Source organism: Crassostrea angulata, chromosome 4 (genome assembly GCF_025612915.1).
Source record: "Crassostrea angulata isolate pt1a10 chromosome 4, ASM2561291v2, whole genome shotgun sequence".
Taxonomy (NCBI): domain Eukaryota; kingdom Metazoa; phylum Mollusca; class Bivalvia; order Ostreida; family Ostreidae; genus Magallana; species Magallana angulata.
Window position 1 is genome coordinate 15451088 of NC_069114.1, and position 144179 is coordinate 15595266.

General features: G+C 33.3%; 4 protein-coding genes, 1 long non-coding RNA gene and 3 pseudogenes across 5 annotated transcripts in view; 5 read left to right on the forward strand and 3 right to left on the reverse strand.

Annotated features, from left to right (window-relative positions):
• The first annotated feature begins 6824 nt into the window (after positions 1-6824).
• LOC128182101 (ankyrin-2-like) lies at positions 6825-10357 on the forward strand. The gene is made up of 2 exons (XM_052850716.1): positions 6825-6846; positions 7050-10357. The coding sequence occupies exons 1-2, from the start codon at positions 6825-6827 to the stop codon at positions 10355-10357; spliced, it is 3330 nt and encodes a 1109-aa protein (XP_052706676.1).
• Positions 10358-23602: 13245 nt separating this feature from the next.
• On the reverse strand, positions 23603-36275 carry LOC128180127 (uncharacterized). The gene is made up of 3 exons (XR_008243188.1): positions 35831-36275; positions 29047-29494; positions 23603-25510 (listed from the first exon to the last, which is right to left on the reverse strand). It is a non-coding gene; the product is annotated as an uncharacterized LOC128180127 (long non-coding RNA).
• A 2738-nt stretch (positions 36276-39013) lies between these two features.
• LOC128182102 (ADAM 17-like protease) lies at positions 39014-66624 on the reverse strand (annotated as a pseudogene).
• LOC128180119 (uncharacterized) lies at positions 41175-52017 on the forward strand (annotated as a pseudogene).
• Positions 66625-72357: 5733 nt separating the features above from the next.
• Positions 72358-74446, forward strand: LOC128180117 (leukocyte elastase inhibitor-like). The gene has a single exon (XM_052847983.1). It carries the CDS (start codon positions 72636-72638, stop codon positions 73758-73760), a length of 1125 nt encoding a protein of 374 aa, XP_052703943.1. The 5' UTR covers positions 72358-72635; the 3' UTR covers positions 73761-74446.
• Positions 74447-77350: 2904 nt separating this feature from the next.
• Positions 77351-78777, forward strand: LOC128180118 (leukocyte elastase inhibitor-like; annotated as a pseudogene).
• A 381-nt stretch (positions 78778-79158) lies between these two features.
• On the reverse strand, positions 79159-88186 carry LOC128180125 (cysteine-rich venom protein pseudechetoxin-like). Its single transcript, XM_052847989.1, has 10 exons — positions 87772-88186; positions 87279-87357; positions 87005-87096; positions 86717-86816; positions 86098-86234; positions 85115-85200; positions 82438-82520; positions 81239-81343; positions 80599-80718; positions 79159-79875 (listed from the first exon to the last, which is right to left on the reverse strand). The coding sequence occupies exons 1-10, from the start codon at positions 87907-87909 to the stop codon at positions 79760-79762; spliced, it is 1056 nt and encodes a 351-aa protein (XP_052703949.1). The 5' UTR covers positions 87910-88186; the 3' UTR covers positions 79159-79759.
• A 54825-nt stretch (positions 88187-143011) lies between these two features.
• LOC128180116 (uncharacterized) overlaps positions 143012-144179 on the forward strand; it is an 82298-nt gene continuing 81130 nt past the window's right edge. The window contains exon 1 of the mRNA XM_052847979.1: positions 143012-143133. The gene's annotated coding sequence lies outside the window, so the exon portion shown is untranslated. The remainder of the gene's footprint in view (positions 143134-144179) is intronic.

A 144179-nucleotide genomic window follows, 5' to 3' on the forward strand; every position in this document is an offset into this window, starting at 1 on the left:
TTGTGGAAATGGAATGTTTTAAAACAATAGCGCACGTTATTCAAAGTGTATGCACACATACCGTTACAGCTATGATACCATATTTTTCAGAAAGTACTGGATCAATGCTTCAATCATTCTGTTTGCCTTATTTACTGTCATCGCGTTAACTGTATGTTTAGCTCCCAGTTTTCATGTTGTTTTAAGCCGTCCAGGATCATACAAATACCGGAAAAGCTAAAACGTATTTGCAATGAGAAAAATAAAACCAATAACGCGTAGCTTTTTAGAGAAAAATTATCTTGAAAAAGGGGTTAAAAAGTATTGTTTTCAAACTTAAGAGAAAATGTTCCAAATATTATAACAATAATAATATAAACTAGATACGACCTCGTTACGAGTAACGAGTAGATCTTCCGTCGGATTTTATTTTAAATTTTAAATGATACCATGAAATATCAATACAATTTCAAAATTAACACACCCCCCCCCCCAATTTTAACATAATGAATAAAAATCCCTAGTTATGTCAGACATGGGCCTGACGATCACTTTTTCAAACAGATATTGTAGCCATCAACAACTATGATTCTATAGTGCATAACAAAATATTTATCGTTTTCAAGTTATTTGAAGACTGTACAAGACTCTTGGTCCCTAATTAAAGGGGTCACCCCCTTTTTCTTGATTTTGTTGGAGAGAATTTTTAATTCTGTACTACTTTTGTTCTATATGTCTTAACAAAATATCAACTGATAAAAAAAACCAGGTCAAAACGTATGAACATTTTGATTCAAAATCTGTACCGCATTTGCGTGCCTAAGCGAGCTCCAAGGAATGGCGCCACTGGTGCAAAACAACCATATAGTGCACAACTTCAAACTGTGGGGTACGTATTCTGAAAATTTCACATTTTTATCTCTAATAGTTTCTAAGATCAGCTCTGCACAAAATAGGTCGTAAAAATTATAAAATCGACCGTAAATCCAGACCGGAAGTGACGACGACAAAAAATTCAAAAACATATAAAACTCAGATAATGCCCCATCATCTGTGAAAAAGATGTTGAGATCGGTTAAGTATTTTTTGAGAAATCGCGTGCACAAAATTTGGACAAAAAATAATAGTAAACAGAACGAAAACAATAAGGTTTTCCGTTTCCAATGATGTACAGCTGTAGTGGTACGCAACCTAAAGAGTCGTGTGTTTTAGTTGTTTTCTCCTGATTGTGAGTTAGACAATAGTGTATGGAGATTGATAAAAACACTGTGTTCTTTCTCCCGTGTTGACCAGTCAAACACATGCAGACGATTAACGGACTTTATTAGTATAAGATGGCCGGTAGATCGCATAAAAGCTAAAATGAACAAATAACACTAACAGACACTCATTCATCAACAAACATACTAAAAATTGCGAAGTACAATTTAATAAAAATACACAAAATATACCAAAACATGCAAAAAATCGAAATGATTAAGAAATTGGATCCTTCAAAAAACAGCTCAACTTAGCATTTGTATGAAAAATATTACCTTGACAATGTAAATCATAATAAACTTACATCAAGGTGCCTGACTGACTCTAAAGACATAAAATGTGTTTACTCGCATTTGACGCAAACTTCGTCATGCGCGTGCTTTCACACAAGAACGACATATCTGTGCTGGTAAGAGATAGTTTCGAACGAAAGACTCTGTTAAAATTTTGAACTAAAGGGAGAACCTGAGGTTTGGATGGTTATTTGATTGGTATTAATTGCTAGAATATTTATTGCATTCATTTTGTTGATAAAGAAGTTCATGTCAATTTCATTGATAAATGACACTTTAATACTGGTAGCACTTTTCATCAGATATAGAGTGAAAATGCAATACTGTGGCCAATAAATTTTATTAAATTACAAAATTCGGGGTTGAGGTGCATATGTTAATATTATTATGAGCTAATAAAATCAACGTATTAACATTTTTTTTTCAATATCTACATTTTAGTGGAATGGGCATGGCTTTCAAGATGAGTGATACATGTACATACACGTACATGTATTCTCAATATTCCATGACTGCGTCTGATATGTATGAAGTAATCTACACGTGATCGTTGTTCTAATAAGTTTATCATGTTCATCGATGATAAATTTTATCATTCATGAAGCTTGTTGTTAAACTAGTATAAAGTGCTCGAGATCCACTTCATATAATTGCCAAGACCTGAGCTTTTGCTTTATATGGAATTTTGTAAATAAAGCTGAACCACACTGAATGGTTTCAAATTGATACAAAGAAGAATTTTGATGTTTAAAGGCAAATGTAGTTTTCTTTATAAACGCGCATAAACTTTAGATTTGCACCTCGGGGTCAATACACGAATCTTTTCCTTTTTCATTTACAGCAAAATAGTGAAATATTAATTAAAAACGCCTAAAAAATAACATCATGTTTAATGAAAATCACTCAACCAAAGAGAGCGGCGCTCTTTTGCTCTGTTTTCAAACTATAATTTCTATTAGAGAAGTTTTTTGAAGATAACGGGTGGTACAAAAAGCTTGGTTTCGGTAATAAGTTCATTGACGTTGTTTATCAACTCTTCACCTTTATCGATAAACCTTAGGGGTCGTATGCATAAAAACTCTGAAGTGTTTAATCATATTCTTAAGTACAGAATTTGTACTTAGCAGATTGAAATTTCACTTATTGCGTAGTATGTTGCATAAACTTCTCAACTCTTAAGCATATTCTTAGCATATTCTTAAATCTAAGCATGGGTCTTGCCTGTCTGAAGCATTTAAGCATGTTGCTTAATTGTATGATATGAAGGTTGTGCAACAAATATTGAATAAATTTAATGTCATTTTTAACGTTATAAAATTATATCCCCTTTTTTATGATGTCATCTGCATTTTGTTAGTGCATGCACGAACGTCTTTTTTTTTATCAAGTCAATCGCCAAATCCTTCTTTAAATGCATCATTTAATATATAGTATTTCAAGATTTCCAGTTCATAACGGATAAGATACTGAATCTATCACCAAAGAGTTTATCGATAACCTTCATTTTTTAAATTATATCTTGCCTATTTCAAAGCTACTAATTAGTTAATCATTCGTATCAAATGTATCAATTGTATCAAGTTGATAATTTTTCATAGCCCCCCCCCCCCCCCCCCCAATAAAAAAAGATTAGTTATTATTATTATTGAACTGGTGGTGTAAAATAGGAATAGCAAATAAGGCAGTAATATTTCTGATAATTTCTTATTTTCTTTTTAAAGACAATTTATGATGTGTTTACAAAAGATAACTTTTTTTTATTTTACTCGCAAGAAACATATTAAATGAATTCAATACAATTTTTAAAAATATCCTTTCATTAACGCATGATCGTTCACTCACTTTCAACTTTACTGGTAGAGGCTGCTTAAATTGTAAAATAACTAAGGAAACAAAAAAAACATAGAAACAAAAAAAACCATAAACACACCAAGGTAAATATAAAAGAGGGAGAATATTTAGTCAGATTAAAGCACATAAATAGGTAACTAATAAACAAAAAGTTAATTGAGACAAATAACATGACTATGATTGAATCACAGTGTCAAAAATATATAACCAGGGTTGCCAGGTATTGACAAATTTATGCATTTCAAAATTTGTACAAGCTATATAATTTTCAACCTTGTATTTGTTGAATAAATAAGATAAACGACGAGAAAGGCATGGCAGTTAAAATATTGCTTTGTTTATGTTTATGAAGACATGCTAAATTGTCTCAACTTCATGTTTACAAAATGAGCAACAGTTGGAGGACACCAAATGAATTTTCTTCAAGTAATGATTCACAGGTAGAATTCTATGAAGTAATCTAAATTGTAACCATTGTAGCTGAGTGTCTTTGGCTGTTTTAAAGCACACATTAAAAGCATCATTAACACATATTTCTGCTCCATATTGAACTAACTCTGATTCCCAATTGGGTATAGATGTAGGAATTGCATACAAAACAGTTTAAGTGTCTCTACACTACTTTAGTACATTTATTATGCAACAATAAAGATTTATAATAAATTGGAATATATGAAGTAATAAACCCTTGGTATGAGTTTTGTGTAAGAAAAGATTAAAGATATTTGTATATGGCACTTACTACACTATTATACTGCATAATACAGACATTCATATCAAATCTATGGTGAAAAATATCATGGGGTAAAAGATTTCCATCCACGTCGAGAAAAGTACTGATAATTTTGACACCTTTTTCATACCAGCTGTATATAAATAGTGTTTTCATGCCCGCTTTAATATTTGTGTTATTACAATCAGGAATACTAGGAAGTGTTTTTTCTTTGAAGACACTCCTATCAAAAGATTTTATAATACGGAGAAAAGAATTAAAAACTTCTTGCCAAAAACACATTATTTTTTTGGAATTACACATTCAGATATGATTGCATCAACAAAATCAAGTAATTTTTGATCAATTTGTACACCATTATAAGCTTCAAAATATCTACCAATAATTTTTTACCTTTAAACAACCTTTTCAACCATAAGCACTGGCATAATAAATATGTTCATTTCTAACATTTTTAATCCTCCTTGTTAATAATATTGAGTTATAACTGAACGCTTTATTTTGTCACACTTTGCATTGTAAACAAATTCAAAAATGTCTTTATTGAGAGATAAAATTGTCTCCTTTCTGGGTGTTGGCGATGATATGAATAAGTGGTTTATTTTTGGAATGACTTAGGGTTTAACTACAGTCACACGACCAATTGGTGTTAGAATTCTTCTACTCCAGTGTTGAATCATACTTTTTTAAGGAATATGCATAAAGTAGTATGGATCATTAATTTGTTCTTAATCGACAGAAAAAAAGATACCCAATAAGTTGAATGTCGTTATAACCCAATCAAGTTTCCATATAGAGTGATAAAAATCCTGATTTGACATTTTTTCGATCCTATTCAAATGATATTTGTTTTAGAGCAATTTACTTTCATTCCAGAAAGTTTTGAAAAAAATATTGAAAAAAGTATCAAAAGCTGTAAATAGTGAATTAGGTGAGCCAAAAGAAATAAAGATGTACATGTATCATAGCAGATTGACTTATTTTATGTTCCTTACCATGTATCACACTGCCCTTAATATCATTATTTTGCTTTATCAATGTTGATAGAATCTCTGCACAAAGAGGAAATAAGGTACTAAATGGTCTCCTTGCCTACATTTTTATCTCTCTCAATAGAAAATTGGTCTGATAAAAAAAACCCGCTCTGTAAAATTGCAGCCTTGAAATTTGGGTTAAGAATCTTAACCAATGGAATATTTGGTGAATGTTCACCAAAACCAAAACATTTCAAGTCTTTGTAAATAAAAGACGAAGACATTGAATCGAAGGCTTTTTCAAAATCGATTAACACTAATAGTCCTGGCAGTTTTTTAACTTCAGTAAAATGCATAAAATTTAAGGATGTCAACGAGTACTCGTCTATTGCTCGGTCACACCGATAATCGACTGAAATTTTCATTGACTGAAAGATTAATCGTAATTACATGAATGAAAATCAAAACATTTCAATTACTTTACTTAACTCTACAGTTTTTGGGCTACGAATGAACAGTTATCTTATCTCAGCATGTTTGATCCGTAAGTTCAATCTATTCCATCGGTGTCCCTGGTTAAGCGGCTAATAATTAATCTCTCTTGGTTTACTTACAACGATATGGATTTTTTTAATATGATAATCATTTAATCATTTCGATAATTATATTAAGGCGTTAGTTTATATAATCATTTATCTTTAATTGTTGATTAGCCACAGACAATGACTTAACATGGAACAAGTCATACAATTGATTTGCCTTAGATGATATGAAGCTCAATTATCTGTAAGGGTTACAAGAATAAAAAAAAAATGAAAACCAAGGGTATTTGCTAACGGATATTTTGATAAAACGCTTTTCAATTTATTTTAAATGAAATATATTTAGTACATATTATCATGAGTTTTAAAATGTTTATTTTTAGTTTAAGATACGATTTATAATAATAGCATTATTTAATTTCAATAGGACACAGAAATTAAAAACAAATGAACGAGTAATCGACTATCGCTTGACTAAAGTCCCCGATTATTCAAATAAGCCAACCGAGTAAAATTGACATTCCTAATTAAATAATATATAAATCAAAAGAAAACTTACCAAAAGTGAAATGATATTCTAATGCATGGGAGATGTTATCTTTTTAAATAAAGAGGCTTTTCTCATTCACAAACTCTTCATGCTTTATAAAAATAATTCATATACATAGGCATAGCTTAGACGCTCTCTCTCTCTCTCTCTCTCTCTCTCTCTCTCTCTCTCTCTCTCTCTCTCTCTCTCTCTCTCTGTGTATATTTTGTCTACAGGTCTACATGTCATTTGATTAAACAACAATACCTGCTGGTACTGTATATATTCATACTGGTGAGCGGTACTGTACTGTTGTACATGTACTGTATAGATGTGCGTAATGTTGCGACAAGCATGTATCGTAGATTTTAAAATCTCGCCCTTTTTAAGGACAGATGTAAATCAAAAGAAACTATAATAAATATTGGACGATAAGTATTCAAGTAAAATAAGGAATCTTTTCTAATTATCAATAAATTTTAAGTAGAATTATGAAAATAAATTATATTAAAATGTGAGAACATTAATTTTTTATCACACAAATATTAATCGAATGCAGTTAATAGATTATATTCTTTTTCTTAAACTATGATCAATCAGTATTTACATATAGGTTAAAGCGAATGTGACTTATTAGACATTGCAACGATAGTAGTAAGTAGTATGCTTAGCAAAGAATTACTAAGTATAATAATATTATTAAGAAAGTTAAGCATAAACTTAAGAAAATTTGTAGAATTTTTATGCATACGACCCCAGAACCTTACCGTGTATATATGTTAAATTATAGATTTTTGTTTTTTATCATGGATCTATTTTCGTTTAAGTCTAAACTAAAGAATTGAGTCTATTTTAAAAATAAACGTTTTTTTTTAATTTTCACTGTAGAATCACGAATTGAAAAGGCCATATTTGACCAATGGAAGCAGGACGACTGTTGTTTTATTTCAACAAATGCGTGTAAAGAAGTAAAAAAAATTATTGAAAGCAGGAACCTGGTCATTGTGGCTGGTCATTCAGGATCCGGAAAGTCGGCCATTATTCAACATATTGCACTCCAATACAAAAAAAAGGGCTGGACCTTAAGACGAGTAAAAAATGTAGAAGACATCGTGAATGAATATAATTCAAGTCGATTTCAAAAAGATAAAACTATTTGTGTTTTTAATGATCCATTGGGAAAAGAATATTTTGATGAAATTTTGAATAATTCGTGGCAAACAAATGAAGAGGAATTAAAGTTGTACTTAAAAACAGCAAAACTCGTGATGTCGAGTAGAAATCACATTATTTCTGACACGAGAGTGACACGTTATCTCGTGAACCCATCAGATATTTTAAACATCGATGATAACAAAAATAAATTATCTGTTAAGGAAAAACGGCAGATTTTGAAAAAATATACCTCCGATATTAATATTTCCGCCAAAGATCGTCATAAGATCGTTGAAGTTGAAAGGTATTTCCCGTTGTTGTGTAAATTGTATTCTAGCAAAGAGGAATACAAAAATAAGGGTATAGAATTTTTTACAGAACCTGTAACAGTGCTGAAAGAGGAATTACTAGGGTTCAGAAAAAAAGACAAGGGTAAATATTGTGCTTTGACTCTTCTTGTCCTTTTTAACGATGATCTTTGTTTAAGTGAGTTATTAAAAACTAAAGACACGGAAAACAAATTTAAACATACGTTAAAACTTTGTGGATTACCAGAGAACACACCACCTTTAGATATTGAAGACATTCTTAACTCCATAAAAGGCTTTTATGTCAAAAAAGTTGATGATACGTATCATTTTTATCATGATTTTGTGATGGAAGTAACAACTCATGTATTTGGAACATATTATCCCACTGAAACAATAAAATACGCCGACATCGGCTTTCTCAGAAGAAGGATAAAATTAGGAAATAATAACGAACACGACGAATCGTTCACTATCTATTTAAGTGACAGATACATTGAAGAACTTGGAGAAAGACTTTTTACTGAGCTGTTTGGAGAACGCCTGTTAGATGTCGTACTCAACCCCTGTCTCAGGAATGAAAAAGTAATTAAAGTACTGAACAAAAAGATGGCAGATCATCCCGATTATCTACAAGCGTTGTTAGAAACCAAGAAAGTAACAATTGATAAAAAAGAACTTCACCGGACATCTGAGAACTTAGTTTTGACTAAACTTTCCTTTTTGAATTTAGAAAGCAAAATATCACCACTTTTTGCTCTCATTACATTTTGTCATACACAACTATCAAATTATTGCTTAAACAATCTACAAGAATTGCAGACTGATTTTATCGAATACATTCCTGCACTGTGTTGCAATGGTTCAATAGAATTGTTTTCATCTGGTTTTAAAGACAATGCAGAAGGATATTTGAAAAAAACATGGGGAACACTTTATCCTATTCACATTGTATCGGTGTTCCATAATTATAAATTATTTGTTGAGTTGATTAAGAGAGGCGTAAAAGTCAATGAAAAGACTGACAGTTACGGTGGTTGTACGCCTCTTCTATTAGCAGCTGGTTACAATACTGAAAACGGGGACTATAACCATAGAGAATCAGGTGCAGAACGAAGAGATAAAACTGTACAACTTTTACTGAGTAATGGAGCAGACATTAATTTATGTAATGAGGACGGATACAGTCCTCTCTATATAGCTTGTCAAACCGGACATGATAGCACTGTACAACTTTTACTGAGTAATGGAGCAGACATTAATTTATGCAAGAAAAACGGAGCCGGTCCTCTCTATATAGCTTGTGAAAACGGACATGATAGCACTGTACAACTTTTACTGAGTAATGGAGCAGACATTAATTTATGCAACGGAAACGGTGCCAGTCCTCTCTATATAGCATGTCAAAACGGACATGATAGCACTGTACAACTTTTACTGAGTAATGGAGCAGACATTAATTTATGTCTAAAGGACGGAACCAGTCCTCTCTATATAGCATGTCAAAACGGACATGATAGCACTGTACAACTTTTACTGAGTAATGGAGCAGACATTAATTTATGCAACGGAAACGGTGCCAGTCCTCTCTATATAGCATGTCAAAACGGACATGATAGCACTGTACAACTTTTACTGAGTAATGGAGCAGACATTAATTTATGTCTAAAGGACGGAACCAGTCCTCTCTATATAGCATGTCAAAACGGACATGATAGCACTGTACAACTTTTACTGAGTAATGGAGCAGACATTCAGCTATGCAGGGAGAACGGCTTAAGTCCTCTCTATGCAGCTTGTTTTAACGGACATGATAGCACAGTGCATCTTTTACTGAGTAATGGAGCAGATATTAATTTATGCAACGGAAACGGTGCCAGTCCTCTCTATGTAGCTTGTGAAAACGGACATGATAGCACTGTACAACTTTTACTGAGTAATGGAGCAGACATTAATTTATGTCTAAAGGACGGAACCAGTCCTCTCTATATAGCTTGTGCATACGGACATGATAGCACTGTACAACTTTTACTGAGTAATGGAGCAGACATTCAGCTATGCAGGGAGAACGGCTTAAGTCCTCTCTATGCAGCTTGTTTTAACGGACATGATAGCACAGTGCAACTTTTACTGAGTAATGGAGCAGACATTAATTTATGCAACGGAAACGGTGCCAGTCCTCTCTATGTAGCTTGTTTTAACGGACATGATAGCACTGTACAACTTTTACTGAGTAATGGAGCAGACATTCAGCTATGCAGGGAGAACGGATCAAGTCCTCTCTATATAGCTTGTTTTAACGGACATGATAGCACAGTACAACTTTTATTGAATAATGGAGCAGACATTAATTTATGTAATGAGAACGGAATCAGTCCTCTCTATACAGCTTGTAATAACGGACAGGAGAGCACTGTACAACTTTTATTGAATAATGAAGCAGACATTAATTTATGTATGAATGATGGAGTCAGTATATTATTTATTGCTTTTGTTTTTAGACGTTACAAAATTGTAAATACTATACTCAACAATGGCGCAGACACTAGTCTGGCTTGCGGATGGGAAGTTAATCCCGCCCTGGTTGATTGCTTTGATAAACAAGATAGCACAGTGGTATTTTTGATGCAGAGAGACAACATTCAAAATAATTTGTACGACACAGATTCATATTTTTCTCTTTTTGTATCATGTCAGGTGGAAAGAGTGACAAGAATGATATTTAAAAAGTAGTGTAAATAGTATCATAGTTATATTATATTCAAACGGTTTAATAACACTGATATATATATATATATATATATATATATATATATATATATATATATATATATATATATATATATATATATATATATATATATATATATACACATTTAGCAGAACCAAATTACTTGTAACATGTATGTCTTGTCCATTGAGGAAATAAATTGATCGGGGACAAATGTATTTATAACGTATTTGTTTATCTTGTGAATTGAGAAAATAAATTAATGAGGAAAATGTATTTTTAACGTACTTTCATCGCATGTTTATTGCACAAGAAAATTGCCCCTAGAAGCAGGGAAACTACCTTTGTAATATCGTCGCTAAAAGTTAAGCTATTGGTTAGGCATCTCTCTCTTTTTCTCTCTCTCTCTCTCTCTCTCTCTCTCTCTCTCTCACACACACACACACACACACACACACACACACACACACACACACACACACACACACACATACATGCATTACCGACCATTCGAGGACTATGACATCCCACCTTCCTCCGAGGACCATACTTTCTAATTGAGCTATTGTTTCAAGATTCGGTACTTTAATAGGATATGGCTCTAGTTACACGATGGGGGGTTGCAGTATGCAGTATTTAGGTAATTAAAGCATGGTATTTTCACTATGCTTTAGAGGACGTTCCGGTTTCGTGAGAGTACGTTGTGTTAACTTGAGAGGACGCTGTGTTAACCTTGAAAGGACGTTGTGTTAACTTGAGAGGACGATGTGTTAGCTTTGAGAGGACGGTGTGTTAGCCTTGAGAGGACGTTGTGTTAACTTGGGAGGACGGTGTGTTAGCCATGAGAGGACGATGTGTTAGCCATGAGAGGACGGTGTGTGTTTTAACCATGAGAGGACGTTGTATTTATCTCCCACAAAGCAATCAAAGTTTTTACTTTTGATCAATCTTACTATGTACTGTAAAAACGTGCAACATGTGTTCGCAATGATTTATTATTTTTCATGCACAATCGGGAGGTGGTATCAAAATGCGTAGGTAATATCCTGAAGTAGAAGGCACTTTTATTATTTCCTGAGAATTTTTTTTTTATAAAGATTGAATATACCTTAAAATGAACTAAACATATGAATGTAATTAACCAATCATGGAAAACATAAGCTATGAAGGACAACAGTTCTGGAAATAAACTTAATGAATTTCTAAACTTTAAACAGAAAATATTCTTAAAATTACTTGTTTTAGGGGTTATTTTCCTATCAAGAAACAGTGTCGACAACAGTCGTCAATTTCAATTTTTTAATAAAGTCTTTGCAATGCATGTAGTCTATATTGTTTGATAAGAAATTCCTCTGAAATTGGTGTATTTTGCAACTGAGCTCATGACATCAAAATTAGCATTTAGGATGCATGTCATATGCTAAATGTCATATGCAAAAAAAGCTTACATCATGAGATTTAACAATTCAGTGTATTTGATTTTAGAAAAGGAAAACCTCCAACATACTAGAAACCAATATGCTAAATGGAGTGGTGTTTTTTTGTATGTTACTAGTACTTGTTGTATTCATGACTACATGCCAATGTATAATAGTGGATAGTAAATAGATATTCCCCTAAAAAAACTCGATAGAGAAGTATTTCTCTCTGAAAACTGGCCCCAAAAAAGTAATCCCGGGAATAAATTGCGCAAGAATTGTATTTTCCTTAAGTAAATCCAAACAAATGAATTTTTTTTTTTAACTTTCCAAAAAAAAAAAAAAGACAAAAGATATTCATATCCTATGAACAAAGAGGATGTTGCAGAAAATACTGCTAAATTAATCGAGAGTATGGGAGTATGGTGTTCCAATAGAGCCACTTTAAAACTTCGTTGTGTTAGCCGTGAGATGACAATTAGCAGTAACCTTTAGACGTTTTATCACATCCTTTATATTCTGCTTAAACGATAAAATAGCTACTATTTTCACAATACTTTTAGTACATCATTTTTAGACGCATGACGTTAAAATAAGAAAGTAAAATTGGTAAGTAAAATATGGTAATAACGAACGGTGTTCAAAATCAAATGTCCAAAGGAAAAAATACAAAACAGGAGCAAAGCAAACAAAAATCTCTACAAAAATTAAAGAGAGGATCAGGTGTTGATAACGAACAGTGTTCAAATTCAGAAGTCCAAAGGAAAATTACAAAACAGGAGCAGAGCGAAAACGGGCCTCTATAAGAAATTAAGAGATATGATCAGTTGCCATGGAGGAGTGAGCATCCTCTGCTGACCGGTCACACCCGCCGTGTGCTCTTTGTGGTAATCGGGAAAACGGAAAAACCCGTAGACAATTCGGTGATTAATAATGGTCTTACAATACGTATTTTAAAAAACCCTCAGTCAGCATTCGAACTAGCGGAAGTATTTTATCAAATTGTTTGTAAGTAGCTTGCCTCGTTTTAGAAATTGTTCATAAGTAGAGCATGCCCTTGCGTATTGAATCAAATGAGAGACAAAAATTCCATATGCTTTTTTCTTTCTATCTCTCGTATATAACTCTTTTGCAAATTATCATATATTTATTTTTTGCACCAATACCATATATATGTGAAATTTTAAAACAGCTTCAATAAAATGTTTCAAAAAAGCAAGTAAGCAAACTCCATATGCAGGTGATAAAGGTATATTGCTACGTAACTAAGGTAAGTTAACGATAGAATAATTGATGCATCATGTTTCTCATAGAGAATTGTTGTTATGTTGTTATTATCAACGTCTTTATCTGGTAAAATATTTAAATATGAAATAGATGACTCAGACTGAATCCAGCAAAGTATAAATTGATCTGACAACCTAGTGTCTGGCTAGAGAAAGAGAATAAAGAGACAGACGGACAAAAAGGTTTCATGCAAAGCAACTTGAAATCGTAATTCTTCCCCGTTATCTTTTCTCTGACGGCCCAGATACAATATATTCATCACGTACATTGTCGACTTACACTGCGACACAACAATGTTACTGCCACTGCCAACTTATTTCTTGATTCAACCTATTGATATGTTGTTAGCTTTTATTAATGATTGATGAATATAAATTCACAAGTACAAGATAAATTACTACAACTGAAATAAATGATGAGTGACAACAAATGAATATACATGCATGTATCTCTGATTCACAAAAAATGGGTGCATCTTATTCAAGATATTTAAATGATACGTATATAAGGTCAGAAAATCAAAATAATACAAGAGAACGTGATAAAACGTATTAACTAGACCGCATATTTAGATGGGGATAGGAGTGGTATGACACCCCTTCCCCCGCTTTTTAAGAGAGAGAGAGAGAGAGAGAGAGAGAGAGAGAGAGAGAGGAGACCTTTCGATGCAATATTTAGCTACAGTGGCCAATGTTTCATCTTTTATCTTTCATGGTTTTTTGTCCTTAATTGAATTATAGCTTATAATAGATGAATATTAAAATGATAACTTTCCTCCCTAACTACTAGTTACAATAAAAAATGTTTAATTTTCAATAATAAAAACAACAAGAGCAAAGCACGTTGCTCGTTGTCGTTGGTAATGGAATTAAAGTGGTGTGCCCCCACCCCCACTTTTTGGGGTAGCATATAGAAATAAAAGAGAATATAAGGACATCAAGAGTGAAAATGAAGGTAAAGGAATACAAAGTACCGCCCCCCCCCCAAAAAAAAAACCCCCCAAAAAACTACGCAACCCCCCCCCCCTCCCTCCAACGAATTAAGATTATCAAGATTTTGAGATTCGAGAATTTGCTTCTTTTTTTTTTTCCTTGTCAAGGTTTTTTTGATGAGGAGAAATCTTAGTATAGATTATTCTTATGATAGCTTTGGTTTTGCAAAGTTTGACATGATGGACTTAACTTTTTCCTAAGATATTTCTAAGCGTATAAACTTTCTTAAGAATAATCTTAGCCTGCCTGACGGTCTTTTTTACAATTGACAACTACATTTGCAATTTGTGTGCAATTCTTTTTCTGCGATCGTGGGGGCAATATAAGAGTGTGTCCTCTTAGGCGTTTACTCAATATAAGGTATGAGAATATTTACAATTATTTTACGAAGAAGCTCTCGTAAACATTAAAGAAAGACAAGGATGATGTCTTGTGGACGATTGCTCGAATACCGTCAATTGTACATACGATGATCAATAACCAGTGGTATGGAAATCACAGGGCTTCCTAAACCTAAGGTGGTATGGGACATCTGTCGATAGTAATGTGGATTAAAGTACATTATGATTGAAATACTTTCACCGGTTTAGAATTTTTTAGAATTAAAAGCTTCACGTCGTCATTGATGGTCAATGGAGAAACTGATCGCTAACCTCTTTATATTAATGTATTTAATAGAATGGTTTCGTTTTGGAGATGCGAAGGCGAAAATGCGAGGGTGCGAAGGCGAATAAGCGAACTATTATAAGCGTATTATCGCTCGATCGCATCTTCGCAATTTCGCCTTCGCCTTTCAAGTTTGTGGAGCCCTCAATCGTGCGGATCCAGATTTTTTTTCTAGAAGAGTGTTTGGGGGGGGGGATGATTATTGTATTTGCCGCGGTTGGGAGGGGGGTCCGAGGCATATTCTTAGTAATTTTAATTTGCGAAATTAATAATATTGAAATTTCCAGAGAGAGGGAGGGGGGTCCGGATCCCTCTTATCCATAAAAATTCGTGCATGAGCAAGGAATTCGAATGTCGTATAATGAAATTCAATGGTACTGTGTTTGAACCACGGTATTGATTTAAGGTAAGAAGACAGCTGATAAGTGACAGAAATCTTGAAATCACTACCTTTTATCAGGAGAATATAATGATTAGATCGACGTAGCCAACACTGGTAAACAAAAAAAAAAAACCCGCATTACCCAGTAAAATATTAATGAACATCCATTGAAAGCACGTGTGCTTATAATGATAATATGCATGCGTACCAATAACAAATTCATCGGCAAGCCTCGGGTGAGTACGGTATCCATACCATCACTGATGGTCAATAGAAAAACTGGTCGTTAACCTTTTTATATTAATATATTTACTAGAATGGTTCGTTTTTGGGATTAACTTAAGACAGCTCAAGAAAATTTAATTGTAAATGTACATATACTATATAAACACGTGTGCACACTGTAGTTCGTATACTACAGTTAACCTGTGGTTGTACTTGATCTGTACACATGCAGTCAGAGGACCCTGTGTTTGTACTTGAGCTGTACACATGCAGTCCGAGGACCCTGTGTTTGTACTTGAGCTGTACACATGCAGTCCGAGGACCATGCATGTGTTTGTACTTGAGCTTTACACATGCAGTTTGTGTTTGTAATTAAATTGTATACATGCAGTCAGAGGACCCTGTGTTTGTACTTGAGCTATATTCACATGCAACCAGAAAAGAACTCGATGTTGAATGTATATACCATTTAGATGAGTATTCAAAATTAATCTAATTTTATTCTAAATTGGCAAGTAGATAAAAACAACAATAAAAACGCATTTTGGTACAAATTTATACATATTGCAGTAATAACACTACCAACTACCACCAACCACCAAAATATTTAAATAAATCTCATTTTATATAAATGCTGATTTCCTGGTGATCATGATAATTTGGTTAATTCCATATCAGGTTCTTTTTTCAAAGCCCCAAAAACGGTATATTCGATGTGGCTACTTTTACCTTCGCATTTTCGCCTACAGGGCGTAGATCTATGCGAGAGTGCGAAGTTGTGAAGGCGAAAGTGGGAAGTTGCAAAGGCGAAGGAGTGAAGGTACGAAGATGCGACGGCGAAGCTCGAAGATGCAAAGGCGAAAGTGCGAGCTTGCAAACGCAGAGAAGCGAACTACTTTCGCTCCTTCGCACTTACAAGTTTGTGGAGCTCTCTATCCTGCAGATCCAGATTTTGTTGTAGGAGAGGGTGGGGGGTCCCGAATGATTACTGTATTTGCCGCAGGGGGGGGGGGGGGTTGTCCGAGGCATATTCTTGGTTATTTTACTTTGTGAAATTATTAATATTGAAATTTCCAGAGGAGTGTTGGGGGAGGGAGGGGGGTCTTCCCCATCAAAATCCGTGCATGAACAAGGAATTCGAATGGCGTATACTAAAATTCAATGCTACTGTGTTTGAACCACTGTATTGATTTAAGGTAAGCAGACAGCTGATAAGTGACAGGAATCTGGAAGTGCATATGTACACATTATGGCGAGCATTACCTATTATGTAGATTACATAATGATTAGACGTAGCCAACACTTGTAAACACAAAAAAAAATCCAATGCCCAAATAAAATATTAATGAACATCCATAGTAAGCACATGTGCTTACTATGATAATATGCATGCGTACCAATATCAAATGTATCGGCAAACCTCGGGCGAGTACGGTATCCACGCCGTCATTGATGGTCAATGGAGAAACTGGTCGCTAACCTCTTTATAAATGTATTTACTAGAATGCACACATCTGTAAACATGCAGTCAGAGGACCCTGTGTTTGTACTTGAGCTGTACACATGCAGTCCGAGGACCCTGTGTTTGTACTTTAGCTGTACACATGCAGTCCGAGGACCATGCATGTGTTTGTACTTGAGCTTTACACATGCAGTTTGTGTTTGTACTTAAATTGTATACATGCAGTCAGAGGACCCTGTGTTTGTACTTGAGCTGTATTCACATGCAACCAGAAAAGAACTCGATGTTGAATGTATATACCATTTAGATGCGTATTCAAAATTAATCTAATTTTATTTTAAATTGGCAAGAAGATAAAAACAACAATAAAAACGCGTTTTGGTACAAATTTATACATATTGCAGTAATAACACTACCAACTACCACCAACCACCAAAATATTTAAATAAATCTCATTTTATATAAATGCTGATTTTCTGGTGATCATGATAATTTGGTTAATTCCATATCAGGTTCTTTTTTCAAAACCCCAAAAACGGTATTCGATGTGGCTACTTTGACCTTCGCATTTTCGCCTACAGGGCGTAGATCTATGCGAGAGTGCGAAGTTGTGAGGGCGAAAGTGGGAAGTTGCAAAGGCGAAGGAGTGAAGGTACGAAGATGCGACGGCGAAGCGCGAAGATGCAAAGGCGAAAGTGCGAGCTTGCAAACGCGAAGAAGCGAACTACTTTCGCTCCTTCGCACTTTTAAGTTTGTGGAGCTCTCTATCCTGCAGATCATTTTGTTGTAGGAGAGGAATGGGGGTCCCGAATGATTACTGTATTTGCCGCAAGGGGGGGGGGGGGGTTGTCCGAGGCATATTCTTTGTTTTTTTACTTTGTGAAATTATTAATATTGAAATTTCCAGAGGAGTGTTGGGGGAGGGATGGGGTCTTCCCCATCAAAATCCGTGCATGAACAAGGAATTCGAATGGCGTATACTAAAATTCAATGCTACTGTGTTTGAACCAATGTATTAATTTAAGGTAAGCAGACAGCTGATAAGTGACAGGAATCTGGAAGTGCATATGTACACATTGTGGCGAGCATTACCTATTATGTAGATTACATAATGATTAGACGTAGCCAACACTGGTAAACACAAAAAAAAATCCAATGCCCCAATAAAATATTAATGAACATCCATAGTAAGCACATGTGCTTACTATGATAATATGCATGCGTACCAATATCAAATGTATCGACAAACCTCGGGCGAGTACGGTATCCACGCCGTCATTGATGGTCAATGGAGAAACTGGTCGCTAACCTCTTTATAAATGTATTTACTAGAATGCACACATCTGTAAACATGCAGTCAGAGGACCCTGTGTTTGTACTTGAGCTGTACACATGCAGTCCGAGGACCCTGTGTTTGTACTTTAGCTGTACACATGCAGTCCGAGGACCATGCATGTGTTTGTACTTGAGCTTTACACATGCAGTTTGTGTTTGTACTTAAATTGTATACATGCAGTCAGAGGACCCTGTGTTTGTACTTGAGCTGTATTCACATGCAACCAGAAAAGAACTCGATGTTGAATGTATATACCATTTAGATGCGTATTCAAAATTAATCTAATTTTATTTTAAATTGGCAAGAAGATAAAAACAACAATAAAAACGCGTTTTGGTACAAATTTATACATATTGCAGTAATAACACTACCAACTACCACCAACCACCAAAATATTTAAATAAATCTCATTTTATATAAATGCTGATTTTCTGGTGATCATGATAATTTGGTTAATTCCATATCAGGTTCTTTTTTCAAAGCCCCAAAAACGGTATTCGATGTGGCTACTTTGACCTTCGCATTTTCGCCTACAGGGCGTAGATCTATGCGAGAGTGCGAAGTTGTGAGGGCGAAAGTGGGAAGTTGCAAAGGCGAAGGAGTGAAGGTACGAAGATGCGACGGCGAAGCGCGAAGATGCAAAGGCGAAAGTGCGAGCTTGCAAACGCGAAGAAGCGAACTACTTTCGCTCCTTCACACTTTTAAGTTTGTGGAGCTCTCTATCCTGCAGATCATTTTGTTGTAGGAGAGGAATGGGGGTCCCGAATGATTACTGTATTTGCCGCAGGGGGGGGGGGGGGGGTTGTCCGAGGCATATTCTTGGTTATTTTACTTTGTGAAATTATTAATATTGAAATTTCCAGAGGAGTGTTGGGGGAGGGATGGGGTCTTCCCCATCAAAATCCGTGCATGAACAAGGAATTCGAATGGCGTATACTAAAATTCAATGCTACTGTGTTTGAACCAATGTATTAATTTAAGGTAAGCAGACAGCTGATAAGTGACAGGAATCTGGAAGTGCATATGTACACATTGTGGCGAGCATTACCTATTATGTAGAGTACATAATGATTAGACGTAGCCAACACTGGTAAACACAAAAAAAAATCCAATGCCCCAATAAAACATTAATGAACATCCATAGTAAGCACATGTGCTTACTATGATAATATGCATGCGTACCAATATCAAATGTATCGACAAACCTCGGGCGAGTACGGTATCCACGCCGTCATTGATGGTCAATGGAGAAACTGGTCGCTAACCTCTTTATAAATGTATTTACTAGAATGGTTTCATTGTTGGACTTAACTAAACCCTGTCACACCAGGCTGCGTCCCCACGGCGTTGTAAAATTCATGGAATCGCCGTAGGATCGCAAGGAAAATTGAGAAAAAATGTACAGTTTTATTTGAAAATGTTACAACTGGAGAAGTCACGGCGTCCTGACGGCGACCTAGGAGGTCCTACGGAGCTCCCACGGCGTATAACTGCGTTTTCACGGAGTTCTACTTGGCGATTAACTGTGCTCTCGCTGAGTCTCCGCCGAGCGCTCATGACGTGCTAGGAGTTTTTACCGCGCGTCCACGGCGTGCTCTGTGCGCTGACTGCGCTCACAAGACGTTCTTTACTTCCTGGTAGGTTAATATTAATTTGTACAATTGTATGGGAAACAAATAAGAATTTGCAACTAGTATATAAATGATTTAAAAATTGTTTTGATTTTATGATAAGGTACATTGTAATTGAAACATAGTTACTTCTAAACAATTTCTGAAGGACTAGGATTAAACTCTTAGTAGTCAGGTCTACAAAAAAGATCCGTTATTAGTTGTTAGAAAACATTGAAAAGATGTGAAAACATCAGAACCAAATGGCGTGAATTCCATCTACGTCCATCGATTGGTCTTGGAATATTAGCAAATGCTGCTTTTTACATAGTCATCTACATCCAGTTTGATAATTATTACATCGCTTGCTATTGTACAACAACCATTTTTCGAGTTTTCGTGGTCCTGATGACAACGCACTAGAAACGCCGTGGGAGCCCAGTATAAACGCAGAAAAAACGTCACGAGAGCGCTATGAACCAGCAACAGCTCTTTGGGGTCGCTGAGTGAACGCAGCCAAATGGAAAACAACTTGTTCAAACGCAGTAGATGCGCAGTGAGAGCGCATTGAGAGCGCGATAGAGACGCAGTGAGATCCCAAAGGACTCCGTGAGGTCTCCGTGCAAGAGCAATTAACTTATCACTGCGTCTACACTGCGATTAGCTGCGTTCCTTGAGCGCACCGAAAGAGCTCTCGTGGCGCTGTTGGAGATCTTACGGCGCTGTCACGGCGACCTCACTACGCTTTTACGGCATGTTTAGAACGCCGAGCCACGGCGCGTATTTTGTGCATGTTCAAAGTGCGCGCCGTCGCATGGCGTTCTTAAATGATCAAGGCGATCCCACCGCGACGGACGAAGATGTAGTTATGTTGTTACAGCGCTGAAGAAAACTCTACTGCGTTTACCTTGGCGTTTTACATTATTTAAGGACGCAGCGGGATCGCCGTGAGAACGCAGCTCTGGTGTGACAGGGGTTTGAAGACGGCTCAGGAAAATAAAATTGTGAATGTACATGTACTAAAAAAATACTTGTGCACAGTGTACTTCGTATACTACAGTTAATCTGTGGTGATCAGTACACATGCAATCCGAGGACCCAGTGTTTGTACTTGATTTGTACATATGCAGTCCGAGGACTCTGTGTGGGTACTTGATCTGTACACATGCAGTCCGAGGACTCTGTGTTTGTACTTGAATTGTATACATGCAGTCAGAGGACCCTGTGGTTGTATTTGATCTGTATATGTATATGCATTCAGAGACCCTGTATTTGTACAATTACAATTTTCAGACCTACTGTGGTTTCATCAATATTCGTTGAATACCAATTTTCGTGGATTTCGTTGTTAAGTTGCTCCACAAAATTAAATGTTCATTGAAGTGCAATTTCTATTAACATTTTGTATTGATAGGTTCATTGGCCACGAATTTACGTATCCTTGAAACTGTGATTTTTACTATATCCACGAAAATTGATACCCTTGCATATTAATGAAACCACAGTATATATTTACATTTTCCAGTGTCTTTGCTTGTGATAACACTACGTACCGATTTTGTACTATATAACCCATAATACAAATGACGCCAAATTGAAGCACCAGCGGGGTTTGCTTATTTATATTTATACAATGTATATTTAATCGTACGATGGCATAAAACTATATAAATATAAGTAATAAGGAATCATTCTTTTAATATTATGAGGTGATAATTTCGGTCGGGGCGTGATCAAATCTATCATAAAGCCCTTCGGGCTTTATTGGATTTGATCACGCCCCGACCAATTTATCAACTCATAATACTCAAAGAATGATTCCAAGTTTAATAATATTCCTTATATATTTTCGAGAAAAAAAAATCCTAACTATTCGTAAGAAAATCAAAGGTGGAATAACACATCATAACAAAATGGCTGACCTCTGAACGAAAGGATATTTCGTTTTATTAAAAGGATTTTATCGACGGCAGCATGTAAGTTATCCAATAGCCGAATAGATAAAATGTCGGACTTAAGATGAAGATAAGTGATAAATGTCCGTACATCACGAGTTCGAATCCTGCTGGGGCTTTTGTTGTTAACTTGCATGTACTTACTGATTTTTTTAGATATTCAATTTGTATCCCTAAACTGTAAATATTTCGCTTATTTGACATATGTACAGTTTATTTATCATTGTATCTTTCAAAATCAAATAATTCACTGTTTATTTGAATGACTTTTTCCATGTGGGTTATTCGACCTTATCTATGCTAAATTTTCTCATATTTGCAAGCGTAAATCGTCTTTTATCTTACATACTCGTTGAAAGTTTTCAATGCGTTCGTTAATGCTAAAATTCGTAGTTATCGCACAACCATTGTATATTTTCAAATATACATGCATGGTCTGGCAGATCGAGATTACAAATGAAAATTCGCTATAATACAAATACAATAATGAAATTACAGGCGTCGTTAAGATGAGTTATTGAATGGGCTTTCTTCTGCTATTACATGTACAGTATCATATTCCTACATGTACAGTACATGTACCTATTTCAACTCTACATTTAACTTCGGGTGTCCACGTTTTCTTTCGGGGGAGAGGGAGTAGGGGTACAACATACGTATGTTTAATATTCACAGGTTCACTGAATATTTAACACTGAGAAAACTTTAGATCAGCTTGTCCTTGTGGTTGTAAATATATGTACATTTTCAGTAAGGGGGAACCTGTTGTTGTACGTAATATGTATACATTCAGTCAAAGGACTCTGTCTTTCTACTTGATCTGTAAACATACAGTCAGAGGACCCTGTTGTTGTACTTGACCAGTCTGTACATTTGCTGTCAGAGGACCCTGTGTTTGTACTTGAGCTGTACACATGCTATCAGAGGACCCTGTGTTTGTACTTGAGCTGTACACATGCTGTCAGAGGACCCTGTGTTTGTACCTGAGCTGTACACATGCTGTCAGAGGACCCTGCGTTTGTACTTGAGTTATATAAATGCAGTCAAAGGACCCTGTGCTTGTACTTGATCTGTAAACACATGCAATCAGAAGAGTACTCGATGTTTGCATATACATGCCATTTAGATGAATATTCAAATTACAATTTATAATTAAGAAGGCTTATTAGTCAGCAGATTACCAATCGCATATACATGTACCTTAAAAGTTGGATATAATTATACATGTATTAGACAGAAGCCATGATGACTTTAAATTGTTTATACAGTACCGATCAGACCCAACCTAACAGAAAGTAATCCCCAACTAAACCCTGGGTTTACTAGAGTGGACCCAGAGTAAACCCAAGGAAACCCAGAGAGTAAACCCGGTCAGAGGTATACCTCTGAAAGCAGACGCTAAATGTGTATTCGAAATATACATATGGTAGGAATTACAGACAGTAGGATAGTAAGATAAAAGACAGGTCTGCTTCACACTTCAGTGCGTAGTTGACCTCAAAGCAATTTCCAAGTAAACCCAAAGTAACCCCACAGTGGACCCAAATTTTCAAAAAGAAAACCCAGAGTAAACCCCAAAAGTTAACCCGGTGTTACGTTGGGTCTGATCGATACTATAGAGCTCCTTCTAAAGAAGATTAATAGAGTCCAAAAATGGCCATGACCATCGAACCCTCTTAAATGTCCTCCCACAATCCAACCCCTTTAGGCTATTTTTTATTAGTTGTTTTTCAAGACCTTTTTTTTTTAATTGGTATGTAGATCAAAAAACATAAACATTAAAGACACATTTTGATACAAATTTATACATATTGTGGTATTTTTTTAAATTTTGGTCAGTCGTTCTTGAAAAACAACAAATAAAAAAGTGGCCCAATATACAATGAAAATGAACCTTGTTATTAGATTACATGCTTTTATTCTCTGTAACAAATTCATTCTTAAACAAAATTTAAATGATTTCAAACAAGATATCTGTGAGCCAATGCTCACTAGTGATACCCCCGCTCTGATGTGAATATGCAAAATAAGCAAAGTCTACATTAAACAGAAAGCTGGCATCTGATTGGTACAGAAATATATCCTACAATATGGCATGCCTAAACAAATAGTGTGTTAAAATTTCAAGCATCTGCGATAAATAGCTGCTGAGAAATCTTTGAGGAAAATTTGTTTAGAAAATTTTGGCTAAAATAAACATAGTACTCATTTAACAGGAAGATGACGTCCGATTGGTACCGAAATATATCCCACAATATGGCATGCCTTAACAAACACTGTGTAAAAATTTCAAGCATCTGCGATAAATAGCTGCTGAGAAATCTTTGACGAAAATTTGTTTGAAAATTTTGGCAAAAAATAAACAAAGTCATTATTTAACAGGAAGTTGACGTCCGATTGATACAAAAATATATCCCACGATATGGCATGCCAAAACAAATAGTGTGTTAAAATTTCAAGCATCTGCGATAAATAGTTGCTGAGAAATCTTTGAAGAAATTTTTTTTGAAAATTTTGGCTAAAAATAAACAAAGTCGTTATTTAACAGGAAGTTGACACCCGATTGGTACAAAAATACATCCCACAATAAAGCATGCCTATACAAATACTGTTTAAAAATTTCGAGCATCTGCTAAGGACAGTTTCTGAGAAATCTTTGACGAAAATTTGTTTGAAAATTTTGGTTAAAAAATAAGCGAAGTCGTCATTTAACAGGAAGTTGACGTCCGATTGATACAAAAATACATCCCACGATATGGCATGCCAAAACAAATAGTGTGTTGAAATTTCAAGTATCTGCGATAAATAGTTGCTGAGAAATCTTTGACGGAAATATGTTTGAAAATTTTGGCTAAAAAAAACCAAAGTACTCATTAAACAGGAAGTTGACGTCTGATTGGTACAAAAATACATCCCACGTTATAGCATGCCTATACAAATACTGTTTAAAAATTTTAAGCATCTGCTATAAACAGTTGCTGAGAAATCTTTGACAAAAATTTGTTTGAAAATTTTGGTTAAAAAATAAGCAAAGTCGTTTTTTAACATGAAGTTGACGTCCGATTGGTACAAAAATAAATCCCATGATATGGCATGCCTTAACAAACACTGTGTTAAAATTTCAAGCATCTGCGATAAATAGTTGCTGAGATAAATGCGACAGAAATTTTTGTTACGGACGGACAGACAGACAGACAGACAGACGGACAGACAGACAGACAGACACACAAGCATAAAACAGTATACCCCCTCTCCTTCGGAACGGGGGTATAATTAATATATTTCAGACATGTTCATTTTTAGAAGCTTAATTAATTATGATAATTTCTATGTACATGTAGTACTGTGGAATCATTTTTATTTGTGGGGGTCAATGTCCATTGGTTACCAAACTGTTCCTAGTTCATGGGGAGGTAATTTCTTCAGTAGCAAGTTCTATTTATCAATAAATACTAAATATTTGCTTGTGTATACATTCAAGGGGATGTAAATTTGTGTGCAAGGGTTACTCACGAAAGGCATGAACATTGGTCCCCCACAACCACGATGATTCCACAATTATATAATATGTACTGACTACATACAAAAATAAACATTCACATGCAATTTTAAATTCAGCTTCGATAAAATTTCCCAAAATTAAATTAAGTTATATGTATGGACTGAAAACTTATCATTCCAATTTATCAAGCATGCAGTTATTATAAACTGCACGAAAGTGTTCAACTGCAAGTTGCATCTAGTATGGGTCATGGTGATTCTTTTCAATTTGTATTCCATTCATATCTTCGGTATTATGTCCAACTCTTTTCTTGAGATTTCCTAAAAAGAAATATTACAAACATTTAAACATAGTATTTTTACATCAACTTTAAAACAATAACTAGTAACAAATACATGTAACTATCAAAAAATAAAATTCTAGTTTTAGTCAATGTACAAATAAAAGGCCTTGTAGGGGTAAAAAAAGAAGAAGAGTATTTAACATTTGTACATGCAACTGAACTCAGGTTTTCAGTGTAATTTTGAGACTGGCTAAACATTGAGTATAATTGACACATTTTCTTACATGTAATTATATGTAAATACATGTAAGATCGATGTATGTATACATACATGTAGTTGTATCCCAAACAGCAGAATTGTAGATGGTGAGATTATAAATTCAGGGATTCGGAAACTAACACAAAGTAGGAAACCTGACAGATGTTATCTTTTTAATCAATTTACTGTAGATTCCTACATGTAATTAAACACAAGGAATTGATATTCACATAAAATGACATGAGAAGCACCCAAAGCGGATTTTAAAACCTCACTATTATTTTCTGAGAGTTTTGAACTATAAGAAATTAGGATAGAAGTTATTTTGCACTAGCTATTAAATACACAACTGCAAGATCATGGAATTACATGTAAGTACTCGCATAAAATAAGAGGGGTTTGCACTAATAAGGAACCAACGGTATATATTTGAAAATACCACTAGATACAAGGTTTATTTTGAAATATTAACCGACTAAAAAAAATTTCCGATACAAATTTTTACCAGTATACAAAATATCAGTTCTAGAATCAAATTAAGAACAATATAAAAGAAAGAATATAGAATGGTATTATATTGTACATGTATGTAATTGTATCATATTTGATACACAATACTAGCTTTATGTATAATTTGATACAATATTGTATGATATCATATGATATCATATCATGTGACATAGTAATTCATTATATATTGTTATACTTTCATGTTAAATACTGAAATCTGATTGGTTAAGACGCAGTTCATAATATTTTCTATTACCCTCAGCGTTAGCAACGCACTTTGCAACGGGTAACATTAAAAATTGTTACATGCGCGAAAATTATGCGCGTACGGTTCGCTGTAGAATTCACGTTATTCCTATATGCAAGCAGTAAAATTTTCTTAAAAATTAAGACATTCAGTATAACAAAATAAATAGTGCCTGTTTGGGAGGATAACAGTTGAAATTGACACCCCTCAAAAACCATTGTCAACCTCCGCTTCGCGTCGGTTGACAATGGTTTTCTCGGGGTGTCAATTTTAACTGTTACCCTCCCAAACAGGCACTATTTATATAATACAATATCAAATTATAAAATACTGTATCATATCCGATACAATAGCGGGTTTCGAACTCTTGCCACTAAAAGCATTGCGTCTTGAAGCCCAACGCGGTACTGTTATGCTACAGCATCCGATGATGCATCTGACGGTATTTATATATATAAAACGTAGAAACTTACAATTGACATCATGCAATTGAAATTATTAATCTTTCCAAAAACATCTCATTATTGACGATAATTTTATAAGTTATATAAGTTTTGATAAACTTTTGAATAAATGGATTAAACAATTTCGAAAGAAATTCAACATGAGAATCACAAAAACGCTTTTTGGAATGACGCTTGATAAAGAATGTACAAGAACAAAATTCAATGAGATTTTGTCTTCTAAACATTTCGAGTTTTCTCGGTAAGATGAAACGTTTCTCGTTTCTTAATTAAAAAGAACATAATCCTTTGTTGAATTTTTTTAATTGTACAACAACTTGTTGATTAAATAATCAATGAATTTGAAATCAATTGATTAATTTGAAAGAACAAACGCTAGCTTTTCCGGTGATTATTTTTGGGACAGGACAACACTCAAACATCACAGCTACTTGTAGCAAAGCACGTCAGCATATACAACACTCGGTATGATAATTAATAACAATAGTGTTGTGTTGTGCATGTTACTATGCCTAAATAGTACCCTAGTCAGGGTTTGATACATAGTGCACGAGCCGGAGGCGAGTGCACTTTGTAACAAACCCTGTCAGACTACTATTTAGGCATAGTACATGCACAACACAACACTATTATATAAATATTGTATCATATCATACAATACTATACATAACGATATCATGATACAATATCATATCATAATGTACAAACATTTGATACAATATCATATTGTATCATATTACTTTTTACAATATAATAAATAATATAATATTGTATCATATAAAACAATTGTGTATCATATCATACAATACTATATCATAGGAATCATGCTATATCATTTAACAGAAAACACATCCATCAAGCAGTTTGAGTGAGGTAAGAGCTTTTTTAAGCATCTTTGATAATGGAGATCAGGCTCTGAAGTTACCTCTGTGATTCATTTATATTATAGCTAAATCAACTATGCAAGCTTTAACATGTATCTATAACTAAAACATGTGACCTGTTCCAAAAACTAAACTTCATCATGTTCATCTCACATCTAAAACCTATGGCTCAGATTCAGCATTCAAACCTGTCAGGTGAATCAGCATCATAAGACACATCATCGATACAATTTTGGTGAAGTTAGGACCAGTAATAAATTACAAAGATATATTTTTCAGCATCCTTGATAATAGAGATAAGGCTGCTTCCTCTGCGATACATTTATATTAATAGTTAAATCAACTATGCAAGCTATTATCTATAAAACATGTGATCTGTTCCAAAAACTAAACCTCATCCTGCATCTGAAACCTCTATATATGGCTCAGATTCAGCATTTAAGGCTGTCAGGTGCATCAGTATCATAAGACCCATCATCCATATGATTTAAGCTTGGTGAAGTTAGGAGCAGTAATAACTAAGATAAAATCATCAGAGGGCACCTGATCCAAAAACTTTAACCAGCTATTAAAAATTAATCTCCTCCAGCATCCAAAACTAAGGCTCAGATTCAGCATTCAAGCCTGTCAGATGCATCAGTATTACATGTATAAGACACACCATCCATGCAAGTGTGGTGAAGTTAGAACCAGTAGTAACTTAGAAATGGCTATCAAAGGGCACCTGCACCAAAGACTTACACCTGCTCTACAAACCTTAACCTCATCCAGCATCTGAAACCTTAGTAATGGCTCAGATTCAGGATTCAAGCCTGGCTGGTGCATCAATGTAGCTCAGTGGTTAAAGTGGTTAAACATTTTAAAGTACATGTATCTGCAGGCTTGTGAACTGCAAATTGTGACTTTTGTTCATATTTACTGAATTAGGTAATCAAAATTTTTAAATCATAATTTTTCATCAAGTATATTACATATTTTTTTGCCCATTTGTCAATCTTAGACTAATATCAGGGATAGAAACTTCTTAAATATACAACTTGCAAATAATTGCGTGTACCAAAAATGAACCTGTATGAATTTGCTACGTACTTTTTAGATTAAATCTTAATAAATTAATGTAACGTTACCAATTAAGCAAGCTAGCTACCTTGATCAATTTAACTGAAATGGCATATTAAACACGTTAAAATATATATATAAAATACGTACCTCATAAGTTGATGTCTAATCCAATATTAGTCTCATGTTGCCATATTATTGATAAATTGTTTCACACTATTGATGAATCTTGACACTGTATGATTCTTAAATCTGTATCAAATTTGCATCCTAATCAATGCATTTTTGTGTATATATATATTCAACTTTTTGAACACACTGAATATCATCCACACTTTTAACTGGTGAAATGGCTTTTTAGTTCTTTTATTGGAATCATTTTCTTGATCCTTCAGCATGTCATTTTTTAGTCAGTTTCCTTAATTTAAAAAATCCACATCAACAAGAAAAGGTTGGTTACAAGGATTCCATGATACTCTGTCAATTATACTTCTTCCATCATCAGGTCATGATGAAATTCACCTCCCATCACACAGCTATAGATATGGTCCTATCGTCATATCCCCCAGAAAACAAATAGACTGGTCTGCTTATGTTCCTAAAAAATAAATTGAAAAGTGTTTTTTTTAATACTCGGTTCTAAATAATAAACTTACAATTATATTACTTTATATGAATGATCTCCAACAAAAAGCAATATGTATAGGCTGTACTGTGAGTATGCCCTGGATCAAGTGTTTATATATTCATGTGTCATGCATCACAAAAATAAACATATGCTACTCAATAACTGTAAAATAGTTTCTTTGCTATCTGCCCATTGTGAAAAGTCATAGAAACCATTCACTGGCAGCATTTGATTTCCCTCATTTTTAATCTCAGAACACCTCTGTTGTAAACCCAGTTGCTATGTTAAATTCAAAGTCTGATGATTGACTCTAATTTGTTTACCATCAAGAAAATCTGCATCACCGACAAATAAAGTTTTCTTTGGTACAATGTATAACAAGATATCTACAGTATTTACCGACTATATTCAGACAATAGCGAGTTAATATTGTCCCCCTTGACAGAAATTATTTCCCATGGCTTCACCTCAGGATATAGTTACTGTCTCAAGAGACAATAAACTTTTTTACCTTAATTTTCATTGCAAGTAAATGCAGTCACACTTCGTTATCTCTAACTAGATGGGACTGTTTAAAAACTTTGAGATATCCGAGTATTCGAGATATCGAGGGTAACACACTTAAAAAAATAAGTGGTTGTGATTTGCAAATCACTTCGACATATCCATAATTGTATTTGAGATTTCAGTGTTTGAGATATCGAAGTTCAACTGTAGGTATATTTTATCTAAACGATTTATTGCTTTCTTTGGTGCTTCATTCTGGCTATGAAGGTATCTAGCGTTGCAGAAAAAAAAATACATGCTAAGGCAAGTTGTGTTTTTTATCAGCAATGCTAGGCTGTGTTATAACTTTCACACAGTACCTGCAACATATTTTTTTACAATCCTATCCTGTCTTATCCTATCCTGTACAGTTTATCAATCCTATTGTATAGTTCGTATATATAACCTTCTATCGTGCGTTAATCCTATCCTATCGTGTGTTAATCTTAGCAGGTTTATATATTGTTCAATTCTAACAGTTTTTCCATTTATCCGATCGCGTTAAACCTTTGGTACCATTTTACATGCAAGTACTTTACTTTGAAGTTACAAGTCGTTCAGTGCGCCGTATACGATAAGTTATCAAACAATTAATATACAATATACAATCCAGCATTATATCATACTAATTTCTAAATTCTTTAGACTAAAATTAAATAAAATATTACATGTAAATCACATTTTAAGCAATGGAAATGAAAGATTAATGTTAGCAATCAAAGTTCTTAGGAACAAGGTAACATATTTACCTATAGGTTGAATATATTAAATCGTACGCAGTGTATAACTGATCAGTAAGCATTAACTTGTATGTAATACAATTCGATCGTTATTTGATGCATTCTTTTTACAAAAAGAAGGTATTTATAAACGATTTTATACTTATTTAAATCAAGAGTTTCATTTTAAGGTTCTAAGATCGTCAGCCTCAAAGTATTTTTTTTTGATATCATAACAATGATATTTTTCTATCAACCTTTATAAATGAAATAAAATGAATTTTTAGATGGTGTCCATGCATTTTACAAAGTTATTGCAAATTTGCCTAGTATGATGGATATAATAAAATAAAGAAAAAAGTTGAGCTAAAAAAAAAGTACTGGTGCATCAGTGGCTCTAACTCTTTACCAAACATGCATGTACATGTATATTAGTGGGAGTGCTCCGTGGATCCACTACGCCATGAAGCATTTAGTTGTGTGACTAATGGTTATACTAGCCCACTAGTAGAATACTAATTAACATTGTATGTAAAAAAAAGTCAGATTTATGGTACAAATAAAAGAAAACCGGATAATTAAGAGTTATCGAACATATTGCTGAGGATCGGAGGTTGTTTACTTAAATAAACCTGCTATTTTCCATGTGATTTGATGTCGAGATGAGATATGTTTGCGGTGATTGGCTGGGGTGTTTGGTAATGAAAACAATGTTAACAATATTGATAAATTATCGATCATTTAAGCTCATATTTTTCCTTAATAAATTTTAACTTGTTATGTTTGTATATTCTATAAATGACGCAGCTAGGATTAACAACTCAATAAATGCAAATTAAATTCTGTACAGTAATTATAAGGTATATTGTGAAGAGCATTTGAAGCAATTATGAACATCATTAATTTTATCTTTTCCTATCATGAATCAATCCAATCGTATCATGCGAGTATATACTGTTCTACCGTGCGTTATAATCCTATTCAGAATCTATTATGCGTGAATACTATCCGTCTGTTAATCTTGTAAAAAAAAACGTTGCGGGTTTTGTATCCACATGACTCAGCACCAAAGAAAACATTTTATTGTTTAGAAATAGCATCCAACTGAGATCATCTGATTTGATGTCGGACATGATATACTGTTTAAATCACATGAACGTCTTATGAACGTCTTATATAATTACGTACCTTTTTTTTTTTTTATAATTTATTGTTTTTGTTCCATACATACTAGTACTAATGTTGACATTATTAAATTCAGTTTTTATAAATTTTATACACATGCATACTCACTCACACACAAGTATAATTACATACATTTTTCAATATTAGTGGTAAATGGTTACTTTGCTTCCAAAAAAAGAGAAAAAACCAAAAAAAAAAATAAAAAACCAAAAAATAAATAACAAATAATAATACGAATAGTAATAATCATAATATCATAAACTAATCTAAAATGTTTTTCCATGTAAGCCACAATTTTTCAAAATTGCGCAGCTTTTGATTTTGGATAGCAGCATATCTTTCTACATGGTATTTTATTCTTAAATGACTGAGTAATCCAAGAAAATTTGGCATTTTGTTTTGCATTAAGGATATAAAAATATATTGTTTAACATATAGAATTATGAAGTTTATAACCCTGTTATTGTTTGACAATGGTAGATCACCGAGAATAACATTCGAAACATTGAAACCAACTCTTTCAGAGGTTTTTCTGTATATATGAAGACTTAAATCACTCCAGAGTGTTTGTACTTTATCACAAGCAATGAAAACATGTATTATTGTTTCAACATTTTCCATACAAAAACCACAACAATCAGAAGTTTTAATGTTAATTTTCTTAAGGTATTTTCCAACAGGAACAATTCTATGTAAGATTCGAAATTGTAACCACTGGGCAGAAGAATCACTAGTGGTTTTATAACAAATTTTAAAAACATCTTGCACTGGTATTGTGTCTACTCCATATGGCCTAAGCTCTGCCTCCCACTTGCTGATTGAGGTTGGAATAGCCTCATTTTTATTCAAGAAATTATAAAAGATTTTTGAGCATTTTTCAGAAGATATGAGAGGTTCAAAAAATAAAGGTACATATGGATTAGGAAGTCTTTTGAAAGAAGACCTATCTATTAACAATGATTTCAAATATTTTGAAATAGCTGTAACAATGCTATTGTATTGCATCACACAACTATCAGATAGATTGTATGTGTTTTTAAGAACTCCAAAGTCTAAAAGATTACAATCATCATCAAAAAAATCTTGCACAACCTTTATTCCCTTTTCATACCAGGATTTAAAAAAACTGGTTTGTTGTTAACTTTTATATTAGAGTTATACCACACTGGAATATAATGAAATTTGTTTTTAAAGTGCGGAGAGTAAGTAAAAGATTTCATATAACATGACCAAGCAATCAAAACATCTTTCCAAAAGGCGTTATTTTCTTTTAACAAACAATCAAACACAAAACTATCTCCAAAATCATACAATTTCTGTAAAATATCATCTCCATTGAGAGCATAGAAAATATCCATCCATGGTTTATGTAAGCAAGTTAACCTTTTAATCCATGTACATTTAAGTGATGTAATAAAACTTCTAACATCTACCATTTTCATACCACCTGACAAGTAGTCTTGTGTTATAAGAGACCTTTTAACTTTGTCTGTTTTGGATTTCCATAGAAACTCAAAAAAGGCTTTGCATATAAATGCTACAATCTCCTTTTTGGGAGAAGGAAGCGATATAAATAAATGATTTAGTTTTGGAATTAACAAACTCTTAATGACAGTGACACGACCAATTGGAGTAAGAATTACGTACCTTTTTTGTAATCATTTTATATTCATTTTAATGATTCCTTTACAATATCTGCACAAAATACAGTGTTAGATGAAAAATGAGTAACACAGAAAAATGAAAATACCAAATGCTAGTTATAACTATGGAATTTTTATAATAACAAATAGAATTTAAAGACCTTTATGACTATCAGTAGTATAAATTGGATAATTTAATCCTGAAACAAGGTTAGCTTTTTAAATAGCTAAGAAAGTCAACAAGCGGAATTTTTATTTTTTGGGTCCAAAGAGAATACACAATTTATTAAAATACAAGATAGATAGTTTCCAGAACAATAATAATATGCGGGTTCACTTTTAGTTTGCACCTTTATTTTTATATGGCTGTACATGTAGGTGAGGAGATAAGCGTGTAGTGGTGAAAATGCAATGTATGACTGCGCACCTACTTAATGCTTAAAGTTGTCACATTGCAAACATAGCTCTATGAATTCCATAGTCTCATCGCAAACCACTACCAATATATTTACTTTCCAATCTCACTAAGAGATTGGGAAGATATACGGTACACGGAGTCTGGACTGTGGCTGCAGACAATTCCCATTGGCAGTCTTCCGATGCGCAATTTGACCTAGAAACTGACCAGTTTCATAACTTCTTCGAATTTCTCTAACACGAACTGTCTATATAATTCCTTCCCAGAATACCAATTTACGCAAGCGCAATTGAAGTTTCATCCTAACTTAATTAGTCAGCCTGCGGGCTGACTAATAATAACAGTTGGGTCATTGACTAAGATAATTTAAATATCTCTCTCTCTCTGCTGCTACCCTCCCAAACAGGCTCTATATAATGTTCATTTATCATTTTATAGGGATCAAGTCATTTGCCATTATAAAAATCTTTAGTTACAGTTGTATCATATAAACCTTTCAGCTAGGTACAATTAGTTCGCCAATTTATTTGTTACCAATGAAACAAGATTTTATATAAAAAGGTTGAAATAAGGAATGCTATATATGTATATAAATGTATATATGTCAGAGGTGTTAAGTATGGACAACATCATTAGACAATGTTGCTTTAGAATATGTTTACTTTCTTTAATTAAACAAATGATATTTGAATTTCATTTTTTCTGCATTGGATACTCGAGTGACCAGTTGAGTGTGCTCCCAGTAAATACAGCTTTAATAGCTCATAAGTTTGTTTTAAAAAAGAAACTTTATATGTTTTGGGCTGCTCATTCATCTTTGTGGAATTTATTAGGTAATATACATTCAACATGATTCAAATATAAATTTTGTATTTTCATTCAATTACTGAATAATTATTTTTTTTTAAACAATGATAATACCAGTTATGTAAAAAATTAATATGTGATGGAAGATGTCAAAGATGACGTTGTAAATTGCTAGTAAACAAAAATCCATGGACCTGGACCTGGCCAAATCACGCTCGGACGATCACTGCAATCAAACTTCATGGGTGCGACTGCTTCAAACTTGATTGACAAGCGGCATTATTTTGAAGTTTGTACAGGTAAAAAAGGGAGCGTTTGTAAAATGTTCAGGCTTTAAGTGACCAGTCTAGAGAGCAGCTGACATAATTAATCATTGACTCTTGCCAAGAAGGAAAATCTGACAGCATTTTAAAACAAGTACTGGCGTGCAACCAGTTTTCGTCGAGTACCATTTCTCGCCAGTACATTGTGACGTCATTTTTCGTCTATAATTTTATGTGTTGATAAAATGACGTCACAATGTACTGGTGAGAAATGGTACTCGGCGAGAACTGGTCACACGCCAGTATATGTATAAATTGCCTCACCCATGTTCAACAGCTGTTCAACATGTTCAAAGCATAAAAAATCATGTTTTTTACACAGATATCTTCTATCAAATATGATTTAGGTCTAAAATATTAAGCCTTAAGGTTGAGATATGCTAACCTGTTAATGGATAAAGTTAAATCATGATTGGAAAATGTTTAAATTCATTCTGTTTACCGGTATTTCTTGATTTCACATTTACCAAAACCTGCAATTACATTACTCATAGATCATGCATGTATAGAAGCTCGTCTTGCACAGTTCAACATGGAATATATTATATTAACTGTTATTCCCTAGTAAAAAATGCAGGAACTTGAACAGCTGATTAACATATATCATAGTATCAAGTATGTGTAACAGCTGAATATTGTAATCTGACAGAGTCTGACCTACTTACGTTGCGAATGTAAACATGGTACCCGTCCTCCATCCCTAAATAATACACGAAAGTTCTTCATGATTTTCACTTTTAAAATAACCAGAATCCACAGTAACTTTTGATGCTATGGTCAACTGACAGTTTTCTCTCCCGCTGGACAGTGGCGGCGTTTCTGACGAAAAAAAATTAATTCGTACTAAGGATGTTTCCGATATGTAAACAAACATGGGGATTGATATAATAATCAACTCGCCATTAATTCACAATATAAATCTTGACATTTACATAGATGTAAATCTTTTACTTAATAGCATTATGTTAAAACGAATGTTTGTTAAAAGATTCGCGAAAATTCGGGCTGACAAACTATCGAGCCATGCACGGACCCCGCATTTTTCCACAATCAGGGGTGTAAGAGAATTTTTTTTTTGTGCAGTGGGAGTAAAAGAGTAAAATTCAATTAAAATGCAGAAATTTCCAGAGGTAGAGGGGGGACCCCTGATTTACTGTAGATCCGCGACGCACATGAATGATAGCCACAGTTTACAACTACAATAGGATAAATGTTAAATAAATAAATGAATATAAATATATCTACATATATTAAAAAATATTGTGAAATTAGTTTGTGAAATTAGTAAATTAAACGGTTCCGTTTTCTAAACATTCCCATGATGCATTTTGGTTTGTGTTTTCATTTGCCCAAAAAGAAATTAATTTTTTTACTTTGAATATTTCTAACTTTGAAAGGAGACCGACTCTGCTGGTATAAATAGGAGAAAGTGCATAACTTTCTAAGATAATTGGTTTGTATGGAAAATTTTTTGATACTGTAAAAACCAAAAAATTGGACAAAGCAGCTTTAAGGATTCTATATGACCAATATTTCTTTGAGATGCGTTAGAATTCATGATACTAACTAAAGTTTAAAAAAGCACATGTTTTTCACTATAATTGATAAATTCTATAGTTTCTGAAAACAAATAAATATTAATGCCTTTATATTAATTATTAATGATATTAAAATAAATGAACATGTTTGTATATTCTTTTCTGGTACAATATCAGTCACAGTATGATAGTGTTTTATTATTTATTTATTCAGGGGGGAGGGGCAGGAGGGTAGATGTCAGAACTTTCGTTAAATAATCCAGTTAATATTCTGTTTCTAACTCTGTTTTATCTTTGCTGTTTCGTTTTTAACACAAATTAACAATTATCAGGGTTTGATACATTAGAATTTGTTTAAAAAATAATTACATTTTGAACTCGGCGTTTAATATGTAACCGAAATCATGGCTTTATATATGTTTATATAACTAGGATTTGTGAGCTCTTTATCACTTTATAATCCGACGAATGAATCAATTGTTTGCTGGCTATGAAAACTCCTCAAAGAAGTATTCTAAGCATCAAAATATGAAAATATTTGGCTAATGTAATGACCATGCCCTTCAAACAGCACATTTTCTCTCGTTTTGTAACTGAAATTATGGAATTAGTGTTTTGTAATTAAAAAAATAAAGAAATACTTTGTATGGTATATACTAATCTAATCGAATAAAGAATTTGAACTGGATAAAAAGATTTTAAACGATAGACTAAGCACAATGAAACTATAGATCAATATAATCATAGAGAGTATGTACATGTAGGTTTCAAAACATTTCATTTGGATTTGTTTACGTTCGCGGGGGTGTTAAGGAAGCATATGGGCAATTTAGCGTCTTATTTTGACTGTTATATTCAAAATCGTGAAATTTAATAATTATTTTGAATAAGATCAAACACTTAGTATTATCCTTTAAAATAGATGTCAGTGCAATAAAATCGGGTTGTACATAACTGCCACATTGGTGCATTATCACGTGACAACTATAAATAGCTTACGTATATTCCTTAACATAAAATGAGATAGAACAACACTACCCCGCGGTTTCAAAAATAAAATAAACATAACAAGTGAAAGCAAAACATCTTAGTTTAATCAAAACCCCTGCTAGAATTCTATGTTCTTCCTTATCAAAAAGTTATGTATCCGGTTCTCGAAAAACCTTCCCAACTTTTTTTAGTTTGCACGGAAAACGGCAAATTGCATCAAAACAACACACAACATGGGATTCTAGCAGCTATTTTCAATTTAAGCATTGATCAAACTAACGATACGTATAAAATTTCAAGTTCAATATATACGGGGTAGTGTTGTTCTAGTCGGATTTTTATATCGTAAACTACGACAGAGGAAAGCCTGGCCGAGAAATAAAAGCAAATTTACATACCTTTTAGCGAATGATTGATAAAACTAACATCTCCCCAAGTACTAGTATTCTTATGTTCAATTCTCAATAAATCACACCACAATACTTTATTAGAGTTCTTAGATAAGTTATATTTTGAATATGTTTACAATGTTTTCCGATCAAATTCACACGACATTCAACTTTTAGTCATGACGTCATCAATGTGTAAATCTACGTAATACAAATTAATTTCTGGAAAAAAATTGTCTTCAGTATTTTTTATTTGTTTTTGATCTCCGTTTCGGTGCTTAGATATTTGAATATGTACATAATAACTAAGATTTGTGATTTCACGGAATTACATGTAACTCAGATTCCATATGCTTCCTTAACACCCCCGCGTTTGAATTACAACTAAACATGTTAAAGAATATTCTAACTATTGTTAATTATCACTTTCGCTTCTTAAACCATTGATAAAACAATCTATATTATATAAACATATTGTAAATACTTACTACGACCTCCAGAGATCTTGATTGATCATCACTTCCGCCGCCAAGATGCGCGCGCATCGAAAACAACAAGTGTGTGTTATGGCGTCCGATAAAACTGTGTGACCGGGAAACGCACATTCACATTTTACCGACCTTCTGAGGACTTTCACCAAATTTCACCACATGATATATTTCGTCATTTTGAGTTGATTGGGACAGAATCTTTCCGAGGACCCGAAAAAAGTCCTCGGGAGAAATTTACGTCCTCGGAATAAAGGTGTTTTTATACACTCGCGTCCTCGGAGCATCGGTAAAACCAACGCACACACACACACACACACACACACACACACACACACACACACACACACACACACACACACACACACACACACACACACACACACACACACACACACACATAGAGTAAAACAACCTTAATTCAGTTGGTAGGAGAATGTTTTTTACAATAATTGATAGTTATGATCTTGAATCACTGTAGTACTAAAATCTAAAGAGTTTGGACGTCGACTGACGTGAAATACTTTGTCATCTTCAGCTATCAAAGCTTTCATCCTTCCATCACGCAATTTTAAAAGAAATGTAGTCAATAAATGATAAACTTTAACATTGTTTAAAAATCATTAATATGTTGAACATTTATCACATATCAAACTTTCTTTATGAAAATCTTATCTTACAATTAATTTATTTTTTTTAAGCAATAAATGATATACTTAAATATTGATTAGAAATTTCAAACATCTTTTTCATTTCTCACTAATTGGAAATATTTTCTCTATTTCTAAATTGATGTAAAATTTAATTAGAAATATATACCGTTTCTCATTCACATATGATTAAAAACACATATACATATACCTTATCGTCTATTACTTCTGAATTCATGTCATTTTTCTCATCCTGTCAATAACAGATGTAAAATTTCAATGCTGTATCTGCCGTATATTTATTAATAATTCGTGTAAATAATTTCAGGAATGAATGAGTTTTTTTACTCATCGAATTAGATGTAAGTAAATTTTATGCAAATACACTTTCAGCTTTTTAAAGCTGTGAAATTCTGAAAATACAAAATTATATAAATTAAATAATTTAATTTTTCAAAAAATATTTTATTTTGGGTCTTAAAAAATTTGATAGTTAGGTTACAGGTAAAATTAGTCTCCTTCACCTCATTGGATGCAAAAAAATATCTCCCACCGCAGCCATCATGGAAAAATGTCTGGATATGCACAGATATTTTGACATATATGACTTTAATACACCCCTAATATAAAATTTAATGTATATATATTTGAGGTTTTATGAGGATTATATAGACAATTCCTAATAATACAGTCAGTTCTTGGTCAAATGAAAACTTACCAATTTATTAATGATTGCAATACCCACAATCCACAATGGGGTCGCCAATATAAGCACTGTCCACACAATGTTGTTCTTCATGAACTCAGCTGGAAAAAGGCCTGTCTTAATTAATGAACCATCTAAATAAAAATTAATTCCTTAAACATTTTGGACAAATCGGTTCTATCTAAATACTACGTGTGGTTAAACTTTGTCATAAACGTCAGATAAATTGATCAAAAACGCTTAAAAGTTTTAACTGCTTATTAAATATATAAAAAAAACAAGGGAATATTTCATAAGATATATCAAGAATTAAAACAAATCTAGTGAGTTATGGTGTTGATGCGTTTTGTATTAGCGTGAATCATCAACAGTTCTAGAGTAAAAGTGGTAAAGCAATTGGTGCATTGTCCCCTTTTTCTTGAGACTTCCACATTTTTTCTTTGTTTTCCTTGCTCAAGTTTTCACATCTAAGTTATTCTCAACCCCTTTTTGAAAAAAACTCTTACAACACCATATTCCACAGCAACACATTTAAAAGAGAAACTATGAGATAAAGTAAACACTGAAATTGCTTCTCAACATAAAAACTGAACTTATAAATAATACATTTAGCAAAAAAGCAACAAAGTTTAATCATTGAAAAACATTACTATAAAGAAAGAGTTTGGATGTGATTTTTTTGGAAAAATAGATCAGGCAAAAATATGTATTGAGGTCTGTCGGTACAATCACAATTTTTTAAACAATTACAACTCGTTTGATTTATTTTTTTCATTAGAAAAACACAAAACCTAACATAACAATTAAAACATCATATACAATGCTTTGTATTTTAGAACCATATTCCTAAAGAGATATTAAGACCAGTTCTCTGTAACTATCAAAATAGGTTGGCCACGCATAGAGAAAAAAATAAAATTTTATGACATATTTTTGTAAAGATAGGTCATTGATTGTGAAATGTAAAATTAGTTTTTGATAATGGTCCTTTGTTGCTATGGAAACGGAGAACAAACTTCCGTCCTATTGTCATTTTTGAAAAACGTGTATTCAGGATGAAATGAAGTGTTTAAATATATTTATAAGTTTTAAAAATTGTCAAAACAGTTTTTTTCTATAAATTGAGTTCAAAATGATTAAATTGCTTCAATTCTTTTAATTTCAAATCTATTATATATCATATTTTTAATTCCAATTTTTTTTATATAGGGTAAATTTTGTTAGTTTTTAAAGATAAAAAAAAAAAATCGCAGCCATTTTAATAAAGTGTGATAATTAAATATGAAAGACCAATATGTGAATATTATAAAACATATAAATTATTGGTGGGCAAATAAAAGACGTAAAAGATATACAGACCTAAATGTTTATAAATATTCAATATTTGAAGCATTTCTTGATACCTAGTTACTCCCCTTTGATGAACTCTCTAGTGTCTGGAGGTGCAAATTGTAGTTGTAAACAAAGTGTTTTGACATTTCATCTGTCGTCTGTTGCGGTTGTTGGTGTTTACTTGAGGAAAAGAAGTCACAATGAAGAAAGAAGGTAATTTCCAGTTACAATTACGTATTCTTGAACACATTCCCATATTATCCTAGGTCTAATTTTGTTGCAAACATAATTTTAAAATTACTTCCCAAGGCAATATCTGGTGTAATATGATTCTCCATATTTTATGATGAATTTGATAATAAATTATAAGACAGGATTGTGCAAAAATTAATCAATAAATTATATTCAAATAAAACCAGTTTTGAAGGACAAAAAAAATATGACCTCGAAAGAGAAAGATATTGCCTATACATGTAGGTCTATAACCGTGCATAATTGTGCAGTCTTTTACCAATACATACTACAAGTATAACAAGTTCCCCTTTATGTATAATTTGAATAATGTTGGTTGCTTATTTTGTAAGATAAAGTTTTTTTTTTTTTTAAAGAATTTGCCATGCAAAATGAATGAGGAAAATAAGTGTGACATCGGGAGACAACTACAAGATTCCCTGCAGTGTTCAGCTTCTAAAACACCTTAAAATAATCTTGATGAAAACATTCAAATTATTATTTTAGCAGAAATTTTATTAACAAAATCTAAATTCACCAGTAAACTTAATATTTGTGTGGATCATAAAGAAATTATTCTTCAAAATGTATCAAAACGACAAAGGAGAAAAAGGTGTGGCATTGGAGATACACCTATTCGCAGGTTCCATCACCAAGGGAAGGGAGCAGATAGGCATGTTACAGCAGATATGTGTTCAAATATACATCAGTCAATTGGAGTTATTATTCCAGTTGGAACGCGTAAGTATCTTGATACATGTATACAATATTTGTCATTATATCATGAAAAGCTGAAGATAATTTTCAAAACCACAAATTATGTACATGTACAATGTACCTGTTCTGTATTGTTAATTTGAATAAATACTAGGGGAATCCGTGATAGTGTTGAATTAACTGATCTTTTCTTTGTTCTTTAATTTGTTATTTTTCATTTGTCTATCAAATCAAGCAGTCAAATTTTTGGGCAAATGATGATTGATTCAGCATTTTTTTAAATTTCAACATTTGTGGAGTAAACCTTGCTATTTATACATTTTAATATGATTTCCATAAAGAACATACATCTTAGCCTATGGCACTAATAAAACATATTTTATATAGTTTGTCTTGGTTTACTCATGATGACTGCATGTTCTCACTTTTGTAAAAGACATGCACGCATGGTTTTCATGTTTAATGTATATTAATTCAGCAATGAGTACAATACTTTTTGCATAATTAACGGCCGTATATTGATTCTTATTTACAGCTATATGTAGACTGTGTAGAGAAAGAGTTTTAGAGAATCATGAAGATGACATAGATCAGAAGGTAATCATCGACATCATAATCGCAGCTTCTCTGGCTTTTCCAGCAGAGCGCAGAAAAGTCACCTCAAATGTATTATATAGGACTCCATGGCAACCCCCTTTTTATAATACTAAATGTAAATATAACACATATATCATGATAAGTTGTGATGTGAGTAAAACTTCATTTAAAATTCAATGGTTTTACCAGGAGACTAATATAAGGTTGTCTATTAATTTTGAATATATCGGTACTTAATTGATTAGAAGTGAGCTAGCTCCATTTTGTGTAAAATTTCAACATCTGTTAATTTTAATTGATACATTCAAAGTGTTTTTCCAAGCTCTGCCCAATAGGCCTGAGAAGTTGCAATTGACATCACAATATGACTTTATGACCATTAAAGAAATCATCACATCAATTCCCATAAGGATAGATATTTACAAAAGTTATTACATGTATAGGTGCATAAATTTTGCTCATTCAACACTTTTGGCTGTTCACCTATTGTATTATTAGTTACATAGTCATGTAGTGACTGGGTACGGGATGATACCTGGTTAGATAATTCCGAGCCGGTTGTGAAATTTACTAACCAGGTATCATATCCTGTACCCGATCACTACATGACTATGTAACGATTATATCGTCCCGACTGCCTTTGTGTTAATGACATAAAGATAATTAATTCATGAAAATCAAATGTTTTAAAACAAAGTTACAAGTTTCAATCTGGGTGCAAAACCTGACGTCACAATACTCTTAGAATGACATCATAATGCTGAAGGGGAGATATATTTCGTACTGACTGTGTATGGAATATACACGATGTCCATGTGACTGCTGTTAACCAATGATTTCCTTACAATTTAGCAGCAGGTAAGATATATAATGGTATTCATTATTGCTATTACACGTTTTAACCATAAATAAATCATTTCAGGATTTGGAGTGCTCAACTTCTGATCTTAAGAGAAAAGGAAGCAGTTTAGACGACCTTCAACCTAAAAGATCAATGAATATAGTGAGTAGAGTAAAAAAATATCTATTTGACTTATGGTTCTCAATAATTGCATACTTAGATGTAAGCTATAAATAGCAAGGTAATATATGTTTTATAGAAACTTATTTTAAGGCATTGGTTAATTGTCATTCAATTTTTCTATGTCAGTTTGCTATGATCTAGTAGATAATTAAATCTATATACTAGCTAGGCTTAAACACATAGATATACAAAGAAATTGATTAGAAAGCTGTTTTTTTCTTAGTTTTCTAATGATTTTACTGTTCTTGTCAATAACTTGTATCTTTCTTGCTATCCACATGTCTGCAGATATAAGTTATTCTCATCTGAAAACCATGAATCTAACACTTGATTAAGAAAGATGAATTGCATGTGATTAAAAAAAGGAACACATAAGCATTGGATGTTACTGTGTATGGCTACCAGGCACAATAACTAAGGGTTCAGAGTTATTTTGAAATAAAGATTAAAAAATACCTCTCTCTCTCTCTCTCTCTCTCTCTCTCTCTCTCTCTGCCTGATATATTAAAAAAGAAGTAAAATGCAAAATAATAATTGTGTAAGCTGAAATAAATGGTCACGTGTCTATTCTAAATATCAATAGAATATATGTTCAGAATGTCATATTTACTTTACAAATGAACTCATTCATATACTTTCACCACTTTGATTTTATTTGCTCTGTAGAATGTGAGCTATGCATCAAGTCAGTCAAGTCAGACAAGTCAACAGTTGACAGGGAGCCAGGAAACCGAGGACTCAACAGTTCAACAAGAAGAAAGATTTGAAAAACTAAATGACTTTCTGACTGTGTGTGGAGTAAGTCCGGTGAAATGTCTGCTGAATAGAATGCAGGACTCAAGTGAAAGAACTCAGAGAAGATACTATGTAAAAGCTGACCAATGTGTTTCCTTAGTACTTGATACTATATTTAGGGATGAAGACTCTGATAGCATTAAACAACATTTGTTTAGTGAAGTGGAAAACTTTGAGGAAGACAAGGAATCTCCGGAACAGTTTTTGCAAGCGGTTGCAGATTCATACATGAAAGCAGAATCTTGGTGTTTTCGACGACAGCTATTATCTGTAGTTACTATTGATTTCTCCTTTGAAGAAGTTTTGAAATATATTCCAAATCTTACAAGGTATCGCTTTTACACAGCTAAAAAGCACATGAAGAGAGATGGAATTGGAGCACCAATTATTCCTCAGAAGCAATACCGCCTTAAGTATGAAGACAGTCAGTTGGAGCATTTCATTGACTTCATTACTTCAACCAATATTATCAAGGATTTGCCATTTGGAGAGAAAACACTTGTTCTGTCTACAGGAGAAATCATAAAGACTCCGAATGTTATAAGGAGCCTGGCACCAGCTAGTGAAGTGAGACAATATCAGCAGTTATGCAAGGAACAAAATATGGAATGCTTAGGTATCTACTTTTGAGTTGTATTTAAATACAATGCATTTTGTGTATACGTTGATTTCCCGAATTTTAATGTTACTAGTACATACATGTCATATGACTTCTCATGATTTTTTATGCTTTCGCTGTGATGCTACTGCAGAAAAATAATATACTAAATACTGGATATTTGATTTTAAATGAAATTCATTGAAAAACATATATACACATGTATATTACAATAGAATATTAAATTTGGAATAGAAAATGTAATTATGTTATAAAAAATATTTCTTCTGGGTTTATATTAATATTCTGTATTTCTTTTTAAGGAGAGAGTACTCTGTTCAAGATTCTCCAAGACTGTCGTGCATCTGTTCGCCATTCCTTAGAAGGCCTGGATTATTATGTTGTGGAGGGAGGGCAGGCATTCAGCGACCTAGAAGATGTCATTAGGGATCTTGATCTTACCATTCAAGAAAAACAGCAGATCACTTCCAAACTTCTAGCAGCCAAACAATACTTGAAATCTGAGTACAAGGTAAAATGCATTAAATGTCTGAAACATTCAATTCAAACGATAAATCCTTTCACACTCAAATGTTTAGAAGGAAATTTCATTTATCATTTGCTCTCAGTTTACAATATTAATTAATATTTCAGATGCACATCACTTTGCAATCTCCAGTGGCTTATCACTGTTGTTCCTATGCATTAAGTGATTCTCCAGATTTCTTCCACAATCCATGCACAGACCATGAACATGACCAGGTATGCATTGACTGTAAGAATTTGGATGATACCTTACAATTAATTTTGGAAAAGACAACTGCAAGAAACTGGGACAACCAAGATGCATTTCTTTTCAAGGTAATCATTCTTGAACTGATTTTTTTTCATAAAATTCAACCTTTTTGTCAAATTTTTGTGAAATTTATTCAAGAGTCATCCACACCCTGAGAAAAGTTCTTTATGCAAACCAGAACTTATTATTATTAATTATAATATTTATTTAAAAATATGGATTTCTAGCATGTGCTCAACTTGAGAATGACAAAAAACTTTTAAAACATTATCACCACTGTCGTGTATCCGCGCCGGTAGTGACATGTTTGGATAACGTGAAAATGGCGTATCCATTGCAAAAACAATGAGTGTTGTGTCCTTTTTTCTATCGACAACGGGGTAAATATTAATTAAAATATCGTAATAGTCATTCATATTTTTCTGAAGGTTTTGCCGTTGAAAAGAGTGTGCGTTATTTTCGTTCATCGTTAATAAAAACGACTTATTTGTAGAAAAATCAATCGTTAACGTGTCATGTTAATGCTAAAACCAAGAACTATTTCTAGATTACGCAGATAATATAACACATACTAAAAATCTGAAGCGGCCAAAATTAATTTAAAACATTACATTAACCAAATAAAATCAAACTGATGTCTTTTTAATACATTAATATGTATAAAAATAGCAATAACTTCATGCACCTGCTAAAGAAGTAGTACGGTTTGGATAAATAAATTATTCCGGTTTGGATGCTAAATTATAAACTGTGCAAATGGTACGGTTTGAATAATTTAAAGTTATAGCATGTTTGATATTTTAGACATAAAGAGAGCACTTTGCATTTTATCGGTGTGCAACCGAAGATACATCTTTTTAAAAAATAGTGGGTCATTCAAATTACACAGCATGCAAAAGATGTATTTTAAGTCAGGTGAAAAGAACTTAATATACAGACGATGAATTTTTCTTTCCTGTCCGACATTTTTATAAACGTTATGAAACCAAAATACTTCCACATGTTCGAAGGGAACTAAAACTGGAAGACTAAGTTTATTTCTTTAGACAAGCATGTTTTTTTTCCTCTGATAAAATGGTATATTTAGTGCATAATTGATCAGAAATTGATTATTTAACGAATAAGGAATCATTCTTTGATCGAATATCATGAGTTGATTATTTTGATCGGGGCGTGGTCAAACCCAATAAAGCTCGAAACGAAATTACACCTCACAATATTGAAAGAATGATTCCTTATTACTTATATTAATTTAATTCACAGCAATTGTACTTTTAAATATTTTAATAAGCAAACGTCATTTGAATTTATTGGACTGAATATGAACAAATTGATACTTAGTGTTATCAAATGAAAAAAAAATTGAAAAATGTAAATATAGTTATATCAAGGGTTTTTTTTTACTAACATTTCAAAAGAATACTTTCTTTAATTTTAAATTATAAAGAAAATATGAGTTGAAATATGAGGAACACAATAAAATGTAAAAAAAAAAAAAAAAAAAGAAGAAGTTTTTCACCTTTAACCTGAAAAGCAATACATCATATAAACACCTTAACAGACAACTATCTACTACTTTTATGGCAAACAAGTATGATGTTTGATAAGCTAAATACTCTGTATCAAAAGAGATTTTTTTTTCATTTTCATGAAACCCATATCAGGATACCATTAATTAAAAATATCCACGTTATCACGGTTTGTTCTGTGCAGTGTATCGATATATTATATCGTTTCAATTTTAAAAGAAAAAAAAAATATTTGTATCAATAGATGATTTTACAGACTTTAAAATTTTTAAAGTTGGTATAATTCTGTATTTGACTGATCTCTTTTGATTTTTTGACGTTTTCACGTTTAAAGCCAATAACGACATAGAAGCATAACAATTGAAATTGTCGTAAACACATGTTTTTTTTGTGTCGGTAAAGATTTTGGTAAGGCTGAATGTTTCGAAATTAATATCGATGGAATGATTATACATTAGACTTAACATATCTGTAAAGCAATCTGTATTCAATTTTTATAAGCCAATTGCAAGTTATTTGGAGCGTGTGTAAAATTGAAATTCAAATTACGGTATATTAAGTTTTGTTGGCTTAAATGCACAAGTCTTTAACGTGTATGTTTATTTTTTTAAACAATGTGACTTCATATGTCTATCACATGACGATATCCATTATATTGAAAGCATGCTTTTCAGTGAGGGCATGTATATCGCATAGTAGTGATGCTATATCCCCTTCGCGAGGGGATAATTAAAGGAACTGTTTACACTCACAAATTAATTACATCCAAACCGTATCAGATGCGTATCCAAACCGTTCCTATTTTGAAAAACAAGGTCATCCAAACCTGTTCCGTTGTTCACAATTAATCGACATGAACTGCTTATTTACATAATTTTAACCTAAACTTCGTAGAACTTTTAAGATTTTATACACTTTTGAATAGATCTGACGATCTTTTTCCTGTAAAAGTTGACAATGTAAGCCTTAAATAACACGAAAACTTATCAAGAAGCAAACGGAACCACCATTTTCACTTTATCCAAACACGTCACTACCGGCGCGGATACACGACAGTGATCACTATTCATGAAAACAAATTCCCTGCAGTATTTGAACTGGGGACCTGTAGGTCAGTAGATTGAGCAAAGATACAACCGTTGCGCAATAGAGATTGACAATAAGAATTGGCGATATAAGAGGTTTCATTATGGTTGGAAAGCACCATGTTGTGATGTACTGTCATAAAAAGTAGAAGTTGAGGGGTGTCAAGGATCCTTAACTATATATTTATAACCAGTACATCTATTAGCCTAATTGCTTGCTGTCTTCAGCTTCTTGCTTGAGACCAAGATTGGGTAAAAAGAATATATATATATTTATGTTCGCTTTTACAGGTTGAAAATGCTGTCTCAAACATATGCGAATGGAGATGCCATATCATGAGATCCAAAAATCAGGAACGTGCACAGCGGACTATAACACAGTGCTTGGATGATGGTGAAGCATTCATAGTTGGATATTGGGCCATGAAATTTCTTCCCAGGAAGTACAGAGAAGGCCAGACAGATTGGTTTGCCAAACGAGGCATCAGCTGGCACATCAGTGTGGTTTACTTTAAGGGAAAACATGACACAGAAATATTTACATGTGTTCATATTCTTGAAGGTCCTTTTTCCCAAGATTCTTCAGTCACTGCATCTATCCTAGTTGATACTGTTGCAAGTGTCCATGGAATTTCAAAAGTAAACTTTTGGACAGACAACGCAGGATGCTACAAGAGCTCCCTCACTTTTTCAATACTTTATCAAGAGCTTGGAAGGCGTCTTCACTCGTTCAACTTCTGTGAAGCTCAGGCCGGTAAAGGAGTGTGTGACAGAAAGGCATCCCATTTGAAATGTTCCATAAAGCGCTACATCAATGAGGGACATGGTGTTACTTGTGCTACAGATATGAAAAGAGTAAGTTTTTGATCACCTTAGCAAAAGTAAACTTGAAGGTCTAGGATTATCTTTTTAAATCCAGACATTTGGTATGTCTGAATACACTATTGCAATTTTGTAGGCTATAGATTCACAGCAACATGGACAGTACTTAGTGAAGGTTGTTAGCCCTACTGTGGTACTTGACGGAGACAAGCCCATCCGAAGTATTCCATCCATCACAAAATTTCACAATTTTGTGTTTGATGCCCCTGGCCTCACTGTTTGGAAAGCTTTCGAGATTGGGACAGGTATATAGCCAAACCTTGAAAGTTAATACATGTACTAACAATAGGTTACTACTATAAATACTAGAGTAGTTAGTACTAATAATAAGATATATTCAGTATTTACATTGGAAAATCAAAATCAAGGTATTACATGTATTAGTTAAGTAAGAAAAATATTTAATGTAAAAGTTTTTCAGTTTGATAATTACTTTGATACATTGTAATTTTTCAATTTAAAGAAAAAATTGCTTCTCTAAGAAAAGGGTAAAACAGTTCTTAGATTCTCAGACAAATTATACATGTAGTGTTTGATACTACATGTACATGTATATATTTAATTTTTTTTTACAAGAAAATGCCACTGTTAATTAACATTTTCATGTATATATAGTTTACATTTCCTTATTTCCATAACAGGAAAACAGTATCCTTGGGATTTTCTCATCCAAGGTAAAATTAGCACAGCCCCTCTTAGAGTTTTGTTTGATGCCGATCTTGTGGTCCCAGCAGATGTGGTGGAATCAGACACAGATTCTGATAATGGTATATTATAATTATATCATAAATAATTTTTATATATAAATCAATCTATATTCATATTTATAAATGTGAAAATAAAAGTACCCATTTTACTTAAAAATAAAATATTTATATTTAACCCATAGATAGTTTCATTGTAAAGGATGTTCAGTAACATTAAACTATCTTTCATTTAAGATGAAACAGACGAAGATGTACCAGAAGTTGTACTTAAACAAAAGAAAGTGTTTGTTTGCCCAAAAGAAGGATGTATGAGCTCCTTCAGGACTTCGTCAAATCTTGATGCCCATCTTATTGTTGGTTGCAAAAATGATCATGCTGCATTGCGTTCCATGCCAGATAGGTGCAAGCTGAAGTATTGTTCAAAACTGAGCTCTGGAGCTTTCTCATCAGCTAATAGTCAGTTAATCTCAACAGAAGTAGAGGTTGATGACTATACCCCACCTTTGAAAGAAATGGGATGGGCACTCAAAGTCCATAAACCAAAAACGAGATTTACAGAAGACCAGAAACAGTTTTTATTGGATAAATTCAATGCTGGTAAAGTAACAGGAAGAAAAGAAGATCCATTAAAGGTGGCAGAGGAAATGAGAACAGAACAGAGAAATGGACAGAATCGATTCAGAAAGTCTGAATTCCTAACAAGCCAGCAGATTTCCAGTTTCTTTTCCAGAATTGGACTTAAGGAGAAAAAAATGGACAGAGACGATGTATTGGCAGCGACAGAAGAGGAACGATTATTTCTGTTTAAAAATGAAATCTTGAAAGACCTTTCATAATATTCATGTTTTTTATTCAAATAGTAAACAGCTATATTTAAAAGTTCATCAAGAATATAATCTTGGTTGCTACTGTATGATCAAATTTTCTAAGATGCTTTCACAGAAGATATAATCACTTACTTTTAATGTTGTCATTTATTAGATATGTTTACATTTGAGGAATTGTCATAGTTTGCAGAATTATAAATCAGACCACTTTTGTAGAAGCACAATCATGAGCTTGAACAATGATCATTGTGATGTCATAAATATGAAATCTTGACTTTAAGTCAAAGATGCGCCTAAGAATTAACATTTTACTTTAGTTTTCTTAATATAAGGAGAAATATTTTCCTTTTAAACATCAATGCAACTGTAATTGTGAATATTGTAACAAAATTGATTTTACAGAACAGAAAGGGTTTATTCTATTGTACCTAGCAGTATATACTTTGTAATACCATTGTTATTTGTATTTCAGAGTACAAACTCTTGTCGGTAGTCATGATCGATACATGTATGTTCTAAATTCTACTGAGGTTTGGGTGTGTTCCAGATATACTTTACCATGCCTTTATATATCATTATATTAGATTTGTGTTTCAAACACTGTCATAGTTAGTCATATAACTGGTATGAAGCTTAATCTTGTTGAAGTTATAGAAAGATTCTGTATGCTGCACTGTATGATCCATGAATGAAAGCTGTTTTTTGGCAAAATGGTGAATCTAGGTTTGGGAGAGGGAGATGTTCAAGAAAATTTTCATTATACCTTTATTCATGATTATATTTTTTAGTGTGTGTTTTAAACACTGTCATAGCTGTTTTGATGTGAAGCTTAATCTTGTTGAATTAGAGTGTCAAAGATTCTGTATGCTGCACTACATGATCCATGTATGAAAACTGTTATTTCGCATATTAATGGTGAATTAATGTATGAAAATTGTTACATGTATTTGGCATATACATGAATTGGGGGGGGGGGGGGGGTTGTTGTTCCAGAATTATTCCATGAAACCTTTTATTTATAATCATATTTTTTCAATATATGGTTCAAACACTGTAATATTTGTTCAGCTGTAAAGCTTAAATTGGTTTCATTATTGTTATAAAAAGATTCTGTATGATGCTACATGATACATGTATGAAATCTTAAATGTGGCATATTGCCAATTTGACGATTTTTCATTTGGTTGCAAACAACATTTGTAATTATTTGCCCATGAATATTTCTAATGATTTTCATTTTATGTAAACTCTAGTTTTAGATGATGTAAGTGATATTTCTTGATGATCCTGCATATTTCTTTTATTTTGATCCAACTTGATTCAATTTTTTCATATTTTTTAAAAATTTTCAAACCCTATTTTAGCAACTTTAGTACTTAGTATTACAATGTTTCAAAATATTCATGCAAAATATAAAATATGTCAATCTAAAGTGTTGTTATAGTAGTTTCAAAAAATATTAGTAATCAGGGTTCAGTATGATGCAGGGGTGTAAAACAAATCATGTAAAAAGCCTAGTTTTTACAAAATAGCTATGCAAAAAATCTGCCATTTTGGTAAAAAAATTTGCATTCCTGTTACCATGGTAACGGGAGAGGCTGAGAAAAAAAAATGGTCATGCATGTTAGTTTCAACCTAATATGATACCATGTGACAAGTTTGAAGAAATTCTGAGAGATGCTGTGGCCACCCTATTTTGAATATGTGTGATTTTTACAGAGAACTGGTATTAAGATATAAATGATTCGTCCAATAAAATGAGGATTACAGAGCCAACTTAACATTACTTACCCATAAAGTCAATACTCAAAGACTGAATTATGGAATACAGCCTTTGAACCAGCTTGGACTCTGATTTTCGACATTTCCCCTAATTAAGTAAGGACATTGTGTAGTTATGAGAAAAAAAATCATCAAATATTAATAAAATATCAAATCTTTTACTGCAATGTCCAAACTTATTGGAAGAGAGCACCTCGTATAGAAGGTTACCGGACCATCCCAGAATTCATTTGATCCAAATACAGGTGAATGTACAATAGCAACTAATGAATAAGTGAAAACAATAAACTAATAACTCATTTGGCTCATATGTATCGGGCAATAAGAATGTGTTCTGTTGGTATTTAGCTAGTCTGCATCTAGCAAATCCACATTGTTTTCAAACATTATACATATTAACATAAACATATCTGTGTTTTCTACAAAAGTTAAATAATACAGTTAAGTCTGCTTTAAACCTATACATAAAACTTTAGATATAGATTAATCCTTATCAAGTTTCAAGTTTACGGTAAAATAACTTTTATTTGCGTGCGAGAAAATTTAGCGATGACTTTGCTATGTTAATGTCAGGATAATCTTGTTTTGTTCGCTAAAATTAGCCGTCACGAATTAGTTAAAACACAGGTAAATCGGAAAATCGCCAATAAAAGTTGGCCTACAGCAGTTTGATGCTTACAAAATTTGAGTAGGTCAATGAAATCTACTTTTGAATCATATGGCACACCTTCCATCCAAGATTCATCAGCAATTAAGTTACATATAGAATATATGGTACAGTCTAACAGTATGCAAAACATTTATTGGATATGTTATATAATTATATTTACATTATACAGTGTCTTTGTTTATGATAACACTACTCGATTTTGTATTTACAATCCATTAAATTCAAATGACGTATAGTTGGGGGACGCAAGCAGGTTTGCATTATGACATGGAAATAACATAAAAAAGTCAAGATTTAAATATTTAATCCAGACCTACCACTGCTAAAAACTATATAAATATAAGTGATAAGGATGATTCATTCTTTGAATATTATGAGGTAATAATTTCAGTCGGAGTGTGGTCAAATCTATCATGAGGCCCTTCAGGATTTATTGAATTTGGCCATGCCCCGACAAAAATTATCACCTCATGATGGTCAAGGGATGATTTTTTATTCCTTAAGAAAATACACTTTTGTGTAAATAATCAAGAGGCCACTATAGTAACATACTTTTGAGCCTGAACACACTTTTTCCTAATCGTGATTTGGACACAATTTGAGAAGGAATACATATTAGATTCCTAAAATATTCCACAGGGACCTATTTAAAGTGCAGGTCACATAAACACACTACATCCGCCAAGTTTTGATGACACTGATCCAAAATCTGTAAGATGTTAAGCTATACAATTCCAACATGAGGCCAATGACTTACATTTACTTTGGGTTAATTGTGACACACCTGTTTTGATTTATTCTCTCTTTTTATTTTATAAGTCGAACTTAGCTCCTTGCAAAAAGTTAAAGTAAAGTACAAGTATGTACTACAACACATTCTGACTTATCGAATCTGGTGAACCTACTTGTTTACAAAATCCATTGTAGCATGGTCTCCCATCCTCATGAATTTTCTCTGATAAAGGCTCACAAAGCTGTGTATTGAGTTTGTAGCAGCATGTTTTACATGCATCATCCCCTGTGTAGTAAAACAAATCAATATAAATCCAATCTAAACAAAAAGGTATTTGTATTAACAGTAATAATTTTTCTGGTTCTTTGATAAACCTTTAAGATGCCTAAATTATAGTATAACCTTGAGCTGGCCTTGATTTAAGCAACAAGGAATATGTCCACTGTATTCTTGATATGTTGGGATTGAGATACAACAATGACATCATTTGACTACAAACAAGATTTGTAGTTTTAAAAGACATTATATGTTCATTTGCATTCAATAACCTCAAAAAATGTCTATAGACATATCAAAGATTTAAAGCTAATGACAAAAAATAACAACTTAAAAAAAAGAAGTTGTTTTTAATCATCATTATTTATTATGTAAAAACAGCTACATTCTCTTTAATAGATATATAGTTCATGCAAGCTATATGGAGTGAAATGGAAAACTTGAGATATACATGTACTCGAGGTATTTCCTGGGCAGGTGAAGAATCAGTTCAGAATATTAACAGATTTTGACATTCACTTGAATACTACAGCTATATAGGTAAAAGAAAGATAGTTAAAAGGGTTCATTGATATCATAACCATGCATTCATTAATTTTTTCTTCTCCTTTTACGGAAGTAGAGAAGATTATCTGAGATTAAATACATGTTCACTTCATATTCATAATGGCCCCGCCCAAGTGCCTGAACCCAATATCCAGAGACCATAAATTTTTACCATTTAAGTAGAGGACTTTACAACATCATGATCATATGCATGAATCTAGTTCTTTACAAATTATTATGTGAGAAGAGAATTGTATTTTCTAAGATTAAACACATGTTCACTCTATGGCTATTATTTTCCCAGCCATGGGGTCTCAATCCCTGACCGAAGGACCATGAAATTAACAACTTTGGTAGAAGGCTTCATGAATCTCATAACCATGAATTTAGTTAGTCCCACAAGTTTGGGAGTAGAGAAGAAGATTTGGCCTTTTGTTTGCAAAGTTGGCTCCTCTCATGTGAACCCGGTGTGGGTAAGGTCATAAAATTTATGTTTTAATTTCTCTTATATTAGAAAGGCTTCAAACCAAAAATGGTAACGATTTTCAAGAATTTAGAAATATATCATTCTTGTTATAGGCGACGCGCAACGGACGATGTAGGATGATGGACGACAACGGGCAAATACCAATAGCAATAGGTTACCTGAGTCACTCGTTTGACCTTATCGTATATTAAATTTCAATTTTACTTTATTATGAACTGGTGAATATTTTATAATTATTAATTGGGTATAACTGAGCATTGACTTTAGTCAGGTCAACATCAAATTTGTTAGACCAGGGTATTGTGGCCGGAAAGACGGACGGATTGGTGGACAGACGGACAGACTGATCACTACAGGGCGCACGCAGAGCGGGACCCTAAGAAAACAATTAATGTATATTCACCTGAACAGAGACATGGATCTTTGCCCACATCTTTACATAGGTCCAAACATTCTCCATTTTTACATTTCCCATATCTACAATGAGAACCACACCAATCAAGACTGCTAATTTTAAAAGGAGCTATTTATCAATATTTAATTGTGTTTTCTAAAGTAACAATAACAAGAAACAAATGTAGCAATCAATGATGTGTAAACTAAAGATAGCAATCAATACCATGTAAATTGATGGTAGCAATCACTGACATGTATAATGACGTTAGCAATCAATTGCAATGATATGTTATTGCAAAAATCCAACTTGATACTATATGCTTCGGTTGATGTAGCAATGCGTTGAATCACGACAGTCTATTTGATGTAACATTTAAACGAATCAGAGGTTGCAGTTTAAATATAGAAGCGTTTTAATATGCCGATTTGGTACCCGACCACTTTTACGCGATAATGATATTTTATTTCCTAATTGCCACTTTGACGTTAAAATTAAAAAGTTTCTATCAGGACTGCAAAATATTTAATAAATCATCCCGAGTTCTCCATTAATCAACTCTTGTTTTTTATGGTGTTAACAAAAACACACCGCTCTCCATCAATATATTAAACATGTTCCCAATTTAATTTTCAGCATTGTGTTTCCTTGATAAATTCAACCATTTTTAACATATCAATTGAATTTGAGGCAGTAGTTATTTTGTTTTATCTTATTCCACGAAATTCACAACAGAGACTGACAATAAATATTACAGAAATTGCGTTTTTAATTATATAACACCAATCGATCAATGGCACACTCACTTTTACAAATGTGTGTGCCCTAAATCCTGCACAATTTGTAATTTATGGCGCAATTTTAGTCTAATCTGTGATTAACCGTATTTTGTAACTTACTCTGTCTGTAGGAACATTAATTTACCTCAAAATTCATCAGAAAAAGAATATAATATTGATGTTGACGGATTGTCGCTTTAATTACCCACCTCGGATTGTTAAATGCACGTGCAGATTGGGTCGCTATTTTACACAGGTTTACATGCATACAAACCACACTTCTTTATTTTATGGAGGTAATGGCGATGTTTTCAAAGATTTTCAGTACATATTTATTGAAAGTGAATAGGAGAAGGGATATAGAGATAGTGTAACACGTCTAATGGATTTCACGGCATGTCAACCAGAATTGATCTACATTTTGAATCAAGTTTTTTTTGTGAGGCAAAAATTAGCACTATTGCCGCCAGATAACAGTTTGTTCAATTCATGCGATATTCCACATATGGTACATTGTGAATAGTAACATAAAATATATTTGTTCACTAAACAGTTTCCGACGAATTTCTTCACAAAAACTGATAACTTCATTCGATGCGCGAAGAACAATCTGTGCGGTCTTTAACTATATGCGCCCTTCCCTGCTTTTAGAAAACTTTTCTTTGGGGGGGGGGGGTATCACTAACATCGTTTAAACGTATTTTTAACTAACAAGCACAACTATATTTTAAGTTTTCTTTCTCCAATGTTTTTTCTACGTGTTAGTCTTCATGAATTTGATAAATGGGCGGCAATCAGAATCTTTGAAATATACACCAATTAGAAAGTGTCGTATTAGTGCCAATTAGAAAAGCAATGCTATATCGGCAGTAGTGTATACTTACAAGCGAGATTTGCAAAAAACGAACTAGCTTTCCAGGACATGTGTAATGAAGGTAGCGATCAATTGCAATGACGGATTAAACAAAGGTAGCAATCAATGGCGTGTAAAAAATAAAGTAGCAAACCATGACATGAAAAACGAAGGTGGCAATCAATGTCATAAATAATGAAAGTAGCAAACAATGGCATGTTAAATGAAAATAACAACCATAACAAGTCAAATGAAGGTAGTATTCAACGATATGCAAAGGAAGGTAGCAATCAATGACATATAATGAAAGTAGCAAACGATGGCAAGTTTAACGAAAAAAAACAATCACTGACAAATCAAACGACATGTAAATGAAGGTAGCAATCAATTACATGTGACAAGATCGTAGCAATCAACATGTTATTTGAAGGTCGCAATAAATGAAATTAGATGAAAGTGAAATCGGAACATGTAAATGAAGGTGGCAACTAATGACAGGTAATTTGAAGGTAGCAATCAATGACATGTAAAATGAATGTAGAGATGAAGGACTCAAAGAATGTTAAATGAAGGTGGGAATCAATGACATGTAAAATGAACTGAGCAATCAATGACAATTGTAGTTTGAACGTAGCAATCAATGATGTGTAAGACTAAACTAGCAATCAATGGCACGTAAAATGAAGGTAGCAATCAATGACTTGTTACAAAGGAAAGCGATAAATCATTGACCACATGTTAAACTAACAATCAATGACATGTAAAATGAAGGTAGCAATTAATGACATGCTAAAAAAAGAACGATAAATCATTGACCATATGTTCACCTAACAATCAATGACATGTAAAAATGAAGGTAGCAATCAATGACATGCTAAAAAAAGAACAATAATTCATTGACAACATGTTCACCTAACAATCAATGACATATAAAATGAAGGAAACAATTAATGACATGTTAAAAAGGGTAGCAATCAATGCATGTAAGACTAAAGTAGCAATCCATGGTATGTAAAGATGAAGGCAGCAATCAATGAAATGATGTAGAACGAAGGTAGTAATCACTGTAATTATGATGAAGGTAGGTAGCAAATAATGTAATTTACAATAAAAGAAGCAACTAATGCCACGTGAAAATAAAGGTAGCTATCAAAGGCATGATGTAGAACGAAGTTAGCAATCAATGTAATGATGTAGAACGAAGGTAGCATTTAATGAAAAGTGCAATAAAAGTAGGAACCAATAACGTGTTAAATAAAGGTAGCAATGATGTCATGTAAAACAAATGAAGGCAACAATCAACAACATGTATAACGAATAAAGGTAACAATAAATGACATGTAAAACAAAGGTAGCAATCAATGGCATGGATAATGTTAGATAGCAATCAATGACATAATGTAAAATTAGAGTAGATGTAAACTCACTCATTTCGACAGGATGTATTGTCGGCTTTAAAAGTGGCTTTTGGACAGGTAAAGCCTCCACTGATTAGGGTCAAGGATAAGGTAATGGATATTGAAACCAACACTGGCATTTAATGCAACAAGCACTTGTTACCGAACTTGCATTACAAAAATAATTTTGTCCAAAACGCCTTCTTAAACCCTTTACATGAAAAGGAAATACATGTGTGCCTCTTTTTTAAGTAAGTTCACTAAAAATACAAAAAAATCAGTGACTTGCGTTGCTAAGGATACTTGCAATGGGATTTTCCCTTGCAATCAAAGTTGTCGTCAAACTGGTCTAAGCACGCGTTGCAACAGTACAATTTACACAGCAAGCATAGTTAATGGGGCTGAAAAGTCAGAAGAACACCTTGGTCAGTATATATAAATCTTATAAACATGCGATAATTCCATATTCAACAAAGATACTTGCAAAAGAAAGTAAAATCTATTGAATGAATGATTTTAAAACATCACAGTTAAGTACCAGTATAATGAATCTTACCTGTATTGAATTTGACCTCGAGCTTTGACCCTGAACTCGCATTTTTCATTACAGCATTTGTCGCCTGTGTAGCCATCATCACATTCTCATTCTTGTCCAGACGGCCATTACCACATAAGCCCTGTCCTGAGTCTGATGCCTCTTTATATAATGTTATGAAAAATTAATAAAAAGCAAATAGACCTTGGACTTTCTGTGGGATGTAGCTACCTAGTTTGCTCATCAAAACAAATAGTGTGTACTTTCTTTCTGATTTGCTATTAGAAGCTTACAAATATTCATAGACGGTCAAAATTGGAAAGTATGTTTTTTTATCAGAGGTCTGCTCTATTTGAAATTGATGGTGTTTCAACAGAAATATACAGTCCTGTACACAGTCGGACAGATGTTGCTGCAGTTAATGAATAAATGTCAGGTTCCTGCTCAAACCTCAAACTATATGAGCAACTTTTGAATGACAGACTAGTTAAACACGTTATATCAGAATGAGTAGTTTTAATTTTCTCTTGTTACCTCTATCCCTCAAAATTACTATGTGTCATTTATTCAATCGTAACAAGTTGCTGTCCTTTAAAAAAGGACTACAATACGTGGACCATTTGCACGTGTTTCCAACGAAAACGTGAAAGCCTTAAGATTATTAGTCATTCCACCCACTCTAGCCCCCCCCCCCCCTGCTTTTACTCAATAAATTTGTACGTTGTATTACGTAATACATGTATGTATAGCCCTGACTTTTTATCTCAGAATTTAAAGGGTTCATACTTCTAAAATAACCATGATCTATCTATTAATGAAATTTGCATGTATGTATCAGGCAATCGGCGAATACTACTATTTGCGCACACATTACATTTCGCACTACTTTGTTCACTATGCAGTGACAGCTTTGTGTAAATTAAAAATTTCATATTTTTATGCATTTTCTTGAGATTTAAACTTTTATACAGTGATATAATTATTCAATCATACTTAAATGCTTTAAAAAATTATTCTGAAAACAACCAAACATTGCAAATTATGCTATTTGATGCATTGATTGCAGTTTCGGCATAAGTTATAGCGAGCGCAGCTCGCCGGCGCGCAGCCCCGGCGCCAAGCGAGATCTACCGGCAAGGCATGTGTGAATAGAAAATTCGGACTAGTTGCACATTCATTCAACGGATTTTTTTGGCGTCAGTAAATCGGACCAGTAATGCCTTGTTTTAATCGTCCCAGTAATTCCCTGTAAATATGGTTTCCCATTTCACACTCTCACGAGAACAAGATAAAAGACTATGTACATCATGCATTGTAAATAAAATAAGACTAACAGAGTTGTCGTTCCTTCGAGTGACGTCACAATGGATTTCTTGCACATTGATCCAACAGAATTTTTCGGCGTCAGCAAATTTCGACCCACAATGCAATTTATCAATGTCGGACGATCTCACTAGACTTGATTCCTTCTCGCGAGAATCAAAGTAAAACTTTTGAGAAACAGATAAATTGTGTAATTTCAAGAATATCATGCTTTTTAAGTAAACAAAACAGTATATTTCACTTAGTTTTTTTTTCAGGTTTTTTTTCCAAAGAGACAGACGACACTTGACCGACGTGAACTTTGACGTCACAATAAGGGGAAATTACGCTAAGTAGTTATTGTAAATCTGCTGAAATATAAATACCAAAATCTTCTCTAAATCTTGCAAAGCTAACGAATGGGGACATCTTTTTTTCTTTTTTTTTAATAGGAAACAGTTGTAAGTTGCTCTCATTTAGATGAATGCTCACATTTATTTTATTCACTATATATTTACAGTAATTAATTTCCAGAAACGATTTTTAAAGGGGGCGCGGCAGCATCATTCAAAAAATATTTACAAGCAAAATGAAAAAGGAATTCTCAAAATCAGGGAAATTCTAATCCGGGTGAGGAATGGTGAGTGCGTAGTATGCATTCAGCTCTTTAACTGCTCAATGGTATCTTTATTTTCACATTTATTACATCCTCCCGGGGGGGGGGGGGGGGTCCAAAACCGTTTTTCTTATATGCTCAGCAAATTTTTTTTTATACGTAAATTATATTTTTTTTTAAACGGGGGGGGGGGGGGGGGGACTCTATAATAAGTCAATTTTTTATATGTAAGTTTAAGAAAAATGTCTGCTGCAAGAAAAGAGGAAATAAACTGCAATAAACATTATGTTAAAATCTTTATTATTCAACAACATTGTATCTGAAATAAATTATATTTAAATAAATACAAACTTATAAATTATGAATAATGAAAATTTACTAGAAAAAATAGGCATGTTTATATTTTATTTTGCATTCAAATTCATTTACGTTACATTGATACTTTTATTTTTATTGATTTATCATAATTCATTATTTGATCACATGCTGCGCTCGCAATTATCAATTATCAAAATACTGACAGTTCAAATCACATGCAGATCATTTCTTTAAAGAGAATACTTTGTTTCTGTACTGTTTACCGATAACTTTACAATCATAGCACCTTTGAACTTATGTGTGTGTGCATATGGCACGAAATCCCGATCCCGATGCAGATAAACGTGTGTTAGCCTGGTTCCTTGAGCTACCCATTACGCACAGGAACCAGACTAGCTCATGCGCAGGCTGAAATTTCCCCATAGCATCCGGTTTAACCTCGCTTATATATTTTCTGCGTGGACCTCAGGGTCCACGCAATAACCAATCAACCAAATAATGGCAGATAAGATGACAAGCGCAAACCAATTTGCCACGCTTTTTTGTTCAAACAATGTATGTTAACATACAAATGCTGCTCAGCAAAGAATAAAACACATACATCTAACATAGTTTACCTTTAAAGCAGTCATATCCTTTCATCATCACAACTTTGTAAATGTACTGTTTACTACATGGCGAAAAGAGCTAAAAAAAATATAGTACAAGTCATACTTTTTGCAAACAAAACATTTTCTTTGATTGCTTCAGTTCGAGTAGAATAAATCAAACGAATTGACATGGGAAAAAGAAGACAGAGGAAATGTGGATGCATTAGGGATATGGAGTGTAGAAGTGTGCAATGTTCAACAAGTCTGGTCTACCTGATTATTTTTTTCATATCAAGAGACAGCGGAATGATACATAATAAAGCGGCCACCGTCTGCAGTGGAGGGGGCGCAGTTATTAGTGTCTGGGTCATGTTCACTTCCCCAATTATGACCTACAAATTTTCACATAAAGTCTGTGTATAAGGCTACAATAAAATCATTTTAACAGAATGATACTGTAAAAATATTACATTTAGCTGTGTATTTTATTTAGTTTTAGTGATAAAAAGAATTAACAGATATCAGGCTTGGGGTAATGCTAAATGTAATGGTAATGCATTGCAATGCATTACATGTTTTCAAAGTAATGCTAGTAATGTGTAATGCCTCAAAATTAGCATTACAAGTAATGCTAATGTAATGCATTACTTTCCAAAATCTAGTGTAATGCTGGCATTACATGGCATTACTTTGCATTACTATGCATATTTATGCATGTTCACTTAAAAAATGTGATTAATAAATGAATAGTTGAAATTGAACTTGATTAAATTTATTTTTAAAGAAGAAAGAAATAATTCTAATTGAGAAAAAAATGTTTTAATTGTACATGTTTTATAAAAAAAGGTTTTTTAAAATTCATTTTTGAATTGTTTATATTACTAAAGATAACAACACACTTTCATAACATTTTTAAGAGTGTTGTTATTAAGAGTTGTTAATCATTTAAACAATTTACTCCAATTAGTTTGCACTTCAATAAGAAATGTGTCAACAACACACTATGCCCCCAGGATAATCTAAGTATCAACACAATCTATTGTTATAAGAAGTGCTAAACACCCCAATCCCCTTCCCTTCGCTATGTCACAATAAAATAGGAGACAGACATGCACCTTTAAAAGCAAAATGAATGCACTGTCCATCCATGATGAAAATCAATATCACTTCCAATATTATAACCCATTTGGAAATAATCTTACTTATTTTCTCTCTTTCTCTCTCTCTCTCTCTCTCTCTCTCTCTCTCTCTCTCTCTCTCTCTCTCTCTTACATTACACTGTACATTAGTTTGGACTGATAGAAAATACAAGATTTATGTATTTAATCTATTATTGTACTTAATATATCCTACAATAAAGATCGTCAAACAGTATTATCCAGTCCAAGCTTTGACTGCTCCTACAAAACATTTATTAAGTATAGCGTGGAAGATGGATGCATTTAAAAGATACACCCTTTGAAACTTCGATCACAAAGTGCAACAGCAATCTTTTGTCTTAAAGTGTCCTCCGGAAAAAGAAATACGATTAAGATTTATTAAGAAATATAACTGGGAAAAATCATCTGTTTATAAATTAATAAAATTAAGTGTCCAACATTATAAAGATTTGTGTAATCTGGGGATATATCTATATTTAGCTTTTAAAAACCGCAACATTATTTCATAAATTGTTTTTTGTTATGCATGTTATCCTGTGTCTCTATTTCATATCTGATATTGTATCATGCCAAATGTCTATAAATATCATTTTACTTATGTAATATGTTGTTCATATTGCCACAATATGATTATATATTGAGCAAATAAAGAATGACTATTGTTTATTCATTGAATTTGAACCTGATACTGAGCATGAAGCTGTAGATATGTTAAAGAGTGTTGTATATTTGAAACATTTGCAAAAACTCTTTATTAGCTTTACTTTAAAAAAAAAGTAATGGTAATGGTAATGCATTACTTTACTCATGTAATGGTAATGTAATGCATTACTTCAAGAAAATCAAGTAATGGTTATGGTAATTTAATGCCCAAATTCATGAAGTAATGGTAATGTAATGCATTACTTTACAATGTAATTCGCCCCAAGCCTGACAGATATACTCACCGAATTCTGAAAATATAAAACAGAAGAAAATTTATTTTCATACAAAAGGTTTGATAACTGCAGATTCTAAGTACAAAAACATGTACAAAATTGACTGAAAACAGCTAGCTTTTACAAATTTATTCATTCAAATTTATTCAAGAGTAAATTTTAGAATGGTATAGTTAAGTCCGTCTAATAGGACAGAAAACCCATGGGACATAATGGGTTTAAAACATCAAACAAATATAGTTACTTCAGAGTTTGTACTGTAGAAAAGGTAATACATTTCAATGACAATTGAGATTTATTTTGGGAAATTACAATTAAAAAATAATCAAAAGAGATATCAAAGTTAATGTATTTCTAATGCATTCATGGATTTAAATACTTGACAGACCGTGAGCTGTAGTGATGGTGGCTTGCTGGACTAGCGCTTGGCTTCCACCAGGATTATGGTAGGTACTGAGTCCAGTGTTTGCTGCCATGTTTCTACCGTCCTTATATGTCACTGCAGAAAAAAACAGTATCACTGTTAATGATATGCACATGATCAAACTCAAACAACAGAACATTTTTGTCGCTGTGTAATTCTGTAAATAAACTTCATGCATGATGTACACAGATGAGTATTGATGGTTTTTATGAAATGAGGTGAAAAATGAGAAAATTTAATAGAAAGGATTGTAGATTATACACACAAAAAAAACTCAAAAGTGCTGAAGGTTCTGATATGAACCTGCACAAAAAGAGGTGACTCTCAGTACTTTCAGTACTTTGATTGCTAGTTGACTTTGATACAGCCACACATCAGTGTAAAAAAATTGTATGGAAATATAAGACAAGAGACCCAAGGGCCACATCACTCACCTGAGCAACAAAAGATATGATAAAATCAGCTAAACAGAGTCATAATTCAAACTATCTGGACAATGTAGTATAATACAAGTAGATCCTGTATAAATAAAAGTCCAATTTTTTTTCATAAAAGTAAAACCATTCATTATACCATTTCATATTTTATGAATTTTCATGTAAAATCCCAATGCAGCCCTACCCTACTTCTCAAGATTTTGATTTGAAAGAATTTAAATCTACATTAACTGAGGTTGCTTTCAGTAAAGAAAATACAACTTTTCTAAGCAGGTGATTTTTAGATAAAGATATTTTAATAAATTTTGTTATTTTTATAATCCTTTGTAAAATATGTAACGATATTTAATTTTTTTTTCTATTTGTATAATGCTATGTAAAGTTTTGCTCCCCCCCCCCCCGCCACCCCGTTCCAAGATTTGAACAAACTTGAATCTACCCTATCTGAGGATGCTATCTCAATGGTTCCAGCTTTCCTGCCTGATTGGTTTCTGAGAAGAAGGTTTTGAAAGATTTACACTATATATTCATATGAAAAATTTCGACCCCCCACTGTAACTCCACCCAACCCCGGGGTCATGATTTTCACACATTTGTATCTACACTACATAAGCATGCTTCCGTAAAAGTTTCATCATTCCTGACTGATTATTTCTGAGAATAATTTTAAATTTTGACTCTATATATTTCTATGTAAGCTTTGACCTCACCCCCCCCCAATTGTGGTCCCACCTTACCCCTGGGAACCATGATTTTAACAAACTTGAATCTGCACTGCACGAAGATGCTTCCCCACAAGTTTCAGCTTTTCTGTCCAAATGGTTTTTGACAAGAAAATTTTAAAAGATTTACACTATATATTCCTATGTAAAAGTACGACCTCCCAATGTGGCACCTCCCTTCCCTTGGGGTCATGATTTTTATAACTTTTAATGTACACTACCTGAGGATGATTCCTCTCCGATTTGAGCTTTTTTGGACTAATGATTTTTAAGAAGATTTTCATAGATTTTCTTGATATATTCCTATGTAAAAATTCAACCCCCTATTGTGACCCCACCTTACCCCTGGGGACAATGATTTGAACAAACTTGAATCTACACTATCGAAGGATGCTTCCACACAAGTTTGAGATTTCTGGCCAAATGGTTTCTGAGAAGAATTTTGAAAAATATCAACAAATTTTCAATAAACCCTAATTATCTCCCCATGATTTAGCACACCATTATTTAAAATTAGTGAAGGAATTTGATGCTCAATGTGCATTCATGCATGATTCTAGTTGTACTAGAGGTGCATAATTTACATGCAAAAGTAAAATTTCTGGGACACTTTACCCATGAAAAGTTACATAAATATTGTTGAACCTATATCTATATATAGTGAGATTGGTATATTTTTAATTCCCTTGGAAAGCAAGAGGATTTTTCTTTTTCATTACTTTGAGTTATTATAGCCATACATAGGCAGTGGAAACAGGCAACTTTTGGAAATCTTACCTTATTCTATCTAAATACTGTACATATATACATCAATTATAAGGAAGTTATCATCAAATCTGAATACTGAAATTTTTAACACTATGCAAAACATACCAAAATCATAGCACACATTAAAAAAATCAAAAGAAAAGATAACCCTCTGTTATAGTTGTCAATTAATGTTATCAATGTTTAGTTGAGATGCTACGAGTGTAACTTCTTTCCAACTCCTCTTTTTTGTCAAGACTTTTTTTTTATCCAAAAAAATTAGTTTTACATATCCACAATATATAAACGGTCAACTGCTAGACCATATACAATCATGCCTGCTTATATATATATATATATAATCCTCATTTTTAAATTAGGTAACACAAAGCATCCCCAATTATTATTAAGGACCAGGTGTACATAAAACACATTTAGGTTGCACTACAGTATTAAATTTTACTAATTATCTTACCAAAATTGAACAACTTTACATAAAGATTAAAAATTCAAAACGAACTTCTGGAAAAAATCCTCTTGACCTCATTTTAAACAACACTTCATTTACAATTTTTTAGCAAATTTCACATGTGCTTGAAAATCAAGCCCGGGCCTTTTCACCCCCCTCCGGAAACAACACCCATCAACAATTCAAATGACCTCGCATTATTACAAAACTGGGATTGTTAGACCTCTTTCACATTGTTTTTCATCTCATGAAAAATCAGCTCCTGTCTCACGCGGAAACGCCCCCAATTCAAAGGAAAATTCGGAAATTATTTTGCCTCAGCCATGTTTTGACGTGAACCTTCTGTAATGACATCTTAAGGTACCTCACTACATCTACACTTATACTTTTTTAAGCCACTACGTCACAAGATAGCAATTGAAATGTTTTGTTAAAGAAGTATTGGGCTTCTGAATCGCAGGTCATGAGTTCGTAACCGCCTGGAGCTTTTGTTTATGTTAACTTGATCAAATTTTTGAAAATGTAATTTTTCGTCCAAAGTTGAATATTGTTTGGCCTATTAGACTTAAATACTTCTTATCCATTATGATATCTATCATAATCAAGTACTTTTCTGCTGATTTGAGAAAATATTTCACGGTGTAGTAAGCAACCTTAAATTAAAGTTCCACTTCCGTAGGGATGGAAGACGTGTATTTCACAATGCTTATTTCTGTTCTTCAGTGAACAGATTAGTTCTTATATATCAAATAAAGTTAGGTCAGCCATATCTAATTAACGAGGCCAAGTACAGAACGAGTATGCACGCTTTTGCGCAGCGTTTCATTTGTATTGTGACGTCATCTTTTTGCTTGGTTGACGCCATGACGTGATGGTTTCAACTGCAGATATTCAGCGAAAATTGTTGAAAATATCTCATTTGATGCGTAAAAATAATGTTATATTGTAGAGTAAACATAAATGTCTCGAAGTATAAGCTTTATTTGGGCTCGGGTCGAAAACGTGAAGAGAGTTCAGCAAGCCTAGCCCTCTGTCACGTTTTCTTAACCCGCCTAAATATAGCTTAATTAATAGTTTTCAAGACAGTAACCATGTATTTTAAATTCATAATGACCCTTAATTTGTGATGTTATATATATTTTTCATTACTTAAATATGTCTGAATGTTTTAATGATACTATATAGATTAAAATAGCGATTATCTGACAAATCTGGGAAATTGGGCATACAAAAATCAACTTTGATAAGACCCCTGGAATAAACCAGGAGGTAAAAGGTTTTTTTTATTTGACCATTTGATGCCTTTTAGCAATACCTTTAATATGTAGAACAGAAAAAAAATCCCTAGGGCAGAAGTTGTGAAAAAATGTAAAGAATACGCAAAATTGATACATTCCTATGTTAAAGAATAACAAACTTTGAGATTACCCCCTAAACAAACGGTGTGGTATATGTCTTATTTTTTAATCTTAAAATAATAATTATATCGGTAGAAATTCATCTAAAAAGTTTCATCCAAATATCTAGAGCAGAACAAATTAGACCCGGCCTCGTTAAATGGTTCTAAGATCAACGCAGCCATGACGACACACGACGACGGACCTTCCCCCCAACAATCGCATTAGGTCATTTTTGTGATCCTAATGACCTGGAAACCCATTTAGGAGTATCCATTATCAAATTCGTCATAAAAGAACGTGAATTTAACGCCTCATTGATTGTTCAACTGTTAGTGGAAATACAACTGGGGTCAAATACCGCTGATCCATCACCTTCCTTTTATTTTATTGTGGACTTGAAAACGTTAAATAACTAGTGACTTTTATATGTTCCTTCAGAAATATGAAGGTAAGCTTTCTTCTTACTAGTATATTCTGCTGCAGTTAATTTCGCTCATTCATCTAAAAATTTTTGGTACGTAGGATTTATTAAAAAAAATCCTTCAAGATTTCCTATATATCCTGTATGGAATACTACCTTAGCGACAATTTCTCCAACAGGACGTTTATCTTCAAAGCTTAAGTTTAATGGTGAAAAAAATTTGAATGATTATAAACAAATGTGGTTTTATATAACTCTAATCAATAGTCTATCAAACAGCATAGTTACTATATTTTTTTCAGTATCTACTTCTTAGACAGATCTTAATTTTTAAAAAACGTCGCCTTGAATACTGGCCTAATTATTCAGCACTGTGTTCGGGTGTTATTATAAGTCTTACTTATTTATTTACAGACTCCGTATCGTCTATGTGTCTTTCTTCTTATCATCGGAATCCTCCATAGCACAACTGTCTCACGTGTGCTTAGAACCGACTGCAGGCATGGAGGAGGTGAGAGTGGGCGGGGCCGAAAATCTTAATATACATGTATATGTAGTCAGTTCGGTCAAATAAGTCTCGGGTGGGATGTCTATAACTGAGTGAATTGATAATCGTAAATATAATGAACGAGGTGACATTTTTAATAAAAATTTTAGAGGGTTGTGTATATTTTTTCTGCAATGATCGTTACCTTCAGAACCTGCCTAAATCATCAAGGAAAACATTTTAATTTATTGTTTATATTTACATATTTCCTTTAACAGATTAATAAATTAATCGCAAAAAGTAGGTAGAGTTAACTATATTAGTGTTAATGCACTTCAGTACGTTCGATAAAAGAAATAGCCAAGTCGTCTGTTATAATGGTTATTTGAGTCTGACATCATAATGATTACTAGTACTTCATTCACTCCGTGATTTTCCTGGTTTCGACCAATCGATCAACTGGATAGAACTGGATTGTGTAGATTTTAGTCCTGTCAGTATCTTTTGCGCTGGTTTTCTTAAGATACTGCTAGATATTTGGAAAATGCAAAACTATATGCATGTAATAAAGGCCGACTCAGTACCTATTAAACTTTTGAAATGATTCAACATTTTAATTTTTTCTTTCAGTATCAACAAAACCGTTTTATATAGGAACGACACACTTGCAGTGTTTGCTGAAAACTGTTATAAACATGGCTCTAAGACCCCGTAAACGGAAGAAAACGAAGAGCTCTTCAAGTTCCGGAGATAGATATGTCGCATTCTTATCTGTCATTCGAAAACGTGCTACTGGAATTTGGACTCAATGGTACGCGGATCAGGTACCGGGGTTATCCTATGTTTTCTGAGAGTTGTCCGTCGGCATATTTGCCGGTTCCAGCTGGGTTCTCTTATCTTTCTGTTGACTGCACAGTCAAGTGTGCAAAGAATTATCATATACAATTTGGAAATTACAAAATCTTCAGCAATAACTGTAATACATTCACCAATATAATGTCGAACATTTTGTGCCATGAACTTTGCTGTCCTTACTGGTGTAGATAATAATGCTAGTTTGTGTTTCTCTCGAATGAAAAAACGCATTTCTTAAAATTTAAAATCAATATTTACATTGTATACTGTAGAAACATATATTTTCGTTGGGTCAAAATTTCGTTGTTTTTAAACCAAACAATATTTCGTTGGCATTTAATTTCGTCATATCGTAATCTTTTTGTATTCATTAATACCAGGGTTAAAAATTCGTCATGGATTTAATTTCGTTGATTTATATTGCAAACGAAAATAACGAAATGAAATCCTCAACGAATATTTCTGCTTCTACAGTATATTATTAAAAGGTATTTTTAAAAAATTGTTGATATAATGTTTATTATATAGTCATTATCTCTCTCTCTCTCTCTTTCTCTCTCTCTCTCTCTCTCTCTCTCTCTCTCTCTCTCTCTCTCTCTCTCTCTCTCTCTCTCTCTGTTATCTATATAGTATAATATATATTCTTAATTTTAGGTATTTATTAATAATATTTAAAACTTTCATTTAGACATTAGCATATAAAAATGTTGCACTTTGCATCATATTCATGTAAGCACTGGTCCCAGGTTTTACTTCTTTAAGATGTATTCCATTAAATTTAAACTAAAATATATCATAAGTCATATGAAGCAGGGGTTTAAAATTTGATTTTACATTCGTTACTTTTTTTAGGATTTCAAGTTTTTATGTAACGACGATTATGACTCTAAAGAATTCAATTTTTGTGTCTTGAGTATAAATTTCTGAGAAATTTTGGAATTTGTTTCTTTAAAACAAATATGCATATGCTTGCTTTAATAAGCAGATGTTTACTCTAAAACTATTTGAGCATAGAATGTACCAAAAAAAAAAAACCCAACCCCCCCCCCCTAAAAAAAAATCTTCCCTTATTTTTTTTAACCCTACCCCCAACCCCCCCCCCCCCTCCAATCGCTTTATATAAAAAAAGCTTGCCTTATTTTTTAAACCCAACCTCCCCCCTTCCAAAACAAAGAGATAAAAAGACACCCCCCCCCCACCCCCACCAAAAACAATGAACAAAACAAAAACAAAAAACAACAACAACAATTAAGAAATTAACGAAACTAGCACAATTAATTGATTGTACATAGTGTTTTAAATTTGTTTCGTACATAATTTTTATTCTTTTAAATACATTAAACATTATTGCAAATTACAGAACATTACGCATGTTTAGTTAATCAGAAGTCTATGTCTATACCAATAAAAGTGAGCGCTAAAATTTTGAGGAATTTTTTTAAGGATAAAAACAATGGCGTGAGATAAATACATGAAAAAGCTAAATCTGTAAAAGTACATGTTTTAAAGTAGATCTCTTTTTTTGATATAATTAAGTATGATATAAACAAATAGATGCAAGGGTATATGCTATTCATATGTATATATGTTATCACTACATGTTGAGCTGCACATGTGTATGCCTCTCAGTCTATACTATCGTTAATATATGTATGTATAATTGCGTTTGTTGAGTTCAAAGTTCATTTTTAGCTGTCGATACTGTAGTTTTTTTTCTTTACAAAACAATTGAGTTTATACGGTGCAACCAAATATCGTTAGTTGCAATCTTCTTTAATTTGTTTCACATAGGCTACTTTGGCAACGAATTTAACATGATTAACTACATTATAAATTCTTTTTTATTACACACTTTTTAAAATACCAACGCTGTACAGTACTGAGCCCATGAACGTGTTATACACGTATAGAGCATGTACATGTATACGGAAACCCTATGGGGAGCCCCATTTACAGGTCAAAATGGATGAAAATTGTAAACAAGAGGGAGGCCAAAGATTATAAATAACATAGTGAGGGATGACCAGGTAGTGCAGGTATCACATGTTTATCGAGCAACACAGGTAAATAAAATTACAGCTTTATTGCACCCTGTAAAAGTGGCAGACGATCTGTGCAGTTTGTTGAATCCGCATAATCCCACGGAATCACGCCAGAACGGAGATATAAACACGGAAAGAGACAGGAAGTGATATAATTTATCAGCTCTACAAGACTTTCTAATTTCAACTGGATCTTTACAAGATCAGTCATGGAGAGTGCAGTCACAGACTTCTCTTTTAAACTCTATCGAGTTCTATGCGAAGGGGGTGGGAATCTGTTTATGTCACCCTACAGTGTATCGGCGGCTCTTATGTTAACGATGTTGGGTGCCAAAGGGGAATCCGAGGAGCAGATAAAACAGGTATTGGGAGTAGCGGGGGTTCCTAACCCGCACCAGGCGTATCAAAAGCTACACGCCACCCTGATAGGAAAGTCCAAGGACGGGGCAAAGCTCGCTATAGCCAACCGGATATTTTCCAAACTCGGTCTGGAGATTAAAGAGTCGTATAAAAAGGAATCGCTGGACTATTACAACAGCGAAATAGAATTGTTGGATTTTGTGGGAAACCCGGAAGGTTCAAGAACTCGAATCAACACCTGGGTTGAGGACCAGACCAACAATAAAATCAAGGATTTGATTCCAGAGGGAGGGATTAACTCCCTTTCGTTAATTGTTTTAACCAATGCTATTTACTTCAAAGGGGATTGGGAAAATGCATTCAAGGCCTCGAATACAAAGAGCGAACCATTTCGAATATCCGGGACAGAGTCGGGCACGGTTGAAATGATGAATATGAAAAAGGAAAAGTGGCTAATTGGTATGTCCAAATCACTGGATTGCCAAGTTCTGGATCTTCCATACAAAGGGGGAGAACTGAGTATGCTAATTATTCTTCCGAACAAGGTTGACGGGTTGTCGTCATTGGAATCAAGCTTGTCGGCTGACACGTTTCGGGAACTAACAAAGGAAATGTACAGCGAGGATGTCATTGTATCCATACCGAAATTCAAACTAGAAAGCTCGTTTCAACTGGATAAAGTTCTTGGTGGGATGGGAATCACCGATATCTTTTCCAGAAAAGCCGACTTCGGCGCCATGATGAAAAACCCGCCAGATGGCACTCATGTATCTGACGTCATTCACAAAGCGTTTGTTGAGGTCAACGAGGAGGGCACGGAAGCCGCCGCTGCTACAGCAGTGATGATGAGGTTTATGTGCATGCCACTAGAACCCATGGTGTTTAAAGCGGACCACCCCTTCCTCTTCCTGATTAGAGACAATTCGACCGGAACTGTATTGTTTATCGGTCGCTTCTTGAAACCAAACAACTAATATCATGAAATGTAAACCATAATTTTTACGAACTAAATTCTTTTATCAAAATTTATTGTATTAATACACGATCTTGTATAAATTCTTTATACATTGTAATTTCATTGTTAGACGTGTACATTTATTTTGTTATTGTTTTTTACATATATTTTGTACTATGAATTATTCATAATATTCATTGCAATACAAGGTAAAGTTCGACAACTCCATTTCCTGAAGTAAACTGTAAACACATACAGCTGATAAAGAAGTAACCAATAATTTTAGAAAAAAACTGGTATAAACATGGCTCTAAACGGAAGAAAACGGAGGGCTCTTCAAGTTCTGGAGATGTATATGTCGCATTCGTGTTTATCATACGAAAACGTGTTACTGGAATTTGGACTCAATGGGGTCCCCGGATCGAGTACCGGAGATATCCTATGTAATTTTCTGAGAGTTGTCTGTCGGCATATTTGCCGGTTCCAGCTGGGTTCTCTTATCTTTCTGTTGACTGCATAGTGAAGTGTGCAAAGAATTATCATATACAATTTGGAAATTACAAAATTTTCAGCAATAACTGTAATACATTCATCAATATAATGTTGGACATTTTGTGCCATGAAATCCGCTGTCCTTACTGTTGTAAATAATAAAGCTATTTAGTGTTTCTCTCGAATGAATAAACGCATTTCTTAAATTTTAAATTAATATTTACATTGTATATATTATTAATAGGTATTTTTAAGATTGTTGTTAACATATAATGTTTATTATATATTAGTAGTCATTCTCTCTCTCTCTCTCTCTCTCTCTCTCTCTCTCTCTCTCTCTCTCTCTCTCTCTCTCTCTCTCTCTCTCTCTCTCTCTGTTGAGAGAATATAATATAATATATAATCTTAATTTTAGGTATTTATTAATAATATTTAAAACTTTTATTTAGACACTAGCATATAAAAATGTTGCACTTTACATCATATACATGTAAGCACTGGTCCCAGGTTTTACTTCATTAAGATGTATTCCATTAATTTTAAACTAAAATATTTGTAAGTCATAAGAAGCAGGTCTTTAAAATTTGATTTTACATTCGTTACTTTCTTTAGAAAGTTTTTATGTAAAGATGATCATGAAGAAAGAATTCAATTTTTGTGTCTTGAATATAAATTTCTGAGGAATTTTGAAATTTGTTTCTTACAAACAAATATGCTTGCTTTAATAAGCAGATGTTTTCTCTAAAATTGTTTGAGCATAGAATGTACCAAATAAAAAACAAACCAAAGCCAAACCCTCCCCCTCCCCCTCCCCCCCACCCCCCAAAAAAAATCTTGCCTTATTTTTTTAAACCCTACCCCCTCCGATTGCTTTATATATAAAAAAAGCTTGCCTTATTTTTTAAACCCTATCCCCTTCCAAAACAAAGAGAGAAAACAGACCCCCCCCAACCCAAAAACAAAAAACAAAAGAAAAACAATAACAACAACAAAAATTAAGAAATTAACGAAACTAGCACAATTAATTGATTGTACAAGAGAGTGTTTTGAATTTTTTTTTCGTACACAATTTTTTTTCTTTTATTCATTAAACATTATGGCAAATTAAAGAACATTAAGCATGTTTAGTTAATCAGAAGTCTATATCTATCCCAATAAAAGTGAGTGCTAACATTTTGAGGATTTTTTTTAAGGATAAAAACAATGGCGTGAGATAAATACATGTAAAAGCTAAAACTGCAAAAGTAAATGTTTTAAAGTAGATCTCTTTTTATAAATAATAAAGTATCTTATACAAAAAAAAAATCAGCTGTCGATACTGTAGTTTTTTTTATTCAAATATACATCTTTACAAAACAATTGAATTTTTACGGCATCTCTTGTAAGAAAAAAAAACAAATATCGTTAGCCGCAATCTTCTTTGTTTCACATAGTCTACTTTGGCAAAGAACTTATTATGATTAACTACATTATAAATTCTTTTTTATTACACACTTTTTAAAATACCAACGCTGTACAGTGCTGGGCACATAAACGTGTTATGCACGTTTAGAGAGCATGTACACCGAAATCCTGTGGGGAGCCCCATTTACAGGGATGAAAATTGTAAACAAGAAGGAGGATTATAAATAACATAGTGAGGGATGACCAGGTAGTGCATGTAGCACATGTTTATCGAGCAACACAGGTTAATAAAATTACAGCTTTATTGCACACTATATATGCACGTAGCATCTTTTTTGAAAGTGTGGGGGGAGGGGGGGGGGGGCAGACTCATCCAAAAAATCTTGACAAGCAAAAGAAAAAAAAAAGGAAATCAGACTTTCCCAAAATCTTCAAAATCCTAATCCGGGGAGGGGGGGGGGGGCTGGCGTAGTATATAATTTCTATTTCAATCCTAATTTTCTTATTTTCATATCAATTTTTTAATTTTTTACATCCTCCAAAAAAAGTGGGGGGGGGGGGGGTAACTCCATGTTAATTCAATTTTTTATATGTAAATTTTAAAAAAAATTGTTGCTGCGAGAAAAAGTGGGGGGGGGGGGGGGGCAGGCCCCCCTGGCTCCCCCTGATGCTACGTGCCTGTTATAAACAGGTCGGGTACACTACCTTATATGGGTAGCATTATTTAACACGTGACAGTATTTTCGGCAAACAGATTCTCCAATCCAGTGAATGAGTTGCAATGCATGACGGTCTATAACGTGTTTACGATTCAACAAACGCAATTAAATATTGTGTATAAAACAGACAAATATGTCTGTTTATACACAATATTTAATTGCTTGCCGGAATGTTTGTACGTCTTGATTTTTACTTAAGAAGGTAAAAAAGGAAAGGTTACGTACCATTAACTTTGTTCCATGCTAACATTAAATTTTTTTGTTGTTTTAGTTGATTAATTGTTGCTTCAAAAATGATCAGTATCAAAGGACTGACAAACATACGCATACAAGTACAAACATATGTTGATAAGAAAAAACCCCATCACATTTGTGTATTGGTGACTTTATCATTATGCACTAGAAATAAATACAGGTAACTGTACATTTTTAACATACGTGAATAGCTGCGGTAGTAGAAATGCACAAATATACAAACGCAGAAGCGCAAGCTATATGCAGCATAAAGTAGTTTGTTCGTTAAGCATTCTGATGAATGTCCCTGAAGATAATATCAACGCGCGTTCTACTAATGTTGTCCCAAATATGGGGGATCACGTGAAAAAAACAGTACTCACTGCTTTTAATTCAATAGGACGTACCTCTTTTGAACAATGACAATGGGGTATTTAAATAGGTTGATATAAGTCCTCATATGCAATATTCTTTAAATGTGAGCATAGAAATTGAAGTTCAGACATAATTGTCTATATTACTTTCGTAAATTCTGAAAAATAATTCAAAATGAGTTTCCAAAGGACAATGCAAAATGGTATATATTTTAAATAGGCTTTGTATATACTGAAACTTGTAGTAGCACATAATGCCTTGCAACTCATTCACCTGATTGGCTTGTCGATAAAAGTAAACAGATGCCTAATTTAGTATGCAAATTTATGCCGACGTCACAAAATATAGTGGTATCGACCTGATAAAAGTAGCAGACGCTCTGTGCACTTTGTGGAATCCGCCTAATCCCACGGAATCACACCGGAACGGAGATAAACACGGAAAGAGACAGGAAGTGATAGAATTTACCGGCTCTAGAAGATTTTCTAATTTCAACTCGATCTTTTCAAGATCAGTCATGGAGAGTGCAGTCACAAACTTCTCTTTTAAACTTTATCGAGTTCTATGCGAAGGGGGTGGGAATCTGTTTATGTCACCCTACAGTGTATCGGCGGCTCTTATGTTAACGATGTTGGGCGCCAAAGGGGAATCCGAGGAGCAGATTAAACAGGTATTGGGAGTAGCGGGAGTTCCTAACCCGCACCAAGCGTATCAAAAGCTACACGCCACCCTGACGGGAAAGTCCAAGGATGGGGCAAAGCTCGCAATAGCCAACCGGATATTTTCCAAACTCGGTCTGGAGATTAAAGAGTCGTATAAAAAGGAATCGCTGGACTATTACAACAGTGAAAAATAGAATTGTTAGATTTTGTGGGAAACCACGAAGGGTCGAGAACTCGAATCAACACCTGGGTTGAGGACCAGACCAACAATAAAATCAAGGATTTGATTCCAGAGGGAGGAATTAACTCCCTTTCTTTAATTGTTTTAACCAATGCTATTTATTTCAAAGGGGATTGGGAAAATGCATTCAAGGCCTCGAATACAAAGAGCGAACCATTTCGAATATCCGAGACAGAGTCGGGCACGGTTGAAATGATGAATATGGAAAAGGAAAAGTGGCTTATTGGTATGTCCAAATCACTGGATTGCCAAATTCTGGATCTTCCATACAAAGGGGGAGAACTGAGTATGCTAATTATTCTTCCGAACAAGGTTGACGGGTTGTCGTCATTGGAATCAAGCTTGTCGGCTGACACGTTTCGGGAACTAACAAAGGAAATGTACCGTGAGGATGTCATTGTATCCATACCGAAATTCAAACTAGAAAGCTCGTTTCAACTGGATAAAGTTCTTGGTGGGATGGGAATCACCGATATCTTTTCCAGAAAAGCCGACTTCGGCGCCATGATGAAAAACCCGCCAGATGGCACTCATGTATCTGACGTCATTCACAAAGCGTTTGTTGAGGTCAACGAGGAGAGCACGGAAGCTGCCGCTACTACAGGAGTAATGATGGAGCTGTATTGCATGCCGCCAGAACCAAAAGTATTTAAAGCGGACCACCCCTTCCTCTTCCTGATCAGAGACAATTCGACCGGAACTATATTGTTTATCGGTCGCTTCTTGAAACCAACCAACTAATATCATGAAATGTAAACCATAATTTTTACGAACTAAATTCTATGATCAAAATTTATTGTAATAATACATGATCTTGTATAAATTGCTTATAGCTTTCAATGTTTGACATGTACATTAAATTTGTTATAATTGTTTTCACATATATTTTGTACTATGAATTATTCATAATATTCAGTGCTATAAAAGGCTGAGAAATATCAATTTGTTTATTAATTTAGGCAAAGTTCGACAACTCTATTTCCTGAAGTAAACTGTAAACACATACATCTGATAAAGAAGTAACCAATGATTAATACCTTTGAGATATTTTAGATGGTACGTGTAACTGCAATTCTTGAATGTAAACAAAATTGGCATTGTTTAATAGTTTAAATATTTCATTCAGGGTTGAATAGCAAGCCATGGATGAAAAGTTTTGAGGCTACGCTACAGCAAAAAAACAGTATTTTATATGATTGTATGTATCGAATGTGTATAAAACCATGTAATTGGAAACAGAAAAATATAAGGACGTTTAAATATTGGCTAAATATAAGCAGAACAATAGAATAATAATTGTTCTTTTTCTTTATTGTCATAATATATTGTACATTTATAAAGATACATGACGTTACATTGAGCAGTAAAGTAACATAAATTAAGATTTAAGGGTGACCCGACCAACAGATTTGGTGTGTCGGTCGTAAAGATTTCAACATTTTAATTTTCTGATAAAACTACAGATACAAAGCAAAAAAAACATTAAAAAGTTAAGACCCTATTTACCAGGGGCCATGTATTATGGGTACAAATTTGAGTTAAAGTTGATTTTTTATAGTTTACTGTTTGTAAGCAGACAAATAACGTACATATATGCACATAGTTTTGGTGAACAAGGGGGCCTCTATATAATTGTGAGATAACCCCCCCCCCCCCCCCTATAGAATCAGGATTTATGGTGTAAGGGTAAGAATCTGTTAGGTTATTATTATTATTTATTCTTCAATTTTATCCCATTGCTTCTTTTACCGATGAATCTTGACAAGTATGGTCCAGAGATATTTATAGTGACCCCCTCCCCCTTAAAAAACTGTATCAGTTATTTCATACAAAAATGTCTGACACAAAAACATAACACGATATGAACAAACGTAAACATTTACATTCATTTTCAGAAAATTAATCGAAATGAAATCAATACAATCATCGTTGTTAAGATCGATAACCGTGTATTTGACTTGACTGGTTCTTGTCCCCCGTCAGGTGCCGCGAATCCGATCCCAGCATCTGTAAACAAATTGTACTTATTGTCACAATTCTATACCAGAGCGTGTCATAAAACAATACAGTATCACCGTAACCATTCCATACCAAAACTTATAAAACCTTATTAAAAAAAAGCTTCCATTTTATTCCACATCGTTCCATAAAACAAATATCACTGTCGCGGTGAGAATTATTTTGTAATGACGAGATATTCGAGAACGTCGCGTAAAATTCTTGCACGCGTTTAAGGTGAAATGGGACACCTGTCGATATTAATGTGGACAAAAGAAAAGAAATATCAATATACTTTCACAGATTTAGAATTTTCAAATTTCACAATATTTAACCAAGAAATAAGTTTTCAAATTTTTTTTAGAAAGTTAAAACTTATTAAAGCCCCAGCGGTAATCGAACTTATGACTTACAGATTTGTAGGTAACGCTATAACCAATTGCGCTAAGCTGTTAAGTAACAATTTCGGAAAAGGAAATATTCATAAAATTAATATACTTGATTTTATTGTTTCGATAGTAAACACGTCACAATATTGAGGTGTCCCATACCACCTTAAAAGTTGGTTTACAGTATACGTGTATACTAGTATATACAAGTGAATTATAATATAAAAGCGTTTATCAAGGACTTACTTGGGTACATAATACAATGCATTTAATATAAAAGTGTTTATCAGGGACTTACATGGGCACGCTTTGCAATATGTAAAAGTGTTTGTCAGGGACTTACATGGGCACACTTTACACATGGTGGGACAGTCCTGGGGGACATTAGTGAACCTGTCACACATTGCTGGGGTGAACTGTGGGCCGCAGATGTAGGAACGGTCCTTTTGACCGGTACAGTTCACTGAAAAAAAGAACAACAACGAAAATTTATCATTATTATTATTACAGACTGAGCTGATTATGGAAATAATACAACATGCTAGTATTCAAGGAAATGATTGCCTTTTGTTCCGTCCAGTTTAAATTGCCCTTACATTTTTTTTTTATAAACCTATAAATCATAATATTTGAGCTTGTATCTCTAAATAATTAAATGTATTTAGGTAATGTTTTTTTTACATTAAAAAGAAATTGAACGCGGAATATAAATATCAAAAGCAATTTGCATTCTCTACGTGTACACTGACAGAAGCCAATAGCCCTAGGATATCAAGAATATGGTCAGACACTTCTAAAAAAAAATATAAACAGGCACGTACATGTACGTATAAAGCAATTAGGTACAATTAAGTATTGCAGAATTAAAAAAAAAATTCAGATAACACGCCGCTGTATTATGGCCGCTTGTTTCCAGAAGTACAATATCTGACGAAATCTCACGTGGCGCGAGATTTGTAATTTCTTATTCAGCCTGTACTTACATTGGCAGGACGGACCGGCATAAGTAGTGGTCGGTGTTTTACAGGTGCATGCGCACGCATTAAAGTCCATAGTTCCTCCATTCTCACATGCCTTGCCTTGATAATCTGAAAATAGTCCAGATATAGTTAACACTCAATTTAAGGTGGTATGGGACACCTGTCGATATTAATTTGGATTAAAGTAAATTATAATCATAATGCATAATTCACTGTTTTAGAATTTTCAAATGTTACATAATTTGACCAAAAAATGTGCTTTAAAAAATATAAAAGCCCCAGTGGGATTCGAACTCATGACTTACAGCTTATTACACTGTAGTTATCGCTCTAACCCGTAACGCTACGCTGATATGTAACAATTGTTTAAGTCTGTCCCGAGTTATTGCTTCCGTCATTTTTTGATGATTTTAATAAAAATACACATGTGTACCAGTGAAAGAAACCCCGAAGATTTTTTATTTTTTGATATATATTGAAACCTGAGGCGGTAGAGGGGGCGTTTCAAAACAGATAATCTGGACATTTTTCATATTAAAGATGAATGTAGATTGAGCACAAAGATATTTATTATTACCGAAATATCAAGCAAAAAGTGGTGAAAGCAAAAACTCGGGACAGTGTATAGAAAGAGAATGATTAAAAATTATACTTAATTGATTTAATTGTTTATTTCGATAGGAAGTACATGTACGTCACAATATGGCAGTGTCCCTTACTACCTTAAGCAGGATCCTGGCTCATAATATTTATTTTAATTACTATTTTTCGAATGGTAATTGTTTTATTCTAAATCAGTTAAACTGAAATTTCTAATCAATATTTCATCTAAAGCCCTTAAGAGCTGGATAGTCGAGGCCGTTTTTAGACTTTACAAATTTCCTTTAGAGGAAGAGCTTTGTATAGAAAATATCGGAAATATATTAATTTTTTTATAAAGTAAAATATTTGGAATTTTTCTTTACCAAAAAATACTTGATGGTTTCGAAAAAATCATATTAAAAATCTTAAGAAAGATTTGATGTTTAATTTGTTGACCATCCAACCTCCTTAAAATTAATACTTGATTAAATATGTGTGTTAGTAAAAAGATATCACTGTTCATATTTTTAGTTTAAGGTTGGGTAAAGAAGTGAAATATACACACGAAAAAAATAATTTACGTTGCGTTTCTAATGTGTAATTTACACGTAATATCTTACCACATAGATTATTATCACAGCTGTTTGGACATTTGCTGCATGCCGATCCCGATTCATACGGGTTATTTATGTCCAGATTACCTCTGAAAAATCAGAAAAATTTAGCTGTTTCTATTTTAATGTATAAAACATACCATAAATAACAAGAGGCCCATGGGCCACATCGCTCACCTGAGGAACAATAGGTATAATACAATCAGCTCAATGGAGTCATAATTAATACAAACTATCTGGACAATGTACAATTATACATGTAGATCCTGTATAAATAAAATCCATTTTTCCCCTGGATATTCTTATGTTTATAATCATTAGTCCCTTTTTTTAACAGGATGATTTAATAGTCATATCATATGTTGAGTATTGCAGTTCTCAAAAAGATCCTTAACAATAGTTTATATATGGGATATAAACCTACATCAAACTCTGAACCTTCTTGTAAAGCCAAAGAATTGTCCTGGGGCAAAAGTCTTAACAATTATAAAGAATCATCTGGCTGATTAGTTTCTGAGAAGAAGATTTTTAAAGATTTACTCTATATATTCCTATGTTCAATTTCAACCCCCCATTGTGGCCCCACCCTACGCCCGGGGGTCATGATTTTCACAACTTTGAATCTACACTACCTGAGGATGCTTCCACACCAGTTTCAGCTTTCCAGGCTGATTAGTTTCTAAGAAGAAGATTTTTAAAAATTTACTCTATATACATATATTCATGTGTCGAACTTTGACCCCTCATTGTGGCCCCACCTTACACCCAGGGGTCATGATTTTCACAACTTTGTATCTACACTACCTTCCACACAAGTTTCAGCTTTCCTGGCTGATTAGTGTTTGAGAAGAAGATTTTTAAAGATTAACTCTATATATTCCTATGTTAAACTTCAACCCCCCATTGTGGCCCCATCCTTTCCCCGTGGGTCATGATTTTCACAACATTGTATCTACACTACCTGAGGATGCTTCCACACAAGTTTCAGCTTTCCTGGTTTTATGGTTCATGAGAAGAAGATTTTTAAAGATTTACTCTGTATATTCCTATGTTAAAGTTCGACCCCCATTGTGGCCCCACCCTACCCCCGGGGGTCATGGTTTTCACAACTTTGAATCTACACTACCAGAGGATGCTTTCACACAAGTGTCAGCTTTCCTGGCTGATTAGTTTCTGAGAAGAAGATTTTTGAAGATTAACTCTATATATTCCTATGTTAAACTTCGACCCCCATTGTGGCCCCACACTACACCCAGGGGTCATGATTTTCACGACTTTGAATCTACACTTTCCAGGCTGATTAGTTTCTGAGAAGAAGATTTTTGAAGATTAACTCTATATATTCCTATGTTAAACTTCAACCCCCATTGTGGCCCCACCCTACCCCCGGGGGTCATGATTTTCACAACTTTGAATCTACATTACCTGAGGATGCTTCCACACCAGTTTCAGCTTTCTTTGTTGATTAGTTTCTGAGAAGAAGATTTTTAAAGTTTTACTCTATATATTCCTATGTTAAACTTCGACCCCCCATTGTGGCCCCACCCTACCCCCGGGGGTCATGATTTTCACAAATTTGAATCTACACTACCTGAGGATGCTTTCACATAAGTTTCAGCTTTCCTGGTTTTATGGTTCATGAAAAGAAGATTTTTGAAAATTTCTCGAAAATTTTCATAAATTCCTAATTATCTCCCTTTTCAAAAGGGCGTGATCCTTAATTTTCACAACTTTGAATTCCATTAGGCTAAGGGTGCTTTGTGTCAAGTTTGGTTAAAATTGGCCCAGTGGTTCTTGAGAAGATGTTGAAAATGTGAAAAGTTTACAGACAGACGGCCAGACGGACAGACGGACGGACATTCAGACAGACAGACGGACGACAGACAAAATGTGATCAGAATAGCTCACTTGAGCTTTCAGCTCGGTGAGCTAAAAACGAAACAATTTAAATTTATCATCGCCTGCGCTCTAATAATACGCAAGTTTATGTTCATACATATAATTTTACAAAACAAAGATAGTGCTAACCTATCTGGGATGAACTGTCAAACTATAAAACGATTTTGGGAAATAAATTATATATTTTTTTCATTGATATAGTTAATGATATATATTCAAACTAACAGACGCACAAGCAATATTTGGACGCTAGCACTGTTACATGTATGAAGGTATGAGACAGTAAAGAAAATAGTCATGTGTACAGGATACATGTAACTTTGGGACAAAATTGACTACATGTATATCTAATTTAATTAAAAGCAGGGGGGGGGGCAGTGTATCATAGAATTTTGTTCAAGATGCCTACATCTTAGTATGGGAGTATTTTTTTCTGGTAGAAAGAAAATTAATGCTGTCTGTGTGAGAAAAGTGTTTTTTTAGCAGACAATTATTGCCGTCATATGAGAATTTGGTAAACAAAAGAGATATTTTAGATCGAATTATTTAAAAAGTTACGTACAAATGGGCAAGCAGTACTACATTGAGTAAGAAATAAAAGGATATGGTTATTGAATTATATGTACCGAATGTTTAGACTTTTTATATACGACTTGACAATTCGAGCTACACAACGTGTAAATATCAATGCCATCAAAGCAGGAAGACAGACAACCACACAGAAAAACAATATTATGGGCAGAGATAACGCCAGAACTTATAAGTTTGTGTTGAGGTTACTGACCCGGGTCCGTAATTACACACGTAACTCCTCGTTGAGCCACAGACGGCAAACCCACAACCTATCTTTATGGAAGTCGCCCAGACAACCTAGAAATAGACCATAATTGTTAAAACATGTAAGTTATATGTGGATGCTTAATCAATTTATAAAGGTAAGCCATCGTCATCGTTTAAATTAAATAACTTGACAAACTAATATAATTATTTTTTTTAGGTAATTTTAATATTATGAAATATGATTTCGCAAAATGGTTACGTAGCTGTTTTCTTTTTTAAATAAATGATGTAATTGGTATAGCAAATATTCTCTGCAATGTACTTTGAGAATTACATTAAAATCATATAGGGACACAATTTGAAATATGTTGAAGCATTTAACGTACTATGTTTTTAATATTTATATTAAATTTAATTTTTAATATTTATTAAACATCTTGTATATATATTATCAGGCACGTAGCATCGTTTTTGAAAGTGGGGGGGGGGGGGGGGGGGGGGGGCAGACTCATCCAAAAATTCTTGACAAGCAAAAAAAAACAAAAAAATAAACAAGATTTAAAGTTTCCACAAATCTTCAAAAAAAGTGGGGGGGGGGGGGGGTGGCAACTCCATGATAATTCACTTTTTTATATGTTAATTTTCAAAAATTTGTTGCTGCGAGACAAAGCAGCCCCACCCCCCCCCCCCCTGCTCCCCCCCCCTGATGTTACGTGCCTGATTATGTAAATGAAAAGAAAAAACTCATTGCCACTTTGATAAATTTTAATATTTTCGATTCTACTATCTGTTTATCATTATACGTTTTAGTTATCAATTTATAACCTAACATAGCAGATTCCGAGTAGACAAAAACACATTGTAATGCATTCATTGCCATTAGTTTTAAAGTTTTCATGAAACGCAGCTACTTGCAATTGGTTTGGCAATACTGTCTATACAACGTACCCAGTCCTCCTATTATAAACATACACATTTTTGTTATACCTGGGTATAGTGGCCCACTTTCTTTAAGTCATTGTTTCCCCCCAGGGTGAAGTCCTTGACCTCATCATACCACAGCTTGATCACGCCTGCCCAAGCCAGGTCGTAGGACGCACTGGCCAGGTTCTGACCCACAGAGACGACCTTGATGTAGAAAGGACGAAGATCAATTTTCCTCTAAACCATGTTTAACATTAATTTTTGTAACATCACTTGTCCTGTAGCTGAGCTGATAATGTATACGTGTCAAACCATTTAATTGTATTTGTGTGTCTAAATTTATAAGTGTAATATACATGCCGTCAATTTTGAACTGGTAACGTTTTCAATTGAATAGACTCAATTGAATAGACTCAATATGATTATAACAACGTTGTTTTTTCTCGACATGCAATCAGATGTCAAAAGAAACTAAAGAGAACAGTACTAGTGCCTTTGTTGATTAAATCAGTAACAATCATAATCATCATTAAATTTTGACAACATTAAGTAACATATAAACCGTTTATTTTGTTTTCTAACGATATAGTAACACCAGCTTACTAAAAACATTACATAGGGAGCCGCGTTCGATTTACTCATCCCGAGTAGGCAACACGACACGGAAAGTTGCGTTCGATTCACTCACCCGGAATACTCCGCTGTCGACCGCCATCATGAACGAGACCCTTACAGGCGTCAGCGTACTTCTGAGCGATCATGGCTATTTCATCATCCCAAGACTTAAATTAAAATTGTACGAACCATTTTGATATAAGTTAATAAGTAAACATATTTACAATGAAGGTAGAGGTACAAAATTCAAGTACAGGTAATTGAAAATATAAGGGAGCAATCTTACAATTCCAAGTATTACAAATTACGTTCGATTTTAACGGTTGGGGGGCTGTGTTTTGTGACTCTTACTCACCATTTTTGCCATGGCTACAGCAGGTGGGTTTACAACTGATCTGTACTCGTTATGTTTACTGACTATTACATTTTTGTCCTCATCAGAAATACCTGCAGGTAAGAACAGTCATCATTTATCTCTTTGCTTGACAGTCAACATAATTTGTAAGAGTTACAGTTCTTGATTTCTTTATCTTTTCTCGATATATCTGTATACATGCACAATAAGTTGACAGAAAGAGAGGGAAAGAGAGAAGGAGAGACAGACAGACAGACAGACAAACAGACTTTACCGGAATCAGTAGCAATGGCAGTCTTTTGTAAACACGCAGAATGATTTGGAATTACCTGGTACTTCTGAGCACAACTAGTCTGAAAACAAAATTGTTCAGCATAAAAACAAACAGCAATAGTCATTCAAGCAATAATAATTTCGACTTTTTAATAAATCATGATAAGAATAATTTATATATAATAAAATAATTTTGGAAAATAATAATATTTCATAATTTTTTAAAATATATTTTACAACTTGAGTAGATGGTTACGTGGTCAAGAAACGAAAAGTTCTTTCACTGATTAATTAGATTTTGCAAGTTCAATGTATGGCGATTGACATCTTCGCTAGCCCAGGGTTTCTGATCTGATTGAAAGTGTGCGTTACTTAAGTATGCAGAAGTTCCTATACACATCAATACAGAATAAACAAGTCAATGAATAGAGATACACAATTCAAACCACCAAATAAAAGAATAAAGTTGGAAAAAAGATAAACACAAGACTCACAGATCTTTCGATGCGATGACCAGAGCAAGGAAAGAACAAAACACCTACAAGTAGAGACAGGTGCTTCATAACAAACGGATTTCTGTAGGACGTTTTCATCTTGTCCATGTGGTCAGTGTCCCCCGCGTACGCAGACATCGGGCTCTAATTATGTGTGATGCTTTGGTATAATTGGTGTTGGTTTATGGTTGGGTCAGGGAATATTATGAATGTGATTGACATGTAACCTACGTGTCTTAATGAGAGAGAGATAGAAAGAGAAAGAGAGAGGGAGAGAGAGAGAGATTGAGAGAGAGATTAAATATTTTGCCTTATGAAAAATATGTTATTTTTTTATTAAAAAACACAAACAACATAAAAGTTGAAATAATCATTCTAAAGTCAATAAATCAAATTTAATAGACATTACAAATCACCGGAGATGATATCAACAGCCATCGTTTCAATCTAGAACTTTTGTAATTAAATAAAATAGACAAATATATGCCTTGTGACTGTCATGAAATTGCAAGCAATAAACAAAATGTTCCACGGTTCTTTATGATGAATCAGTGACAAACTTTGATGTGTAGAATATTCATCTCCGAGTGACATTAAGTGGTCTTGGTCTATTAAAATCATGCATAACAATCTCTATTGTTCGGTTTTGAAATCATAATATTTTTATTAAAACCACAATCAAACATATCTCTCAACCTTACTAATCTATATATCTTATAGATGTATGTCTCATTTGGATTATGTAAAAATTACTTGGATATAGTGTTTTGGTGGGTTTTTTTTTCAAATTCATTTAAGCACAGTTTTTGGACCCATTCCTCTTCTTTAAATACTGTTGTTTTGTGATCACTGTGATGTGTAAACTATTAAAAATATTTATTTAATATATGCAATGGAACACGTTTGAAAAACGATTATCCGTCGTAAGTTACATGTATCTTATTTTGCTGTTGTTTTAATCTGCTATACTTTAAATCGTCTAATCATTAATTATGAATTAATTTGTTTCCTAAAGTTCATGTCATGATTTTACTTTTTATAACACTGTATGATACAGTGTTTCGTCACCACATTTTTTTTTCATTAAGTCGACTAATACATCGATAAGTACTTCCTCCCAAAACAAATAACAAATCCATAAACATTATGTCACCAACCATAGAATACAGAATCTACATGTTCCCATATAATATCAATACAATGAATTGGTATTCTTACCTATTATATACATGTTAGTCAATAATTAGTCTTACCTGTGTAAGTCAAAAAAATGACTGGGGTAAGGATTTCTTTCATATTGGTCCAACAGCTGCCCCCTATGACATTAATTCGTCGAAATAGAAATAACTAAAAACATGTAGTTCCTGTCTGGAAAGTAAAGCCCCAAATGAAAATAACTGGCATTTTTTTAACATCTACTTAGAAATCAACTTGAAGCCATCCTTCCGTGTCCTATTGATTTTACTTAGCAATTGTTTTTGTTGTTTTTTTTGGTGTGTGTGGGGTTTTATTTTCGGAGGCAGACAGACTGATATAAAAAATTGATATTTTCATGAATTCAGATGCATGTATGTAATGTATCATGCGGAGAAATTAGTTAATTTTGATTAGTGTGTCTCTGAAATCCTTGTAATTCATTACGGTAATGTAAATATTCATTCATTTTATTATTTAACCCTGTTGACAAATAATGAAATGAAATAAATAATAATACACGCTAAAATCGTACGTTTTAAAGCAGAAAGCAGCATTTCAGCTTTTGTGATCGGTTCAGTATTTAAATTACCGTAGGTAATCTAAATAACGTAAATTCAAAATCCACATAGACTTCCTTTAACTTATATTATCACGAGAAACAACAAAATAATAAAAATAGTCGCTCCAAATGGCTTGACCATTGAATTATTGAGCTGGCCTTGAAAGGGCGAAGGTATTACATGTACGTTATAATGGAAGTACTATCAATGGGAGTCGTTAACAAATATACGATCTCATATTTAAACGTTCACCTTTGAGCAGGACGGAACCGTTGACTCTAAAAAATGATTGGGTTTACACGACCATTGCACGCACGTAGCATTAAGGGTGGGGGGGGGGCTTCTCGTAGCAACAATTTTTTTTTAAATTTACATATAAAAAATGAATAATCATGGAGTTGCCCCCCCCCCCCCCCCACACACTTTTTGGGAGTATGTAAGGGATTGGTATGAAAAAAAGGAAATTGAAGTTATAGATATACTACGCCAGCCCCCCCCCCCCCCAGTCAATTCAACCTAGTTTTTTTTTTTTTTTTTGCTTGTCAAGATTGTTTGGATGAGTCTGTCCCCCCCCCCACACTTTCAAAAACGATGCTACGTGCCTGCATTAAGAAGTATAGCTAGCCTATTGAAACTACAATAATATCTCCGACTTTTTGTTTTATTTTTGTGTATGTTATTTAAATGTCAATTTTCAAAAAAGTATGAATACGTTTTTAGCCATTATAACTAATCGACTTATTAAGGTGAGATACAAACATATTTTTTTATGAAATATTGGTATGACAGTTTTATAAGACATGAAATGTCCCTATCTTTAAAAGGATATTGGGTTAAGGTTTTCAATAGAATAAAAGAAACTTGATGCATAAAATGACTTGAAATATTTCGATAATTGCTAATATGTCCCTGGTTGTAAAGTACATGTATCGTATTATAGAAAGTAAACTGAAAATAAAATTAAAAGATAATAAAGTAAAAAAAAAAATTCCCAGAACTCATATTAGTCGGACAACGACTGTGAAACTTTTTTTTCAATCACTATACATTATGAGAAGTAAAACCTCAGAGTTTACTGTGTATGGCCTTAGGTATAATTATTTTACACAATTCCTAAAAAGTGTGGACGGTCATCTATACCTACATATTAAATATCTCTTTGTACTGCTGGTAAAATGTGTAACCCTCCGCAAAGTAAACTAAACTAACAGGCCTGTATAATGATAAGAGCACACAGTCGGATCAGGGCGTTATACATGTATAACGATAGATATAAGAAGCCAGTCTCCCTCATACACATCCGTTTACATTGAATCTCTATTAGCAGCTGATCAACAAAGGTCAAAATAGGAGAGTTCTAGATATCAGTTCACTGGTCATTGTTCCGTTTCTCGTTGCTTTCATCGTCAAAACAAATATAGCTGGTTATTAACTTATCTATTAGTTATATACACTTAGTAATCTCCGGTTGCTTGATATATGTAGAAAACTTTAAACAACTTTATAGGCGATGCTTATCATGCGCGGATCCAGAAATTTTTTCCAGGGGGGGTCCGAAGGATAATTGTGTTTGCCAGGGGGGTCCGAGGCATATTTTCGCGATAATTTTACTATGTAAATTTAATAAATTTTCATTTTCCAGGGGGGGTCGGGACCCCTCCCCCCGACCCCCCCTCTAGATCCGCGCATGCTTATAGTCAGGAGGAGGAAGTAAAGAAGGCAAACGTTGAGATAGTTATCATCAGTTAAATAAAAGAAAAAAAATATTTAGGTTTTAGTTAACTTTATCAGCGTTAATAAAAATTAAACTCTTCGGAAACCCCACCAATAAACTTACTTATCATGTAATCTCTCTCTCTCTCTCTCTCTCTCTCTCTCTCTCTCTCTCATATTCAAATTAAGAAAATAAGGGGAAAAAAGAATACTTACGATTATTTTCCAGATCTTCTGAGACCTCTCGATGCAAGTTATGATGTTAAGACGAGCATTGTATATTTATGTTAAGTATATGTATTTTTGTTGAACTCGATTTGGGCGTCACATCAACAAAGTTGCTCTTTCCGCTCAATGGATTATCCGCAAACAAGCCACACGGTAGTGATCACTTTTATCTATTGTTGTTATGATAATGAAGAGAAATCTCTCACATTTCTATGTTCAACAGATTGGTTGTGGTGTACTCTATTAAACTGAGCAGGAAATTCAACTTGCAAGAAAGTAACTACATGTTTACATATATCATCTCTTTCTTTCTCTTTTTATTGTAGATCTCATGAAATTATAATGAGCATTTCCTTGATGATTATTTGTAACATGCATGATATTTTCTTGTAAGCATTTATGACTTTTTTTATACATTATGTTTCATAGTACCTCTTCCAAGAAACTATACAGAACCACGAAGATGGAATACGTACGAAAGCCGAGAAGGATCATTCGAGATTCGAGATTCGAAATACGAGATTCGAAATACGAGATTCGAGATTCGAAATTCGAGATTCAATATCTAAATTAACCAATCAAATCATGGATCTGAAACCTGTATCCTAGCAACATCAAACTGTTCTAAATAAAGATCATTCGTACATGCTCTTTCCTACAAATACATGTCTTAATATCTCTTATATAGTGGTTATAAAATGGTTAAATAAACATTGATGAATTAACCCCACACAGTATAAACAATTAAATTAGAAATAACACTGTTGGCTTTGCGAATCTAAGTGGTTTTGTTTGCCATGTATGTATTTCCCCCCGAACAATTTTAACCCGAAGTGTATTCGCCCCAACTGTGTAAAAATCGGCTCGCGAAGAAAGATCTGTTTAATCTAAATGTTTTAGCTATGAAACGAAACTCAATGAAATAATCGACATGTCAAAATATAGGTTATGATAAAGTTTTAAACCATAGAAGATATAATGATTTACAACCTCAAAGACAAAAATCCAGATAAGAATAGTGTATTGTAGGGTATGGCAATGCCATTGTCGATATGAGAGAGAGAGAGAGAGAGAGAGACAGACAGACAGACAGACAGACAGACAGACAGACAGACAGACAGACACAGAGAGAGTATTGTAGTGTCAAATTCAGTTTTGATTTAGAATTTGAAATTGATTTGATTTGTTACAAGCATATATAGACAATAATTAAGCCTCTAAAACGAGAAAAGAGAGGAGGTAGCTAGGGTAGGGCAGACCAACTAGCAAGCTTTAATTTTAACGGTGTTAGCGCACCTGTGATTTACATCGACTCTCTCTCTCTCTCTCTCTCTCTCTCTCTCTCTCTCTCTCTCTCTCTCTCTCTCTCTCTCTCTCTCTAATCACCTAGCATTTCCTTTTCCGTGAGGGGGTTTGGGGTATTTGTGATGTCTTACATTAGCTAGCGAAAATAATAAAAACTAGACACGATCTCGTTGCGAGCAACGAGGAGGTCTTCCGTCCGATTTTTAGAATTTGGAATAACCTTACTCTTGACCTTCATCAACGAAACGTATCCGGAAAAGGAGGCGGGATCTATGAGTAATGGGTGAAAGACTATTTATCCCTTTAGTGTCCCTTATTTGAGGGATCAGCTCCTTTTCATTCATTTTAGTCAAAAGGTATTTTTGTGTACCACTAATAAGTATTTAGAAATTGGTTACCGTTTTTGAGATATCTGGGAAAAATCGTTTTGATATCCGGTCCAAAAACTCCTTTTAGGGTCCAGATAAAAACAATATATGGTTGTACATTGTTAAGCTCAATATTTTGAGCATCTTTTATTCAATATTGCTTTCCAAAGTTTTCCTCCATTTTGAGATATTGAGCATCAAAGCTTTAGACTTCTGGCCCCTTAAAATCCCTAATTACGTAACATAAGAGTATATGATTGCTATGTACATGTACATAACATTAGAATGAACATAATTGCTTCTATAACGTATCAAAAAATATTTAACAGTAAAAAGTTATCATTAAAAGACTTAAGAGTCCCCTCAGCCCCTTATTAGAAGGGCCAGCCCCTTTTTCATGATTTCAAATGAAAGCTCTTGTCAATTCAAACACTTTCTGTTCAACAAGTAATTACAAATGTTGTACGTTCTCGAGATATCTTGAGAGGGTCGTGTTAGGGGCCGACCATGTAAATCCTTTTAGGGACCGCATAACAAAGAAATTATAGTTCATTATTGTTAAGCTCAATATTTTGAGCATCTTTTGTTCAATATTGCTTATCCAAATGTTTCCTCATTTTGAGATATTGAGCATCAAAGGTTTGGACTTCAGGCCCCTTAAAATCCCTAATTACGTAACATAGGAGTAAATGATTGTCATGTTTAGGTTAATGACCTAAGAATAAACATAGTTGCTTCTATAACGCATCACAAAATAATTCACGGTAAAAAGTTATCATTAAAAGACTTAAGAGCCCCCTCAGCCCCTAATTTGAAGGGCCAGCCCCTTTTTCATGATTTCAAATGAAAGCTCTTGTCAATTCAAACACATTTTGTTCAAAAAGTGTTTACAAATTTTGTACCGTTCTCGAGATATCTGGAGAGGGTCGTTTTAGGGGCCGACCATGTAACTCCTTTTAGGGACCGCATAACAAGGAAATTATGGTTTCAGATTGTTAAGCTCAATATTTTGAGCATCTTTTGTTCAATATTGCTTATCCAAATGTTTCTTCATTTTGAGATATTGAGCATCAAAGTTTTGGACTTCTGGCCCCTTAAAATCCCAAATTACGTAACATAGAAGTAAATGATTGCCATGATTAGGTTAGTGACCTAAGAATAAAGATAAATGCTTCTATAACGCATCACAAAATATTTCACGGTAAAAAGTTATCATTAAAAGACTTTAGAGCCCCCTCAGCCCCTAATTTGAAGGGCCAGCCCCTTTTTCATGATTTCAAATGAAAGCTCTTGTCAATTCAAACACATTTTGTTCAAAAAGTGTTTACAAATTTTGTACCGTTCTCGAGATATCTGGAGAGGGTCGTTTTAGAGTCGACCCTGTAACTCCTTTTAGGGACTGCATAACAAGGAAATTATGGTTTCAGATTGTTAAGCTCAATATTTTGAGCATCTTTTGTTCAATATTGCTTATCCAAATGTTTCTTCATTTTGAGATATTGAGCATCAAAGATTTGGACTTCTGGTCCCTTAAAATCCCTAATTACGTAACATAGGAGTAAATGATTGCCATGATTAGGTTAATGACCTAAGAATAAACATAAATGCTTCTACAACGCATCACAAAATATTTCACGGTAAAAAGTTATCATTAAAAGACTTTAGAGCCCCCTCAGCCCCTAATTTGAAGGGTCAGCCCCTTTTTCTTGATCTCAAATGAAAGCTCTTGATTTAATTAAGTTTTTTTTGTTCTACTTGTTTTAACAAAATGCTTTCGAGAAAAGAGATATTCAAAGAAAACCAAGAAAAATCACGACGCCTTTTTAATCTTAATTTTCAAGCTCGGGCGAGCTTCGGCGCTCTTTGAGATAAAGATGATTAATAACCATTAGACACTATTTCAATCTTTCGTCTATCAGCCCTGAAAAGTTCAACATCATATCTTAAATGATAAAAGAGGAGTTCTCCGCTCAAAATACCCCTATAAAAACAGTTAAATCCACGATATCTCAAGACAGGAAGTGAGGTCATCAACAAAAAAAAATTCCAACAAGGTTCAGATCATTACCTATCAGAACTGAAAATTTGACGTAAATCAGTTTAGCCGTTTCCGAGATATCGCGTGCACAAAATCGGTTATAAAAAAAAAATAATAATAACTAGATCTCGTTACGAGTAACGAGTAGGTCTTCCGTCCGATTTTGTTTTCATATGATACGATGAAATATCGATATTCTCTGCCAAATCTGCGATCTTGGTGAATCTAGGTTTTTTGTCTCGAGACCGAAAACGGACGAACAAAAGAGGTTTATGAAAATAAAAGCTAGGGTTTTTTATACATATGTTTAGTGTACACTACTGTTAATCATAGCAGATGAAACACCAAAGATAATCGTTAAACTTGTGAAAAAAATGAATTGTTTGAACTCTTCTGGTGAGTACCGGAAGTGACGGTTGACAAAAGAAAACCCGTTAAATATATCTTCAATCGATTGTCTATCATTTATAAAAGTTTGTGTCTCAATCACTTACAGTGACTAAAATCTCGCTGGTATCAATTTTGTAAAAAAGGCTAAGTACCAAAGATATTTGAAATCTTGATTGTTTTCAAGTTATCTGTAATATAGTTTACGAGTGTCTTGGCTCCTCATTTAAGGGGCCAGCCCCTTTTTCTTGAGTTCAATCGAAAGTTCTCACAAATACTAACATTTTTTGTTCTTACACCCATCTAAAATTGTTGTTCATTTTTAAGATACAAATGATTGAATATTTTAGGGGCCAGCCCTATAGATCCTTAATGGGGACAGACTTTGGAGTTTTGATTAGTGGAATTGATTAGAATCATCAATGCAAACATTTTCTTTTCTACATTGCCTAACAAAATATGTCTCCTTCTCTAGATATATTGCATCAAAGTTTAAGTACTTTGGCCCCTTAAAATCCCTAATTACGTCATAAATGGGTGTAAAAATGATTTTACCTGATAAATATTGCTACAATCAACAACTTTGCTTCTATATTACATTACAAAATTTTGATCGTTTTTAAGTTATTTGCAATAGAGTTTACGAGTGTCTTGGCCCCTAATTTAAGAAGCCAGCCCCTTTTTTTTTGATTTTGTTAGAAAGAACGTTTAATTATCTACTATTTTTGTTCTATATGTCTTAACAAAATATCAACTGATAAAAAGATACAGATGAAAACGTATGAAGAATTTGAATGAAAATTCGTACCCAATTTTCGTGCCTAGGCGTGCTCCAAAAAATGGCGCCACTGGCGTAAAACAAAATAATAGTGCACAACTTCAGACTATAGACTACTTATCCTGAAAATTTCATAGTCATATCTCTGATAGTTTCTGAGATCAGCTCTGCACAAAATAGGTCGTAAAAATGTACAAAATGGCCGATAAATCGGTACCGGAAGTGCCGACAGGAAAAATCTCGAAAACGTGTAAAGTTTACATCAAGACTCATCTTCGATGAAAAAATGGTCGAAATCGGTCGAATAATTTTCGAGAAATCTCGTGCACAAAATTTGTGGAAAAAAAAAATAATAATAACTAGATACGACCTCGTTACGAGTAACGAGTAGGTCTTTCGTCCGATTTTTTTTTTCAATGATACCATGAAATATCGATACAATTTTAAAATTAACACCCCCCTTAACTTTTAAGATAATAAATAAACATCCCTAATTACGTCAAACATGGGCCTGACGATGACTTTGATTCTATAATGCATAACAAAATATTTATCGTTTTTAAGTTATTCCTAGTAGACTTAACGTGTTTCATGCCCCCTAATTCCAGGGGCCAGCCCCTTTTTCTTGATTTTATTGGAGAGAACTTTTGATTTTCTACCACTTTTGTTATATATTATTTAACAAAATATCAACTGATAAAAAGATACAAATCAAAACGTATGAAAATTTTGAATGAAAATTCGGACCCAATTTTCGTGCCTAGGCGAGCTCAAAGAAATGGCGCCATTGGCGTGAAACAATGTACTAGTGCACAACTTCAGACTATAGACTACCTATCCTGAAAATTTCGTATTCATATCTCTAATAGAGTCTGAGATCAGCTCTGCACAAAATAGGTCGTAAAAAATAGAAAATCCGCCGTAACTCGGTACCGGAAGTGACGATTTCAAAAATTCAAAAAACGTCTAGAATTATGACCTCTGGCAATTATCTGTTAAAAAATGGTCAAAATCGGCCGAATAGTTTCTGAGATATCGCTTGCACAAAATTTGTGGAAAAAAATAATAATAAGAAACAGTACGAAAACAATAAGGTCTTCCGTTGGAAACGGAAGACCTTAATAATAACTAGATACGATCTCGTTACGAGTAACGAGTAGGTCTTCCTTGTGATTTCTGTTTTTAATCATACCATGAATAATCCATATAATTTTAGAATTACCCTTCCCCCCCCACACACACACTTTCAGATAATGTATACAAATCCCTAATTACGTAATAAATGGGTGTTGCAATGAGTTTTCCAGATAGATATTGCTACAATTAACAACTTTGCTTTTATAATGCATTACGAAATCTTAATCGTTTTTATGTAATTTGTAATAGACTTTACGAGTTTCTTGCCCTCCCCCCCTAAAAAAAGGGGCCAGCCCCTTTTTCTTGATTTCTTTGAAAAGGTCTTAAGAATGCTAACAATTTTTGTTCTTACACCTATCTAAAATGGTTGTTCATTTTTTAGAAACAAGTGATTGAAGAATTTAAGGGCCAGCCCTCAAGATCCTTAATGGGGACAGACATTGGTGTTTTGTTCAGTGGAATCAATTAGAATCATCAATGCAAACATTTTCTTTTCTACATTGCCTAACAAAATATGTCTCCTTCTCTAGATATATTGCGTCAAAGTTTAAGTACTTTGGCCCCTAAAAATCCCTAATTACGTCATAAATGGGTGTGAAAATGATTTTTCCTGATAAATATTGCTACAATCAACAACTTTGCTTCTTTAATGCATTACAAAATCTTTATCAATTTTAAGTTATTTGTAATAGAGTTTAAGAGTGTTTTGGCCCCTAATTTAAGGGGCCAGCCCCTTTTTCTTGATTTTGTTGGAAAGAACGTTTAATTATCTACTACTTTTGTAATATATGTCTTAACAAAATATCAACTGATAAAAAGATACAGATCAAAACATATGAAAATTTTGAATGAAAATTCGTACTCAATTTTCGAGCCCAGGCGAGCTCCAAGAAATGGCGCCACTGGCGTAAAACAACACAATAGTGCACAACTTCAAACTATAGACTACCTATCCTGAAAATTTCAAAGTGATATCTCTGAGAGTTTCTGAGATCAGCTCTGCACAAAATAGGTCGTGAAAATGTGCAAAATGGCCGATAAATCGGTACCGGAAATGACGACAGGAAAAATCTCAAAAACGTATGAAGCTTACATCAAGTCCCATCTTCTGTGAAAAAATTGTTGAAATCGGTCGAATAGTTTCCGAGAAATTGCGTGCACAAAATTTGTGGAAAAAAATAATAATAACTAGATACGATCTCGTTACGAGTAACGAGTAGGTCTTCCGTTCAATTTTTTAAACGATTCGATTAAAATATCAATGAAATTTCAGAATTCTCCCTCAACCACCTCCTTTTAGATAATGTATACGATTGTCAATATCCTTTAAAATGCTTAACAAAGAGTTTTGCTTTTTAACATACAGCACAATAAAAATTTAAGATTTTAGTCCCCTAAAATCTCTAATTACGTCATCAATGGGTTTGGAAATGAGTTTTACAAACAGATATTGCTGCTATCAACAACTTTGCTTCTATAATGCATTACAAAATCTTGATCATTTTTAAGGTATGAGTAATAGAGTTTAGGAGTCTATTTGCCCCTAATTTAAGGGGCCAGCCCCTTTTTCTTGGTTTTATACGAAAGGTCTCATAAATACTAACATTTTTTGTTGTTACATCCATCTAAAATTGTTGATCACTTTTGAGATACAAATGATTGAATATTTTAGGGGTCAGCCTTCTAGATCCTTAATGGGGACAGAAATTCGTATTTTGATAAGTAGAATCAATTTAAATCATTTAATCAAACATTTTCTCTTCTTTGATGTCTAACAAACTATGTATACTTCTCTAGTTATTTTTCGTCAAAGTTTTAGTACTTTGGCCCCTAAAAATCCCTAATTACGTAATAAATGGGCGTGGCAATGATTTTTTCGAATAGATATTGGTACGATCAACAACTTTGCTTCTATAATGCATTACAAAATCTTTATCGTTTTTAAGTTATTTGTAATAGAGTTAACGAGTGCCTTGGCCCCTAAAAAAAAGGGCCAGCCCCTTTTTCTTGATTTCTTCGAAAAGGTCTTAAGAATACAAACATTTTTGGTTCTTACACCCATGTAAAATTGTTGATCATTTTTGAGATACAAATGATTGAATATTTTAGGGTCCAGCCCTCTAGATCCTTAATGGGGACAGAAATTTGTGTTTTGATCAGTGGAATTAATTTAAATCATTTATTCAAACATTTTCTCTTCTATGATGTCTAACAAAATATGTATACTTCTCTAGTTATTTTTCGTCAAAGTTTAAGTACTTTGGCCCCTAAAATTCCCTAATTACGTAATAAATGGGCGTGGCAATAATTTTTTCTTATAGATATTGGTACGATCAACAACTTTGCTTCTATAATGCATTACAAAATCTTTATCGTTTTTAAGTTATTTGTAATAGAGTTTACGAGTGCCTTGGCCCCTAAAAAAAGGGGCCAGCCCCTTTTTCTTGATTTCTTTGGAAAGAACTTATGATTATCTACCACTTTTGTTATATATATCTTAACAAAATATCAACTGATAAAAAGATACAGATCAAAACGTTTGAAATTTTTGAATGAAAATTCGTACTCAATTTTCGTGCCCAGGCGAGCTCAAAGAAATGGCGCCACTGGCGTAAAACAAAATAATAGTGCACAACTTCAGACTATAGACTACCTATCCTGAAAATTTCATAGTCATATCTCTGATAGTTTCTGAGATCAGCTCTGCACAAAATAGGTCGTAAAAAACTACAAAATGGTCGATAAATCGGTACCGGAAGTGACGACAACAAAAATTTCAAAAACATATAAAATTCAAATAATGACTCATCATCTGTGAAAAAATGTTGAAAATCGGTCGAATAGTTTTCGAGAAATCGCGTGCACAAAATTTGGGGAAAAAAATAATAATAACTAGAGCAAAGCTCGTTGCAAAGCAACGAGTGGGTCTTCCGTTAATGTTGAAAGTAAAGCTGGAAGTTCCTGTAAGAAGCAGAGCTCTTAAACCAACAACAAGAGTAACGAAAATAAAAAGATGAAAAAATCGAATTATTCCTGGTACGACTTAACAAAATACGAATGATTTTAAGTACGACTTAACAAAAACATTTCCGATTTCAAGAACGACTTAACAAAAAAAATCCGAATGTGTTCAAGTACGACTTAACAATTATTTTTGGTACGAGTTAATTTTACTTTGAATATTACGCTATTTTTTAAACCAAGGACGCGGAATCAAAATTTCCGGAAAAATCAATTTTTAAACCCCGATATCTCTGTTATGCATCGTCCGATTTTGAAACGGCTTTCAGTGTTAGATTCAGCTTAATAAGCTCTACAAAACACATATTCGTTTTTGATTTGATCAGAAAATTCATTTTTTCGAAAAATTTGTTTCACTTCCGGTTTCGACCGGAAGTGACAAAATAATTTTTTCTGTACATTTGCCATAAGTCAATCCGCAGATTTACAATCACAGAAAATTTCAAGTCTTTATAAACAACTGTTTACGAGAAAAGTGCTGGACAAAATCACTTTTTGAAAATTTTTAAAATGATGTAACTAGAAACCGGAAGTGACTTAATGACTAAAAGTTTGAAGGCTTCAAGGGACAAGAAATTAAAATAATCCCTGAAAATTTCTTGCAAATTGGTTGAATAGTTTTTGAGATATAAAGCAAAAAAGAAGTCAGAAGGAAAAACAAGAAGAATAATAATAATAAAACTAGAGCAAAGCTCGTTGCAAAGCAACGAGTGGGTCTTCCGTTAATGTCGGAAGTAAAGCTGGTAGTTCCTGTAAGAAGCAGAGCTCTTAAACCAATAACAAATGTAACTAAAATAAAAAGATGAAAAAATCGAATTATTCCTGGTACGACTTAACAAAATACGAATTATTTTAAGTACGACTTAACAAAAACCTTTCTGATTTCAAGAACGACTTAACAAAAAAAATCCGAATCTGTTCAAGTACGACTTAGCAATTATTTTTGGTACGAGTTAATTTTACTTTAAACATTACGCTATTTTTTAAACCAAGGACGCGGAATCAAAATTTCCGGAAAAATCAATTTTTAAACCCCAATTACTCGTCCGATTTTCAAACGGATTTCAGTGTTAGATTCAGATTATTAAGCTCTACCAAATACATATATTTTTTTTATTTGATCAAAAAATTTAATTTTTCGAAAAATTTGAATCACTTCCGGTTTCGACCGGAAGTGACAGATTTTCATTTCTCGGCCCTATTACATAAGTAAAATGACAAATGTAAAATCGGAATGAAATGACAAAATGACTTTTTAAATTTTTTTTTTAAATGACGTAACGTAAAAACGGAAAGGTCGTTTTCAAAGAAACTTTAGGATCTTATATTAGAGGCATAATAGTTGCACATAATCTCTCAAAGTTTCATTTCAATCGGTTGTAAACTTTTTGAGTTATAAAGCCGAAAAGGAGTCAGATACAAAAGATGTCACCTTTAACCTTCCAAACTGTGTGCTTGTTGCACCATCAAATGTCAGAAACTTAGCAATGTAAAGTTTATTATATTTCTGTGAATATTTCCTATGTAAAATTACAATGAATAAACATGCTATTCCATCTAACTGTGAAATAGTTTCTATGCTATCTGTCCATGGTGAATAGTCAACGAAAGTATTCACCGGCAGCATTCGATTTCCCTTTTTTAAACTCGGAACACCTCTGGTATAATCCGATCACAGCATTAAATTCAAAGTCCGATAATTCTAATTTGTTTATCATCAAGAAATTCTGCATGGCCAACAAATTAAGTTTTCTTCAGGATAATAATTAATATATCTATATCTATTTACTGACAGAAAGACAGACTAAGACTGTTGTGTTGTGTGAGGATGACAGACAGTTTATTGTCCCCCTCAACAGCAACTATTTCACTTGGCTTCGCCCATGAAATAGTGGCTGTCTTGGAGGACAATAAACTTGCTATCATCCTCATACCCAGTGAATAGGTATATAATGTCCCATCCACATAAATTTCGAGTTATATAACCTCCCATTTGTAACTTGCAATTTCACAGTGTAAAGTCAACACAACAGTCTTAGCCGCAAGTTTCACCATTCAATTCTCATATACGTATTAAACATTAGGGGTTTTCATATTGCATACCAATTCCAACAAGGGAGATCCCTCTAATGATGATCATTAAAATTCATTTTATGAATCTTAGCAACACTCATAAGCCTTCAAGTACAGCATCTCTTAAGGTGGCTCAAAACACCTTGAAATATTTTCTCAAATCAGCAGAAAATTACTTGATTATGATAGATATCATAATTGATAAGAAGTGTTTAAGTCAAAAAGGCAAAAAATGTGCAAATTTGGATGAACAATTACATTTTCAAAAATTTAATTCAATAAACAGTAACAAAAGCTCCAGGCGGACTAAAACTCAAACGGTTTAGAAACCCAATACTTTAACCATTAAGCTATGACGGTATACAACCCAATCGAACGATATTAAGTGTTCAACAAAACATTTAAATCGCCATCTTGTGAAGTAGTGTCTTAAAAAGTATAAGTCTAGGTGTAGTGATGTACCTTAATTTTACAAAAATATTAACGGGTACTTTATCCGAATCGTCCCTTGCTACCTTTAACTTAGTACATTTTATGAACAGATGTCTTTGTCTTAGAATAAGAAAGCTAATGCAATTCTGAGAAAAAAGTATACCACATATTGACAATTCCATTGAGGTTTAATAAACATATGGCCATTTAAGTGAACCCACCATTTCCAATTTCTTTTACTCAACACAGGTTTACAGGGTTCTCCATAGTAAAACATCTTGACCTTTTAGAGGTCAATTGTTGTTCAACCACCTTTAATAAGAAACCTTATTCAATACAACATACATCTACATGATATTATCTTGATAAAAGCTTCACATAACTTAGAAATGCCCTTACATGTATACCCACCCCCTATCTTTTGATTCTCATAAAAAGTCATGGTTTGAAATATTTTGCCTAATTTTCTGAAACTTGTGGCAATTTCTATGAGTCATTTCTCACACATGTTTGAAAACAATCATCAATGATACTAAAATTTGATCTTTTTATGTTTCTTGAATGATTTGTAGCATTTTAATAAATAAATAGACAAGTATTCCTGCATGTGATTTCTTTTTTCCATGAAAAAAAGTAAGCTAACAATCATATTTATTAAAAATCTAATCTATTCTGGTTTCTTGTCTCTTTTTAACCATGATAAAACAGTAAGATCAACAAGTTCAACATCAGCCTTAAATAAAATTAAATTCAAACACACCCGGGTAGCTGGAGGCGGAGGAGAATTCCATTAAAAATGTTCAAATTTGACATGTTTTTTTCTACTTTTTTTATGCATATATACCTTAAAAGGATGAAAATAGATTGTTTCTTGCTCATTTCAAAAGTAATAATCATTGCTGGTGTTATTCAAAAGTCAAATGTACATTTACATATCCTACATGTAATCTTAATGGAGAAAACTGGAAAGAGTTGGGTGATTTTTCAACTATGTAAACACATCTAAATATCTTTATAAAATAAAAAATGAAGGAAATATAATTGCATACTTTTATTGAAAAACAAATTTTCACAACACTTATATTTCTTTAAACAGCCTTAATTTTGTTTTTCATAATTTCTTATCAAACATGAACAAACCACAATAGGACATGATGCTTTCTTAAAGTTCCATTATTGTTCATGCATTATCCGATTTAATTTGAATTACCGGTAGATAGTCTGTAGAACACAGGGAATATGCATGTGGGTAGAGGTGACAGGTTAACCTCAAGAGCTGAAACCACAAGAATCAACAGGTAAAAGCCATGTGGTAACAAGAGTCTGCTTTAAGCTGAAATGAAAAAAAAAAATTAGCTGTGTTAACATACATGTACTTGTAATAGCTGTGTTTACATTAACATATACATAATATTTTTGGAAAAAATACACTGACCATGCAGTGTTATAAGTATGACATATCCAAATACCGGTATATGACATTAACATTTAGCCAGTACAAAAACAAAAATGTGCATATCAAGTCATAATATCATACCATTAAAATAATTTCTTGGGTATAGACATATCAGATTGGGAGAGAGCGAGAGCAGGAGTGAGAGAGAGAGTTTGTTTTACTTGAAGTGCGACAGCAATATTTCAATTCATAAACTACAAAGGAATATTACCAATCCAAACATGCAGTGTCAAAGTATAAGCTTCTGGTACGTGTATACCATGTTTTGTCAATTCTACTGGGGTTTATTGCGAATAAATTTAGCGAGGGTTTTTTTTTCTTACGAATTACATGTTTTAAAAACAATACTATGTATAATGCGCATAAAAATGAGGGATTAATAATACATGCTCATTTTAAAATTCAATGCACTTTGGATTTCTTTTACAAGATCGAGATATTTTTGTCACAAAATTAAGTTGCCCTCTGACAGTTTCAGTCTTTGTCAAGATTAAAAGAGAGAGAGAGAGAGAGAGAGAGAGAGAGAGAGATCTGAGGCACATGCAGTAAAAATTATTTACATGCTATGTAGATGTGATATGCATGTAAAGCTTACCTAAAATGAATCAATATGTATAAAAGATAATCTAATCTCTCAAATTACAATGATTCTGTGAAATACTTATATCTTGAGAAGACTGTTTAATAGATATCATGGAACATTGACCTAAATTCTGAGCTTGATATAATTTGAAATTTGAGACTTTTCATCTCGCACTCTGTTTTACATGCCTGTTACACAAGCAATAACCATATATAACAGAGAGCGAGACAAAAGGTCTAATTTTAATTAGATTGAATATTTACTTTGTCAAATATATTTATTTAATTAAACACAAGCATGAGTTTTTTAATTTAAAAATTAAGTGAAGGCGATATGGTAAAGATCTGCTATATTTAAATATTTAGGGTAAAGTTATCATCATGCAAACATGCACTCTAATTACAACATTCTATTCTTGTGTACCTTAGGACTCCCACCGCTTTTAATTTTAAATTCTTCATGCAATTTACTACTGATATCCTCTCTTCACTTGCCTCGGATAGTCTTTTAAACACCATCACCAGTCCCGTAAATTCATGTGGTCCATTTTGTTTACATGTAAAAATGGCGACTCTCGATCTCGATGTAAATTCAACATACTTGATTTTCCGAGGTCGGTAGCGTGTTTCGGAGAAAGTCTGAGGCAAATAAAGAGTCGATATCAGTAGTAAATTGCATGAAGAATTTGATGGTACTAATGTTTTCACAGAATTTGCGTATAAATAAGGTAAATCAGTCCAAAACTAGCGCACGTTTTTCTGCGCAATAAATATACATGTACAATTTTTTCAATGGGTTGCCCTGTAGCGATTTCTAGTCGTTTCGGCCTTTCCCTCGTTCGGTCCTTGATAAATTCGGACCCTAGTAGGTTCGGCCCCAAGTAGTTTGACCCTTAGTCTTTTCGGCCTGAGTTTAATTATTTGTGTATTAAAAGTGTTTGAATACTTATTACTCTTAGACATTCTTATTTGTATTTAGAGTGTATTAATAAGTCGCTGAAATACTCTCAGACATTCTTAGCCAATTTTTCGAACTCTATTTAGTGTTTGAATATTTATTTATTATTCTTAGACATTCTTAGCCTATTTTCGGAATTTTCATAAATAAAAAATTATAGAAGGTTAAATAATTATGATGTAGACAACTCTCTAAACCCAGGTAAATAATCAAATGAGAATTAAGTCAATCAAAAACTTTTTTATTTGAATTATGACACTGACGCCAAAATTTAAACTAATCCAAGCTATTTAATTATAATACAGAAATAAATATTCTATCGGTGTGTGGAGTTGTTTGACATTTGCATGATTATTTACCGTATTATTTACAAATTAAAAAGGTGACCCAGATATGAACTGCCGGAAGTGCAAGCCAGAAAAAACGAAAGTGTGAAAACAATTAAACCTAACTATGAGAATAAGTTTGTTATTGAACCCTTTTTAGTGGATAATTAGTAATTGTAATCCATTTAATGATATTATGCATCATATCAAAAAATAATTGAGATTTGAATGAAATTACGACTTCAGATAGAACCACGTGTAGTTTTCCTAGTATCGGTTCATTGCGACAGAAGTATTATTTGGCTGGATATATTGATAGATATACGGGAAAAACAAAGGCAAATGGCAACTACTTATCATTAATTACTATTATAAAGTGTTTTCATGAAAATTCAATTTCATAAAGAAACGCAAAATGAAAACTGTTCAAGTCCAGTTTCAATTTGACGGGAAAACGGTACGATAAAAATAACGATCATATTATTTGTTTAAATTACATATTTCCACACTTATTTTTCCTTCTTCATTAATAAGTCTATTGACATGTACCTCTAGTGCAATTTTGAAATTAATCCGCCCCAAAATTTTCGGTCAGAAGTGATAGAGGGCGCTTGATTCGATACTAGAAAACGTATTCGAAACTACATTGTAGGAAAATGGAGGGGGTGTTGAAATTACTATCTCCGAAATTCATCCTTTATATTTTCGAACTCTGTTGACTCTGATCTGCCTTATTATAATCTCATCATTAAATTTGTACCCTTTGGTAAATGGTCGATTAATTATCTTGATTGACGGAAACTTTGATGTCGAAGATAGGGGACACACACCATTTCCAAAAACATCAACACAGAAATTACTGTGACAAAAACATTTATTAAAACAACAGTAATCAATAAGTCAGGCCGAAACGACTAAGTATCTAAGGCCGAATCTTGCTAGGGCCGAATCTCGCTAGGGCCGAACATATTTAGGGCCGAGCGTAGAAAAGGCCGAAACGACTTGCTACCCCTGTAGCTCTCCGGTCTGTCAATATTTTTTTCCCGGAGAGCTACAGTTCTGCAGCTACCGTGAAAATACACTGGACAGATAATATTCCGAGATTCCGCTGACTCTAACGCCCGCTTTTATATTGTGATGTACTTCAAAAGCGGAGGTAAGAGTCAGAGGAATCTCGGATTAGATTGAAAAGTGCAAATACTTTGAAAAGAAAAAGTCAATACGACATATCCTGTATTGAAACATACCTTTATAATCTGTCATACGTTAGTAGAGCTGAAATTTCCACTATCGACGTCTTGCAGGCCATGCTTCTTTTAAAAATGTAGACACACCGCTATCAGCTGTTTGTTCGCAGTCAAAACATGGCGAGTTGAAATGGGGAATCGTACGATAATTATTTCGATTAAAACTAATAAGACTAATAAAAACTAACAACGTAATTATCGATCGAAATAACGAAATTGTATCGATAAACACTTTAATTAACTATTAAAAAACAGAGTCCGGTTTTATGACCTGCACGAATTGTTTTCAGCAGGAGTTACTTTCAGTGTGAATTTTACACTATTTTTTAAACCAAGAACACGGAATCAAAATTTCCGGAAAAATCAATATTTAAACCCCGATATCTCTGCAATGCATCATCCGACTTGAAAACGAATTTCAGTTTTGTATTAAGCTTTGCAAACTCTACAATATGCATATAATTTTGTGTTTTATATATAGTTTAATTATCAGTACGAATTGTTTTCAGTAGAAATTACTTTCAGTGTGAAATTTGCACTATTTTTAAAACCAAAAACACGGAATCAAAATTTCCGGAAAGATCAATTTTTAAACCCCGATATCTCTTAAATGCATCATCCGATTTGAAAACGAATTTCAGTTTTGCATTTAGCTTTGCAAACTCTACAACATGCATATAATTTTATTATTCGCTCAAAAAAATGAAAATTCCGAAAAATTAGAATCACTTCCGGTTTCGACCGGAAGTGACAAAATAATTTTTTTTGTAAATTTGCCATAAGTAAATCCGCAGATTTACAATCACAGAGAATTTCAAGTCTTTATAAACAACCGTTTACGAGAAAAGTCCTGGACAAAATCACTTTTTGAAATTTTTAAAAATGACGTAACTAGAAAACGGAAGTGACTTAATGACTGAAAGTTTAAAATCTTCAAGGGACAAGTATTTAACATTATCCCTGAAAATTTCTTGCAAATCGGTTGAATAGTTTTTGAGATATAAAGCAAAAAAGAAGTCAGAAGGAAAAACAAGAAGAATAATAATAATAAAAAAAAACAATAGAATAACAAGAGGGTCTTCCGTTGAAAACGGAAGACCCTAAAAAAAACAATAGAATAACAAGAGGGTCTTCCGTTGAAAACGGAAGACCCTAACTAGACACGATCTCGTTACGAGTAACGAGTAGGTCTTCCGTTCAATTTTTAAACGATACAGTGTGTACTATTAAAAAATATAAATGAAATTTCAAAATTTCCCCTCAACCCCTCCCTTTCAGATAAGGCATATGATTGTCAATATCATTTACAATGCTTAACAAAGTGTTTTGGTTTTTATACCTACAGCACATGAAACATTTAAGATTTTAGTTCCCTAAAATCCCTAATTATGTCATTAATGGGAGTTAATGACTTTTACAAACTGTTATTGTTACGATGAACAACTTTGCTTCTATAATGCATTACAAAATCTTGATCGTTTTCAAGTTATTTGTAAGAGACTTTACGAATGTCTTGGCCCCTGATCTTAGGGGCCAGCCTCTTTTTCTTGAGTTCATTCGAAAGGTCTCACGAATACTAACATTTTTTGTTCTTACACCTATCTAAAAATTTTGTTCACTTTTGAGATACAAATGATTAAATATTTTAGGGGCCAGCCCTGTAAACCCTAAATGGGGACAGCCATGGGTGTTTTGATAAGTGGAATTGATTATAATCATGAATACAGACATTTTCTTTTCTACAATACTTGAGAAAATATGTCTCCTTCACTAAATATATCGTGTCAAAGTTTAAGTACTTTGGCCCCTAAAAAACCCTAATTACGTCATAAATGGGCGTGGCAATGATTTTTTTCTGATAGATATTGTTACGATCAACAACTTTGCTTCTATAATGCATAACAAAATCTTTATCATTTTTAAGTTAGTTGTAATAGAGTTTACGAGTGTCTTGGCCCCTAATTTAAGAGGCCAGCCCCTTTTTCTTGATTTCGTTGGAAAGAACTTTTGATTCTCTACCACTTTTGTTATATATGTCTTAACAAAATATCAACTGATAAAAAGATACAGATCAAAACGTATGAAAATTTTGGATACAAATTCGTACCCAATTTTCGGGCCCAAGCGAGCTCATAGAAATGGCGCCACTGGCGTAAAACAAAATAATAGTGCACAACTTCAGACTATAGACTACCTACCCTGAAAATTTCATAGTCATATCTCTGATAGTTTCTGAGATCAGCTCTGCACAAAATAGGTCGTAAAAAAACAACAAAATGGCCGATAAATCGGTACCGGAAGTGACGACAACAAAAATTTCAAAAACATATAAAATTCAGATCATAACGTATCATTTGTGAAAAAATGACTGAAATCGGCCGAATAGTTTTCGAGAAATCGCGTGCACAAAATTTGGGAAAAAAAATAATAATAACTAGATACGACCTCGTTACGAGTAACGAGTAGGTCTTCCGTCCGATTTTTTTTTTTAGATAAAATGATACCATGAGATATCGATACAATTTCAAAATTACCCCCCCCCCCCCCAAAAAAAAAAAAAAACCAAAAAAAATTGAAGATAAAGAATAAAAACCCTAATTACGTCAGACATGGGCCTGACGATGACTCTTTCAAACCGATAATGTAGAGATCAACAACTTTGATTTTTATAATGCATAACAAAATATTTATCGTTTTCAAGTTATTCGTAATAGAATTTACGAGTCTCTTGGTCCCCAATTGAAGGGGCCAGCCCCTTTTTCTTGATTTTATTGGATAGAACTTTTGATTCTCTACTACTTTTGTTCTATATGTCTTGTCAAAATATCAACTGATAAAAAGATACTGATCAAAACATATGGAAATTTTGATTCGAAATCTGTACCCCATTTTTGTGCCTAAGCGAGCTCCAAGGAATAGCGTCACTAGTGCAAAACAACTAAATAGTGCACAACTTCAAACCATGCTCTACCTATCCTGAAAATTTCAAAGTCATATCTCTTATAGTTTCTGAGATCAACTCTGCACAAAATTGGTCGTAAAAAATTACAAAATCGACCGTAAATCCGGACCGGAAGTGACGACGACAAAAAATTCAGAAACATATAAAATTCAGATAATTTCCCATCATCTGTGAAAAAATTGTTCAGATCGGTTGAGTAGTTTTCGAGAAATCGCGTGCACAAAATTTGGAAAAAAAAAATAATAACTAGATACGATCTCGTTACGAGTAACGAGTAGGTCTTCCGTTCAATTTTTAAACGATACGATTAAAATATCAATGGAATTTTCAGAACCCCCCCCCCCCCCATCCATTCCCTGATAATGTATACGAATGTCAAAATCCTTTAAAAAACCCAACAAAGTGTTTTGCTTTTTCACATACAGAACCTTGAAGATTTAAGGTTTTGGTCCCCTAAAATCCCTAATAACGTAATAAATGGGTCTTGCAAAGAGTTTCACAAACTGACATTGTTACGATCAACAACTCTGTTTGTATAATGCATTACAAAATCTTTATCGTTTTTAAGTTATTTGTAATAGAGTTTACGAGTGCCTTGGCCCCTAATTTAAAGGGCCAGCCCCTTTTTCTTGATTTCTTTGAAAAGGTCTTAAGAATACCAACATTTTTTGTTCTTACACCAATCTGAAATTGTTGATCATTTTTGAGATACAAATGATTGAATATATTAGGGGCTAGCCCTCTTGATCCTTAATGGGGACAGAAATTCGTGTTTTGATATGTGGAATCGATTTAAATAATTAATTCAAACATTTTCTCTTCTATGATGTCTAACAAAATATGTCTCCTTCTCTAGCTATATTGCGTGAAAGTTTAAGTACTTTGGCCCCTAAAAATCCCTAATTACGTAATAAATGGGCGTGGCCATAATTTTGTCTAATAGATATTGGTACGATCAACAACTTTGCTTCTATTATGCATTACAAAATCTTTATCATTTTTAAGTTATTTGTAATAGAGTTTACGAGTGTCGTGGCCCCTAAATTAAGGGGCCAGCCCCTTTTTCTTGATTTTGTTGGAAAGAACTTTTTATTATCTACTACTTTTGTTATATATGTTTTAACAAAATATCAACTGATAAAAAGATACAGATGAAAACGTATGAAAATTTTGAATGAAAATTCGAACCCAAATCTCGTGCCTCTGTGAGCTCCAAGGAATACAGCCACTGGCATAAAATTTAATAGGGCCTAACTTCAAGCTATACTCTACATATCCTGAAAGTTTCAAACTCATATCTCTGATAGTTTCTGAGATCATCTCTGCACAAAATAGGTCGTAAAAATTACAAAATCGGCCGTAAATCGGTACCGGAAGTGACGACGTCAGAAATTTTAAAAACATATAAAATTCAAGTCACGTTCCATCATCTGTGAAAAAATGATTGAAATCAGTTGAATGGTTTTTGAGAAATCGCGTGCACAAAATTTGGAAAAAAATAATAATAATAATAACTAGATACGATCTCGTTACGAGTAACGAGGAGGTCTTCCGTTCAATTTTTTAAACGATACCATTAAAATATCAATGAAATTTCAGAATTTCCACTCATCCTCTCCCATTCAGATAATGTATACGATTGTCAATATCCTTTCAAATGCTTAATAAAGTAACAAAGTAATAACAACTTTGCTTCTATAATGCATTACAAAATCCTTATTGTTTTAAAATTATTTGTTATAGATTTTAAGAGTGCCTTGGCCCATATTTTTAAAGGGCCAGCCCCTTTTTCTTGACTTCTTTGAAAAGGTATTAGAAATACAAACATTTTTTGTTCTTACAATCATTTAAAATTGTTGATCATTTTTGAGATATTTATAATTGAATATTTTAGGGGCCAGTCCTCTAGATCCTTAATGGGAAAAGAAATTTGTGTTTATATATGTGGAATCGATTTAAATCATAAATTCAAACATTTTCTCTTTTATGATGTCTAACAAAATATTTCTTCTTTTCTAGTTATATTGCGTCAAAGTTTAAGTACTTTGGCTCATAAAGATCCCTAATTACGTAATAAATGGGCGTGGCCATATTTTTTTTCTAATAGATATTGGTACGATCAACAACTTTGCTTCTATAATGCATTACAAAATCTTTAATCATTTTTAAGTTATTTGTAAAAGAGTTTACGACTGTCTTGGCCCCTAATTTAAAGGGCCAGCCCCTTTTTCTTGATTTCTTTCAAAAGGTCTTAAGAATACAAACATTTTTTTGTTCTTACACCAATCTAAAATTGTTGATCATTTTTGAGATACAAATGATTGAATATTTTAGGGGCCAGCCCTCTAGATCCTTAATGGGGACAGAAATTCGTGTTTTGATATGTGGAATCGATTTAAATCATTAATTCAAACATTTTCTCTTCTATGATGTCTAACAAAATATGTCTACTTCTCTAGCTATATTGCGTCAAAGTTTAAGTACTTTGGCCCCTAAAAATCCCTAATTACGTAATAAATGGGCGTGGCAATAGTTTTTTTCTAATAGATATTGGTACGATCAACAACTTTGCTTCTATAATGCATCACAAAATCTTTATCATTTTTAAGTTATTTGTAAAAGAGTTTACGAACGTCTTGGCCCCTAAATTAAGGGGCCAGCCCCTTTTTCTTGATTTTGTTGGTATGAACTTTTTATTATCTACTACTTTTGTAATATATGTCTTAACAAAATATCAACTGATAAAAAGATACAGAACAAAACGTCTGAAAATTTTGAATGAAAATTCGTACCCAAATATCGTGCCTCAGTGAGCTCTAAGGAATATAGCCACTGACATGAAATTTAATAGGGCCTAACTTCAAGCTTTACTCTACATATCCTGAAAGTTTCAAACTCATATCTCTAATAGTTTTTGAGATCATCTCTGCACAAAATAGGTCGTAAAAATTACAAAATCGGCCGTAAATCGGTACCGGAAGTGACGACGTCAAAAACTTTAAAAACATATAAAATTCAAGTCACGTTCCATCATCTGTGAAAAAATGATTGAAATCGGTTGAATGGTTTGCGAGAAATCGCGTGCACAAAATTTGGAAAAAAATAATAATAATAATAACTAGATACGACCTCGTTACGAGTAACGAGTAGGTCTTCCGTCCGATTTTTTATTTTTTTTTTTTTTAGATAAAATGATACCATGAGATATCGTTACAATTTCAAAATTACCCCCCCCCCCAAAAAAAAAAATTTGAAGATAAAGAATAAAAACCCTAATTACGTCAGACATGGGCCTGACGATGACTCTTTCAAACCGATAATGTAGAGATCAACAACTTTGATTTTTATGATGCATAACAAAATATTTATCGTTTTCAAGTTATTCGTAATAGAATTTACGAGTCTCTTGGTCCCTAATTAAAGGGGCCAGCCCCCTTTTCTTGATTTTATTGGATAGAACATTTGATTCTCTACTACTTTTGTTCTATATGTCTTGTCAAAATATCAACTGATAAAAAGATACTGATCAAAACATATGGAAATTTTGATTCGAAATCTGTACCCCATTTTTGTGCCTAAGCGAGCTCCAAGGAATAGCGCCACTGGTGCAAAACAACTAAATAGTGCACAACTTCAAACCATGCTCTACCTATCCTGAAAATTTCAAAGTCATATCTCTTATAGTTTCTGAGATCAACTCTGCACAAAATTGGTCGTAAAAAATTACAAAATCGACCCTAAATCCGGACCGGAAGTGACGACGACAAAAAATTCAAAAACATATAAAATTCAGATAATTTCCCATCATCTCCTTGGAGCTCGCTTAGGCACAAAAATGGGGTACAGATTTCGAATCAAAATTTCCATATGTTTTGATCAGTATCTTTTTATCAGTTGATATTTTGACAAGACATATAGAACAAAAGTAGTAGAGAATCAAATGTTCTATCCAATAAAATCAAGAAAAGGGGGCTGGCCCCTTTAATTAGGGACCAAGAGACTCGTCTGTGAAAAAATTGTTCAGATCGGTTGAGTAGTTTTCGAGAAATCGCGTGCACAAAATTTGGAAAAAAAAAATAATAATAAACAGTACGAAAACAATAAGGTCTTCCGTTGGAAACGGAAGACCTTAATAAGAAACAGTACGAAAACAATAAGGTCTTCCGTTGGAAACGGAAGACCTTAATAAACAGTACGAAAACAATAAGGTCTTCCGTTGGAAACGGAAGACCTTAATAAGAAACAGTACGAAAACTATAAGGTCTTCCGTTGGAAACGGAAGACCTTAATAAGAAACAGTACGAAAACTATAAGGTCTTCCGTTGGAAACGGAAGACCTTAATAAGAAATCGTACGAAAACTATAAGGTCTTCCGTTGGAAACGGAAGACCTTAACTAGATCTCGTTACGAGTAACGAGTAGGTCTTCCCTCCGATTTTGTTTTCATATGATACGATGAAATATCGATATTCTCTGCCAAATCTGCGATCTTGGTGAATCGAGGTTTTTTGTCTCGAGACCAAAACCGGACGAACAAAAAAGGTTTATGAAAATAAAAGCTAGGTTTTTTTTATACATTTGTTTAGTGTACACCACTGTTAATCATGGAAGATGAAACACCAAAGATAATCAGTTAAACTTGTGAAAGAAATGAATCGTTTGAACTCTTCTGGTGAGTACCAGAAGTGACGGTTGACAAAAGAAAACCCGTTAAATATATCTTCAATCGATTGTCTATCATTTATAAAAGTTTGTGTCTCAATCACTTACAGTGACTAAAATCTCGCTGGTATCAATTTTGTAAAAAGGCTAGGTACCAAAGATATTTGAAATCTTGATTGTTTTCAAGTTATCTGTAATATAGGTTACGAGTGTCTTGGCCCTTCATTTAAGGGGCCAGCCCCTTTTTCTTGAGTTCAATCGGAAGGTCTCACGAATACTAACATTTTTTGTTCTTACACCCATCTAAAATTGTTGTTCATTTTTGAGATACAAATGATTGAATATTTTAGGGGCCAGCCCTCTAGATCCTTAATGGGGACAGACTTTAGAGTTTTGATTAGTGGAATAGATTAGAATCATCAATGCAAACATTTTCTTTTCTACATTGCCTAACAAAATATGTCTCCTTCTCTAGATATATTGGATTAAAGTTTAAGTACTTTGGCCCCTAAAAATCCCTAATTACGTCATAAATGGGTGTCAAAATGATTTTACCTGATAAATATTGCTACAATCAACAACTTTGCTTCTATATTGCATTACAAAATTTTGATTATTTTTAAGTTATTTGTAATAGAGTTTACGAGTGTCTTGGCCCCTAATTTAAAGGGCCAGCCCCTTTTTCTTGATATCGTTGGAAAGAATGTTTAATTATCTACTACTTTTGTTATATATGTCTTAACAAAATATCAACTGATAAAAAGATACATATGAAAACGTATGAAAATTTTGAATGAAAATTCGTACCCAATTTTCGAGCCCAGGCGAGCTCCAAGAAATGGCGCCACTGGCGTAAAAAAACATAATAGTGCACAACTTCAAACTATAGACTACCTATCCTGAAAATTTCATAGTCATATCTCTGATAGTTTCTGAGATCAGCTCTGCACAAAATATGTTGTAAAAATGTACAAAATGGCCGATAAATCGGTACCGGAAGTGCCGACAGCTAAAATCTCAAAAATGTATGAAGTTTACATCAAGTCTCATCTTCTGTGAAAACATGGTCAAAATCGGTCGAATAGTTTTCGAGAAATCTCGTGCACAAAATTTGTGGAAAAAAAAAATAATAATAACTAGACACGATCTCGTTGCGAGCAACGAGGAGGTCTTCCGTCCGATTTTTAGAACAGGAAATGACCTTGCCTTTTATCTTCATCAACGAAACATATCAGGAAATGCAGATGTGATCTAAAAGAGCGATGGATGAAGGATTATACACCTGTAGGATCCTTAATTTTAAGGACCAGTCCCATTTTATTTCATATTAAATAAGAGGTCTATTGACTTAATAACAGGTCTAATAACCTGTAATAAAAAGAAACCGAAGAAAAAAAGAGGGCCTTCCTTTGTAAACGGAAGACCCTAATAACAATAAGAATAGAAGGGTCTTCCGCTGAAGACGGAAGACCCTAATAATAAAAGACTGTATTTGTCTAAATCTTAATTGAAGAGTGTTTTTCAACTTGTACTACAGTCCAACAACCCTTTTATGTTGATTATTTTAGTTAGAAAATGAAATAAAAAGCAGAGAAAGAAATAGAGAGAAAGAACAAATCTTGGCTCCGGCGAGATTAGAACACACAGCCTTTGCAGGTGTCTCAAAACATGGCTGATGCGAAATAATTCCCGAATTTGTGTTTGAATTTGGGGCGTTTTCGCCCGGGAGAAGAGCTGAGTTTTTGTATGAGATGAAAAACAAAGTGTAAGATGTCTGACTATTTAGGTTTGGTAACAGTGCGAGGTCATTTGAAATATTGACGCGTGTTTTTGTCTGGAGGGGGGTGAAAAGACCCGAGCTTGATTTTCGTCGTAAATAAATCGAAAATAGAATTTTGAGGTGTGGATCTCGGATTCGTGTAACAACTATTCGGGGAAGTCCTAAAACAATGACTGATGCAGTTTACCCATGTATTTCAGTGTTGAGAATTTTTGTTCGTGTCGTTTACTATTATGTTTGACTGTTTTATTTCAGCAGGATTGATAGAATCTTTATAAATGTAGAAATAACGAAATCAGTAACACGTAAATTTATTCGGTAAAAATTTGATGCAGTAATTTCCACCGTTCTAACATTCATAAGTAGTTCACACACTATCGTAGATTCAGACTAAACGGAAAAAAAGAAATATACATGCAACAGAAATATTACGTGGCTGCACAGGGGCCAAGCCCATTTCAACATTAATTTCAATGAAACCATACATAAAGAAAGAGGTCGAACTCTGACCCAGATAGAAAACTACCAGCTCGCTTCAAAATCCTAAAAAATCAATTAATCTTTAAAACACTCGCAACGTGCATGTATTTTTCATATCAGTAATGTCTGAGATACACTCCTGCCGAATTTTAAGTTGATGGGTCTTACAATAGGGGAGATATACGCATTATTCTCTCGAAGTCGCCAGTTTATTTTTACTCGGACATTTACCGGTCCAGAGCTCACGATAGGATTTTGCCTATGACAACAGCAGTATTGCAACAAGTCGAGAAACATTTGCAATAATCTTTTAAAATCTTACATCAAACGCAATTTATGGATTTACTTTTTACTTTTAAAGTTTTCAGAAATAAAATATATAAAATGCCATAACATTTACATGCTAAACACTACATATGTATGATGAGAGAGAGAGAGAGAGAGAGAGAGAGAGAGAGAGAGAGAGAGATTAATCAGAAATCGATTTTATCAGAGACATAAATAACATTTACGTCTCTGATTTGATAAAGAAATTTATAATTGTTTTATCTGCTTTTTCATATGTATTATATTTCTTTTTGTCTCAAGTTTTTCTTTGCCGACAATAACTGCATAATAAAAAATTCTGGTAAGTCAGCAAATAAAATAACCTACATCATTAGAAATATAGTATGATTATTTATTCCCCATTTTCCCGAATCCAAACGATACCCAAGTGTTATGTCTAAATGACCAATGTTAAGCATTCAGTTGATAATAAAAATCGGTTATTTTTTAATCCCAGACAGTCAATAGATTTGTTATTAAATCATTGAACAGTGAATTTATAAAAAATAACATCCGTAGACAATATCCCGTAACTAGAAAAAAATACGTATTTACTTTTTTTGACGTCAAATGTACATTAGCCTCTAGCCTCATTACTCCATGTTACCTGTAGTAGATCTTTTAGAGAGAGAGAGAGAGAGAGAGAGAGAGAGAGAGAGAGAGAGAGAGAGAGAGAGAGAGAGAGATTTTAGTGTTCAGGAATTCAATATAAACGCAACATTTGCCAATAAACGCATGTATACATGCATACATGTACATATCTAAATGTTTGAATAAATACTAAACAACCTTTCTTTTTAAGCCATGTGAAATACTAAAAACGTTGGTGCATTGCTAAATGATGTGTGTATACAATCATTGAAATGGCGGCATTTCTTTGATGCCGGCAAAGCGATCCAGTGAACTCTAAAGCGGTCGAACTGCAGGGGTGCTTCGGCGGCATGTCTTTGATGCCGGCAATGCGACAATCGTCCGAATTTAGCGAGCAGTTGACAGAAAAGAGCTCTCTATTTGTACTGAAAAAAAGCCGCTATTATTTTTATTTATGACAAAAAGAAAACGGAAAACATTCAAATCCATCATTATAAAGATAAAATCGTTACACAAAACACAGTTAAGCAAGAACAAATAATCGGCACTCGGGGACTGAACCCGGGTCGCCTGGACACAAGTCCACCACTCTAACGACTGAGCTACACGGACTCTCGCTTCAGAACTTTGGAGCCCAAAATCTCGAGAATGCATGGATCGATTTTAAAACAGATTTCATATTCAGAGGTTTTTAGAGTGTCTCTATCGAATAGTAACATAAAAAAAATTCAAGTTCAAAGAATTGAAAAATTAAGGTTTTTCATTTCCTTCCGCTGACGACCGGAAGTGAAGGCAGACGTTCGGATATGCGTAGTACACTGCGGCCGTTCACTCTCTACGATCTCTGAAAATTTGAAAGTTCTATCTTAAATACTTTTGGAGAAAACTCGTGAACAAGCAAAAACATAAAATCTTTAATATCTCGCGACCGGAAGTGACGACCAAAAAAATCCCACGTACTTTTCTTACAAATGTTGTCATAAACAAGATCTGAAAGTTTTATCAAAATCGACTGAAGCGTTTTCGAGAAAACGTGGGAGAAAAAAAAAAGAATAATAACTAGAGCAAAGCTCGTTGCAAAGCAACGAGTGGGTCTTCCGTTAATGTCGGAAGTAAAGCTGAAAGTTCCTGTAAGAAGCAGAGCTCTTAAACCAGTAACAAGAGAAAGTAAAATAAAAAGATAAAAAATCGAATAATTCCTGGTACGACTTAACAAAATCCGAATGATTTTAAGTACGACTTAACAAAAACCTTCTTGATTTTAAGAACAACTTAACAAAAAAAATCCGAATGTGTCTAAGTAAGACTTAACAATTATTTTTGGTACGAGTTAATTTTACTATTAACATTACGCTATTTTTTAAACCAAGGACGCGGAAACAAAATTTCCGGAAAAATCAATTTTTAAACCCCGATATCTCTGTAATGCATCGTCCGATTTTCAAACGGATTTCAGTTTCGTATTCAGCATGACCAACTCTACAAACCTCGTAAACATTTAAAATCAAAACGAAAAATTCGAAAATTCGAAAATTTTAAAACACTTCCGGTTTAGACCGGAAGTGACGGAAACTAAATTCCAGCCTTATGTCCAAATAAAAACGATCAATGCTTCAACACAGAAAATTCCAAGTCTCTATCTTGAAGCGTTTTTGAAAAACGCCCTGGACAAAATCACTTTTTTAAAATTTAAAAATTGACGTAACGTTGAAACGGAAGTGACGTTGTAGTTGAAAATTTAACATCCCGTAGGGACGATAATGTTACATAATCCCTGAAAGTTTCATGTTAATCCGTTGAAAACTTTTTGAGATATTAAGCTTTAAAAAAGTCAGAAAAATAAAGAAAAAGAATAATAATAATAATAATAATAAAAAGAAACAATAGAATAACAAGAGGGTCTTCCGTTGGAAACGGAAGACCCTAATAATAGAGGAAAAGAAACAAAGCAAAAACAATAAGGTCTTCCGTTTCCAACGGAAGACCTTAATAATAACTAGATACGATCTCGTTACGAGTAACGAGGAGGTCTTCCGTTCAATTTTTCAAACGATATCATTAAAATATCAATGAAGTTTCAGAATTTCCACTCACATTTCACATACAGCACATTAAAGATTTAAGGTTTTACTCCCCTAAAAATTCCTAATTACGTCATCAATGGGTGTGGCAATGAGTTTTACAAACTGATATTGTTACGATCAACAACTTTGCTTCTATAATGCATTACAAAATCTTTATCGTTTTGAAGTTATTTGTAATAGAGTTTTCGAGTGCCTTGGCCCCTAATTTAAGGGGCCAGCCCTTTTTTATTTCTTTGAAAAGGTCTTAAGAATACTAACATTTTTTGTTCTTACACCCATCTAAAATTGTTGATCATTTTTGAGATACAAATGATTGAATATTTTGGGGGCCAGCCCTTTAGATTCCTAATGGGGACAGAAAATCGTTTTTTGATAACTGGAATCGATTTAAATCATTAATTCAACCATTTTCTCTTCTATGATGTCTAACAAAATATGTCTACTTCTCTAGTTATATTGCGTCAAAGTTTAAGTACTTTGGCCCCTAAAAATCCTTAATTACGTAATAAATGGGCGTGGCAATAGTTTTTTCTAATAGATATTGGTACGATCAACAACTTTGCTTCTATAATGCATTACAAAATCTTTATCGTTTTTAAGTTATTTGTAATAGAGTTTAAGAGTGCCTAAGCCCCTAAATAAAGGAGCCAGCCCCTTTTTCTGGATTTTGTTGGAAAGAACTCTTAATTCTCTACCACTTTTGTTATATATGTCTTAACAAAATATCAACTGATAAAAAGATATAAATCAAAACGTGTGAAAATTTTGAATGAAAATTCGTACCCAATTTTCGTGCCTAGGCAAGCTACAAGAAATAGCGCCACTAGCGCAAAACAACACAATAGTGCACAACTCCAAACTATAGACTACTTATCCTGAAAATTTCATAGTCATATCTCTGATAGTTTTTGAGATCAACTCTGCACAAAAAAGGTCGTAAAAATGTGCAAAATGGCCGATAAATCGGTACCGGAAGTGCCGACAGGAAAAATCTCAAAAATATATGAAATTTATATTAAGTCTCATCTTCTGTGAAAAAATGGTTGAAATCGGTCGAACAGTTTTCGAGAAATCGCGTGCACAAAATTTGTGGAAAAAAATAATAAGAAGAAGAAATCGTACGAAAACTATAAGGTCTTCCGTTGGAAACGGAAGACCTTAATAAGAAATCGTACGAAAACTATAAGGTCTTCCGTTGGAAACGGAAGACCTTAATAATAGGGAAAAAGAAACCTAAGAAAAACAATAAGGTCTTCCGTTGGAAACGGAAGACCTTAAATACATGAAATTTTCTTTAAATTGTGTGCAGATGTTGTACGCCAATAATCTGTTTTCAGTATATACATTTCAAGAGGGGGGGGGGGGGGGGGCCTATATATATAGTCCTAATTAATTTGTCAGTTATTTTCTCCCAACTTTGTTTTCTCTTCGTTTTCCAGGTGTTTTTTTATTTGGCTCGGCAAATTAATATAAAACTTTCTGTGTAGCTCCATAACGATGCACTGTAGATAAATTATGAGTAGTTTTACTTTTGATAAACAGGTACATATCCGTACTTGATTTTTAATTTGACTCTTATTATCGGATTTAATATTCCAATAATTATAGGGTAGGAAAGAGTAGACGGGACTTTTTTGCGCATATCCTACTGTACCATTCATTCAACACAGGTATTAGCACTCATCGAGTTCGACTTGCTTTCCTTTTTTTATCTACTGGATTTAAAACTATTAATTTTTTTAAATATTTTGAATTTATGGCCTGATTATATATAAATTAGAGCTGCGCTGGTGCATATATTTACCCATATGGACAAAATATAACCAAATGAATCTAAAAATTTTACAAAATTAGTTTTAAACTTACGACTCTTTTTCAATTCTAATAGGGTATGTTCTTTAGAAAAATCTTGAACCACACACATTTTAGCAAATAAAACGACAATTGTTTCATTTTTTGTATGGGGAGGGAGGTGGTGCCGGTAAAGGACATGTATTGCTTGTGGCAGTTGTGCTATACTCTCATTTGTTATAATAGGTAATACTACATATTGATATAAAATGAAAGTTTCCAATTACACTGTACATAGCTTCTATCACGCATTTTGACCCGTGCGATAGTTTAAAACAATTTTCAAAGCATTTAATGTAATTCAACCGATCATTTTTGAAATTTAATTTTCTGGATCCCCGCCTGATACGTCCGCCTCCATGGACATTAGAATTACATGTACGTTGACCATATGTACACATTAACTAAATCGGCTATGTTATGGGACGATAACATTTTTTATCAATGTTTTTGCAGGATATGTTACGAATAACAGCCTATTTGTGGGTTTTTGCACTGATTATTTGAGATAATTCGCCGCCATCTTTTATGCATTCCACACACCACTCACAGTTTCTTTATTTGGTGTTCTGTGTGTATGGCGACAAATTGGTAAATTTGCACCACTCACCCCTTGCAGCTTCATCCTGATTACATTTTATCTGGCTAAGTGTAATGTAGTAGTATATTAAATACACACATCTTTGTTTGCAGTGCTTATTTACATCTTTAGAGATTTACTTACAAAAAAAGTAAACATTTATATGACTCATATGTAATTATTGTCAATTTTGGTGCGGTGGGGGGGGGGGGGTAGGAAACTACAGAGAAACTTAACTTGGCTGTGAAAAATATGCTTTTATTCTTTCTTGTTGATATATCAATGAATGAATTATAACAAAATATATGAACAACAATTAATTTTGAAATATTCATGCACAATCAAATTAAAGGTTTTACTGTTCTCTGCACAAGAAATCGGCAATGTGAACAAATTGGCACCCTATCATCCCTACCTTTAATTGTAGAGAGTAGGTATCCTTCTATATTGAAAACAATTCCAAAAGTAAGACTCATAATATACTGAGGAAAAGGGAAAAAAAAATATATTTATCAATAATTCCGTATGATGTGATAATATCTCAATGATTTGTTTATAATCATAGTACTAGTGTATCACTGTATGCATACATAAAAACGATAAGTAATGCTTATATTTATTAGTGAAACAGGACAGATTATTTATATTTAGATTATTTAGATACATGTACTAATCTTCATGCGGGGATCTAGAAAGGAGGGGGTCAGGGGATCTGGACCCCCTCCTCGGGAAAATTGGAGCTTATTAAATTTGCATAGTAAAATTTTTTAAAATTGGCCTAGGATCCCGTACAGAAAAAGTGCTGCGCTTATGAAGTTCTCTACCATAACCGCATTTTTACACAAAAGGGGTGAATAAACCCGGGTTTTAAACTATTACTGGTGGTGAAATACCTTAGGGTTCAAACGCATCAGGTGGAAATGCACCAGGGCAAACAAAATCACTTAGATCCGCGACGCACACTGCATTATTACTAGTCTACTTAGATATTCTGTGTAAAAGTAAATACAAATAATTATTTAGTTAGGTAGGGAGAAGTGAACATAGCATTTATTTGTATAGAAGAGCATGTACGTATGATTTTTATTTAGAACAGTTTGATGTCGCTAGGATACATATTTTCAGATCCTTGATTTGATTGGTTAATTTAGATATTGAATCTCGAATTTCGAATCTCGAATCTCGTATTTCGAATCTCGTATTTCGAATCTCGAATCTCGAATGAACTTTCTCGGCTTTCGTAAATACGAGAACTGAAAGCAATAAATTCAAATATTTTTGGGGCGCAAGCGGAGTTTTTTCCTAATTAAAAGAAATGAAAATCACATTAACATATCAGTATTATAATATTTAATCGGACAATTGCTGAAAATTATATACATATAAGTAATAGGGAATCATTCTTTGAATATCGTAAGGTGATAATTTCGGTCAGAGCATGATCAAGTCTGTCATAATGTCCTTTGGGCTTTTTTGGATTTGACCGCGCCCCGACCAAAATTTTGACCTTATAATACTAAAACAATGATTCCTTATTCGTTAATTAATTCAGATATTACATTCAAAACCATGAGAATCCTTCTGTAATTATTAAATATTTTTCCGTGATGCCCTAAAACTCTTCATCGGTATGTTGGAATCTATCTCAAATCAGAGAGCTCACATTATAATCAGAACACGATCAAAACCAAATTAATGTGTGCAAGCCTTTTGCACTTGAACGATAGAAACTACATGCAAGTGCTGTCAGAAAATTAGGCTAAAGGAAATGCCATTTGATGTGACCTACCAGGACCGTTAACGTACATGTTTGTACATGTAGCACGGGACAGTTTTTTTTAAAAATACAATTCACTTTAACCAGGGATGTGTATATTTGGAACTCTGTAACGAGAATTTCTCCAGTTCCCATTCAGCAAAAATACATTTCATTCACTTTAAAAACGGCAAACAACCAATTTCTGAGGAAAATTACTAGTCAGAACGTGTAAAATTTTCTACGTAGTTTTTTTTTTTTTTTTTTTTTTAGATTTCAACCCTTTCATATTTCACCCATTTTTAAGATTTTTCAACTTTTTAGACCTCCCCGAGCTGATACCCTGCTAAGGATTGATATTCCGTTCCCTGTGCAAGTTGCATGATCGGATGTCAAAAACTTGGCGATGTATAATCTACAGTGTCCCACCTACCTACTTTTTGAGTTATTTTAGGTTCCATCTGTAACTTTTTCACTGTGTAAAGTCGCACTACAATCATAGCCGCAAGTTTCGTATTTTACATTCAATGTTCATGTACTTAACATTAGAGGCCTTCATCTTACATACCAATTTCAACATGTGATATCCCTAATAATAAACATTAAAAATTATTTCATGAATTTTAGCAACACTCATAACCCTTCAAGTACAGCAACTCTCAAAACAAAAATATTGACGCATTCTTATTAAAATTAGACGTTCTGAATCCCCTACCGCATAACAATCTGTTTGAGAGGCGAAGCAGATCATCAGAACGTCTTTTTTTTTTTTTCTTTTTTTTTATAAAATTAATTGATATTGCAGGGTACTTTATCCGAAACTGTCCTTTATCCGAAACTGTCACTTTGCTACCTGAAGAAAAAGATAAGCAGACTTGCGTTCGAAAGAGGAATTTCTAGAACACACAAATAAGTATTGAATCTAGAAATGACATTTACTTGCATGTAAAGGGAAAAAGGACATGGCCTGGCGATTTAGTCCGACAAAGTAATTTAGTTGATGTCATAGTGACGGTTAATGCCGTCTGGTAGACAAATGCTATTTCATACAGTCATTGTAATATAAAAGTCCTGAAACCTAGACCTATTGTGACATTAGTGATTATATATATAAATGCATACGGATTTGAAATAAATGACCAAACTTTATTCTATAAACATGCATATGTGGTTCATTTAGTAAAATAAATATTGTCAATTATAAGTTGCCTATTTTGTTTTTAAAGAAACAGGACTGCCTCCCCCCCCCCCCCCCCCTCGTTTTGTCGCATCAAACGTGTTTCTTAAATTTACATATAAAAAAGTGTATCATCAAGGATTTGCCCCCGCCCACTTCTTTTTTGAAACCAGGCGATAAAATGAAGTTAAAATTAGAAAATGAACAGTGAAGTTGAACAGTTACGTAAAAGGCCTCCTTGTTAACTTAACTATTCTTACCGGGGTTTTTTTTTTTTTACAAATGTTCCGAAGCACCGTAGTTTTCAAAGACAAGGTAAATAATGTTTGATTGTTAACTCACCGCGACAGACGCTGTCAATCTAGCATATTAATGAAAACCCCTTTCTATCAGATCTAGGTTTAATAAATAAATTCGAAGACGTTTGCTTTTGTTTCGTTTCATCTTTTGTTGTTTATACCTGCACAATTCTTTTGGTTGTATTTCATTAAACAATCTTTACATCTACCAAGTATAAATTTCTCTATTTCTTACGGAAAGTTAGAGTTGATTCGTAGCGCTATAGAAACAGCCAGACTGAAATCTACACGCCCCACTTATCGATTGGTCAAAACCACAGCGGCTGAAAGTGACAGGACTGAAATTGACATGCCCTGTTTATCGATTGGTCTGAACCTACAGCTACCTAAGTAAAGTCACGGACTGCACGATGTCAGACTAAAAGTCTCACAGGAGAAAATTTGGCTGTTTCTTTTAGCTAACGTACTTATGTACATTAACAGTAATTTAGTGAATTTTACTAACTTTTCATGATCAATTTAATCATTAGTTAAAGAAAGATGTTAATATACAATTTATAAACAATTAAATGCTTTCTTTGATGATCCATGCTGCTTTGAAGGTAGCAATCATTGCAGGAAAAATTTACATAACCCGCTAACGCAAATAAAGCATTTTATTGTTTCATAAATAAGTAATAATATCGGTTTACTATGTGATCTTTGCTACAATATCATGCTTTTTTATTAACTTATTGGACAAAAGAGAAAAAAGATACTATTTAACTGCAATAGTTACGACATTTTCTAGATTAAATCCAAGATTTATCTACCTTTGATCATGATATTCGTTGGCGTCCGTATAAGAAAAATGCTTACTTAATTAGTTAAGGTACTTCACTACACCGAAACGTATATTTTTTAAGACATTACGTCACAAGATTGCGATTTAAATGTTTTGTTAAAATGATTGTATCAATCGATTCAGATGTATATCGTCATAGCTCAGTGGTTAAAGTATCAGACTTGTGAACTGCAGGTCATGATTTCGAATCCACCTGGGGCTTTTGTTTATGATTACTGAATGAACTTTTTGAAAATATCATTGTTTATCTAAAATTGCATATTTTTCGCCTATTTGACATATATACTTCTTATCCATCATGCTTTCTATCATAATCAACTAATTTTCTGCTGATTTGAGAGACTATTTCAAGGTATAGTGAGGCACCTTAAATACTTAACATCTAATTGCCTAACTATCAAATCTTAATCTAAAAAAATTATTTATTGATGAATTTGAAATATATACAGCACATTCATACTAGAGTTCTAAGCAGTATGATGATGACAATTTATTACGTATTTGTCTTATTCAACCATACTCTCTCTTCTCTCTCTCTCTCTCTCTCTCTCTCTCTCTCTCTCTCTCTCTCTCTCTCTCTCTCTCTCTCTCTCTCTCTCTCTCTCTCTCCCGTTCTGGCGGCTGGTAAATTATAGTCAGGTACATTTTTTGAAGCTGCTATAATGGTGCTCTAATTAACCTCTTATCTAACCATCGAACTCTTATCTTACCATTATCTAACCTCTTCTACAATGACATACAGGCTGCTTTACACCTACCTTTCCTTATATCATTTAGAACAATAAATTGATTACAAAAATGTTGACACCACAATTTAATTTCTACAAAGAGTTTATATCATATTCTTAACATTATATGGACATACCATATATAATCAAGAAATTTTATCAAAGAAATTTAAAAAGAGTCAGGCTTCTAATGTTGTCAACTATGCATCTAGAGATGATAAATCATTTTCGGAAAAAGAACTTCATTTTAATCATGCGACTATGTAATCAAACCCGATCATTTAAATATGAAAGGCGTCCTATAACAGAGGATGCTTGTCTTGCATTGTTAAAAGCTCTCCATTTTGTTGGATTCTTTTTTACGCTAGATTCAGGGGTCTTTTGGGATCGTTCATTACATGTTTGGTATTCTGTGGATTCTCATAAATAGTTTGAAATGAATTGTTGATATGTTAAATATACATATTTTCTTCAATGTAAGTACATGTACTCCTTTTTGGATCGTTAATACTTGTATGTAACTCGTTTTGCGAGTCCTTTATATATGCTCCTTAATATTCGGATACCCGTCTAATGCCCCTACGTATGTGCACTCTATAGAAAAGACCAGGAAACAAGCTTTAAAAATTAGATATTTTATTCTTAGGTTGAGAACAGTTTTGTTGCCTTGAAGCATTGAAGAAGATTTTGTCAGTCTTAGCACACATTTCTAAGTGTATCTAGATATAGATTTTTGGAACTATTTTATCCTCCATTTTTGCTCAAACCGAGTGTATAAGTACATTATTTACTTCTTTGCATGGCGAAGTATTTTTTTTAATCTTTAACGATATATTTCATAAGAATTCAGTACCATCAGACACAACTTAACGAACACCATCCAAACTCTGGGTCTACTTTCTGTGTCCTCTCGGGTCTGCAAACTAAAAACTGAGGCAGAGCATACTAATGCGGCCACGGAGAGCAATTTTTTATTTAAGAAGCAGTCCCTGAAAGAAATAGCGGGGTTTGGTCGACTTCACAGACAAGAACAGGATTATTGATTTAAGATTATCGATACAATGCGTCGCCCAATCATAGTGACGACCTTTCAACTCTTTTGTAATTGAATTATCGTGCAGGGAAAATGGTCGTTTACGGTTACAATTTTCGAAAGTATAAATGTATACTACGTAAATAAATACATTATATATACATGTATAAATATATGGTTTTTATTAATGTCTACTTAATTGTTATTTTATTCCGTTGAGTTTTATCACGGCGTGCATGTATTTCTACCCCCCAAAGATTATGCTGAAAACAAACTTAAATTGCAGAAAAAAGTATGGTAGACTTACATCACTAATTAATGAAATTTAAAATAACTGAAAATCGGGTTCGTAAAGTTATTGAAATTTCATATATTTTTTAAGCGTTAAAGGGGCATGGTCACGATTTTAATCAAATTTTATTTTTCTGTTTTTATTACTTACAATGCTTTAGAAATGCATTCCTAATAATCATATGAAATTTGGGTGACAGTCGATGAGTTTTAAGCAAAATACAGGACTCACAATTCTTCGTCATGTAAACAAGGCTCGTGCCCTGTTTTTGTTTATATGGGTTTAATATACCAGCAAAAATTCTTTTCAAGCTGATTTGTCTATTTTCTTTTTTATTTTAAGCATAAATAAACAGTTTCTAACGATTAACATATTCACTGTAGGTCTAAAACGGGAATTTTGACTTCAACGTTCAAAATGTAAACAAAAGCTTTGTTTACATAGCAAAGAATTGTAAGCTTTGTAACTCGCTTATAACTCAACAAATGACACTCAAATTTTGGTTCCCTATTGAAAATGCATTAATAAAACATCGTACACATTAAAATCGGGAAAATAATTTTCCCCAAAATCGTGTTCATGCCCCTTTAAGTACTGTAAGCCAGGTTTTATTCGCAGCGACTTTATTTCGCGATTAACTCATGCAAAAGTGGTTCGCGACGACTAATGTTCGCGATCAAGCCATATCCAGACCCGTTTTGTTATAACAAGCAGACAACATTGTGGCTAGAAATATTCGCGACGACAAGACCCTCGCGAACCTAGCGAACATTTCTTGCACGCGAATAAATTAAAAGTTGGTTCACAGTAACCAGATCTTGATTCAAGTATATCAAAATGTTGTTTCTAGCAATAAAAGTAAGGAATGATTGTTATGAATACTGTAATTCCATTTCAGACTTACAATAACCGATTCGATAATTATAAACCTCTCTCAATCTTTCATATTATAATGTACTTTTCTTGCATGTAAAAAAACAAAGTATTTAATGATGATATAGTGTAAAAGTGATGTAGCCGTTGTCGTCAATTTACATGGATTATCGTAATCATCCACCTGGTAGTTATCTATTGGGTTTGCAGGGACATTAGAGATCTCTTCAAATTTCTTGGGTTGTCTTTATTAGAGATGTCTTTGAGTTTCTTTGATTGTCTTTTTTTTTTTTAGAAATTTCTTTGAGTTTCTTGGGTTGTCTATTAGAGATCTCTTTGGGTTTCTTGGGTTGTCTTTTCTGATGGTTGTTTCACGAATTTAAGTATTGCTGTTTTCGTTTCATTCAAAGCAACAATTCTCGTAATTGTTTTCCGGGTTTTAATAGTTCTTATTCAATAAGTTTTTTTATTGATCGACGAATCAAAAGCAAAATTGACCGGAAAACCTCACTAATACGCGTTGCACATTAATGAAAAAGTTTTCTGGCCAAATTTTAGGTTTTTGAAATTATTTACCGTGCAGTAAATTCGTTAAAACTGGTTTTAATGTGATTAGATCGCTGGAATATGCAATTGAGCATAATCATGTTGAAAGGACGGGCGATCGTGGACGAAAAAGTTGATATGTCGACAAAGAAAAGTATGTATATGCGACGTTTTCAAATGTTGTGATAACTAAATAGCCAGTGAGGTACTTAAATCATTTTATGGTATATCTGCCTCTTGGGATAAGCAGAAGGAGTTGATGCACTACTCACAGCTGTGCTTTACGATGCTTTAATATCCTTATGACCGACCGTGTACGTGTGTTAATTTAAAACTAAACCTTAGCAAATTTAAACAGTATTGTAAAGTGAAAGTACATATATTACGCCTATATGTTAATTATGATTATTCCTGGGCCATCCTCGCCGTAAATGTTGCTCGTCGCCTCAAGCAGACGAAATCGTGAGAAGACACTTAATTTTCTATTTCGTGAATTAATTACTTGTAATGTTTAATGAATGCATATGTATTTGCTATTCAGAATGAGTAAACTGTGTGTAACACTGCCGGATAATTATGCCAGTGCAAAGGTGGCAATTTTGCATCCTCTTCAGATGCAAATTTGTAAACATCTATGTATTCCAAATGATATAACATTGTGTATAGGGTATATCAGCACTTTTGTTTTAAGTATGTCTCATCTGAAGTTAATTTTAATTCCCATAAGAAGTTCAAGTATTCCGGTAAGACATTTCGAATATCTTCAAGAATTTTTTTTCTGTGGGAAAATTTATGTTTCACTAGAAATTAATTTTTAAGGTAAGTATCTCACCTGACAGGCAAGATACATCAATAACAAAGGTGGTTCTAAACTGTTTAAGCGACTGTTTATGATATGGCATAATTGAACTTTTCTATACATACAGCTTAGACGTGTGCAAAACTATCACCTGGGCCAGGCATAATTGTACGGCACAGTAATTCCGTACATGTGTAAATGTAATAACCTGTGGGCAAGGCTTACGGGCAGGAATAAAAAAAGATGGGTCCACATCACATTTCAGTGCATAAAGCGGGTCCCAAAAGATTACTTCAAACATCATGTCACCATGTTAATCCGTAAGATTTTAACACTGAATGCATTTTCACAATTCTATTACGATGCAAATATTTTCATTTTTAAATCAAAAATCTGTGAATATGAAATTTATACATTAATATTGCTGATTGCAGAATTTCCTTAACTCATAAATCTTTTTGCCAATCTTGATTAATAACACAATGAAGCTTAGCCTCGGAAACTCATGGACAGTCCTTAACGACAGTCAGCCTGGAAATTTTGTTTTCTGGGTTTCATAAGTACCGGTATTCACTTCAACGTCTTTTCATACGTAACATGTAAATAATATTGATGCGATATGTGATACAAAATTTGGTGTCGCTCACTGGAGTACTTGACCATTTGTACAAACTTTTTTTTTTGCAAAGCTCTGCTAAACATCAGTTTTACCATTTCAAAGTGTTTTAACTTTCGCAAGATGAATTCTCACTATCATCTGTGGATTTTCTTTTCAGTTGGAGTAAATATCATTTTAAAGTGGGTAGAATTAATAAATTTTGTCGATTTGTACATTAAACGGGAGCAACATCAAATTCTTTTATTCATGGGAAAGTTACAATGGTATCTTAAACTACTGTACAATCTTAGGCCAGTCCATGTTAGCTCATAATAGAGATCGTGCATTCAATATAGTTTCAATTTCGATCGATCAAAAAATATTTTTTCGTAAGCACAAGACTGAGTGTTCATCATGGACAAAATCAGAAATGAACGTTGTAAACATTGTCTGTCATAACTACATATTGTACTTCAATTACTTAAACCTTTAATGGCCTCTACAAAGTTAAAGTTAAAGGTTGCAGACGTATGTAAATCGATTTACCAGAACGCTTAGATTTCAGTCATGTTCGTTTCCTTATGAATAACACTCGTTTGAAAATCAGAGGGAGAAATCGTTGTTATGTGTATTTATATAGGACGTATATTGTTTGCTCTAATTCTATCTGCTTTTATTTATTGAAGAATTCAGAACACATTCAGATGCAACACGTGTGCGGTTTTGTCTATTTAAAACCATGAGCTGAGACGGATTATTTACACCTTTGGGCATGCAAACATTTATTGGTGTTAGGTTGCAGAAATGACTTTTAAAACGAAATTATGCTTGACTGTACACGTTCATATTTTGCCTAACTGAAATAATGCTACGTATCAAATTAAACATCCGATCCCTTAAACACTGCAATATTATAAGCAACTAGTAGTTTTATTTCAAAACCTGCAGATAATCAAATGACTTGAAGGTGATAAATGTTGGACAATTAAAATCTTGTTAATACACTGGGTGTGTAAAGGTACAGCTTTATTTATAACAGCATGGACTATCGCAAATGTATTTCTTATACACTTTAAATAATATAAATAAACATATCTTACTTACTTTCCATCAACAAAATACATCAAACATATGGGTTTTTTTTTTCTTTTTACCAGAAACATGCTCTTTCTTAATCATGCGACTCTGTTTTCAACCCTTTAGTACAAAAATATCAAAGGCGCCCTGTATCGGAGGAAGCGTGTAGAAGATCCACATATTTGTATGCTATTTTTAAAAAATAACCAGTTTTTCTTTCACGCTAGGTATGGGGTATCATATGACCGCTGGCTGCTGATTTGTTATGACGTTAAATTTATAAATACATTGTAGTTTGGATCGTAATATCATGGAGTGAAATTTGAGTAACTGTTATCTATTCATAAATATACCTTTCCCTTTGTACAAGACAATAATTCACTTCATTTATACTTGCTTAATTACTCTATTAACTCTTACACCTCACCTTTGATTTAATTGACTCACTCATATTGAGGTTTTACTCTATGACATATGTCACTCGTGCTTAAGTGCTAATTTCTATTGTTTTCAATTCTTATTTATATTGTGTTATACACCATTGTAGAGAGAGAGGAATTAGGTTTCGGATTGTTCGGGTGTAGTTTTTGGATTCCCAGAAATCACCCATACCGACCTAAAGTTCAAATAAAATGCTTTTTACCATCTAAAGCATTTTAGTTTTATTGTCGCCGGATATATAGAAACACCTTAATTTCCCCGGTGATAGTTTGGTGGAGATATCCTAAGGGTATTTTACCCGGGACTGCTACATATACTTTGTAGCAGTTAGATCCTGCGTACCAGCAACCGAGCGAGTTTTCCAAGAGCATCAACAAACGCCGATAATACAACCCAAGAGCAGAAGATTCAACTGCCTTTTACGACCATATACCAACGTCGCTGCTTTTCGAGTTTTGGACATCCCAGGACTTGCACGGACATACTCTACGCCTGGATTCCATCCAGCATGTAACAAGAGCGGGATGACGTCATCCTGCGAACACTTGTTCTCGTTCTGTGTGTTTCGTGTGTGGATTTCTTTGCCATTATGCTAATATGTTCTTTTAAGCGACCGATTTATTGCATTCGAATCCTAGGAATATTTTCCTGGTGTGGGGACCGACGACAAAGGTTCGTTTTAAATATGGTCAGCCCAGAATGCCGTGTTGCAGTTGTGGATCTCTGCAATGTAGAACACATTTTGCATATTCCGGCCAAGACCTAAGCAAACGACGCTGAGATACAGACCGCACATTCCCTACAAATCATTCCGATGATTTTTAGACGAGGACGTCTCATTTTTCGAAGCGCGAGGGAATTATCATGGAGTGAAATTTGAGTAACTGTTATCTATTCATAAATATACCTTTCCCTTTGTACAAGACAATAATTCACTTCATTTATAATTGCTTAATTACTTTATTAACTCTTACACCTCACCTTTGATTTAATTGACTCACTCATATTGAGGTTTTACTCTATGACATATGTCACTCGTGCTTAAGTGCTAATTTCTATTGTTTTCAATTCTTATTTATATTGTGTTATACACCATTGTCGACAGAGAGGGATTAGGTTTCGGATTGTTCGGGTGTAGTTTTTGGATTCCCAGAAATCACCCATACCGACCTAAAGTTCAAATAAAGTGCTTTTTACCATCTAAAGCATTTTAGTTTTATTGTCGCCGGATATATAGAATCACCTTATTTTCCCCGGTGATAGTAACATTAATTTTTTTGGCTTTTCTATACTGTAGGTATATACATGGGATCTAAACTATTTGAGAATAATTTATACCAAACTTTTATATACCATGATAATCTATGAATTTACAGATAGAATTTCAATGTAATTGTCAGAAATAAAGTCATTGGCAATTAAGAAACTGATAATTGTTTTTAAATAGTTTGTATAAAAACACATGTCATAGTAAATAACAATTGATACAAATTAATATTCACCTGGTGTTAACGTTGTTGTTTCACATAGTTATCATTTAAAAAAAAAATCACTGCACTTTAAGAGTTATGTTATACAAGACTGGTTTATGAATTATTCAAGAAACAATCTTGCTTGAAATTTAATGAAATAAGATATTTCTCATTTTGCACGGTGGGTCTATTGAGCGACAATAAGGTTAAGGCTCGTCTACCATGGTCTGATAATCACTTATCAAGTGGTGACTAATAATATCACAATACTTTGTGTATCACAAAGCTTAATTTTCAAACGTAACACATGGGTCAAATTAATCTGTTATACGGTTTAATATTTATGGACGTTCACAGATTTTTATAAAGAAGAAACAAATCAAACAAATTGAATAACAGGTAAATTTTCTCTTTGATCATATTTGTTTACGGCTATAACCATTCAAAATTGATTCTGAAATAAATATAAACTATTGTTCTGCGTATTTTAAATTTATTTCTAATCAGCAGATATATAATCACACGATCCTATATACGAAATAACGTTAGAGTCAAATTTCCCAGGTCGTGGACTATATATGCATCGACAGTGTCATTTTTTAAAGGACATTTTTTTTCAAATATGCGACTGTGTAATAAAAAACCGAGCATAAAAATACCATCTTTGTCCTGTGTTCTATAGCAGAGGATTCTTGGTATTGTATTGTAAAACAGTCTCCATATTTGGATGTATTTCTTATGTACGCTAGATGAAGGGTCTTTTGGGATAGTGGATCATAAATGTGGTTTTCCATAGACTATCATAATTAGCTTGAAATCAATTTTGATATGTGGAATTTATTCTCTTTCCTATATGTACATTTACTCTTCATTGAATCGAGAATATTGAACTCGTCATGCGTGTATTAATTTAATCCTTGATTTTTAGATACCCTTCTGGTGCCCCAACAGGTGTACCCTAAAGAAAAGACCAGAAAAACGTCTAAAACTGAGATGTTTTTATTTTTAGGTCAAGAACCGTTTTGTTGCCTTGACGCCTTGTACAGCATTATTTCAGAGTCTTCGCACACACTTAAAAGCGTATTTTAAGTGCGATTTTTGAAACGCATGATGCATCCTCGATTCATGTACTAAGCGAACGTGTAAGTTCAATTTTAATTATTTTTCATGGTAAACATTTCTTCTTAATACCTGTGTATTTCATAAAAAGTCAATACGGATTAGACACTACCTAACAGAAACCCCATTAAAACCCTAGGTCTGCTTTCTGTGTCCGTTAGTGTCTGCTTCGAGTCCTCTCGGGCGGACCCAGAGCTGACCCGGATAAACTCCAGGCTGACGCATAACAGACTAGAGCAGACTCAAAGAGAAGACTTTGTAATCATATTCCGTGTCCGGTATAACTTTAAACCTGTCGAATAAAATTATCGATAAAATGCGTTGTATAATCAGAGCACCGACTAATCAGCTCTCTAGTTGAAAACCCATTATTTGTAATCGAATCAAAGTGCAAGGGAAATGTGGTTATCGTTTAATATTTTTTATAGATTAATGTATACTTCATGTATATATATTTGTTTTTATTAACATTATGTTGGCTTTTTCAATCCGTTAAGTCTAATTACGGCGTATACGGACTTCCATCAACCCCACCTACGTCTAATTACGGAGTATATGGATTTCAACCCCACCACCTAATTACGGCGTATATGGATTTCAACCCCCATCCCCCTTAACGGCGTATATGGATTTCAACCCCCCAAACCCTCACACAAAATTCTGCTGAAGACAAACAAAATAGTAGGAATAAAGATATATGAACTACGATTTAAAGTTATAAAACTAAAAAAAATACAAAAAACATATTATTGTTGATTTTTACGGACAATATTTTGATGACAATTATTGATAGTCGGGCTTGCACATTAAGTGTAAATTCAGATAAGTCTAATAAAATCGGTTTCTTACAACATTCATTGATTTGGTCTTGAATTAAGTATGTCAAAAGTTATATCAAAATATCAAAGTAAAAATGATAGTGACTGTAATTAATTTCCAGACTTACAATTCCAACCGATTCGCTAATTATGTATTTACTCTCAATCTTTCTACCTTTTTTTAATTGTCTTGCAAGTAAAAACAATTAAATATTTGTCGAAGATAATACATTGTAAAAATGAAAGAAGCTGTTGTTGTCAATTTCCATTGATTACAGAAAATCATCCACCTGTTGACAACATATCTATTTTGAATGGGGGACTAGAAATCTCTTTGATTTTTGTGATCCTGGGATGAATAAAGGCTGCATGCATATGGGGAAATTTCACGAATTGAACTACTTTTTTAAATCCCATTTTTGTATTCATTCAAAGAGGCGTTTCTTCGATTTACAAAGAGCAAGCGCAAATGTTTAAGAATCAGACGTTGAAGGAACCTGAAGTCAACTATTTGGAAAGTGTACATGTCTGGTTTCAAATGTATGGCACAGAAAATATCATTTTATATAAACATATCATTATGTTGATAGAAAACTTATACATTCATTTTGCTGATTGCAGAGTCATTTTTAAGTCTTCATGCCGCTGATATTATAGTTTTGTGGCATCGTCATTTAACATTTTTGGTTGATCATTAAAATATGGGGCCTTATGAGGAAGCTTATTCCCGGAAACTTACCGTTGGCCAATTTTGTTCTTGCTATGTTGTTATTGGTTTTATAAATATGTACTTAAAATACACATTGAAATGGTTACAGAACTAAGTTGTTAATGATACAGTTTATTGCTGTTTAATTCCGAAATAAAGTTATCACAAATAAAAGTTAACTCACATTTAGAAAGCAAGTTACAAGATATAATGTTGTATAACGTTTATTTTATTATAAAGTTTTCTCTTTTTTCCCTTAAATTATCTTTATTAGGAAACAAAGGAAGTGAAAAATATATTACAATATTTCGTCGGGTTAATAACTACTTTATTTTTCTCATTTTTTAGTCGCTTTTTAGGACAGGTGCAAGGGGCGTTTATATTATTCTAATTACTGTAATTACTTTCATTTTATATGCATGATGCAAATATCAATATTGTTTACTAAAAAGAGGTGCGTGAAATGAAATTTAATATTTCTTGCTCGACAAGGTCCATTATTTTACAACAACAAGGCGAACTACCACGGTCTGATAATCACTTGTTATGTGTACATGTGTATACTTCTTTGCAAATCGCAAACGTTTTACGTGACACATACATGAAAATTTTCGACAAGAATTACAATGTTGATATGTCGTTATCTGCAGTACTTGTCCATTTTTATACGATATTTCAAAATTTGATTGACAAAGTAATGTGATATTTATAGACACCATACAGGCACTTAGATACTTTGATAATATCATGAAATGTAAAATATATGATATACATTTATAATAAACAATCATTATTGAATATCATTTTTTGTATTCATTTGACGTACCCAGTATTCTTTTTGATGATTTAAGGATGATAATGCTATTTTTGTTATCTACCTGTACAGTTCAGAAAACAATCAAATCAAACCTGGCTATTTAGTAGAAAAAAAAGAAATTTCATAAAAGTGTAGCAAATACAAAGATATAAAAAGGAAAGGAGTGTATGCTATCAGTTATTATTTAATTTGTCATAATAATCAACTTTAGGCCTGGACAAATTTCTAAATGAAAACCATTAACATAAGAAGAATGTTATGGATAAAAATAGTTCGATATTCCTTTTTTGATATCATAAATAATATGACAGAAGATTGTTTCCTAGCTTTTGGAATCCATCAAACCAGACAATAGGCGAGTTGGGGGTGTTGTGTAGTATGGGTTTGAGTTGCTTGTTTGTTAAAAAGTTCAAGATAATATCTTTGAAATTCATAAAGTTTAGTTTAATAACACTGAATATCTATAAAATAAAAAAAATATTGATTTGAAAACTAATCTAGTAGTTTCTTAAGGATAAGGTTAATAGACATATTAGAAAACAGGGAATTCTGACTACATAATTATGATTTAAATTTTACACTGGAGTTTGTGGGGTATTATTTAAACAAAAAATCACTTTCTGTATGTAAGGGAATCTAATTTTGCCAATGTTTATGGTATTATCTAGTTTGCACCCTCTTATTAAATAAGTATTTTACTAATTTTGTCGATCTGTATTTCAAACGGAAGACGCATTTCTTACATATTCATTGAATGTTACAACGGTTGCTATATTGTACAACTATTTTAAAGCCAGAGACCAATTTGATCAAATCCATAGGATTGTGCGCTCAATAAAGTCTTAGTTTTTATCGATTTAGAAATATTTACGTAAAGTCAACACCAACAAATCACAATAGACACAGCCATCTATGAGTGTTGTAAACGTTTTTATTATTGATACTTATATTGACGAGGAAATTCAACAAGATAAACAATACATTGTTAATGTTAGAGGGATGCAGACATGTCGTTATTTACTAGATCGTTTGTAAGCATTTTAGTCTTGTTTGTTTTCATATGAGTTATAATCGACATTTTCAAAATAGTAGGAACTTGTCCATTTTTATTGTTATTCACACATAAAGCTTGTTATTTGCTGTAGATTTAACTAACTGAATATATTAAACGATGAGTCTAAAAACTCAGTTGAAACAAGCTGATAGCATGTCTATTTAAAACGGTTATATTCCATACCACTGAGTAAGCATAGATCTATTGGCTGTCATAAAATCAGAACGAATATAGTTTGCTGTACGTAATTATATCTTATTTTATTAAAAGAAGAGTTTAAAACACGCTCAGCTGCAACAAGTATGATGTCTTGTCTATAAAAATCCGTTGTATCTGAGACGAATCATCAAACCACTAAACATACCAACATTTGTTTGGTGCTACGTTGCAGCAATAACTTAACAAAATGAAAATTTAACAAAATGATGTTTCACCGTATAAAGGTTTTTTCACTTACAGTTAGCCTAACTGAAATGATGCTACATATCAAATTTTATACACTTATACTAAAATCTAATAAGATTACATACAACCAGTTTTTTTTTTGGTAAAAAAAAGTCAACACAAATCCTCTAGCCAATGGGTTATCTTTTAACGATTATGAAACTGATAGTTGGCTTTGAAATACTTTTAAAAAAAAGTATTTAAAAAAATCAATTATTGTTGCTGCTTTACATACTCATAATAAAAAAAGTTTCAAGTTCAGTCATCTAATACCGGTATTAGAATGTTGTATGTATCATACAAAAAACGATGTTGCGTAACATGGAATTTAACGTTTCTTATTTTGCACGGTGTGCCTATTTAGCGACAATGCCCGTCTACTACGGTCTGGTCACAAAATATCAAGTGGTGTCTTTAAATGTCCCATTACTTTGTGAATCGAAAAAGTGTAATTTTCATAGGTACATGTAATACATGCATTGAACTGATCAGAATAAGGGTTAGAGCCCATTATTTGGCATAACTTGGCCTTTGGTATAAGATAGTTTTAAAAATTAGATTAATATCAGTCTTGCAGATTTTATAAATAGAATAGACAAGTAAAACAGATTGAGTAACAGAACACATCTCCTTTAATCATATATGTTAACGGCTGTGATCATTCAAAATTGATTCCTAAGTGAAACTATCTTTTTGGCGTGATAACCCAGGAGCAAGGCTTACAATCTGTAATAAAAAAAAGATGGGTCCACATCCCAGTCCAGTGCAAAACGCGGGTCCCAAACGATTACTCCGAACATCATGTCATCATGTTAATCCGAAACATTTCAGCGCCTAGCGCATTTTGACAATCCTATTATGATGCAAATATTATAATTTTAAAATAAAAAATCTGTAAATATAAAACTGATACATTCATATTAAATTGGGTATTATAATAATTAATAAATTTTGTCGATTTGTATATAAACTTGGAGCAACATCCAATTCTTTCATTTATGGAAAGTTACGATGGTTTCTAAAACTACTGTATAATCTTAAGCCAGTCCTTGTTAGTTCATAATAGAGATCGTGCAATCAATATAGTTTCAATTTCTATCGATCAAAAATATTTGTTTGTTAACACAAGACTGAGTGTTCATCATGAACAAAATCAGATATGAACGTTATAAGCATTGTTTGTCATACAGTACATATTATACTTCAATTACTTAAACCTTTAATACAAAGTTAAAGTTAAAGGGTTGCAGACGTAATATGTAAATCGATTTACCAGAACGCTTAGATTTCAGTCATGTTAGTTTCCATATGAATTACAACCGTTAAAGAATTAGAGGGAGAAATGTATATTGTTTGCTCTCATGATATCTGCTTTTATGAATAGAAGAGTTCAGAACACATTTAGATGCAGCAGATGTGCGGTTTTATCTATTTAAAACCGTGAGCTGAGACGGATTGTCTACACTTTAGGCCATGAAACATTTATTGGTGTTAGGTTGCAGAAATGACTTTTAAAACGAAATGATGCATAACTGTACACAAGTACTCGTTCATATTTTGCCTAACTGAAATAATGCTACGTATTAAATTAAACAACCGATCCCTAAAACACTACAAGATAATAAGCAACCAGTATTTTTATTTTAAAGCATGCATATAATCATCTGACTTGAAGGTGATACATATTGGATAAACTTTGTTAATACACTGGGTGTCTAAAGGTACAGCTTTATTTATAACAGCATAAATTATCGCAAATGTATTTCTTATACACTTTAAATAATATAAACAAAAATATGGGGTTTTTTTGTTTACCAGAAATATGTTATTTCTTAATCATGCGATTCTGTTGTCAACCCTTTCGAACCAAAATATCAAGTGCACCCTCTATCGGAGCGTGTAATAGATCCACATATTTGTATGTTTTTTTTTTTAAATAACTAGCTTTTCTTTTACGCTAGGTATAGGGGTATCATACGTCCGCTGCCTGCTAATTTGTTATGACATTAAATTTATAAATACATTGTCGTTTGAGTCGTTACATTTGATTTTTTGGCTTTTCTGTACTATAAGTATATAAATGGGATTTAAACAATTTGGGAATAATTTATACCAAACTTTTATATACCATGAAAATCTATGAATTTTCAGATGCAATTTCAATGTAATTGTCAGAAATAAAGCCGTTGACAAATGAGAAACTTATAATTGTTTTTAGATAGTTTGAATAAAAAAACACCTGTCATAATAAATCACAATTGATACAAATTAATATTCACTTTAAAAAAACCTGCAATTTAAGTTATGTTATACAAGAATGGTTTATTTATTATTCAAGAAACAATCTTGCGTGAAATGAAATATAATATTTCTCATTTTGCACGGTGGGCCTATTAAGTGACAATAAGGTTAAAGCGCGTCTACCTTGGTATGTTAATCACTTATCAAGTGGTGTCTGTTAATATCACAATACTTTGTGTATTGTAAAGTTTAATTTTCAAACGTAACACATGGGTCAAATTAATATGTTATACGGTTTAATATTTAGGGCCGTTCACAGATTTTTATAAAGAAAAGACAAATCAAACAAATTGAATAACAGGTCAATTTTCTCTTTGATCATATTTGTTTACGGCTGTAACCATTCAAAATTGATTCTGAAATAAATGTAAACTATTGTTCTGCGTATTTTGAATGCATTTCTAGTAAACAGATAATTATATAATCACACGATCCTATTTACAAAATCACGTAAGAGTCAAATTTCCGAGGTCGTCGACTATTTATGCATCTACAATGTCATCTTTTCAAAGGACATTTTTGTTTTCAAATATGCGACTCTGTAATCAAAACCAAGCATAAAAATACCATCTTCTTCCTGTGTTCTATACCAGAGGATTCTTGGTATTGTATTGTAAAACAGTCTCCATATTTGGATGTATTTCTTCTTATTTACGCTAGATGCAGGGATCTTTTGGGATAGTGGATTACATGTGTGGTTATCCATAGACTCTCATAATTAGTTTGAAATCAATTTTGATATGCGGAATTTATTCTCTTTCCCATACGTACATGTATTCTTTATTGGATCGAGAATATTGAACTCGTCATGCGTGTATTAATTTAATCTTTAATTTCTAGATACCCTTTTGGTGCCCCAACAGGCGTGCCCTTTCTTTCTATAGAATCGACCAGAAAAGCGTTTAAAACTAAGATTTTTTTTTTAAGGTCGAGAACAGTTTTGGTGCCTTGACGCCTTGTACAGCACAAACTTCAAAGAGTATTTTAAGTGCGATTTTTGAAACTCATCCTACTATCCTTCATTCTCGTACTAAGCAAACGTGTAAGTACAATTTTTATTTCTATTCATGGTAAACGGTTCACCTAAATAGTTGTGTATTTCACAAAAAGTCAGTGCGGATTAGACACTACCTTACAGAAACCCTGGATCTGCTTTCTGTGTCCGTTAGGGTCTGCTTCGGGTCCTCTAAGGCGGACCCAGAGCTGACGCGGGTAAACTCCAGGCTGACGCAGACCAGAGCGGACTTTGAAAACATATAAACATATACCGGGTCCGGTATAACTTATATACCTGTCAAATAAAATAATCGACCAATTGCGTTGTAGAATCAGAGCGCGAACCAATTAGATCTCTATTTGAAAACCCATTATTTGTAATCGAATCAAAGTGCAAGGGAAATATTAATGTGGTTATCGTGTAATATTTGTTAAAGATTAATGTATATGTTTTTTATTAACATCTATTTAGTTGGCTTTTCCATTCTGTTAAGTCTAATTAAGGCGTATATGGACTTCAAACCACCCGTCCTATGTCTAATTACGGTGTATATGGATTTCAACCCAACCCCCTAATTACGGCGTATATGGATTTCACCACCCCCCCCCCCCCCCTTAACGGCGTATATGGATATGGATTTCAACCCCCGAAACCCTCACAAAGAATTGTGCTGAAGACAAACAAAAAAGTAAAAATAAAGTTATATGCACTACGATTTAAAGTTATAAAATTAAAATTAAAAAAAACAACAACATATTATTGTTGATTCTTACGGACAATCTTTTGATGAATATTATTGATAGTCGGGCTTGTACATTAATTGTAAATTCAGATAAGTCTAATAAAAGCGGTTTCTTCAAACATTTATTGATTTGGTCTTGATTAAAATGTGTATCAAAATATAAATTTAAGTAAAAATGATAGTGACTATAACTAATTTTCAGGCTCACAATTATAACTGATTCGTTAATTATATATTTGCTCTAAATCTTTCTTTTAACCTTTCCTTTTACCTTTATTCAATTGTCTTGCAAGCAAACACTATTAAATATTTGTCGAAGATTATACATTGTAAAAATGAAAGAAGCTGT

What these genes read in the sequence shown, in the direction of transcription:
- LOC128180125 (XM_052847989.1), bottom strand. Translation starts at nt 87,909, where the DNA reads ATGTCTGCGTACGCGGGGGACACTGACCACATGGACAAGATGAAAACG. An exon ending in CTGTAGCCATGGCAAAAATG is followed by an intron (nt 86,817 to 87,004) that starts GTGAGTAAGAGT and finishes TTTTAATTTAAG; the next exon opens with TCTTGGGATGATGAAATAGC. An exon ending in GCGGAGTATTCCGGGTGAGT is followed by an intron (nt 86,235 to 86,716) that starts GAATCGAACGCA and finishes ACATCAAGGTCG; the next exon opens with TCTCTGTGGGTCAGAACCTG.
- LOC128182101 (XM_052850716.1), top strand. Translation starts at nt 6,825, where the DNA reads ATGCTTAGCAAAGAATTACTAA. An exon ending in GCTTAGCAAAGAATTACTAA is followed by an intron (nt 6,847 to 7,049) that starts GTATAATAATAT and finishes TTTTCACTGTAG; the next exon opens with AATCACGAATTGAAAAGGCC.
- LOC128180117 (XM_052847983.1), top strand. Translation starts at nt 72,636, where the DNA reads ATGGAGAGTGCAGTCACAGACTTCTCTTTTAAACTCTATCGAGTTCTA.